General features: G+C 35.5%; 4 protein-coding genes across 4 annotated transcripts; 2 read left to right on the plus strand and 2 right to left on the minus strand.

Annotated features, from left to right (window-relative positions):
• The first annotated feature begins 6,294 nt into the window (after positions 1 to 6,294).
• LOC117906796 (sm-like protein LSM3B) lies at positions 6,295 to 13,485 on the plus strand. Its single transcript, XM_034819999.1, has 3 exons — positions 6,295 to 6,451; positions 11,784 to 11,879; positions 13,025 to 13,485. Exons 1-3 carry the CDS (start codon positions 6,335 to 6,337, stop codon positions 13,103 to 13,105), a joined length of 294 nt encoding a protein of 97 aa, XP_034675890.1. The 5' UTR covers positions 6,295 to 6,334; the 3' UTR covers positions 13,106 to 13,485.
• A 464-nt stretch (positions 13,486 to 13,949) lies between these two features.
• On the minus strand, positions 13,950 to 75,071 carry LOC117906795 (exocyst complex component SEC5A-like). The gene is given in 22 exon segments (XM_034819998.1): positions 13,950 to 14,495; positions 14,930 to 15,145; positions 15,627 to 15,776; positions 26,680 to 26,736; positions 26,850 to 26,927; positions 31,250 to 31,343; positions 31,961 to 32,192; positions 32,293 to 32,408; positions 35,639 to 35,849; positions 35,925 to 36,051; positions 42,903 to 43,046; positions 43,237 to 43,428; positions 43,534 to 43,671; positions 44,029 to 44,103; positions 44,648 to 44,752; positions 48,355 to 48,513; positions 48,643 to 48,770; positions 48,981 to 49,175; positions 58,276 to 58,370; positions 58,746 to 58,897; positions 74,565 to 74,635; positions 74,638 to 75,071. Coding segments are annotated over 22 exon segments (3,288 nt in total). The 5' UTR covers positions 74,969 to 75,071; the 3' UTR covers positions 13,950 to 14,273.
• A 17,296-nt stretch (positions 75,072 to 92,367) lies between these two features.
• On the minus strand, positions 92,368 to 97,590 carry LOC117907603 (fructose-1,6-bisphosphatase, cytosolic-like). The gene is made up of 12 exons (XM_034821198.1): positions 97,104 to 97,590; positions 96,161 to 96,208; positions 95,704 to 95,778; positions 95,563 to 95,624; positions 95,375 to 95,441; positions 95,120 to 95,233; positions 94,778 to 94,864; positions 94,400 to 94,470; positions 94,259 to 94,324; positions 93,356 to 93,442; positions 93,159 to 93,234; positions 92,368 to 92,697 (listed from the first exon to the last, which is right to left on the minus strand). Exons 1-12 carry the CDS (start codon positions 97,260 to 97,262, stop codon positions 92,590 to 92,592), a joined length of 1,020 nt encoding a protein of 339 aa, XP_034677089.1. The 5' UTR covers positions 97,263 to 97,590; the 3' UTR covers positions 92,368 to 92,589.
• Positions 97,591 to 138,429: 40,839 nt separating this feature from the next.
• Positions 138,430 to 139,590, plus strand: LOC117905573. Its single transcript, XM_034818471.1, has 2 exons — positions 138,430 to 138,569; positions 138,666 to 139,590. Exons 1-2 carry the CDS (start codon positions 138,430 to 138,432, stop codon positions 139,588 to 139,590), a joined length of 1,065 nt encoding a protein of 354 aa, XP_034674362.1.
• The last annotated feature ends 4,589 nt before the right edge of the window (positions 139,591 to 144,179 follow it).

The raw sequence follows: 144,179 nt of genomic DNA on the forward strand, positions 1-144,179 counted from the left end.
GTTAAAAATAGAAATAACACCAAATTTATTTACTTATTTTATTTTATTTATTTAAATTAGAAAGTAATTTTTTTTAATAGATTAAAATGTGCACAATTGATTTATTACTTTGTTAATTATGGATATATTAACATTTTCTATTAGACAAAAAATAAATAAAGAAAATAAAATTAAAAAGAGTAATAAATATATATATATATATATATATATATATATATATATATATATATATAATTTAGCTATTTAATTATTTTTCATGTAAAAGATGGTCCCACAAAAAACACATAATTGATCAATTTCTTTGTTTAATTGTAAACATACTATATATATATATATTTTAATTTTATTATTAAAATAACTAATGAAAAAAAATAAAAATGGATAATCAATGAATGAAATTTAATTTTTTTTTATTTTCATATAAAAAATAGTACTAAACAAGGTTTTCAATTTTTATTTTTAAAAATAGTTTTCATTTTTTAATTAAATGTTTTTTCAAAAGGAAAATATAAAAAATATAAATCATATTACCATTTTTTAGAAAGTATTTTTTAAAATAGTTTTTTAATATAATTTTTCTTTATTTATAATTTAAAATAGAAAATAATGCTGATTTTCAATTATTTATAAAAAAATAATAAAAACAATGAAAAATCCAAATTGTTAAAATAGAATTATTATGGTTGCATGAATAGTGGTGCAATAAAGACAAAAAAAGCTCATGTGAAAGGTCATTTGGTATTTTAGTCCATCACTATTTTATATAGAAATTTAAAGGATATATTAGTCTTTTAATATTTTATATCCTTTCCATCAATTATGGAAGTTATATGGACCAAATGTTAATTTTTGGGCCCAGCTGGGCTCAAAACACAATTCTCTCTAATTTTAAATATTTATTATTGTTTTGATATTTTGAAATATTTGAAAATATGTTAAATTAGTTTTTTTTTTTTTTTTGGTGAAATCATTGGATTTTAAATATTGTATCTTAATTATATGAAGTAAGAATAAACATCATAGTTATTTTTTATGAGAGAAAAGATATTTTATTACTAATTTTTAAAAATTAACATGTAAAATTATTAATAATGTTGTAAAAAATCAGGACAAAGAATAAGAAGATGAAAACAAAAAACATATAAAACATACAATAATTTTCGTGTTTGGCCTAAAACCTATATGCATGGGTGAGAATGAAAAAGAATTTTTATTGTTGTTAAAGGAGATTACAACATTAGAGCTCTCAATTTCAAAGTTCCAAATACACTCAATAAGAGACTCTCTCTAAGTTAAAATCTCTTCCTATATATTTTCCTAATTACGTAGGAAGATTTTAAATAGAAAATTAATTGTATAATTATTAAAGATGCTTATTTATGAAGATCTTACAATGTGATATTTCCAATAATTTCCACCTTGGTTCAAATTCTCAAAATTCAAACAAACTAAAAATCTTCTTTGCTACTTCACTCACACACCGCTGAAGGGCCTTCAAATATTACCAAAGCAATGTTAGGATTGTCCATTGTAAGGATTTTTTTTGCTGCAATAGCACCTTGTGGACTCATATCCCTAATAAAATGCATTTTGATATTAATATGTTTGGTCTTCTCATAAAATACCTAATTTTTAATCAATTGCAGGACTCTTTGGTTATCACAATATACAATAGTCAACTCTCATTATAAGCTTAAATATCAACCCAAACCTTTTAAGCAAAATAGTTTCTTTCATTGCTTTTGTTTGCTTCTATGGTTGTCAGGTATTTTGCTTCAATTGTTGACAAAGGAACAATAAATTGCAAGATTGCTTTTTGAAATACTACTACCACATAAAGTGAATACATACTTTATTAGAGACCTTCTTCTATTCAAATCTCCAACATAGTCCTAATCAGTAATTGCATTAAAGACGTCGACATGATTACTTTTATTAGATACTAAGCTAACATGTAATGTTCCTTTCAAGTATTGAAATATCCATTTCAAGCATGTAAAATGTCTAGCCTAATGCAAATTATACCATGTGAATGCTTGTAACCGCACTAGCATAAGGAACATGTGACATGTGCTCTTTCTCTTCCTTGGTTTATGGTGACCAGGGATGAAAATGTCACTTAATATTACTGAAATATCATCGATATACCGCGTATTGACTAGGCGAGACACAAATATGGGATGGATACATCGACCAATTGATTTTTCGTTTTTTTTTCTCCATTTATCGTCGATATTTTGACAATTTACCGATTTATCAATATTTTGGCGATATTACCATTAAATCAGTGCCACATCATCTGCCACATAAGCTTCCGTTCCATTTAAAATGTTGAAATTGAAACAAGCCTCAAAAGCATTTGGCCCAACTTGCTACAACCCAATCCGTCCAAGCCTTTAAAAGGCATGCATTCTTTCTACAATCCTTGCCTCAAGGGTGAGGCTTGAACCTTGGTATTTTGTATGGAACTAAAGTCGCTAATAAAGCTATGTTGATCTTGGTTTCATAAAATGCATCATATATATTAGTTTATAAAATAAAATTTATAATTAAAATAAAATTATTGTAAATAAGTTAAATTTAATTATAGCAATTAAATACAAGAAAAATATAAATTTATAAATAAAATTGTTAACATTTTTAAATAAAAAATACTTATATATATATACATCAATTTTTTTTATTAAAATAACTTCAATATATGTATTATTATTATTTTTATTTTGAGTTTTTCCTAATATTTTTATGATTTTTTTTTATCAATTTTCATTCATTAATATATTCGTAAAATCTAAGTATCGATATATCCATGATTATCGATATTTTCATCCTTAGTGGTGATAAAACACTTGTAAGTTTAAAGTGAATTGTTAATATAGTACTCACTCGTTTTGACCTTTGTATTTCAAAGTGTTCCAACACATTCTAAATGTACTTTTTCTGTGGTAAGTACAATTTTTCTACTTCTCGTTCTCTATGAAACTCCATTCCTAATATTTTCTTCACAACTTTAAGGTTTTTCATTTCAAACTCTACCTTGAGTCAAGTTTTCAACTTGTTGATCTTAAACATTTTTTTTGTAGACAATTAACATGTCATCAACATATAACAATAAATAAATTAATGAACCATCAAGCAATTTCTTGTGAAAAACATAATTATCATATTCACTCTTATAGTAGTCATTACCAATCATAAAAGTACTAAACATTTTATACCATTATCTAGGAGATTACTTCAAACCATAAAAAGATTTTTTTCAATAAACAAACATGGTCTTCATTTCCTGAAATAATGAATCCCTCAAGTTGATGCATATAAATATGTTTTTCCAACTCACCGGGTAGAAAAGTAATCTTGACATCAAGTTGCTCTAACTCTAAATCAAATAAAGCAATCATAACAAGTAACAACTTGATTGAGCTATGCTTCACAACTTAAGAAAATACTTCGTCGAAGTTCACACTCTTCTTTTGTGTGTAGTCCTTTGCCACCAAACGTACTTTAGATCCAACATCCTTCACTCTTGGAATTCCTTCTTTTCTTTTGAAGACTCATTTGCAACCAACAATCTTTTAATCTTTAAGCTTCTCAATTAGTTGGTAGTGTAGTTCTTTTGAAGAGATTCAATCTCCTCATTCACAACAATCCATTATGTAGACTCTCTACTAGTAATAGCTTCATGATAAGTATAAGGTTTCTTATTTTCAATGCTCTTATCACACTAATTATATAAGCAACCAAATTTGCATAAACATACTTTTGAGGTGGTTTAATTTGCCTCCTCGTTCTATTTATGGTCAAACTATATTATTGCTTTTACAGTGCATTTTCTTTATTATCAAGATATTACACCTCTTTCTCTTTTGACTATATTAAAATCATTCTTTCTATGGTTCTTGAAGCATTAGGCACAAACTCCACTTTTTCTCTCACATTGGGTTTGTTTTCTATGTTAAATTACTTCTTCCTAGGACTCAACATTGTAAACTAATTAAAAGTCACATCCTTATCAATAAGAAATTTAGAGAATTTTGAATCCGGGTGCCATGAATTGTAACCTTTCAATCCATCTGCATATCTTAAAAACATGTACTTCCTTGTCGTTGATTCCTACTTACCTTCATTCACATGAGCATAAGTAGCACAACAAAAAATTCTTAAATTAGTATGATTAGAAGAAGAACTAGACCATACCCTTTCAAGAGTTCTATAATTAATAAGAATTGAAGGAAATCAATTCACTAGATACCAAGTTGAATTAACCACTTTAGCCAAGAATTCACCACTTCAACTCAGGATGCTTTTTACAACTCTGGATTTGAAAGCATGTGCCATACTCTCTCTAAAAGAGTTTTATTCATCCCTTTTACAACACCATTTTGTTGTGGAGATATGGTGTCTCATAATACCTTCATTCTTGCAACTCATTGAACTCCTATAGAATTCCATACCATTATTAGTTTTCAAGCACTTGATTTATTTCCCTATCTACTTGATCATAACTTTTCATTACTTGAACTTCCCAAAGATATTTTTCTTATGTTTCAAGATATATACCTCAAATTTTGTAGAATAATCATTAATGAAGGTCAACATGTATCCTTCATCACCATGTGATAAAACATGAGAAGGTCTCTAAAGATCTAAATGGATATAATTTAAAGTACCTTTATTTTTGTGAACAATTACATTGATTTAACCTTGTATTGTTTCTTGAACACACAATGCTCACAAAAATCTAGTTCTCCTATTTTTTGTCCACAAAGTAAACCTCGTTTGCTCAAGCTTGTCAAACCTCTCTCATTCATATGACTAAGTTGCATATGCCACAATTTGGTAGTCTCTACAATTTATTATGAGGTTAAATTGCAGCTGCACCTATAATAGTGCTACCCTGTGATGTATAAAGATCATTAACTTTCTTTCATTTTATCACAACAAGAGCATCATTTAAAATCCCTAAAACCTTTTATGTGCATCCAATAGAGCCTAACTATCCCCAAATAAATCAAAATTTTCTTCAAATCTAGAATATTACTTACATAAGGTAACGTCCTTATAATGTCATCATATATCTTAATTCGAATCGTGTCTATCCCAACAACCTTATAGACTATATTGTTTTCCATGAGAACCTCTCACCATTTATAAATCGGTAGGTATTAAACCAATCCTTATTGAGAGACATATGATAAGAGCACCTTGAATCAAGAATCCTCTTATCACCTGAGTTATTAACAACAATTGGAAGGACAATTGCAATATTTGAATTTTCTTCTATAGTTGCTACATCAACATAATTAAAAGTTTTTTTTTTTTTTCATTTCCTTTATGGTTTAAATAATTTCTCTTAGAGTGTCTTTCTTTGTTGTAATTGAAACACTTGTTGTTCCTATGAACTTTGATTTAGATCTAGATCGACCTTTTTTGTCATTATTTTTCTTTCAATATCTCCTTCTAGTCACCAAACCTTTACTTGAGCTTTCCTCTATATTTTTCAAACACCCTCTTTTTCAACTCCTTTGAGTTTAAGGTTGCTCTAATGTCCTCTATGGAGAGAGCATCTCTACCATACATCATAGTATTCATGAAGCACTCATAAATAAGGAATACATCTAAATTATGACTCGATCTTCATCATCAATTCTAATATCAATATTCCTCAAATCCATGATAATTTTATTGAAGTCATATTAAGGTGGTTTTTAATGGACGTGCTAGAGAGTGAACTACCGCTTCTTCACAAGTGATTTATAAGAGACTTTTTCATATACAAACTTTCCAATTTCAATTATAACTTGATAGTTGTATCATCTTTTACAACTTTACAAGGTACCTTATTACACAAACACAACACAATAGCATTGTGCACTTTCTTCATAAGTTCATTCTTGTCTTTATTAGATATCGTTGTTTGTAGAGTCTCTCTATCTTTCAGTATTTTGAACAAGCTTTGTAAAGTCTTTCGATGACTTCTGTTTATTTATAATAAAAACACTCAATTAAGATCTTAATTGACGGTTGTTGGATATTAATTTATGAATGTCACCATACAAATATGGAATTAGATGATAAAAATTTTAAATTCATTGAGATAAAGAATTATTAAAAAAAACTTATAACTTTAGAATGGATGTATTTGGTATTGGGTTAATTGGTTGATTGGTCTCAACCAGGTTATTTTTTCTTCTTTTTGACCTTGATTATTTTTACAAGGGAAACAAGACCCTTTTTACAAATATGGGGTTATTTTGAGATCGAAAAGTTACGACTTAGAAGAAATAAGGGGGTTTTAAGGAAGAGAGGCGGTCGACTGCAGAGAAAAAGAAAAATGGCGAGCGAAGAAGAGAGCGCAGTGAAGGAGCCGTTGGATCTCATAAGACTTAGCCTCGACGAGCGTATCTACGTCAAGCTCCGCTCCGACCGTGAACTCCGAGGCAAACTTCATGTATTTTTCTCCTTTCTCTCTCTCTTTTTTTTTTTCCCTTCTACATATGCGGTTAACCTTTTCAACTTTTTTTTTTCCTTTAAATTCTTTTCCTGTTATTTTCCGGTAGCCAAAGCAGACCCTCAATGCTCTTGTTTGTAGTGATGGTTTCCTTGATCTCCGCTTTTAGGACGTGGGTTTTGTTGAGTTTGTCCTTATGGGTTTTGTGTGTGGTTGCCATCATGTTTTCAACGTCTAGGGTTTTGCCTGGGGTTTTTCTTTGGTTTTGTGAGATTTTTTTTTTTTTTGGTATTTGGGGAAACCCATGTGGGAATTATAATGTTTTAGTGTATTGCAATGTGATTAGGGTGTGGCAACTCATCGATTATTGAAATTAGGGTTCTTAACATTGTGAGAATTTGCTCTGTGGTTCATTTAGTTTGATTTTTTATTTATTTTTTTATTGAATTTTATACATAGAAAAATCATAGCTGATGGTTTTGTTTATCCTTTATTATGCTCCTGTTGGTCTTTTGGTTCTGGAATTTTATACATAGGCAAATCATGATTTGCATTTTGTTTTAGCTTTGGGAATGTCATATATTTTCATTAAATCCCTTTGGGAATGGTCTAGAGTCCCGGAGGAGATAGAAAACTGTACATTGGTAGATTTCATTGATGCTTTGTTAGAGAAACTTTTGGCAGATACCCCATATGGTTTTTCCTGATTAGCTATATGTATTGATGAGGCACCGATATGATTCCTGATGCTTATATAAGAGTTATGTCTACAAAAAATCTGATTGATTTTTGTTTTGGAAAAAAGGCAGGATGCTAGAACCATTTAGAGAAATACCATTCTTAAATACTCTAATCCCTTTTATATGTCTTCAAATTTTATTCTTCTTCCACTTGTAAAAGCTATTTTTATTTTTATTATAGTTCATTTTTTTCTCTTCTTTAAATCCAACGGATGAAAATTGTGGAAGACAATAAGAACACTATAGTATGGTTTATTGCACATTTATCTTTGGAATTTGTACATGCATGTAAATTTAACGAATAGGAGTTTATGGAAGATCATCCATTGGTGGTTTTGTCCATTATGATGGATGTGACATTACTCTTATTACCAAGTCTCTGGTCATAAATTACCAACCCGTTTGACCACTTGGCATACTTTTTTCAGGTGTATTTTTCCAATGTCCACCATATATGGACCATAATTGATAGGTATGCAGAAGAATAAGATGACTGGATGATGTCAACTGTTAAGTTTTAACTTGAATTATTTGAATGGTTAAAAAGCTTTGAAACTTTATAGGACAAAAAAGTATAGAAATCATATGGTTAAGACTAATTGAAAATAAAGTGGAAGCAATGAAATTATCAAATTTGATTTGATTTATTGGACATTTAATCCTGTTGTTATTCCATGTTTGGATAACTACTCATGATTTTCAAGGTTTTTTGGATGCAAAAGACTTAATTGCATATTTCAACTCTTGTAGGCAATAAATGGTAGTCTTCTAGGCCTCCTCTTGGTGGGGATAATATGGTAGTTTATAACCTGCTAGGAATTCTTTGCATTGCTATGTTTGTACTGTATTTTCCATATAATATTACACTAATATGTATTCTTTGTATGCTTAGCGGTGTGCATTCTTTATATTGAAGTTTTACTCCTTTTATGAGTGAGGTGAGATCATTGATAAAATGAAATATTTGCATAAAATTGGCATAGGTCAATTGGGTATCAGCTTAGGCCAAATCATATTGTTTTTTGCTAACATTGACTGCTAGCGGGTTTTAGTTAAAATTTTAATCAATTATGTCCACTTAACCTTTATTATAAAGCCCTTAAGTTATTTGTCAAAACTTGGCCATTGGCCCTTTGTAAAGAAAAATATTGTTTCCTTAGTTCTAAAAGGCTTAAGGCTTATTTAAGGTGCAAAGATCTTATGTGCCTAAATGAAAGGCACAACCTAAGAGGCTTTCTTGAGCAAAATGATGTGCATCCTACGAAGTCCCTGCTTGTCCTTGGAAGAAGCCTTCCTGATGTTATTTTCTATGGCATCTAACAAAGAAGGTTGGGTAGCAGAGGCATTGGAGCAACCTGGGAAGGCATTTAGGATGGAGCCCCTGCTTTTTAGGACGGTTTGGTGATTGAGAACTCGAGAATGTGGAGAGATTCTTAAGGAAATTGCACATTTTTCCAATTATAGTGGAAGATGAGGACAAGTTGACTTGGAAGGAAACCAAGTGCAGCAATTCCTTGGTTAGATCCCTCTATGCCTCCTTAACCAGGGGAGGTAGGGAGTGTTTCCTTACAAGCATAGTGTGGAGTACTTGGGTTCCAATGAAGGGAGGCTTCTTTGCATGGGAAGTGATATTGGGCAGAATTCTGATGGTAGGTCAACTCAAAAGGAGAGGGATGGATTTTACCGAATAGATGTTTCTTATGCAAAGGCAAGGAAGAATTGGTGGATCATTTTCTTCTTCATTGCTCCAAAGCAAGAAATGTTGTGGTAACTAATTTTTTTTTTTTAATTTTAGAGTGGTTTGGGTGATGCACTCTTCAGTTGTACGAAACCTATTGAGTTTACAAGGCTAATTCATGGGGAAGAAGCAGAAAAAAGTCAGGTTGCTCCCTTGTGTTTGTTTTGGACTCTTGAGGCAGTAAAGAAATAGGAAGTTGTTTAATGACGTTGACCAGTTGGATCAAACAGTCAAATCGTACTTTAAGTCTAATTTTTTGGACTGGGTTAGAGTGTATATAGAAGACCATTCAATATCTATGATAGAATTTGTAGATTGGTTGAGCTTCAAGTAAGGGGAGGGAGTTTGTTTTTTGTTTTTACCCTTTCCTTATTTAGCCTAGGCAACTTTTGTATACATTGTGTATACTTTGGTGAGTGTCCTCTTAGGTGCTTTAATATATTTTCTTATTTACATATAAAAAAAAACCTAGGGTGCATGTCAATTTTATAAAATACTAGAAATTAGACATGTTCATATATTACCAAATGTGATCCAAAATTTAAGCTAATTATTGCCCTAGTGCCTAATCGGAGACAAATCAATAGTATATCTGACTTTAAACTGTTTAACTTGGTGACTAGTCTCTACAAAATTATTGCTAAGGTTGCCTCAATGACTACAGTGGGTTTTTTGTAAGACTGTTCATATTTTTCAGGGAGCCTTCATTGAGAGACAAATTTTGGATGCAATTTTGGTGACGAATGAAGTGGTGGATGATAAAAGACATTATAAACCAGAAGTTGTCTTTAAGATTGATTTTGAAAAAGCTTATGATAATATGAAATAGGTTTTTATGGATCATGCATTAGAAAAGAAAGGTTTTGAGTGAAAATGGAGATTGTGGATTCACGTGTGTATTTCATTTGTTAGGTTTGTAGTACTAATAAATGGTTGCGCTAAAGGATGGGTTGAGGCATCTCAGGACTTAAGGCAAGGTGATCCCCTCTTCCCTTTTCCTTTTACCATTGTTGTAGATGTATTGAGTAGATTGATGTTAAGGATAGAGGAAAGTAGAATTTAGAGGGCTTTTGGGTAGGTAGAAAGAGGACAAAGGTGACACATTTACAATTCCTTAGGGACACAATATTCTTCTCAACAACCAAAGAGGAGGAATGTACAACCTTAAGTTAATCTTATGGTGTTTAGACACATTTCTAGGCTTAAAGTAAATTTGAATGTATCTTATTGGCATCAATATTAGTTAGACTCAAGTCCTTGAGTTAGATACTATTTTAGATTGTTGGATGTCAGATTATCCCCCTTTTACTTGGGTCTTGCTTTAGGAAAGAATCCTAGAGCAGTATCTTTTCCAGACCCAATTGTAGAAAGGATTTGATGTGGTTTATATGTGTCCTTAGGTGGTAGAATCACTCTTGTATGGTCATATTTATCCCGTATCCCCTTATATTTTCTATATTTGTTCAAAGCTTCGATTATAGTAGCCTCCATGATTGAGAGATTACAGAGATTCTATTTAGTCATGAGGAAGGGAACAGAGATTACCTTGTAGGTTTGAATGAGGTGTGTAAGCCTAAGAGGGAATGGGCTTTAGGCATTGGAAGGATATCTTGAGGAATAGAATCCTTCTAGGTGAGTGGTTGTGGAGGTTCCTTATGGAGAATGATGCTTTATGGCATAAGGCCATCTTCAGTATTTAGGGGTCAAACCCTAGTGGATGGAATGCCAACTATGTTGTTAGGTGGTGACATAAATGCCCTTGGTAGACATTTACACAAGCCTCCTTAGACTTTTTCATTTCACTTATTACTTTGTGGGTGATGATACAAAAATTCGCTTTTGAAAAAATCTTTGATTGGGTGATAAATTTCTTAGTGAGTAGTTCCCAAACATTTACAGAGTTAGGAGGGTTAAGAAACCTTGTTTTTCCTCGATGTTAGTTTTTCTCCTACCTGTCTATATCTTAGCGCTTTCATCATAACTTCTTAGAGCAAGAAATTGAGGAACTAGCTCATCTAGTGATTGCTTTAGCCCATATTTATTTGTCACATGAGAGTTTGATCCTTGACATTCGTGGGATTGTTGTCATTTAATGGTTTCTCTATTTCGACCATTTTAGTTCCCTTTATTCCTACAAATTTCATTTGGAAATCCAGAGCTCTACTAAAAGTGAAGGCCTTTGTAGGGCTTGTGGTAAATAAGGTCAATACTAATTGACTAGCTTCAATGGAGAAGACCTTACAAAGCAGTTCAGGATGGTGTGTCATTTGCATGCTTTTTTACATTGCTTTGTAGCATTAACATTAGGTGTAGATTATTTCGGCTTGTAAGGATTGATTGGGTTCCATCCAAAAGGGTGGAGGAGATGTTGATTATGCCATTTAAAGGTTTTGGGGAACTTCCTTGAGGCAGGACTCTTTGTCGCATTGTCTGCCTTTGATTTGGACTATTTGGTGGGAAAGCAAAGATTTTTTAGGATAGGTGGACTTTAGAAGCAGTTCAGGACTTGCTTTACTTCTCTTCAATTTGAGCTTTCATTGATGAAGCTTTTGCAAGTGTCCCCTTGAGCCTCATTTTGCTAGATTGCAACCTAGTTTGTAGAGCCACCAGGTTGACTAAAGAGACACTTTGTGAATGGCTACCTGTCACCTCCTGTGGGTATTGTTACGTTTGAAGCTTTGTGCAGTAAGAATGAAAAAAAAAAAAATAATATCAACATTTAGACTTGTTCATTAATCGGTTATTAAAAAAAAAACCAAAAAGATTTGGACTTATTTATTACATAACAAAGAAGTTTGCAATCCTCATTAACATATGTTTCTTCTTTGTGTGGTTTGGCACTCTGGTTTTTCAGGCCTATGATCAGCATTTGAACATGATTCTTGGTGATGTTGAAGAAATTGTTACTACAGTAGAAATCGACGATGAAACTTATGAAGAAATTGTTCGAGTATGCTCTCAACTGGCTTCCTTTTACATCTTTCTTAAATTATCTGGTTTGGTAGAACTGAAACAATCCAGAAGATCCACTGGCATAAACATAACTGCACCACCACAAGCCCCAAATTATTCTTGTTTTGTTCATCCATTAAAGTTTTGCCCTTAAAGCCCCTGTGTGTTGATTTTGGCTTAGGAGACTCTTGTATTAGGACTGCTGATTGAAACATCACCCATGACATTGGATTCTTGAGATACCTTTGATTCCAGATGTCTTTCCGCATAAATCTCTAGGTCTTTTCAAAATCCTATTTTCTATTTAACTTTTGAGTGGCCAATTACCTGTTCCTGAAAAATGCAATGCTTAGCAAACTCGAGTCTTCTGAAAAAGAATAGCAACTGACTAGAAAATTCTTCTAGACACTGAGGTTTTTTATTTATTTTATTTTTATTCTTTATTTTTAGGTTTAAAAAAACTTATGGAGCACCCAATGAATGTCAACAAAGTTGTGACTTATAAAATGTGATTAAAAAATTAACCTTAGGCCATTGAATAAGTGGTGAGTGAATGCCAACAGAGTTGTGAATCTTGTGGGTTGTGAAATTCAATTAAAAAAAATAACAAATGCCATTAAGAATTGTGTCCTACATTTCAATGCATGACATATAATTAGGGGATTGCATCTTATCATGAACTAGTGGCCACCCTTAATGATTTGCTATCATGACTAAAAAACAAAACAGCTACCCTTGAATTTTCCTGGATTTATCCAGCACCTTTGAAATTTATAGCAAGCAGATGAATAGTTTGCTTTAAATTTTGTGGCAAGACGAAGTGCTAATTCATAATTGATGCCTAAAGAAGATGCTTTAATGTAAAAGGGGGGCTGCCCCTAAAAGAACAGAGAAAGAAGAAATAAAGGGTCTGTTTGGCAGTGTTTTCCAATATAGTTTTCAAAAGATAGCTTTTGAGAGTGAATCTTGGAAACAATTTTTCTGGAAGAGTTTCCAAAGAGACCCAAAATCTTTTTGAGGGAAGTTCATTTAAGTTCTTAAAACACGTTAGGGCATTAAAAGTTATATCCTGGTTTATCCTTCCTACTATTAAATTTTGGGATGACGAACTTATTTGTCTTTATTTTTCATCTCCTGTTTCAGACGACAAGGCGGACAGTTCCATTTCTTTTTGTTCGAGGAGATGGTGTTATTTTGGTTTCTCCTCCACTGAGGACAGCTTGATTTGGATGATGGAATTTAGGTTGCATTTTATGGTTGAAATATCCTGTTGTCGTATGTAATAGCCTAAGTGTATGTCAAACTGATTTGATTTTGGGAGGGAATGAAGGGAGAGCATATCACATTGTTGGATCATTATGTGATAGATTTCAATGATGAATTTGTATGAGCTATCAGCTGTTCTAAGTTTATGCACTTGTTCGGTAAAAAACAGGATAGGCAAAAACTGCTGGCAGTGTCTACGAAGTTTACTCTCATCATGTTTAGACAAAAATATCTTATGCACCATTTAGTGGATTAGCATGGTTGGCTGGATGGGCCATCAATGAACTTGGGAATGGATGGATGCATGAAATTTCACGGATTTGATGAGTAGTTTACTAGTTTAACATGCTTCTTGATTTCTTGTTTCTGCTTTGAATGGGGTGACTTTAATTAAGAGGCTACCGTATCTGGGCTTTATGCCGGCAAGTGGTAAACGAATGGGGTTATACCCAGCAGGGCCTTTTGTACCATTGGTCATATATGCTAGAATAAACATGTTTGTGGAGGTCTGGAAATCCCGAATTCTTTGTCTGATAAACTATGGCTTAGGAGATCTGATTATTAGAAATTTGATGGTTTCCAAACATTTACAATCTGCTGAATGGTTTTTCTTTTAGTGTTGTCCTTTGGATACCTTTCCGTCTGAAGAAGATTCGACAATCAGTTGCCTTTCATTCCTTAGGAGGAGAAATAATGCTGGAGCGTTTTGAATAGTTTGTATGCCGTAACAATATAATAACCGCCCATAGTATCAATCCCAACCTATATTTGAGTTGCAACCAGAATGCGATGGACACTATTACCAGAAAATAAGAATTAATATAAAGGTAACACCCAATAGTACTTGATTTGGAAAAGGGCATCTCAGTTTAAAAGATTAAAGCATGAGAGGATAAAAGGAACAAAGATGAACTAGAATTCAGAACTCATCAAGTGACGCCGGTCCAAAGCAAAAATCAAGGTCCCAGGTCCCAAACTCTTGGTGTATGCCACATGGTAAGCACAAACTGCAGAAAAATTATAATGAAAATGCAAATGTCTTTCAATCAAATGCACGAGTACTAGATTACAACAATTACACAGAAAGTGGGGAAAATTGAATAAACAATATGAGATACCAACTAGCTCATCTACGCCTTTGCCTGGAGAAACTTGGGGATCCAACAGCTTGTGCACCTCTGAAACTCCTGCTGGGAGAATCTATTGATCCCCTGAAGGAAGCATAAGCAGCTTTTGCTGGTTCTGGAACCATGTCTAATGGAATTGACTCCACAAAGCATGCTGTGTTGATCCGAGTCCTTTCAAGCTCTGCCTGAAGTAGCTCAGAACTGAATTGCTGTGCAAGAGCCTTGGAAACATGTACAGCGAAACAGCAAATTAGAAAACCACAACTTAAAGCATAAACAACAAATATATGTCCTATAAGAGCTATTTGTAACTGCTTTTGCCACTGAGGTAGATTAGATTAGGAAATGATAAGCTGGAGAGGGTAGGTGGCAACACTTTTAATTAAAAGGATCCTAAGAGGCAGGTATTACATTGTTCCTTCCATATTCAACCTTCTCTATAAGGAGATGGTAGTCACACAAGTACAACATTCTATATCCAATGAAATCATTTTTCCGCAAACAAACCTCAACTTATTGAAAATATTTCTTAGCCCTTGTTTATGCCAAATCTAACAAACAATGTTCTAAAAAAAACAAAACGCAGCTTAACTTGTAGATATTCATTAACATTCAGGAATACAACAAAGGGAACACAAAAGGGGGAGGTTCTTACAATCAGGTCATCTGGCGACACAGACATTACTTGCTGTCTATCATCAGCAAGTGCATCTTCACTCCCACGAGTTGACCGGCGGTGATGCCCCAGATTCTCAACAGATTCAGTCACACTCTCAGTAGCTTTCTCCAATAGGACACCTTGTAAAGACTTCAGAGACTCGCTTGCATCTTGTGTTAAATATGGATGCAATATGGTCTCAAAATATTCAAGCTGCCAAAGATTCATACCAAGCAAATTAACAGTCTTAGCAAGCAACCATGTCAGGCATGTCACAGCATATATTAAACTACTACAGGTGAAGAAAATGAAAGGTAGATCTTCATGCAGTACAATGCTAATTCTCAATAACTTCAATCACAGACGTTGCCATGAAATCTCAAACCAGTTTATTTCTATGCACCATTGCTTCTTAATTTTTCAGGTTTTTTTCCCCAGTGCATAGAATATCAAAATCCTGTCAACATCATGAGGTTTGAAATAAGATGGAAATCATCAGTTCTTAAAACAATGTTCTTTAGCCAAACCCAAAGAAATTTTTCTCTCTTTTAGGAACCGAACTGCTCGAGGGAGAATTCAAGCAACAATCATTCTTATGGCATACTTGTCTGAAAGAACAGCTAAAAAGGGAAAGAAATGGAATTTCAGTAGTTGGATTTAAGGCTTTGCAATTAAGTGGCACACCAGAATTCACCTCAAGCATGAGCTGACAAAAACCATTTGCATCCAATGACCTAAGATCTTTAGTTTTGTTTTCATGGAAAAGGCTGAGAAAAGTATCGATGAGTCCTTCCACAAGAATACCAAGTGTCTTGTCCAGCAGGGGCTTAGCACCAGCAAAGACCTGCAACAAATAACATCATTTTGAGAGCAAGTTTGATTGAGAGAATAAAGTGAAAAAAGTTATTTGACCAGAACTTGAGAAATGTTATTGTGCACCTGACAGTTGGAGTTGGATGAAAAGAATAAAGAAAAAAAAGCATATGCTATATTAGGCAGGCAGTTACACAGTCTGCTTGTGAATTATGGAAGTATGGCCTTGTAAACTAATGTCAATATAACTTCTTGTGAGGACGAGAGGAGAACAATGATTTGTACAGTTAACAAAAAAAAAAAAAAAAAATTCCAAATATACAACTAACCAATCCCTAAAATTATACCATGATTTACTCCTAATCAATCCCCGGAATTTCTCCATGATTAACTCAGTCAATTCCCCGAATTACTCCATGAACTATTCCCAACAAAAATATAAATAAAACATCGATTAAGCCACATTTAAAATCTGGATAGATTCTTTGTTGCTCCTGCTAACAATCCCCTTCAAGTTGGCGCATATAAGTCGTGCATTCCCAACTTGCCAACCATAGATTCCAATGTGATTCCTTTCGTGAAGATATCTGCAAGCTATTGCTTAGTTGTTACAAAAAATGTGGAAATCTGTCCACTCTATATGAAATGTCTGTCCACCTCAACATGTTTGGTACAATCATGATGAATTGGATTATGTGCAATATTGATTGCAACTTTATTACCATATTAAATTTTCATTGGTTCTTTAAGCTCTAATTTAAACTCTTGAGGAGTCCTTCAATCCCTAAGACTTCACATATTTGTTGAGCCATAACCCAAAATTCAACTTCAGCATTCGATCTTGCCATAACGGCTTGTATCTTGCTTCTCCATATGATAAGATTGCCTCCCACAAAGGAGCAATATCCCGTCATTGATCTTCTATCTACAAGAAAGCCAACCCAATCTGCATTTATATAGGCTTTGATTTGGGAGGTGACCATTTTCAGAGAACAAGAGTCCCTTTCCATGAGTAGCCTTTAAATACTTTAAGATTCTTTGAACTGCTTCATGTGACATTCCAATAGTGTGTGCATAAAGTGGCTTACCACACTACAGCATAGGTTATGTCCAGCCTTATACGGGATAAGTAAATAAGTTTTTCCACCAGTCTTTGGTATCTTCCTTTTTCAACAAAATTTCATTCTGTAGTGAATCTCAATTTGTGGTTGGGATCAATGGGTGTCTTTGCTGGTTTATACCCAATCATTCCACTTTCTTCTAGTAAGTCCAACACAACTATACCATTGTTGGATCTTCCCACTTCAATTCCAAGAAAGTTTCTTAGGTTTCCAAAGTCTTTTGTCTTGAACCTAGTCGACTTTTCAAACCTTTGGTTTCGTCTTCTATAACAATGATATCATCCATATACAATGAGCACAATATTTTCGTAAGTAGCGAGTGTTTAAAGAATAGAGTATGATCCCCATGACTTTGACAGTAAGCATCAACACGTAGAAACTAAGTGAGCCTTTTAAACCATGTTCTTAGGGACTGCTTAAGCTCATACAAAGATTTCTTCTATTTGCATACTTTTCTATTATGCAAACAGTCCTCAAAAACTAGATGGAAGATCCATATACACCTCCTCTAGCTTTCCATCTAGAAAAACAGTTTTCATATATGTAATAACCAATCAAAATTAATTGCCAAAGATAATAGGACCCTAGTAGAATTCATTTTTGCAACTAGAGCAAATATTTCTTGATAGTCAATGTCATAGGTTTGAGTGTAACCCTTAGCAATAGGAACATCAAGATCAGTATCAAACATGGCTTTAGGTGGTGAAAGAGTATCTGAAGTACCTGCCTTTGGTTTTGAAGATTGGTCATGAGAGAGATAGGATCCATAACCTTGTCCCGCTTTCTTTTTGAATAAACAAATGGACTTAAAGGATTTGACACGTTTTCAACCTGCTCCATATCTGGATCGTCCTCTGTAGCTTCAACATTTCCTGGTCCATTTTCCAGTTCAATTCCCCTAATGTTCCCTTGCTGTCTGGTATTAATTTGGTTGCTCAGCTGGTCATAGACAAGTATAGGATTCATCAAAGAGGTGTATAGAACCGGGTAGGATCCACTACCATAGGTTGATTTGAAGGGTATGATGGATAGAATAGACGATATAATGGATCTTTTAAACCAATTTTCTCCCACAAAATGTCAATCTCGGAAAAATATGACAAGTCTTCAAAGAATCTTACATCCTAGCGACGAAATTTTTCATGGTAGGAGGGTGAAAACACTTATATCCCTTTTATGTAGGTGAACAACCCAAATACATATACTTAATGGCTCTAGGATCTAAATTTAGATCATACCCTACTTGGAAGATGAACAAATGTTGCACACTTGAAAACCTTAATGGGAAGGGACCCAAAGAGACTAACACTAGTAGGACAGAGTGTTTTAAAAAACTAAACCGAAATTTTAGAGTTTAGAGTCTTGAGGGGCATGTGATTTATTAAATAGGCAATGGTTAAGACAACATAACTCCAATAAATTTTAGGGTTCATTGTGGGTAAACCATAAGGCTCTAGAACCTTCTAGCAAGTGCTTGTTTTTAATCTCCACCACTCCATTTTGTTGGGGTGTATCAAAACATGATGAGCAATCCCATTTTCAAGAAGATAAAATCCTAAAATATTGTTGATGTTAGTTTGCCGTGGAGGCAAAGTCTTTCAAAATTTTGGTGGAAGTAGTCGGAGAGAAACTTAGAGGGGGATTATTGTGGAGAGAAGTAGAGGGTTCTCATCTTGGATTAGGTTTGGGGGCTTGAGTTTGTGTTACTTACTGTAAGGAGTGGAAGCTTTTGCAGGGAGGATGGGGGAAGGAAGTTTCAGCCGGAACGATGATCAAATGAAGCAGGTAGGTTCATTCTTTATTTTATTCTTGATCTAGAAGCAAAGAGGTTTTGTTTGACCTTCCCCAAGGACAAAGGGATTGTAGGGGTGGGTCACCTTGGCTGAGAAGCTGCGTTCTCTAAGGGTTGTTACCTCTGTTGAAAGCAAGCGCTCCTCTGGCACTATTGTGGCTAGGGTGGAGAAGAGGTTTGGAGTTCCTTTGGAGAAAGCAATATTCTTTGTTGATGTTGCTAAAGCGTAGGTTGGAAGGTTAGGAGAGGCAATCTGGGTCCAGCTTGGGGGTAGGAAACTCCTGAGTAAGAAGCAGTAGTTGGGGTCAGTGTTTGGTTGGTCGATGGGAAGAGGCTTCAAACTCAGTCCCATAGCTGTCTACATAGAGGAATTGGTGAATATACTATTGGCATCCGAAAAGGGGGACTGAAGATTGCTAAGTTGGGAGGAGCGCTTCTTCTGTTTGAGTTTGAGGACAAAGCAGGGGTTAATAATGTGTCAAACAGAGGTTTTCGATGTTTTAAGAAGACTCTGCTTTTCGAGAGGTGGGGTGTTTCCAAAAAAGCAAACATGCTAAGGAGGTTTGGATGAGGGTGGTGGGTCTTCACCTACATGTTTGGAGTCGGAGGTGTTCAGGCAAATTGGGGATTGTTGTGGAGTGTTCATTGCTGTGGATGAGGACACCACTTGTTTTTTCACAGTTGGAATGGGCTTAGGGTTTTGGTGAAGTCAAAAGGAAAAGACTCGTCTGGTTCTTCTTGTTTTGCAGTCCATTTGCGGAGGGAAGTTCTGCCATGGGTGTCAGTGGTGGTTCCAAAGAACAGGAATAGCGGGGGCGAGGCTGTGGAGGTTAGAGATGATGGAGGGAGTGGATCACGAACAAGGTGTAGCGTGAGCCAGTCAACACCAACCTTGCAGACTGTAGTGGCACATTTGTCATGTTTAGGTGGCAAAGATCAGGGCAGAGAGGTTGTTGTTATTGACAACATTGGTAACAGATCTGTTGGTGGTTCAGAAAAAGGAGGCGAGGAGGGGGGGGGGGGGCGGGGGGGGTGGGTTTGTGTGTTTATTGACAACATTGGTAACAGATCTGTTGGTGGTACAGAAAAAGGAGGGGAGGGTGGGTGGTTTAGTTGGAGGTGGAAGTGGGGCTATGAGTGGGATTAGGAACGAGCCTAATGGCATGGGCCACCTTGTAGTGGAGGTGGCTTTGGGGGTGGGAGTTTTTTTAGGCTTTGGAGCCCAAGTGTCTAAAAGTCTTGGGAGGACGGGTTTAAGGCCCAAAGCCTAGTTGGGGGCTTGGTTTGGACTAAGCTTTGATGGTGGAAAAGGGTTAGTGGGTTAGGGTTATAAGACAGAGTGGGCCAACTTAGCGGGGTCGTTAAGGACCTAGTGTCAGTGAACCGGCCTAGTTTTTATGTCTCACCGACGAAGTGAGGTGATTGGTCGTCGGCGACTTGACGTTTATGTCTCATCGACGAAGCCCTTTTAGAGGAGGCTTCCAGGTACCCGTTAATTCTACTAATTCTTTCTTCGACTTGGGTGGATGGGCTTCTTCTTCTCTCTTTGGGATGGAAAGGGCTTCGATTGCTATAGTTGGTGAGCTCAATGATGGATTTGGTATGGGCATCTTGGAAGGGGAGATGGCCCTAGACTCGTTAAGGATAATTTTGGTTGAGGAAAGGAGGCAGGTGGCTCTTGCTCGACTGGTTTGGAGTAGGGGATTGGTGATGAAGTACTTGGGATCCTAGTGGTAAGGGAGATGCGTGGCTGGTTTTTAGAGGAAATGATAGGGGTGTCAAATTGCTGGTCCTCCACTTGTTTGGCAAAGTTTAGTCATTGCTTAGGAATGTCGATTGAGGGGTTTGAGGGGGAAATTTTGATGCTATTGAAAAAGATGAAAGAGAAAAAGGATGAGAAGGGGAAAGGGAATGGTAGAAGGAGGAAACAACTGGAGTCTTCAAGGGGTGAAAGGGAGTTGAAAAAATTGGAGTGGCCTGTGAACTATCTTGGAACAATGGAGGAAAGTGGGGGTAGTGTTTCCAATGTTAGATGAGGATAAGAATTTTATCTTGGAATATAAGAGGGGCTAACGATAGAGACAAAAGGAAGGTTATTAAGGCTTTGATTAGGTCTCAAAAAGTGGACCTGGCATGGGTACAAGAAACCAAGATCCAAGAAATGTCTTTTAGGTTAGTGTACAACCTCAGAGTGGGGATATTTTTAGAGTAGGGAGCTATTAACTCGAGGGGTGTTGTTGGAGGTATTATGGTGTTTTGGGATAATAGGTTATTACAATTGGTTGGTTTGGAAGTGGGTAAGTTTTCAATTTTGTGTCAGTTTAAAAATTGCTAGGATGATTTCAATTGGATTTTTATAGGGGGTTTATGGGCCTTTGTTGAGGAAAGAAAGGGAATATTTTTAGTGTGAACTAGGGGCTATAAAAGGGTTTTGAAGTGACCTTTCGTGTGTTGCAGGCAATTTTAATATGATCAAATTTCTTAGAGAGCACAGTAGTGGAGGTAAATTGACTACAATGATGAGGAGGTTTTTTGAGGTGATTGAGGACTTACAATTGCGAGATTTCCCTGGGGAGCCTTTCACCTAGAGTGGTGGTCGGAATAATCAAAACAAGTTCAAGCTTGATCCTTTTTTCATGTCTAAGGAGTGGGATGGTCACTTTAGCAGGACGGTGTGGTGTGTGCTTCCTAGACTGGTGTCTGATCACTTTCCCATTTTGCTAGATGGGGGTGAGCTAAGAGGCACTTTGCCTTTTAGATTTGAAAATATGTGGTTAAAGGAGGAGGGATTCAAGGAATTGTTGAAATCATGATGGGAGGGGTACAATTTTAGCGGATCATCCAGTTTCATTTTGGCTGCAAAGTTGAAAGCTTTGAATTTAACTTGAAAAGTTGGCATAGAGAAGTTTTGGGGAAGACTTAAGTCAGGAAGGCTATGGTGTTGGATCAAGTGGCCTATTGGGATACAAAGGAGAGGTCCTGTAATTTGTCCCTTGAGGAAGTGGAAGCAAGAAAGGAAGCAAGGAAGGAGTTTGAAAAATGGGTCCTAATAGAAGTTTCTTGGAGGCAAAAACCAAGGGAAGTGTGGTTGAAGGATGGGGACGGAAACACTAGGTTTTTCCATAAGATGGCTAATGCCCATAATAGGAGGAATTTCTTGGCCAGAATTTAGATAAATGGAACGTGCCTTCAAAGGAGAATGATATCAAGAAAGGGGTGGTTTGAGCTTTTCAAATCCTGTTAATTGATTTAGGGGGTTGGAGATAAAGTTTAAATGGGTTATTGTTTGAGCGTCTAGAAGCTCAAGAGGCTATTTGGTTAGAGGAGCCTTTTCAAAGGAGGAGGTCTTTAGTGACTTTTTGGCTTTCTATGGGGATAAGGTGTCAAGACCGGATGGTTTTTCTTTGACGTTCTAATAGTTTCCTTGAGATTTTGTAAAGAATTTGGTGATGGGATTTTTTAAGGATTTTCAAGAATGACAGTTTTGTCAAGAGGTTGAATGCAATGTTTTTTGTTTTAATATCCAAGGGGGGTGTTGAAGATTTGAGGAATTTTAGGCTGATCAGCCTAGTGGGTGGGTTGTGTAAGTGGTTGGCCAATAGATTAAAAAAGGTGGTCTAAACAGTGGTTTCCGCAGCCTAATGTACTTTTGTGGAGGGAAGACAAATTTTCGATAATGCGGCCATTGATTTGATTTTGAAAAGAAATGAGAGTGGTGTTTTGTGTAAACTAGACATAGAGAAAGGCTTATGATCATGTGGACTAGTCCTTTCTACTTTCGGTTTTACAAAAAAATGAGTTTGAGGGTGAAGTGGATTGGGTGAATTAAGTGGTGCATCTCCACACAAGATTTTTTGTTTTGGTGAATGGAACCTCCACAGGCCTTTTTCAAAACTCTAAGGGCTTGTGACAGGAGGATCCTCTTTTGCCCTATTTATTGGTGATCACAATGGAGGCGCTCAATTGCCCCTTAAAGAGGCAAGTGGTTGGAGGCTTCTTATCTAGTTGTCAGGTGAAGAGAAGGAATGGTAAAGGTGTTCAGATTTCCATTTCTTGTTTGTTGATGATACTCTTGTTTTTTGCCAAGCCTCTCAGGATTAGATAACTTATTTAAGTTGGTTGCTTATGTGGTTTGAGACGATTTCGAGGTAGAGAATAAATTTGGATGAAAGTGAGCTAATTATTATGGGAAGGGTGGAAAATATAGATGACCTAACTACTGAATTTGGTTGCAAGGTGGGTAGTCTCCCCTCCTTTTATTTGGGTCTCCCTTTGGGTGCATTGTTTAAGTCAACAACAACTTGGGATGGAGTAGAAGAAAGGTTTTGCAAGAAGTTGTCCACGTGGAAGAGACAATACATGTCCAAAGGAAGGAGAATTACTTTCATTTGAAGTACTTTATCTAGCTTGCCCATTTATTTGTCTTTGTTTTGCATCCAAGGTCTATTAAATTGAGGCTAGAACAGATTCGGAGGGACTTTCTGTGGGAAGGTGGGGTACTAGAGTGTAAACCACATGTTGTAAAATGGGCAAATGTTTGCTTAGACAAAAGGAAGGCGAGTTTGGGCCTTAAGAGTCTCTCAATTCTTAATAAGGCTCTCCTTTGCAAGTGGAGTTGACATTTTGCGAATGAGAGGGGCCCTTTGGAATCAGGTTATTTGTGGGAAGTATGGAGAAAAAAGAGGGGGACGGTCTTACTTAGGAGGTGAAGGAGGGGTATGAGGTTGGGTTGTAGAAAGCGATAAGGAACAATTGGGATCTTGTGTGCACTAGGAGTTTCTTCTTAGTAGGTAACTGGCGGAGGTAGGGACGATAAGTTGAATGTGTCTTTCCTTTCTTTATTTGCTTTAGCCAATTCCAAGGATGCGTGGGTGGAGGATGTTTGAAATTCCACAGCTGAGGGGGGAGGGGGGTGGAATCCTTGTTTCACTAGACCTTTTAATGATTGGGAGGTGGATTGCGTGGAGAGATTTTTGGTGTGTTTGCATGGGAAGAGGGTGTGTAGGGATAGCGAATACAATGCTTTGAATAGTGACGAAGAGTGACAAGTTTACCGTTAAGTCTCTTTACAACGCTTTGAAGCCACACAATTTCAAGTCTTTTCCAATGAGAAGAATTTAGATTTCATGAGTACAACTTAGAGTTAGATTTTTTTGTGTGAGAGGCAGTGTGGGGTATAGTTCTAACCTTGGATCAAGTTCAAAGGCAAGGATGCTCTTTAGCAAATAGGTGTTACTTTTGCCATTTGCATGAAGAATCTATAGATCACTTACTTCTCCACTATGAAAAGACAAAGGTTTTATGGGAGTTGCTTTTTGCCCTTTTTAGGGTGTCTTTGGTGCTTCCCTTGTCGGTTTTTAAAGACGCTTTTGGGGTGGTGTGGTTCTTTTGTGGGCAAAAAGCACAAGAAGGTTTGGAGTGCAAGCCCTTTGTGCTTATTTTAGGTGGTTTGGAAGGCAAGGAACAAAATTACATTCGATGACAAGGTGTTTTCAATCCAAAGGTTAAAAAGCACTTTTGTTTACTTTCTTTGGTCAGAGACTAAGTTGTTTATAGATGATTGTCCTCTGACTTTAGTAATTTTCTTTGATTGGTTGGGCACTTATTGAGGCTCTAATTCTTTTGGAACATTTTTCTCTTGTTTAAGCCTTGGTGGCAGTGGGAGGTTTGTTTCTTGTATACCTTGGGTTGCTCTTTTAACAGCTCTTTTTTATACAATTTGCTTCTTTATCTATCAAAAAAAAAAAAAAAAATTGTTAAAATATTTCTTCCCATTGTCTGTCCGAAAAACTTTAATCTTTGTATGAAGCTGGTTTTGAATCATTGTGTAGAATGATTTGAAAACTATGGTAGCTTTCGATTTCTCTTTGAGAAGGTAAATCCAAATTATGCGAATACAATCATCAATGAAGCTTAATTTTACACCGAAAATGAAAACTATAACAATGACTCTTAGACAACTCACAAATTTCACACTAAAATTTAGAAGGGTTTAGAGCAGAAAAAATTTTGAGATATAAAAGTTTTTAAGGGAAACAGAGTTTGAATGTCCTAGTGGATAGTGCAACAACCAAATCTCCTTCTCTTTATTCTTGAGTGCCCTAGTGACATGAACTTGAGCCCTTTTGTGCATTTCAAGACATATCCCCATAACAAGGTCCTAAAAAATACTTTAGTAGGAAAGAAAGTTACAGAACAAATTAGTAATGGAGAACAAATTACAAGCAACATTTGGGACATGAAAAGCACATGGTAGTGTCAAAGAAGATAAGAAATTGAACCCTTTCCATGAATGGGAATAAAACAACCATTGGCAACCTTGACTTTTATCTTTTCCTGAACATGGGATATAGCTTAAAAATGCAAGTGAATCACTAGTCATATAATCGATTCCTCTAGAATCAATGACCAAAGGGTTAGATGAGACATTATCAAAGACACTCAAAGCTGTATGGGTATTACCCAATTGGCAAAATTACTAGAGTTTAAGTTTGTAGTCTGTCCAAAATTTTGTATTAAGCCTAAAATTGATTTTTGGTCGAAGGGGCATTATCCAAGTGTTGAGCTGCACTGCCTGACATGCCATCTATAGGTTCAAATCCTCGATGGTCACACGTTCTTTACAGGGCTGCCTGCCTCCTTTGTTACCATGAGAAGAAAGTTTTTCATGTGGTTTCCAGCACATTTCTCTTGTATATCTCGGTTTGTTGCAATAGGCACACCACCTAGTATGTTTTCTCCAGTTTATTTTTTCGTCCCTGGTTTGTTCTGACCAATAGCAGCAGAGTTAACACTCTCTTGAACTGTTTTAAGTACTGAGCTTTCTTGTGAAATGGGTTTCATCACTACAGCCCTGTGATCATCCTCACTACTCACATAAGAGAGAGTTTCCTCAAAAGATGGAAAAGGTTCCTTACCAAGCATTTGACTTCTAACCTCATCAAACTCAAGATGGAGCCTGGCTAAAAATTCAAAGACTCAATCTCATTCTAACATCCCTGCTAGCATCACTACATCCTATGGTGCTTTCATTTGTAAATGATGATTCAATCCAATTCATGTCATAAAACTACCATAGTGTTGTAGTAGGCAGTCATAGAGCGATCCCTCTGCTTTGTATTGTGAGTTGTTGTCTTCAACCCAAATACACAAGTAGCATTTCCTTTCTTGGAATATGTTCAAGATACTGCAGCCCAAACTTCTTTAGCAATAGAAAGGAATAGAAAAAGTTTATTGATCTTACCTTGCATAGAGTTGATCAACCATGAGATGATCTGAGAATTTTCAGCGTCCCATACTTCACAAAAAGGATCAGAGATTTTTGGTTCCCTAATGGTTGAAACCCCATCTTTCATCGACTCTAAAGGAAAAGTTGCACAGCTTGTGCCACCTAAGAAAATTCTTACTGTTTAGCTTTTCAGGAGTAATTTGGAAGGTTGAAATATCATTGACGGATCTAGGCTGCTAGGTTGTTTCAGTAGGAGTTTTTTTTTTAAATTCCCATCATTGGAAAAACAAATAGATAGAAAGGGGAGATCAAAATAAAGGTAATGAAAGGAATGGTAGCAATGAAGGCTAGCCAGGAAAGGATTAGAACATTAGATGAGAGCAGAAGAAAGGAAGAGAAGAAAATGATTTCTCACTTAATTAGATGAGAAAAGTTTTACAGGGTATAAATCCATGATTTGTATAGCTAGTGAATAAAAAAAATCAAATATAAACCTAATCAATCCCCAGAATTACTCCATAATCTACTCTTAATCAATCCCAGAATTATTCCATGATCTACTCTCTACCAAATTACACAAAACAGTGATTAAATCAGATTCTATGAATCTGGACAGATTCTTTGTTTCTCCCATTAACACTTCTGAATCAGATATGTTAGGCTATAATTTCAATATACTAGGATCCAAAAACAAAGAATAAAAAATGAAGAAAAAGACAAGAACAGCACAGAACTACATGCAAGGAGAGCAAGAGAACTTTAAGATGAACCCCAGAACAGATGCAACAAATACCTCTGCATGCACAGCTACTAGAGTGTGCAATAACTCCACAGCTGCATCTCGTACACCTTTGACTGCAATGTAACAATAATTTATTGATCTGTTCCAGAGGAAAACAATTTTAAATTGAGAAGTTTTTGAGAGAAGATGAAAAAAAAAAACTAAATTCAGTAATTCCTCACTTTGACGGCAGGTGCGGCCCCCCACTGAATTCCAGCATCCAACAAATAGTTCACAGCAGCTGATCTGATCAAATTGGCCTGAAGGCAAGAAAGCAGGAAGCTGAGGTAAAGGCACAAAACATGAGGGATGTTGTACTAGCATGTATTTAGTTGCTACAACTTTTATTTCTGTTCAACCAGAAACAACCATTAGTTATATAGGTTGAGGCCTTGCTATCAGTTGGCATCTCTACCATTAGGGGGAAGAAACAGAAGGAAAGAGGAGAGAGAGAAAAAAAAAAAAAAAACATATAATCACAGCCAACCATCAAAGCCACAGTCATAAAGCCAGCAGCCCAAACCACAATCATTTCTCACTGGAAACTAAAGCCACCCATTTCTACACTACCATCCTTTCTCTACTCTCCAGTGAGAACATTACCACTGCCATTGCCATCCTCAGCTCCAGTCAACCACCTTCAATGCATATACTGTACCATCGAAACTCAACTGTGGCTGAAAATCTGTTTCATAGATATGGGATCACAGGGGCACTGAATTAAAGAAAAAAAAAATAGTGAAATTACTATTAGGGTAGCCTCCATTTGGGGATGTACCTATCGATAAAGTAATAAATAATTTGGGAGGTGCAAATCTACTCTAGAAGCAGGTATACACACGCTGGCATCTAAGAAAAACCAAAACCACCCATCTCCATATTTTCACCCTTTCTATACTCTCCAATGAAAAGCACCATCACTCTCTCAGATTTATACAACGCATAACACACAGAGAGTTCAGTGAGAGAACAGAGCATTGAAAATCTAGTTCATAAAGATGGGATCACAGGGGCACCATATTGCAAAAAAAGAAAATTGCTGAAATTATTATCAGGGGTTGTCTTTGGTGATGAGCCTATCAGAAAAGTAATAAATAATTTAGGGAGGTGAAAATCTACCTTGAAGCAGGTGTTTTTTTTTTTTTTTTTTGATAGGTAAAGAAAGTGCATATAAAAAAAGGAGGCACCAAACGAGCATCCCCAAGTATACAAGAAGTATACACTAACCGCCAAAAGGCATAACCAAGAAATGGAAGGATTACAAAACATGAGAAGGGCTATAAAAAACATTACCTGCCCTCAACGAGAACCCAACGAATCAATGAGGCTAATTAAAGACAAAGAATCATTATCTATACACAACTTAGTCCACGACCACAAATTACAAACAAAAGAGTTTTTTAGCCTTTAGTTTGAAAGCCCCTCATTTTCAAAGCAATTTTGCTCATTTCCTTCTAAACTGTCCAAAACATGCATGAGGGAGCTATCCTCCAAGTCCTCTTACACTTTTTCCCACGAAAGAAACATGTCAGCATTCAAGGGTCTCTCTAACCAAAGAGGAGAGCACCCGAGAAATGCTAAAAAGAGCAAAGTGCAACTGAAATAAAACCCTTATCTTTACACAATGAAAAAGGATGTGGTTAATAGATTCTTCTTCGTTATGGAATAATAAACATCTATTTGCTAAAGACTAACCCCTTCTCTGAACTTAATGCAAGGATAAGGCCTTACCTTACGTCACCTCCTAAGCAAAGAAGCCCATCTTAGGTGGCACTAGGAGTTCCAAATGATGGTCATTAGAAAAGAGACTGAACTTCTCAGCTCCAAAGCGGAATAGAGGGTTTTGATTGAAAACTTTCCACTCTTTGTTTTTGTCCAAAGCACACTATCTTTCTCATCCCTATACACCCTCTTCTCTTGAAGTCTCAAAAGAAACCACTACACACTTTCCACCTCCCAATCATTGAAGGCCCTAGAGAAACAAGGGGTTAACCACCCCCTACAATTGGAGAATTTCACACATCCGCCACCCACTCCTCTCTTGAGATGGCTAAGAGAAATAAAGAAGGAAAGATAATACACAATGGTTTTTCTCCACACCACTTGTCCTTTCAAACCTCACCCCTTGTCCTTACCCACAAAGAAAATTTTTTTACTCAAACATCTCAATTCTTCCTTATGGCTTTCCATAACCCAACACCATACCCCTCCCTCACTTTACGAGAGTGTCACCCTCTTTTTCTTCTCCATACTTCTCACTGGTAACTTGCTTCAAAAGGGCCCTCTTTCATCAATGAAACGCCAATTCCATTTGCAAATAAGTGCCTTGTTGAGCATTGAGAAACACCTAATGCCCAAGCCCCCCCTTCCTTGTTCTAAACAAACAATTGCCCACTTTACTAAATGTGACTTTCAATGGAGGGCCCTACTGCCTTAAAGAAAACCTCTCTGAATTTGCTTTAACCTTAATCTGACTGACATTGGCATGCAAAACAAAGACAAAGTATATAGGCATAATAGAAAGGGTGTTTCGAATCAAAGTAATTTTCCCTCCTTTTCAGATATAGTCTTTTTCCATCTGGCCAGCCTTTTACACAACCTCTCTTCCACCCCATCCCAAGCCCCAATAGATTTAAATAGGGCACCCATGGGAAAACCACACACACTGGCATATCCATCATTATCATATAAGGAAAACCAAAACCATTGACACTGGCATATTGAAGCAAGTATACACATACACACACACACACATGCACACACGAAAAGTAATAAATAACTTTAGGTGAAAATCCACCCTCAAAGCAGGTACACACGTAAAACACACACACACACATATGTATATATATATAGAGAGAGAAGAGGCATCAGAATTCCAGTTCATAGAGATGGAATTACATGGGCATAGAATTGAAGAAAATGAAACTTCGGACTTTATATTAGGGGGTTCTCCGTTTGGGGATATACCTATCATAAAAATAATAAATAATTGGGATGGCTGAAAATCAATTCTTGAAGCAGGTAGGCCAGAAACAAACACACACATACAGTCTAATAATTTGGGGACATCACTGAAGCAAGCTGGTTAATTTACCTAGACACTATTACAAATCACAACAAATACACAAATAAAATATTGTACCAGCACTCAGATCTCTATTAGTACTTTAATGCTGAAGAGGTGTATGCAAATGAAAGATCAGGATTCCAACAAAAGAGATCCATGCATGGATTGGATGATTTGAGACCATCTTAAAGTGGAGGGCAATTTTGCTATTGTCAAGTCATTGGCATTGCTAGAGTTTTGGAGCATTTTTTTGTGGATACCTTGCCCTCAGAAAATCAAGTAACATATCATTTGGCAACGCAGGAGCATCTTTTTTAGAGAACTTTTACCCAGATGAGCACATGAATTCATGTTTGTTTTAGAGTTATTTTCTATTAGACAAGGAAATTGTTTCTACAGGTCTTTCTTTTAGGTCAAATTCTGTTTCTAGGATTCTTTCAGGAGTGGTTAGATTTTTGGAAATGATAATTCATCTTTGTTGCAATTCAATTCAATGAATTGTTTGTGAAGAAGTACGGGTCTTCCTGCTGTGGGGGCTTGGCTGAAGTTGCAAGGGGTTGAGGTAGGGACATGGAAGGTTCCAAGTTTAATTTCAGGGAGGGGGAGTTATCTATCAAAAAGAAAAAATAATAAAAATAAAAATAACAAACAGGGTTTTCTCCCCACCATCCATTTCAATGAATTGATTGTGAAGAAGAAGAAGAAACTTACATTTAGCCAGGGGAAGAGAACGCACCCTTCACTGCAACTCAACTCAATAAATTGTTTGTGAAGGTGAAGAAAGAAGAAGAAGAAGAAGAGTTTTCTGGGAAAGAGAACTCGCCCTTCACTGCAACTCAACTCAATAACTTGTTTGTGAAAGTGAAACTTACATTTAGCCATGCATTCAGCTAATAGTACTTACACTTAGCCATGCATTTAGATAATAATTTGACTATCCAGAAAAAGAAGAAGAAGAAGGTACTTACATTTAGACATGCAGTTGGCTAATAGTTTGACTATCCAGAAAAAGGAAAAAAAGCTAATAGTCAAACCAAAGTATTGTCAGATTGTTGGGAACGACCCAATTCAATGAATTGTTTGTGAAGAAGAACAGATCTTTCTTTTTGGTCAGATTTTGTTATTTGAGAAGGATAACTCATCCTTCATTGCAATTCAATTCAACGAACTGTGTGTTGATGATGACAAAAAATGGTCAGATTTTTGGGAAGGATAACTAATTTGATTGCATGATGATGATGACAAAGAACTGTCAGATCTTTGGGAAGGACAACTAATCCTTCATTGCAAATGAATTCCCTTGCAAAAGGACCTTATTAGTAGGCTCAGATCAACAAATGAGCAGAATTTTCTAAGACCTGCCTAAGTTTCCCTCTGCAAGTGTGAATCTCTCCAGATAAAGAACTAGATAACCTAAAACATAATCCTCCGACCAGAATACCCAAGGTGTTTCCAATTGCATGTGTGTTGAGTAGCAACATTTTAACTAAATTGAGGAAGCACATTCAGTTGTACCTTTGCAAAAGTATACTGTGCCAGGACCTTCTCTTCAAGCCCAGAGAAACACACTACTAAATCTCGTATGTCACTGTCTCCTTCATCTCTTTCCCTGCACCAAGATAGGGTAGCATTAATCATAGAGTTTTCAAGCATAAATAATACAGTAAAATCCACTCTGCAAGCTTGAGGTTGCCAAAATGAGAAATATGACACCGCTAAATCATCTTCAGATCATCCTAGCAAGAGAAAGCATTTGCAGATTAATGCAATGCTCACCAAGTCTAACCTCTCTACCAAAATAAAAAGATCAGAAAAACAAAAAATTTGGGGGGTGGGGGGGAGAGAATCATTTATATCATCTTAGTATGATGAGGATAATTTTACGAAACTCAAAATCAATTCTTCTCAAATTACTTGTACCAACAGTCCTAGGGGCAAATAATGTTGACAGCCAATCCAAGAATATTGAACAGGAGGAATTGATAAAAAAAATTGGGATGGGCCAGTTAGGCCTGGGTTCAGTTAGGTCAGGCTTGAGCCTAGCCTAAATTGACTCTTTTGGTTAGGAAGGCCTGCACTTAATGATTTCATGCACGACATGGCTATGATGTTGTTTCACATTTGGACCAGTTCACTCATATAATTAGTAGTGGTCAAGATCCTCACATGAAAATTAAAAAATTCTATCCTATCAAAATGAAGAACATCTGAAGAGCTAAAGCATACCTAGATTGCAGCCAGACATGTCTGTACTTGTTGTACAACTCAGTACAAAGTTCATCTTTGCAATATCCAATATTGCTCAAAACTATCAATAGCTGTTGATGTGGATCAACAACACTTCCTGGAAGAAGCTCAGATGTTTTCTCTGTTGGTTCATGAGAATACCCATTCTGCAGCAAATTTTCTTTGTTTGATCTGGTTTGAGCAAGCTCACCTCCAATATTCTCCAGGTGACCTTATTAGTGCACAAAGGATAACAACATAATTTAGTGTAGCAAGAAATATTTTTATTAGTCAGCCAGACGTAAAACTGATATAGTGACTCATCATAATACCAGAAAAATGTAGGAAACAATTCAGAAATGCCAGCCTAATAGATTCTTGAATCTCTTGAAGATGCATGAACATATCCTCTGACTTCAGAGCCTCACTCCTTAAAGACTGAATCATCCTGGGAAAGAACAAAGAATAAGACAATAATAAAAAGAAAATAATCATTCCTTCAAGGAAAATTTTCACCTAGAAAAGCCAACAAATCTGCTTGCATCCACTAAATAAAAATTGTAAGAAGATCAACTATTAGAGGACTGTTGACAAATAGAGTAATGTAATCCTTACATTCAAATTCTACAAGACATTTGTCTAAAGGAAGACAACAAGAAACAAATGCACCAATCATAATCAGAAACCACATCAACAAGTCAATAATTCAGACATCCACACTAGATAGAGACTTGAGTTAAGTTATAACTATTGAATTTGATTATCATGTATTATTTCCTTCATTCTCATAGGCAGCTTTGTTCAATTTGAATATCTTGTATTATTTCCTTTGTCCTCCGAAGCAACATAGCTCAATTTGATTATCTTGTATCATCCCCTTGTTTTTTCAAACCAACATGCATATGCACCCAATTTCTCCTAGTCGATATTCAGTGAGCAGAGGATAGTATTTATAATAACAGTTAGTAAAGTTCATGTTTCAAATCAAGCCAAATTTTACAGCAACATACCACTATCATGACACAATGAGCTAGGCATACTATTTTATGCATAGAGCAGCTACTATCATAATCCTCTGCCCGGGAATGAGTGAGAACATGGTATAGGCAGGGAACTGAAAAAAAAAAGGGTTGCATTTCTTTGAGGGTTTGGAGAGATATATAGCAGAATATTGTACTATTCTCTGCCCAAAAAATGAACAGGGCTAGGATAGGCAGATAACTCAATGAACTTTGGGTTCCACTGGATGAGGGACTCAAGGGCAATGGAATACATGAGATTGGGAAATTCTTTTCCTTAAGTCACCTAGTTTAGGGAATGTTTTGTCTGATTTTAAAATTCTGATAGGATCCTGAAATAATCATATCTTAGGTTTTCAAAAATAGTGTGGGGAATTTTGTTCTCAATTCTAAAATCTGAGTATGTGAAAGTGGGAGACACACCATCCCCATCGCCCAATCAAACCTCACACACCACACAATTACCACCTGCCCCAATCCCCACCACTCCGCTTTTTTTCCACCTTCCTCATCCAAAAAAGAAAAAAAAGAAAGAAAGAAAAAAAAAAAACAAACAAACAAACAAAAAAATCAAGAGAACTCTATCCCACTGTCGCAACCACATATGAAGTTCGATTTCCCATTTTTCAGCTTTAAACGTTATTTTAACCTAGAACCAAAGATGTGATGACAAATAATTTCACTAGTTCAATCACAATACTGAAAATTTTTCAATAAAAATAATGGGTTTTCTTAGGTTTAGCCCATCTTCGATCAGTTTTCTTCAAATCTGGAAGTTACTGACAAGTGTTAAGGGATAAATTCCATGTAGAATCTGATAAAGGTTCATATATTCTCTAAGATTTGGCTTTATTCCCCCAAATTTGTACCATAATATTACACAAATAGGCTTCTCAGACTTGCCAAAGGTTCTTTTCTTGAAATTCTTGGGTTGAGATAGTTTCACCTCAGGTATAAATAGAAAAATGACAGTTTATTGCTTTGTTGTGCAAAGTGTGAACAAATTATTCAACCAGAACACAATAAGGTTTCTCGCATTTCTAGTTTCTGGGTTTCTGTTAATCTATTGTTTTCGGTAACCACATCAGTCAATTCAAGAGCTTGAATTGGGGAAGCTCATATCTGAAAGAAACCCAAATTGGACCAATTCAACTCTTTCACCTGTTTCTCCATATAGGAAAGAATCAAAGGAAAATTAAATATCAACAGGAACAAGCTGAGCTTTACTGGAATAACAAAGTGAGTACCGCTAGAATCTCTAGGGTTCCCTTCACTTGGTTTCAGTTGGAAGTTCATCAGGCACTGGTTTACCTCTTTTTAAATTCCCTATTCACATTTTCTCCCTATTTTTCTTTTGCATCAGGAGCATAATGGAAGGAGAAACTCAATTTTTTGATAGATAATAAAATTAGATTAAAGAAGCACCAAAAAAAAAATAAGTAACATACGTGTACAAGAAGCATACTCAGACTGTACTTAATGCAACGACACAAGGAATGAAATAGAGAGAGTGATTTCCTTATTCGCTGGTGCTACCAGGCTACTAATGAAATCCACAAGTGACCATCTCCTTAACACCAAAATCACCCTCATCCTAAGATTGTGACGATGGCAGTTATTCTTCAATTTGTGGATTGTGGATGTCATTCTGTAAGAAGTCCTCTCATTCCATTTCTTCTAGATGAAGTACAAACAAAGGACAGTCATCTACACCTTTCCAATATCTAGGAGGACCTAATCAATCTGAAATAGCACAAAACATCAAGGTCCAAAGCTCCCAAGAAACTGGCAAATGAGTCAGAAGGCAGTGCCTTCATTCCTCCTTCCATTTGCACAGGCACACTGGTTAACCATGTCCCAACCTCTCACCTTAAGATGATCCAAGGGCAGAATTCTGCCTCAATCTGCTGTTTGCACCCACACAACCGAATCTCTCTAGCTGGAAAACAGTTCACCATTTCAACCCCAACTCACCCCTTCCCCCCTCACAAAATCTGATGTTCTGACCACTGACATGATTTATTTTAATTTAAAATTTTTAATATGATAGTTCTTTTATCTTTTATTTTTTCATTTTGTTCCTGCTGGGTCAAGAATACACTAATTCAATCTTTTTGTCTCACACTAATTCCCTTAATTTGTTTGCACATTATCGATTACTTCATCTTTACTTCCCAAATCTGCTTGTGGTTCCTTAATTATTAATATAGAATATAATTCCATGTCCTTTAGTGGTTAGACCCAACCATTTTTCCAGATGGGCTGGATGTTGGGAAACAACATATCTACCCCATTCCTCAGAGATTTTTTGTAGCTCAGATTGCTCTGCTTATTCTTATTCTTTTGGTTTAACAAACTCTAATACCAAAAAGAGAGGTCTGATGTTGCATGTTCTTACCTACTGTTAACAAGACAAAAGTAGGAGAAAATTCTAAGTCAAAACAAGCGGAAAATGACAAAGTTGTCAACCATAAAAGCAATTTCCATACTCAGATAATTTAAGAAAAGTTTTAACTATAAATTGCTTTCCATGGGTTAGAAAAGACATTGCTTTCCTAAGAATAGATATTGGGATCCATGATTGATCTTTCTACAAATGATCATAGGTCTTTTTCTTTTCTTTTCTTTTTTTAAATGGTAGTGAGCTCCAGAGACTTACAAATTGATTTGATCCATTGCTGATGTCATAATCGAACGGAATGCTAGAGGCAAGTATGATATCGAGTATGGAGATTTATTCCTTTCAAGAATAGATACTGAAACCCACGTTTCATCTTTTGATATCTCTTCTGTTGTTGTCCGCATCCATGTGCAAAGCCTTAGTATATAAATTTTTGCAACCTCTGAATGAAGTGATCGCAGTGCCATAACTGTAGGACACACAACAAACACTATGAAGCAATGGAAAAGACAACAAACAGCAGTGTGAAAAACAGTTTAAATACCAGCAATTGGGGGAGCTGATTCTTTCACTTCAAAAGCTTGACATGCTTTAGCAATTTCTTTTATAGCGTCCATCATGTAAGGTTGAAGAATATTTGATTCTTCAAGATCACGAAATGTGTTATGGACCTGCACCAGGAACAGTAAACTGATTCCAACCAGATTCCATCTACAAAATAAATTGGCTCTAAACAGAGTATACAAGAACACTGCCCACAGTTTAATGCAGTTGCAATAAATAATGGCACATATAAAACTGAGGACTCAAAATTGTGAAAAAAAACCCAAGCAGATAGAAGGAATAAAAATTAGCTGAGTAAAAGGGAAAGGACAGTGAACTATCCATCAAATGAAAGTAAACTGTAAAAGCAACTGATGGAAAAGCTCAGATAGATGCTATTTGTGAAAAGGAGATCAAGAAACAGCTGATCATATCCTCCTTAGTCTGTGAAGCCTCTAAGGAGCAAATGATGTATCTAAGCTGGCTACTAATGTGGTTTGAGGCCATATCAGGACTGAAAATAAATTTGGATAAGAGTGAGTTAATTCCAATAGGAGAGGTGAACGATATTGAGGAGTTGGCTCTTGAGTTGGGTTGTAAGGTGGGTGGGCTTTCTTCCTCTTATCTAGGTCTACCATTGGGTACCCCTTTTTAGTTTGTAGCGGTCTGGGATAGTGTAAAAGAGAGGTTTCAAAGAAAATTGGTCATGTGGAAGAGACAATACATCTCCAAAGGAGGAGGGAGGATTACTCTAATTCGAAGTACCTTATCTAGTTTTCCCATTTATTTTATGTCCTTGTTGTGCATTCCAAGGCCTATTCAATTGAGATTAGAGCAGATTCAGAGGAACTTTCTTCAAGGTGGTGAGGCTCTTGAGCGGAAAACACATCTAGTGCGGTGGGATACAGTTTGCCTTGACAAGAGGAAAGGGGGCTTGGGAGTGAAGAGTATTTCCACTCTTTAATAAGGCTCTTTTGAGCAAGTGGAACTGGCACTATGCTATTGGAAAAGGAGCCCTTTGGAAGTGTGTTATCAGTGGGAAGTATGGGGAAAAAGAAAGGGGGTGGTGTACTAGGGAGGTGAGGGAGGGGTTTGGTGTTGGTATGTGGAAAGCTATAAGGAAGGAGTGGTGGCTTGTGAGTAGTAGAATCTCCTACACGGTGGATAATGGACAAAGGATCAAATTTTGGAAGTACAAGTGGTGTGGGAATGGTCTGTTGCGTGACTCTTTTCTGTCATTATTTTCCTTAGCAAGTTCGAAGACTGTGTGGGTGGAGGATGTGTGGAATTCTTCTATCCTTGGGGAGAGGGGTTGGAGCCCGTCTTTCTCTAGACCCCTCAGTGATTGGGAAGTGGGAAGTGCAGAGAGGTTTCTTTCATGCTTGGAGGGGATGAGGGTGTACAGGAACGAGGAAAATAGGGTACTTTGGATAGAGAATAAGAATGGCAGGTATACTATGAAATCGTTCTATATGGCTTTGGAGTCGAGGACTTCAATTTCTTTTCCTTGGAGCAACATATGGAAGGCATGGGTGCATCCTAGAGTCAATTTCTTTACTTGGGAGGCGACTTGGGGAAAAGTCTTAACTTTGGATCAGGTCCTGAAAAGGGGGTGGTCTTTGGCAGATAGATGTTTTTTGTCATGTTAAGGAAGAATCCATAGATCATCTCCTTGTCCATTATGCAACAACAAGAGTCTTGTGGGAGTTGTTGTTTGGCCTTTTTAAGGTGTCGTTGGTTAAAGAAATTCTTTTAGGGTGAGATGGGTCGTTTGTGGCCAAGGAGTGTTGGAAGGTGTGGAAAGCTAGACCATTATGTTTGTTTTGGACAGTGTGGAAAGCAAGAAATAGAATTGCCTTTGAGGGAGAAGTGTTCTCTATCTAAAGGCTAAAAAGTTATTTTGTTTCTTGTCTTTGGTTGGAAGCAAGGGGGTGTTTAGATGATGTTCCTCTTAACTCTTTTTAGCTTTCTAGATTGGTTAGGCCCTTGGTGAGGGTGGGTTGGTTTTGTTCCTTTTCTTTTGTAACTTTGGTTTATTGTGGTGGTGGTTGGTGGTAGTTATATACTTTTTGTATACCTTGGGCTGCTATTCTGGCAGGCCTTCTTAATATATTTTTCACTTTATCTATCATCATAAAATAAATAAAAATCCTCCTTCACTGCTTGAGAGTAGTCATGCTGTGGCAACTTTTTTTTGCTCTATTTGGAATAGCATAGGTGATGGACTCCACACTAAGAGCAGCCCTTTTAAGCTAGCATGCATCTTTTGTAGGGAAGAAGAGGAAAAAAACTGAAAAGCTGCTCCCTTGTGCTTATTTTGGATCATCCAAAAAGAAAGAAATAGGAAAGCTTTTGAAAACAATGAAAAAGGGGACTAAGTTATCAAACATTCCTTCATGTTTTCGTTTTGTTTTGGGTGTCTATTTGAGTATACATAGGTTATAGCACTTTGTTCATGTTAGACTTTATTGATTAGTTGAGCTCTAAGTGAGGCAATGAACATTTAATAAATTCGATTTTTGCCTATCAAAAAAAAAAAATTAATAGAGGTAGCAATTCTAACACTGATTCTATTCTTATTAATGGAACTCCTTCGGGCTTCTTTCAAAGCTCTAGGGGTTTGAAACAAGATGACCCTTTATCTCGCTATGGAAGCTCTTAGTTAGCTATTGAGCAAAGATAAGCATGGTGGTTCATTTCTAGGGGTGGAGAGGGGATGATTGTGTCTCACCTCTTGTTTGTCGATGACACCTTGATTTGTTGCGAGGCTAACAATGATCAATTAAGATATTTGAGTCAGGTGTTGATGTGGTTCGAGGCAATCTCTAGACTAAAAATTAATTTTGATAAGAGTGAGGTTATTCCTGTGGGGAAGGTTTCTAATGTGGAGAATTTAGCTTCGGTGTTGGGTTGCAAAATAGGGAAGTTGCCCACTTCCTATTTGGATCTTCCTTTCGGAGCCTCGTTTAGATCTTCTAAGGTTTGGTATGCAGTGGAAGAGAGATTAAAAAAAAATTAGCGATGTGGAAGAGACAATACCTTTCCTAGGGGGGAGACTTACTTTGATCAAAAGCACTTTATCAAGTCTTTTGATTTATTTCATGTCTTTATTCGTCATCCCAAGAAAGGTTAGCTCAAGGCTTGAAAAGATCCAAAGAGATTTCCTATATGGAGGTGTGCTTTAGAGGAAAAACCTCATCTAGTGAATTGGAATCTAGTTCGATTAGGCAAGAAGGAGGGGGACCTAGGTATTCGTAACCTTGTAATTCTCAACAAAGCTTTGCTTGGGAAGTGGTGTTGGAGATTTGCCACAAAAAGAGAGTCCTTATGGAAACAAATCATAATAGGGAAGCACAGAGCAAAGGAAGAGGAGTGGTGTTCGAGAGAAGTGAGGGAAAGTTATGGAGTTGGGGCGTGGAAGGCCATCAAAAATTAATGGGAGGGTATAAGGAGTAGATCTCACTTTCAGTTGGGAATGGGAGATGGATCACTTGCCTCTTTTTTTATCCAAAGCAAGAATGTTGTGGAGTTTGATTTTCACCCTTTTTGGTGTGGAGTGGGTTTTGCATTCCTCAATTAAAAGGAATTTGTTGGATTGGCATGGCTCTTTCATGGGTAACAAACGGAAGAAAGCGTAGAAGGCTGCTCCCTTGTACTTGTGGTGGACTATTTGGAAGGAAAGGAATAGAAGGGATTTCAATGATGTGGAGCAATCTAATCAAGCAATTAAATCTGCACTTTTGTATACTTTTGTGAATTGGGCTAGGATGTATATCGAGGACCACACTCTTTCTATGTTAGATTTTGTAGATTGATTGGGTTCCTAGTAAGGAGAAGGTTTCCTTACCTTTTCGTCTTTACTAGGTTTTGTTTGTATGTTTCATGTGTACTTATTTCACCTGTTTTAAGGTGCCTTTAATACATGTCCTCTTTTTGCCTATCAAAAAAAAAAAGTATCCAAATCCCTATCAAATAGAATGCATAGAAGGCACCTCTATTTCAGTGAGTTCTCGTTGGCTAGTAACATTTAATTTTAATATAATTTTGAGCTTGTGATATGTCATACTGTTTTGCGGCTGAAAGTTGCCCATTATTCTTAGAAGATCATAACCTTTTGCCCAAAGAGTCCTACATGATGACTATACCAATACCAATACACTTGAATAGAATGGGAGTAAGAAGATCCTCCATCCAATGAAGAAAATTCCACTAATTAAGAAACCAGAGAAAAAACAATTAAAAATGGTGCTTACTTTGCAGGAATTGGAATAGGAAAGCATGATTGGAACCTTTGATAAAAGGACTACAATAGGGAAAATCTTGCATGATTAAAAGCTTGAGAATTCCCAAATTTGAAAGGACAAAAATGTTTCTTAGTGCTAATATTACTGATCTTCTACATTCTAGTTGGATGAAGATCATGGATAGGGCAGCAAAGCTTATTTAAGGTTGATTTTGAGCAATCATTATGTGCACTGATATTTTGTCTCGAACAGCTGCCATTACACTCCAAGCATTTGCAAAGTACATCTTGCTCAAAAGATTTATGCAACAAAATGAAAGCAACTAGCTGCTTTTTTAATACAAAAGTATGTGTGAATAACTATTAAGAAAGAAACATACTAGCATACTTTTTTTGATAGGCACAACATAAATTGTATTAAGAGCGCCCATGAAAGAAACATACAACTGCCACTCTAATTCAAAGGCTACACTCACTAAACATTCTTAGAGAATGCTTTCACTAATCTTCAATTATGATCCATAAGTGTTGTTCCAATTCCCAATTGTCCTAGATTATCCAAAGAGCATCCATCAAAATTCAACTTCACTCAACTCATTGGAGGAGGCATCAAAAATAATAATGTGGATGGTGTAAAAAACTAGCAACAACAAAGCTCCATAGGGTTAAACAAGAGGATAAACAAGTGGGCTTTTCGTATATCAAAAATAATAAACTTGAGAAGCAATTAGAAAATATTATGAAGCTTCTTTCAAAGATAAGCCATGGTAGGTATTTTTGTTTTTTTTTTTTTAAATCAGAAACAAACATGTTATTATCCTGGATTAGGTACAAAGAAAGATGAGAAATCCCCTTGCCCCAAGCACAATGACTACATAACTCAAGTCAAAAAGTAGGAAAAACCATCTACTCTAGATTTTTTAGTTGCATAAGGTAATTGTGTGTTTTTTTTTTAATCAGAAATAAAAGTTGTATCAATTATGGTTAAAAAGTACATGAAAAGGACAAAGAGTCCTCCCCACAATTACACAAAAAACTTGATCAAAATATGAAAAAATTCCTCCACTATACAAGAAGACATATAGAAAATGGTTTAGACCACATAAAACTAAACATAGATCTCATCTCCTCAAACCTAAACTAAGCTCCTCTCTTTGCTATCCAAACTCTTTTGAACTACACATTGAATGCCAATTGAGCTGAATAACATTAAAAGGAATATCTTTAAAAGCATTGGTATAAGAGGCCCAAAAGGATGAATATAAGTGAAGTAGATCCCACAACATTTCTACAGTCCTCCACTTCTCCTCAAAGATTCTAGCATTTATCTCTCGCCACAATTCAAAGCAAAGTGAGACAAGCAATCTCCCAAAGGGTCTTGCCTCTAATGGAGCTTCCCAAACCCTTAAAAAATTATCATCATGTCGCATGTACTCCTTAGTGGAACCCAATCTATCTTGGCTTGAGTAAATAGCTTGTGTCATAATCCCAAAGTTATTAAATGATATAAAGAAAGATGGTCAATTGTCTCTCCACTGCTTATACATAAAATGCACCAGTCAATACTAAGGGATTTGAAAGGTTTCCTCAACTATAGCATGCCATTGATATTTATCGTGCCACTAGCCAAACAAAAGTCTTGACCTTAGATGGGACTTTAGATTTCGATAAAAGTTAGGTTGGAGAGAAAAGACCAAGCTCTCCCATCTAGGACGAATGGAGATATAAGTGCATTCAAGTGAGTGAGGACATGAATCTTTCAAGGTCCTCAATCTCCACATTAATGAAGTTATGACAGAAGTTAAGGTTCCAAGAAAAAAAAGTGTTATTCCTATCAAAAAAAAGAAAAAAAAGTGTTATTAATGTCCTCAATCTACATAAGGTTACTATTGCACTCCAGCAATCTTCTACCACAAAGAAGGATGAAATAGAGATATTCTTCATTCTAAGCCTTAACTACTAGGGCTTCGCTACACAAATATTCTCTCACCATTCAACTCTATTGTGGGTCATATGATCCTTATCCCCTTCTACTTGCTTTTATGGCACCTTCACCTTGAGTCAAATCACCTATTATGGGTGCATTCCTAAACATTGTCAAACATGAAGGAACCATGCTGGTTTCTTTCATCTTGTCCTCAGTTGGCGCCACATCAAACAAATGCAACCATTTCTTACTCTATCTTTTATCACCTCTCATATATCACTTGTATTATCACTCAACCACCTTAACATCCACATTTCACCTACAAATATATTTTGAAAATATTTCTTTATTTACCAACATTTTAAGTCACACTGCAAAGATGGCCTTATCGGGTAGCCATCCCATAAAATTTTTCCTTCAATTTACAGGGTATTTTAAAATAACACAACAATGTAGAAGCCATCATGCCTAGATTTTATAGAAAATGTGGACTTTCTCCCTTTCATCCAATACGCCTTTGTTCTATAGATAATGTCTTTCCCCTCATGGATAATGAACTAAATAATGAAGAAAACAATAATGATCATTTCCAGGAATCTCCAAGTATCAACTTTCAGTAATCCTTCATTTTTTTTCTTACAAGATAAATCTTTTGTTTTTATTCCCAGTATTATAAAATGCCTAAGGTTATCATAATGGAGGTAAAACAAAAACTCAATCTCAAAAAGACCCCTTTGCAAGTGCTTAGGAACACATTATTTACCATTTCATAACAGTTTAAAACAAGTAATGCTAGAGAGAATTGTTACCTTGACTTCATATGCAGAAATAGTACTGCGTATCATTCCTGCAACTTCATCAAGAGAATGACTAGAATACTTCCCATCTCCAACTTTTTCCTCAGTTTTACTTGCAGAAGAATTAATATTTGATTCCGCAGAAACTTGGGAAGACTAAAATGGAAGAATAAACACATTCAAAATGAAGGCAATACTTGACCTTATACAAAAGAAATAAATGTTTTCTTTTTTTAAATGCAGATCTTCTAATCATAGTTTATCTCATATCTCATACTGGAAAATATAATTTCATTGTCGTTTGTATCTCATAGAATTTATATGGAAAATAAATTGCTCAGCATACCTTAGCAAACTTCCCACTGAAAACAGAAAGTGCTACTTTCCAGAAAGCTGGTATGTGATGGATAAGAACAGCAGTTAGCCTGCGGATATACTTTCCTCTAAGAGCATCAACTTCTTCACTTGTCAAGCCTACTTGTGGTGAATGTACCAGCAGATTGGTGTTTCCAGGAGTCAGAGAATAGTCCACCTCTGACTGATGCAGAAACATGAGAGCAAAGGTAAATTTCATTATTCACTACCAGCCTTTGGTTAGTTCTCATATCATTACAAGATGATCTTTCTTAATGATTGCACTTACAGATTGATTTGAATCTTGTTGAATTTGCCTCCACTTTGCATCAGAAAGAGCTCTTTCACGAATCTCATCATGCAAAGTTTCCATCCTTGATTCATGATCTAAGGTGCATTTTTCAAGCAAACCTCGAATTCTATGATTCTGTCAAAGAGATAAACATAATGAACTCAACAACTTTACCTTCAAATCATTATACCAAGGGGGGATTTTCACCAGAAGAGGTTAAGCCTTGTCTGTTGAGAAAAACTTTTAACTTTCATTTAGAAATGGCAGGCATTTAGTCGTTAGTAGAGTTAGAAGGTGAAGATGGTAATCTCAAAAAGAGAACTGAACCTAGATCAGTGGTATTAGCTCCAACAGATATTACCAGTCAAGCTGCTGAATTCCTCAAAACTTAATGAATATGTTGAGTATAATAAACACAAATCTAATACCACATTAATTATTGGGTTGCCTGGAAGCAAATCAATAGCACAACCTAGATGAGACTTTGCTAACCTGTATATTTAAATAATGCCATACAGGATCTGACTCAGGTTCGAGCTCCAGCAACAACCTCACAGTGTTTTCAAGCTACATAACGCATAAAATTTATTAGTAATAGAACAAAAATAGAGGCCGTAACTAGCTAGATGGTATGTGCAGGCACATGCTTATAATTCATGAACACATGATCAAAATTTTAAGACAAAAAAATAGAAGGGCCTTCAAATTCCTATCAAAGAAAAAAAGAAAAGGACCTTCTAAATGACAATGTAGCAGAGTAACTATGAAGTAACCATGGCCATGAACTTGTATTCTGTTGTTCATGTTCCTTAATTTGTACTGGGTAAAACTAGTTTGTCCTCACATATAGGCATAATATCAGTAACTACTATTCATTGTGTACCATTTTCATCCTTTAACCACTTTCAAAATATAAACCTAAATAAAAACAGGAATTTCCTCAATTTCTAAATTTTAACCATAATCACTCAAGAAGGGATTTTTTTAAATAGGTGAAGAGAGATTAAGAACACTTCTATGACTTCCTGTTCAGCATTTAGCATACTGTTCAAAGATACAAAATAACTTTATGAATCAATATTTAAAATAATAATAATAACAATCATCTTACATCAGTTAGGTCAATTTGTGGATCTTCCATTGACTTGTAAAGCATGCCTTTGAACTCATGCATTACTTTTTCAACCTCCTCGAGAACACGTTTTAATATTTCCACCTGAAAATGAATTATCACCATATAATTAATTAAGTAGGAACATAGGAAACAAGGGTCAATGGTATTTTTTCTACTCAACTACTTCAGATCAACTGTCATTCCATATGAGTCTCAATAAGAAACATTCAAAATGATATCAAAGCATATTACAAATAATCCGATAAACCAGACAAACCTAAATATCTCAAGAAACAATTGCTGTTTCTGACATGGATCTTTGGGATAAGAGAAGAATTTTATTCTTTTTTCTTTTCTTTTTTTCTGATAAGCACAAAGAAAATATATATGCATATATATATAATGTATAAGGTATAAAAAGAGAAGCTACAAAGAGCTACAACAAGGACACACCAAAGTACAAAGGGTACCAAGCAAAAAATAGAAAAATAAAAGCGCAAATCCTTCTCAAGTCTACTTTGAACCTAATCAATCAACAAAATCCAACATAGACATAGATGACTTTCTTGTGCAATGTCCAACACAATCCAAAAAACTGCACATAAAAAAGGATCCGAGTGATCCTTCCAAAATTTCCACACTTCCAAATGCCCTCCAAATTCTCTCCTGCCAGATTGTTCAAAAAAAACACAAAGAGGCAGCTAACCACACTTTTTTCGCCTCTTCCCAACAAAGTGCCTGTTCCAGCTTAACAACATTGGTCTTATTGAAATCACCCAATCAAATCCCAAATAAAGAAAAAATCCACTACCACAAGATTCCGGCTAATATGCAATGTAAAAAAATGTGATCAACGGATTCTTCATCCCTTTTACACATATCACATCTGTTCATTAAGGACACTCTTCTCCTCTTCAACTAGTCCAAAGTCAATATTCCTCTCCACATGGCTTCCCATGAAAAAAATCATTCTTGTCAAAGATCTAAGGGTTCCAAGAACCTCTAGCTAGGAAAGACTCTGAATCCCCTGATGCAAAAAATGAGTAGAATGTTGTAACTAAGAACTTCTCACTCTTCAAATCTAACTAGGCCATCCTATCCTCAATGTCCTAAATCAACACTTGCTTTTGAAGTTTTTGCAAAAGGGCCTCCATCTTCTCTGACTCTCAATCATGGAACTCTCTAAGAAAGCATTGGCTTCAATGACCGGCTGCCCTCCTGCTCCCTCATATATGCTACCTATTCATCTTTGGAGCTTGCTAAGGTGAATAGTGTGGGGAAAGATTCTCTTAGCAATGACTCACCATACCACCTATCGAACCAAACTTTCCTCTCCTCCCATCCCCACAATAAAGTGAATTCTCTTTTTAAAAGCCTCCCAATTTCTCCTAATGGCCTTCCACAGCCCTACTTTGAAACCTTCCCTTATCACCCCAGAACACTAACCTCCTCATTCCCCGAATTTCCCAATACTAATATGATTCGTGGGGACTCTTGTTCTAAGGCAAACCTCCAACCCTACTTGTCCAAAAGAGCAATATTGAGACCAAAAGGATTCTTGATGCCAAGATCCACTTCTTTTCTAGCCCTACACACTATTGACTCCTTGACCAAATGAGGATTTTTCTCTAGAGCTCCACCCCTCTACAGGAAGTCTCTTTCAATCTTTTCTAGCCTTAAGATTACCTTTCTCAAAATCACCAACAAAGGCATCCAATAGATCAGCAAGCTAGAAATAGTACTTCTAATTAGAGCGAGTCTTCCCCTTTCTAACAAACACTATCTCTTCTACATGGTCAACTTTTTTGAAATATCCCATCTATTACATCCCATACCGCTACTTATTTAAATTTGGCACCTATAGAAGTCCCAACTATTTGGAAGGAAGCCTCTCTATCTAACAACCAACTCAGACACCAACACTTCCAAATTATCCACCCTCCCAACCGAGATAAGGTCAACCAAGATAAGGTCACTCTTCTCCAAATCAATATTTAAGCCTAGAAAAATATTTAATGAAACTCAAAGAAATATAATAAACTATCAGGGTGAAGGGGGAAATTAAATTCCTAATTTATTTGCTTTTTCTTTTCCTTTTTTTTTTTTTTCTTTTTGGTCTTTAGGAGTGAATGATTAAAAGGGGACTGGGGGACAAGAAGTCTTAGATTCCAATGGAAATTAAAAACATTGCAACAAGGAAAGAATTTCTCTGAAAAACAACAACAGCTAAAAACAAATTAAATCGCTCTCAAAAATTGCAATATAACCTTTGACTAAACCTGTGAACTAACTTTACTCAGAGACCCACTAAAATAGGTGAGCTTTGTCTTTGGATTCAACAATCAAAACATTAGAGATGCCACTCTCAAAAGTAGCATTTTCCCAATCCATGTGCTCCAGTGAAGAAGGAAAAACCTTTCAGAGCATCTTCCCTTTGGATCCAAAGCCTTAATGCACACCATCCAGGAAGAGCTCATGTACAGATCCTATAATGCCCATGGAAACCCAAACCAAGAGTAAACATGGGACCATAAAAAATAGCAAACTAACAATGAAGTGATGTAGAGGGCTGTGTGTTTATTGTCTGAGTGCATTAGTTATTTGGTCATAAAGAACATGCACATATATGGATAGAAATACACAGATGATAGAGCATCCTACTGCCCACAGACATGCACACACATTTGTTTTCGTGTGGATGGGTGTGCATGCACATGTGCATGAGTGCATTGATGAAGAGCATCATTAGTAAGGCCAGCCTCCATGTTGAGTTGGGGGAAAAGAACCCTCTGATCCAGAAAAGGCACCCAAGAAGAAAATGAAAAAAGGAACTCCTAGGTTACAGTTACTATGCCACAAGAGATGCTATCCAGCTACATGTAATAAGGAAAGTTAGAAAATAAAGATGTCATATGATATAGCAGTGTGAATATACACACCCACATAAATGCAGATAATTAAATTTAAAAAAAAAAAGGAAAACACCTGAAATTGGTCACGTTCAGCCCAATGGCTAATTAACCACATTTTTCTTCATCATTTTATGATAAAAATAAAAATTAAATACAATCATTCATATAACATCTATCAACCACATAACCTCCACTTTTTAGAATTAAAAAACATATCCTTAATTACAAGTAACCATATTAAACTTTTCTTTTTCTCCTTGTAGTTATAAATTTCTGCCTAGGTAAATGTGTCATGATTCTAAGTGAAGATTCAAGAAATTACAACTTATAAGTTATAACCATGCACAAATAGATGCAATCACCCAGTGGTACCATAAAAAACCTGTTACCTTATGTAATTGTTTATAAGATCAGATCCAGATCCCAGGATGGATTCTTTAAGAAGAAAAAGAATTATAACAATTTGATATTTTAATGCATGAATAATGTTAATAGAGACTATAATAAAGGCATGTTCACAGATATTTCATAAACATTTTCAGCACTACATCCTTCTGATTGTGAAATGATAAATAGAGTTCCATGGAGTAAGTGAAGATGAGAAAATGTGACACATAACAAGGATGAAGAACTATGTAAGAGAACATTGGTACAAAGCCACCTTGAGTTGCAAAGATATCTAAGAGTTAATTCAACAAATAGTGCACATGATGCTTCAAAATAAAACAGCATATGATCTTACAAAAACTAGATAGAATGAAATAAGAAGCAGTTCAAAATGAATTCCAGTACATGAGAAGGCAGAGCGATTGACTTCGCTTTCCTGTATTCCCTAACCGCCAGGTCATATTCACCCTTACTAATACTCCCACGAATTGAACTAGGCAAGTTGAATAGCGTTCGGAATCTTTGAAGCATTCCTTGCACAGATCTGATCTTCTCAGTTTGAGCCTACAACAGCATTGTTGAAAAAATAAATGAAACAAATTGATCCACATAGCATATCTATACAATTACAACAAATCCAACAATTAAACAGGCCTGAACTTCCAACAAATCCAAAATGTAAATCACACCAACCTGTCTCTCAAATAGAGGCTCAAAGGCACGATTAGCCAGAGAGCTGACTCCCTGAATACAATTAAACAAGTGAGAAGTTCCTGAACCTTCAGGGTCTTCTTCAATCCTTTTCAATTTTGACTGTATATCTATACAAAATTACAAATGAATAAAATTTTAGTGGGGAAGAGAACCCTCATAATTAAGCAACACATAATTATAGTCCACAACTAGAAGACTGACAAGCTTTACACAGAAAGAGCAATGGTGTAAGAAAATGTCAACCCAAAAGGCTCAAGCTTACAGGCAGCAATCAATGAGAGTGCCAGAAATCTATGCAAGATGAGAAGGTGGCATACCATCTATGGTAGTCTTGCATGAGACAAAGCAATCAAAATTTTCTTTAACCAATTGTTTTTTTTGTTGAGTCCGTCCTTTGAGATCTGTTTTTAAAGCAAGAGCACCAGCCTCTAGGTCCGCAGCACTTGTTTCTTGGTGTATCCGGGATAAAAACATCTTTGCATCAAATTTCTCGGAGAAATACAACAACTTTTCTGCAAAAATTACATACAAGTGTGGTTAACCATGATAATTGTAAAAAAGTAAAAAATAAAAAACAGCAAAAAATACCACCTTAAAATATTAATCCCTACGTTATGCAAAATTTAAATTTACAAACATTCAGGAGTTGACCATAGGGATTCCAAAAAAACCCATGTCTTCATAGATTTGGAAATTGAGAACCTTGAAAGACTTATGTCTTCACTCACCCTAGTTCACTTGTCCCCTTCTCTCCAAGACACAAGAGCTTGGTCTCTTTCTTCTTCGGGTGTATTCTTAATAAAATCTTTCTTTTTGGCCTTGTCCAATTTATCAATTCTAGTTCCATAGTTTCTAGCCAAATTTGTATGGAAATCTGAATTTTCATCTAAGCTCAAGGCCTTTACATGGTTAGTGGCACACAAGAAGGTGAACATCAATGACATGCTACAATTGAGAAAACAATACAAATCTCTTAGTCCTAATTGGAGCATCTAATGTATGGGGAGTAGAGAATCAATTGATCATATTTTTCTACATTGTTTGATAACTCTAGGATTATGGCACAAGTTATTCAATCTAGCCAAAATGGATTGGATTCCACCCAAGAGCATATGTGACATGATGGTCATATCTTTTAAAGGTTTAGGGAGTTCTGTTAGAGGCAAGGTAATATGGCAAATCACTCGTCTCACTTTGCCTTTCATCGTGAGGCGAGAGAGAAATGCTAGGATCTTGGAGGAAAAATGAAGGATAGTAGAGACGTTGTGGGATTTACTTCACTTTTATTCCTCGGCCTCTGGTAATACTGCATTTATTGGCACTTCTCTCACTGTTATTCAATTTAACTGGCGTTTGATTTGTATTTTACTTGTTTTGATAATAAGATTTTACTAAAAATCTAAAGCAACTAGTAAACAAATAGACACCATGTGTTCATAATTTACATCATCCAAGCCACCAGACCCACACTTTGACAACCTCCTACAAGTTTCTTAAAACTTACAATCCATAAAACATCTAAATAAAGCTCTTACAAGTCACATCATCAATCTTATCTACTAACTTCCAAGATGAATCTTCAAAATGCGCCCACTCCTCTCTTCTAACACTTCCATTGAGACAATATAACATAATTCATGACCACAAATAGCAAAGGAGTAAGAAAACATTTTAGGTTAGGGAGTCGCAACCTATACATGAATGAACTATGCACATAAATCACCAACTGAGGATTGGGAAACATGTTTAACATAAGCGTTTTATAACCTTCACTTGAGTCAGAGAAAGAGGACAAGAAAGAGCTCACTAAAGATTCTCAATTTACGCTATATTGCAAACGCATTTAACAAAACATTACAGTTTAGCATGTGAAAAAACATGGTTCAACTTTTATGGAAAGAAGAGTACATCCACTATCTATCCAACCTTTTTAATATGAAACTAAAAATATTATTTATACAGGACCAGGAATATATGCCCTAAGGTATGACTCTAGTGACAAGAGATTGGAAATGAGGATGGAGAAGTTCCAGGTTTGATTCCATGCATCAAGAAAAAAGATTACCAAACAAAATAAATTAAAAAGAAAGTAGAAAGAAGGATAAAGTGACTCTCTTAGGGTGGAATAGATCCTTTGTGAGGAGACTTCAATATGTTAAAGCTAAATTGAAGGAGTGGAATAAGTTTTCTTTTGGAGAGCTTAAAGAAAAGAAAAAAAGTATTCTCAATGATTTAGCTAACTTTGATGCCATTGAGCAGGAAGGGGGTCTCAATCCTGATTTGTTAAGCCAAAGAGCCTCAAGAAAAGGGGAGCTAGAGGAATTAATATTGAGGGAGGAAATTCATTGGAGACAAAAAGCCAAAGTGAAATGGGTCAAGGAAGGGGATTGCAATTCTAAGTTTTATCATAAAGTGGCTAATGGCAGGCGGAATAGGAAATACATCAAGGAGTTGGAGGATGAGAGGGGCTTAGTGCTGAAGAACGCCGAGAGTATCACAGAGGAGATCTTACAGTACTTTGAAAAGCTTTACACAAATCCTACAGGAGAGTCTTGGGGTGTTGAAGGATTAGATTGGTCCCCTATCTCGAATGAGAGTGCGCTAAGGTTAGACTCCCCTTTCACTGAAGAAGAGATTTATAAGGCCATTTTTCAGTTGGATAGGGACAAGGCTCCGGGGCCAGATGGCTTTACTATTGCCGTATTCCAAGAGTGTTGGGATGTGATTAAGGAGGATTTGGTGAGAGTGTTCGCGGAATTTCATAGGAGTGGAATTATCAATCAAAGCACTAATGCCTCTTTCATTGTTCTAATACCCAAAAAGAGTCTGTCAAAGAGAATATCAGACTTTAGACCCATTAGTTTGATTACTAGTCTCTACAAGATAATAGCCAAAGTGCTTTCAGGGCGTCTAAGAGGGGTTTTACATGAGACCATACACTATACTCAAGGCGCTTTTGTTCAAGGGAGACAAATATTGGACGCGGTTCTTATAGCGAATGAGATAGTGGACGAGAGAAGAAGGTCAAGGGAGGAAGGTGTCGTATTCAAAATAGACTTCGAAAAGGCATACGATCACGTGAAGTGGGATTTTTTGGATCACGTGTTAGAAAAGAAGGGGTTCAGTCCTAGATGGAGGAAATGGATGAATGGATGCTTATCTTCGGTATCTTATGCAATCTTGGTGAATGGTAGTGCTAAAGGGTGGGTTAAGGCATCAAGAGGATTGAGACAAGGCGACCCTTTATCCCCTTTTTTGTTTACCTTAGTCGCAGATGTACTGAGTAGGATGCTTATGAGAGCTGAGGAAAGAAATTTGATGGAGGGTTTCAGGGTGGGTAGGAATAGAACTAGGGTGTCCCATTTGCAATTTGCTGATGACACCATATTCTTTTCTAACTCAAGGGAGGAAGAGCTGCAGACTCTGAAGAGTCTTTTGTTAGTGTTTGGGCACATTTCTGGGCTCAAGGTCAATCTTAACAAGAGTAGTATTTATGGCATCAATCTTGATCAGGTTCATCTTTCAAGATTGGCTGAGATGCTCGATTGTAAGGCGTCTGGATGGCCTATTCTTTATCTGGGTCTCCCCTTGGGCGGGAACCTAAGGCGCATGGCTTTTGGGATCCAGTGATTGAGAGAATCTCAAGTAGATTAGATGGGTGGCAAAAGGCCTACTTATCCTTCGGGGGAGGATAACTCTTATCCAATCTTGTCTTACCCAGTTGCCAAGTTACTTCCTTTCCTTATTCAAAATTCCCGCTTCAGTGGCTGCAAAAATCGAGAGGTTGCAAAGGGATTTTTTATGGTCAGGGGTTGGGGAAGGCAAAAGGGATCATTTAGTGAGGTGGGATGTGGTGTGCAAACCGAAGGCAATAGGGGGTTTGGGTTTGGGGAATATTTCTTGGAGGAATCTCGCTCTTCTAGGGAAATGGTTATGGAGGTACCCTAGAGAGGGTTCAGCTCTTTGGCATCAGGTCATTTTAAGCATTTATGGTGCTCACTCTAATGGTTGGGATGCTAACACTCTAGTCAGATGGTCACACCGCTGTCCTTGGAAGGCTATTGCTCAAGTCTTTCAGGGGTTTTCTTTGATTACTCGGTTCGTGGTAGGAAACGGGGAAAGAATTCGGTTCTGGGAAGATTTGTGGCGGGGGGACCAACCTTTGGGAACCCAATATCCAAGACTATTTAGAGTAGTTGTGGATAAAAACATTTCTATTTCTTCAGTTCTCGGTCCATCTCGGCCTTTCTTGTGGAATTTGAATTTCCGCCGTAACCTGTCAGACTCTGAGATTGAGGACTTAGAAGGCCTCATGCGCTCTCTTGATGATTTGTATCTCTCTCCTTCGGTCCCAGATGCTAGATTATGGCCATTATCCTCTTCAGGGCTTTTTTCAGTCAAATCCTTTTTTCTAGCATTATCTCAATCTTCTGGATCTCCTCAGAACTTTCCTTCAAAGTTCGTGTGGAAGTCTCAAGTTCCTTTCAAAGTGAAGTCCTTTGTCTGGTTAGTGGCACACAAGAAGGTGAATACTAATGACATGTTGCAAGTGAGAAGACCCTACAAGGCCCTTAGTCCTGATATTTGTATCCTGTGCATGAAGCACGGGGAATCAGCAGATCACCTTTTTCTGCATTGTTCCTTGACGATTGGGTTGTGGCACAGGTTATTTCAGTTAGCTAAGATGGATTGGGTTTCTCCAAGGAGCATATATGACATGATGTCCATCAAATTTCAAGGCTTCGGTAATTCTAAGAGAGGGGTAGTCTTGTGGCAAGCTGCGAGCATAGCTCTAATTCGGGTTGTGTGGTGGGAAAGAAACGCAAGGATTTTCGAGGATAAAGCAAGGAATTCAGAGTCCCTTTGGGACTCTATAGCTTTCCTTGCTTCCCTTTGGGCTTTCTGTTCCAAGGCATTTAAGGGGACTCCCCTTAATGTGATTCAGTTGGATTGGATAGCGGTGTGTTCTCCTTAGGGATTGGTCCTTAGTGGGAGTTCTTTTGTTTTTGTGTTTTTTCCTGTATTTTAGTTGTCTTTGGTGGGAGGATTTCTCATCCTTCTTCTTGTACTTCTTTTTATATTATTATATCTTTGTGGCGTTTCCAATCAAATAAAAAAAGATGCAAGAAGGATTGCAAAGAAGCTCTGTTGTAAATCTTTTGGGCTATTTAAAAAGAAAGGAATCAAAGATCATTTGTGAATGAGGAGCAATCAGATCAAGTTTTGAAGAGTTCTTTTCTTAGATATTTGTTTTTGTGGATGAAGGTGTACATAGATATAGGTTTTGTCTTTAAATGATGTTGTAGATTGGTTGGGTTCTTGCTATGAGAGGGGGTTGTTTATTGTGTTCTCTCTTTTTGCTTGCATCTTTTGGTGCTTATTGTATACCTCCTGAGTACTATGATGTGCCATCTCTTTGGCGCTTGTTTATTTTTTTTATAGGTAAAAAAGGATATATTAAGGCACTTGCAAAAAGGCGCAAATATGTATACACGGAGCATACAAATTAGGCCAAAAAGCAAGCCATAGAAGGAAAAGAGGAAAAAAAACCCACCACCCTAACAACAAGCAGTCCTAATCAACAAAGGTTAGAAACAGTAACAACGCTAACAGAAAGGCTAAACAACATAAAAACCCTAAATCCAGAAGCAACCTCTTCCCTCAAACCCCAGCACCACTCCCCCTTCCCCTAGCAATGAACAGAGAGCTATTATAGTTAACCGAATACTCTAGCTTTCGGATTTCCCTATTGAAATGGGAAGAAGACCTTTTCTTACCCCCTTGACACCCTCACCTCACGACCTTTTCTTGGTTCCATTTTTCTAACAAGAGCACAAATTTTCTTCTCAAAGCCCGCAACTGGCATCCCCAAACAATTAGAGAACTTAACAAAGCCATTGGGATGGCTATTAAAATCCTCCCCCTCCAACGCACAACCGAAGTCCACATCCCTTGAAAGTTCCAACTCCTTGTCCCTGGTTACCACCTCCATACCAGAGGGATCCTTCACAGCCTTCCCTGAGAGTTCCAGCAAGCCACCATCCTGCAGCATCATTTTTAGCAGCTGACATCTAGGGCTTCGAGGACCCAAGGAGACGAGAGTGCCAACTCCTCTTTGGCGCTTGTTTATAATATCAAATATATATATATATATATATATATATATATATATATATATAAGTTGGACAACTGTCTAGGGGGTTGATAGTTGCCTGCAAACACAACATTAAAAGGAGCTTCCTATAGGATTCAACCTGTCTGTATAGATCCTAGTGTTCCTTGCCATTCAAACACTTGCCAAAGGCATAAAGGCACACTATGAAATCATTTCACTTCCATCCTTATTACTATGACCCCAAAACAAGATGATCAATGTGATTCGAACAGCTTCCAAGTCTACCCTAAGACTCTTAACAATGAAAAAACTCTACCAAAGGCCAAGAGATTAAACAGCATAAGAAAAGGAGCCTAATAGACAACTTACTGACAAGCATAAGACAATTCTTGTAATAAAAATACATTAATTCACTGATATGAATTTATAAGTAAAATAAAGTATGACAATCTTTCCAAAATTTCTAAAAGCTAAGAATCTTTCCAAAATTTATAAAAGCTGATCAACAACAAAGAAAAGCAAATGAACCACTCAAAAGGTAAAAGCTAAAAAGATTCACAACCCTTAAGGCAAAAAACTCCCTCTTGGCTAATTGATCTACAACATATGATTAGCTAAATAAGTAGCAAGGGAAAGAGGAACCAAAGGTACTACCAACATCTAAAACTTGGCAAACCCTCTCATCATACTTCCATAGACATCTTTTCATTTTAGACATTCATGAAATCACCACAGCAGACTCCCCTTCCAACCAAAAGATTAAAGCCATGCAGCAAGTGTTCCAAAAGTGCTAAAATCTTTATCTCAAAGGTCAAACTTTCTCCACCAGTTTAGAAAAGGCTTTCAACACTATACTATGATGATCTTTTATTGCACCTCCAATTCCTAGCTAATTTAGGTTACCTAAAGTACCTCCATCAAATTTAACATAATAAAACCCATTAGAGGAGAATATACACTAGATGCAACTTCCCACCTAAACCTATTCTAATCAAGCTATAAATGCTCAAAAGAATGCCCACAAACTATGCAACAGCTATACTTTATGGACTTGTGTGTATTTGTGGTTGTTCAGGATGGGGCCCCTCTAAAGATCCTAATTAATATAGATGCTGTGAACAATTTCAAATTCTCATCTTGGGGGGCTGGGGGTTGGAAAAAGAATTTAAAGCCAATCCCATCCAATGACTATCAACTCTCCCCTAAAGCTGCAGTAGAGTAATAAAAATTTTCCAAAAAAAAATGAAAGAGAGAGAGAGAGAAAAGAATGCTCACCATTGAGATATCTTGGGAACAGTTCTAGGAGGGGAATTACTTTTTTTTTTTTTTTTCTTGATAGGAAACGACAAAGGAATATATCTAGGAGGGGAATTACTAGATATTGAAGAATTTAGAAAGGAGCTCCTTTTAATCTTGAAAAAAAAGGAACAAAGGATGGGAAATGAGTAGTAAAAAGAATGATTCCTCCCCATTGTCCTGCAAACCATGCTTGCTCTCAATAGCAGAATACCCAAAAGTGGCATTTGTTCCCACTAAATATTCATAAACACTTATCAATAAGCAAGTTATTTCTTAAAGAAATTCCTCCCAAATCTATCCCACACTTAGATCTTGGCCAACACACATCCCCCACAAAACAAGAAGGCTCTAAATTTATGCCAAAACCACAGAAAATCACTCTTGATCCTCTCAATTCCAAATGTTACACTAAATATGGATCAGAAGTATGTGGGCCATACAAGGCTGAAATATATTACCCCTACCTCTTCCCAAAGTAAAGTAGGTTTTCTTCCAACTATTAAGATGGTTAAACTCTTTTTCCACTACAGGGCCGGTAACCATGTAGCACTAGCCTTGTTCTCTTAAATGAAGATCATGGTAATTCAGAGACCACCTCTCCTTTGTTGAAAGGAAATGGAAAAAAGTGAGGGGAGCAGCCCCTTTGTGCCTCTTTTGAACAATTTGGAAGGAGAGAAATCGAAGATTATTTGATAACGAGGAATTGATATATAGTTGAAGGCTCAATGTCCTTATTTGACTTCATTAATTGGTTGGGTTCTTATTCAGGGAGGGATTAGTTTTTTTTTTTTCCCTTATCCTTTTCTGACACCTTTTGGCGATCCTTGTATACATCCTATGTACTTTGGTGTGCTCTTTTTGGTGCTTTATTAATATTATATTCATTTACCTATTAAAAAAAAAGGGTAATTCAAAGACCACCTATTAATCCCACAACTAATAGAACTTTTCAGCCACTAGAGTCTAACCTAGCAAATATTAACCCCTGATAAGGCACTTTTATCAAGGTTATTTTAGAGACCAAGGATCATCCCAAAGGCTTCAAGAATAAGCTGGAAGTTGGAAATTTCTCATCTTTGAAGGTGGAGAAAATGATCAAATGTTCTGCAACCTACAGTTAAATAATCCAGACTTAATCCATACCTACGTCAAAAGACTTCCACTAAACCTAAATCTTCAACCTACTAATCCCAAATCTACGAGAACTTTCCAGTCTCTCAAGTCTATCTCAACTCCCAAGAAGGCGTCCTCATCAATGTTAATTTTGAGAGCAAGGATCATCCCAAAGGGCTCAAGAATAAGCTTAAGTTGGAAATTTTCTCAACCTTGAGGATGGAGAAAATGATTACATTTTCCGGATACCAGAGGTAAGAAATTTAATCTCCACCCACCTCAAAGGCTTCCAGAAAACCAAAATCTTCAACCCTACTTATCATCCTACCAAGAATGGTGGCCTGACTGGTTTTCTGTTCTTGAGATCTGTAAGTGTTGCATCAAGCAATGTTGGATTTGTTACCAGGTAGTGACTTGGGTCAAAAACAAAAATAATGGAGATGTATGGATAGGTGGCAAACATTTTTGTGTATCCCTCTACTTGGTATGGTCTTTTAGTGCCCTTATATACACCATGTATACTTCAGTGCGCTCATTTGTTAGGAGCTATTAATACAAGGGATATTTACCTATCAGGAGAAAAAAAACAAAATGGATAGATGACATGCATGCTTTTTTGGGGGGGCAAAAAGGAAGAAAGCATATAAGATTTTTCTAGGAAGCCTCCCTCATTGAAACTGAAAATTGATACATAAATTTTTTTATTTGCCCTCATGAGGGTTTTGGGACTGGAACTTCAATTGTTTATTTTTAGACTCCTTGAGGTTTTAATTTTGCTTCCCTTTTCAAGTGTATAACACATAATATACAAGGAATAAGGCGCCTATCAAAAAAAATCTACAAGGAATAGGGCTCTTCCCCTTGGTTGTTGATGAAATTTACTCATCAATAAAAAAGAGTTTATACAACCTACAGATCAGTAACTTAACACAAATTTGCACCCAGGAGCTCAAAATTTTATTTTAACAATGATAGCATTATACAAAAAGTGGAAGAACCGTAGACAGAGAAAATGCTGCTCTCAACCTAATAAAATAATACAATGATTTCATAATCTGCATCAGCAGAATGGAGGAAAAAAATACCACGAAGGACAGCATCGGGATAATCCTTAGCAACCTTGGTTGGAGAGCTTTCTGAAGCCTCAGTGATTAACCTTAATGATTTATTGTCTATTATCCTGTCAATACAACAGAAACTCATGTTAGGGGAAAGAATAATAAAGAAGGAAAATTTTAAGAAAAAACAACAGCATATAAGACCATTAATATCAGCCTCTCCAATAGTCCAATCTAGGTTCTTTTACAAAGAGAATCAAAACATAAAAGGTTAAAAAACTATTAAAAAAAAATCCAAATTATGTAAACAAAATGAAATATCAAACTAACTAAAAAATTCGTAGTTGGCAAGTAGAAAGCCCATCAACTGAGGTGCAGAATATAAATTAAAACAGAAAAGAGTATTGCCATTTGCTCATTGACAAGCATTAAATAATATCTATAAACACAAAATCCCAAGAAGGCATTACCCCCAAGAAAACAAAACAGAAGCCTACCCCAATCCCAGTGGATCGATACATTCCATGCCTCGAGGGAAGGACTGTAAATTGTTGAGCACCTTTATACCCATCGCTGACGCCTTTTTCTCAATCTTTTGAGCCACTGGTACTGCTTTTGTCTCCCGCATCTCACGAACCCTACGAGCAAGCTGCCAGAAAAGCATAATTTTCATTCCATTAATTAATAATTGGAAATACTTGCCAAATATAAAGTTTAACAATTATAAGATAATGGATTGCATGTTATATCAAGAAATGTCATGTTTAAAACAACTACTTCATGATTGGTATTCCCAAATCAGAATCTATTTTCAAAATGCAGAGGGGAGAAATAGAAGAATCTAGAAAGAGCAAGGAACAATAGAAAGTAAAAGCATTTGTTAAAGTCAAAAGTATACAAAAGACTATGTTCAACAATGATAAATCAAGAAATACATACATACATACATACATACATACATAATGCTTCCCTTTTTATCATCTTTCTCATAGAACCTGGAATACTTGAACAATCGATTTTTCTGTTTTTGGTCTTAGCTTTCACGTTACCAAAATGAAATCTCATTATGAGCTGAACTGACTTTTCATTTCTTTTTTTTCTTTTTTTTCTTGTTCTTTTTTTTCCCTTTTTTTTAACCCAAAACAAAAATTCATTAAAACCAAGATAGAAACACATGAGAAGGATGAGAAATCCTTCCCAAATATACAAACTCTAATGAAAAGATTTGATGTATAAAATGTTTTCTATACACTATACACAACCACACAAAAGAAAGAGGTTTTGTTCTCCTGAAAAATCAATGCATCTACAAGCCAAAGCTTTGCTCCAAGATTTGTTGTATTAAAACCTCTATTTACAAACCAAGTTCCAATGGAGTTAAATAACACTAAGAGCAGTGCCCTTGAAATCTAAAGTTGTTGAGACCCAAAAAAGAGGAATAGAAGTAAATTATGTCTCATATTGCCTAGCAAAAAAAAAGTAAATTATGACTCATATTAATTCTATACTTCTCCACTTATCCTAAAAAACCCTTACATTACTCTCTCACCATGCTATCTAAATCAAAGTGAGGCAAGCAATTTTCCAAAGGGTTTTGCTTCTACCTGTACTCCCCAAACCTCTTAAGGAAATGGTCATCATGTCGCTTATGCTCCCAGGAGAAACCCAATCTAGCCTAATTATGCTGAATAATCTATGCAAAGCACATAGTACTTAGACAATATGAAAAAAGATGATCAATTGTCTCACCACTCATCATACACATAGTGCAACAATCAAGATTACGGGCTTTATGAGGTCTTCTCACATATAGCAAGTTACTAGTATTGACCTTCTTGTTGGCTACTAGCTGAGCAAAGGCCTTGACCTTAGATGAGGCTTTAGATTGCCAAATAAATTTTGCTAGAGGGAAATAAACAAGATCTAGTCAAGTGAACAAGGCTAAAAGGAAAGATTTTGCTGAAAATATACTTGAACAAGATAAAGACCAAGCTCTCTTGTAAGGGATGGACTGAATCAAGTGCACAAAAGAGAGAGAGGACATTAGTCTTTCCAAATCCTCTATCTCCACATCAGTGAGATTACGATGAAAGATAAGATTCCAAGAAAAAAAAATAGAAAGTTCCAAGAACATATGAGATAGAGGAGTTTCTAATCATCACAACTCTGGAAAGATTTAGATATTTAGAGCATATAGTAGTTTACTATATAAAATACTAATACTATAATTAAAATTAATTTATTTATAAAAAAATTATTTTAATTAACTTTTTAATTTATAATATATATCTATATAAAAGATATTATTTATATACATAAATTACATGTGCGATTTTTATAACAAAGCACATTTGGTTCGGTTGGTAAGGGCCCATTTGTTTTGCACCAAGGACCCAAGTTCAAACCTTGATCTTGGAGTTTTTTGTGTTTTCTTATCTCTTTAAGAAGCAATCCCACATTGGATTCTCAAAGGAAACAAATGTTATATTTCCTATGTACTTTGGGGTGCTTTTTTGGAGTGTCTTGCTTTAATATATTGCTATCTACCCATCAAAAAAAAAGGAAACAAATGTTATATTTAATGAGGTAGAGCTTAAGTTGATATCACAAGCCATAATTAGGGTTGGGATTGCATAGCCTAGATGTTTCTCAGAGGGGTTAAGCCATGATCCACATCTTGTTGCCCAATTGATTTATCATTAAATGGGAAAAGGGGGTTGACGTGGCAGTGATAATGCTGAAATGTCATTAAAAGATCAATATATCATTGATAAATGGCAAAAAAATCAAAAACATCACTCCATCAACATATCTGCCCCATATTTCTATCGAAACCATCTAATACACAATTTATCGGCAAAAAATTGCAACATTTTTGTCCATGATGCCAAAGAGCGTAATTTTCCTAAGCAAACCTCCAAATCCATTTCTCTAAGAGTGCTCTATTCCTTAAAGAAATCTTCCCAAACCCCAAACCCTCTTCCATCTTAGGTTTGCACACTAAGTCACAACTTATGAGTTGCATCACTATAACTTGTAGTGGGTACAGGTCCTAGTAGAAACAATTGGAAGGAAAAGTCTTAGTATCGATTCAAATAGAAGTGTGCAATTCATGCTTTGTGATCCAATTGTCATGGGAGACCCCACCATAGGTAATCCATGTTACTCCAAGAGATGTTAAAGGGGGTTGGATGGTAGGGAGAGTGAGGAAGGGTCCACACACACCAATGGGAAGGTGGGGCAGATGGGAAGGAAGAAGAAAAAGGAGGAAGTTAATGTGTTTAATTATGGTGAGAAGGTAGTTGGTGAGGAAAAGGGGAAAAGGTTGAAAATGGTCTTGTGAGATGGAAATATGGTGGTTGAGATTCTAAAAAAATACCCTAAGAGGCTAGAGGTATGGAGACAAAGGAACCTAGAGATGAGGAAGCTATAGAAGGGGGGTTGTCAAAAGGTTTTCCAATGCAAGGGGCGTAGGGTTGAGAGGATGGAACTCTCTATACAATTAACCAATTAGTAAATTAACACAATTCAACAAATCTTTAGTGCTACCAATTGAGGGGTTCGAGATGGAGACCCTACGTCTTCTTAGAAGGATGGAGCTAGAAAAGGAAATAGGATGTCAATGAAAAAGAGGAGACTAATAGCAACAACAAAGACTGAGAGGGAGCTACAACAGTTGGAACGTTCAATCAATTATAATGGGAGAGCAGGATAAGAGAAGGGAAATGGTGGTGGAGCTTGGGAGTTAGTATCAATAGGGCAATGAAACCAAGAATTTTATCATGGAATGCAAGAGAGGCAAATGACCAGGAAAAGTGCAAGGTAATCAAGTCTTTGGCTAGATCTTTAGATGGTTGTCATTATGTTCTTACAAGAAACTGCGATCCATCAAATGTCAACCCAGTTGGTGAGGAGCCTAGAGGTGGGAAGATTCTTAGAGTGGAGAACAATGGAAGCAAAAAAGGGTGGTAAGGGGCACAATTATGCTTTGGGATAACAAGGTGTTGGATTTAATTCAGATGGATGCGAATAGTTTCTCTATTTCATGTTGATCAAATGCTATGAGAACAATTTTGACTCGATGTTCACAAGAATATATAGTCTTATTCATGGGAGGGAAAGGAAGGATATGTGGGCAAACTTTGGGGACATAAGAGGACTTTAGGATGATCTTTGTTGTGTGGGTAGTGACTTTAATTTGGTAAGGTTCTCAAGGGAAAGAGGAACTCCAATAGGCTTTTGGCATCAATGAGGCATTTTCCAAAGATCACCGAGGAGCTAAGATTGAGAGAACACACTTTGGTGGTCCAATTACATGGTATAGGGATTGAATAATCAATATGCATCAAGGTAGTATAGGAAGGTTAGGAAGATCATTTCGACGGTTTGTTACAAAGTGTATTGCCAAAGCCTATATCAAATTATACGTCCATTTCGTTGAATAGAGGTAAAATGAGGAGAGGCAAAACCTTTTTTAGATTTGAAAATATGCGGTTGAAAGGGGAGAGTTTTATGGAGCCTACAAAGAGATGGTGGATGGTTATAACATCAGAGTCTCTTTTAGTCACATTTTGATTTGAAAGCCTTGAAAAAGGATCTCAAGATTTGAAAGCCCCAGATGAGGAGGTATCTCATCTTTTGTTTGCAAACGACACTCTCATCTTTTATGATGCTAGCCAAGAGCAACTAACATATCTAGGCTAGACTCTAATGTGGTTTAAGGTAGTACCTAACCTAAAAATTAATTTAGAAAAAAACAAGCTAATCAATAGGAGGGATATTGATTGTGGAAGATCTAGTGTTTGTGTTGGGCTGTAGAGTGGGGAAGCTCCCCACCACATATTTGGGACTCCCTTTAGGTGCCTCTTTTAAATCAACTTCAATGTGGGATCCGATGAAAGAGAAATTCCAAAAAAGACTTGTGACGTAGAGAAAACAATATCTTTTCAAAGGAGGGAGACTCACTCCAATCAAAAGTACTATATACCAATTTACCGCCTAACCTTATTCATTATTCCAAGAAGAGTGAGCTCGAGGCTCAAGAAGATATAAAGAGATTTCTTGTGGGGGGATCATCAAAGAACAAAGGCCATCCCGTAAACTGTTTAATTGTCTACACAGGAGAGAAAAGTAGGGGGTCTTGGTATCAAGAATTCTGATTGTGCCCAACAGGTCCATGCTTGGCAAATGGAATTGTAGGTTCATAAAAGAAAGAGAAGCTCTACAGAAAAGGATTATACTAGGGAAATTTAAGGGAGAAGGAGGATGGAGTTCATGTAATGTACGGGATAGTTATGAAGTGGGCTTATGGAAGGCAATAAAACAGGATGGGATGTTGTTAAAAGCAAATATAGTTTCACAGTGAAATATGGAAGGAGGGTAAAGTCCTGGAAGTACAGGTGGTGTGCTGAATCAATTTTAAGTGATTCTTTTCCTTCAATTTTTGGTTGAGCTACTGCAAAGGAATCTTCAATAGCAGATGTGTGAGAACAGTCACAAGAAAGGGGATGTTAAAGCCCCTCTTTTGTAAGACAATTACATGGCTAGGAGCACACAAAATGGAGGAATTTCCTTCAAGGGTGCAAAGGAAAGCAGTAAGCAGATCTGATAAAAATAAATAAAAATAAAAAAAAAGGCTGTAAGCAGGAATGATAAGGATAAGGTGTTCTGGTTAGAAACGAAGAGCAAAATGTTTTCAGTAAAATCTTTGTACTTCTTTTTTTTTTTTTTATGAGAATCTTTATACTTCTTTTTAATGTCGAGGAAATATAATCCCTTTCTGAAAGATGTTATTTGGAACCCTTGGGTGCCAACAAAAGTGGGGTTCTTTGCATAGAAGGCAAGTTGGAGTAGGATCCTTATTATAGATCAGATTTACATTGGAAGACACCTTGGTTTCCCCTTGTTCTGCCGAAAGAAGAGACTCAAATGGGCCTGTTGGTACTGCAGATTCCGAGGCCTGTAGCACAACAGATGAGTTTTCTTCTGTGATGGATGCATTGGAATCATCTGAATCTGCATCTTTAAATAGTTCTGAAGAGCAAAATGATTTTGAGCTTCCTAAGAGTTTGGTTGGGCTTGAACAAAAGTATTTGTCTGCTCTATGCTTCGTCTCCCCAAGTATCTCCATTAATAATTCGTTGCAAAAGCAAAAGACTATCATTCTCTACTCGTTTCATGTACCTCGCACTATCCTTAGGGTTCCAACATTCTCTACTTGTTGGAACACTCATTTGAAAAAGTAAAGACCTAGCAACTTCCAAGAGACGTCTGTTTTTTCTCTCTTCTACCCCATTTTGTTGTGGGGTATCTATGCATGAAGATTGATATCATCACAACCATAGCTAGGTTTAGCTTCTTCACTGTAAGCACACATTTGTGAGAGTGGAACTGAGGCAATCTTAAAGATGAAGTGCAAAGTTGATAGGTTTATTGTGGAGAAAAAGTCGTTTCAGGTAGAGTTTGAAGGATTGAATGGTGGAACTTGGGTATCAGTAACAGAGAGGAGACGAGGTTTCGTAGCTTCAATAGGATTTGACATGGAGGAGCTGGATTGGTTGGTGGAGCATTTGAAGAAAGCTGTGGAGATGGAGGCTTCCAGAGGTTTTGTGCGAAAGATCAGGGGCAAGGCTAAGACTCTCTTGATGGAGATATGCTCCAATAACAGAGGGCGGTTCATGAAAATTACAGAATTTGTTACAAAAAGAAAACCTTTATTTCTTGTCGTCCCCGAGGGCGTCAAAGGGAGAGGGTGGGAAGATCTTAGGAAGGCGATCCTATCAGTGCAAGAGTATTCTGAACGAGACGGAGGAGTTTCGAAGGAGAAGAATGGTGATATCCGGATGTATGGGGACACTTTCAGAGGTGGACGGACATATGCAGAAGTGGTGGCAGAGGCTGGGTTGAGGTCTGGAGGTATGCTGTCAGCTGGAAAATGGGCCAGAGCTGTAATATGTGAAAGCCAAGAAAAAGTTCAAGACTGGACTCACGAAGGACGAGCCATTGCGAGGATGATGGGGATGAAAGGAATGGTGTCCATAAATCCCATTTCTGCTTTCAAAGGATGTTTCTTTGCGAGTTCAACAAGGAGAGCGGATAGGGTTCATGATCAGGGAAGACTTTCAGTGAAAGGAAGGACGATTCTGTTAAGGAAATGGTCGCCTAAGGAAAATATGGTGGTTCAAGGAAAGTTCAGAAGGGGATGGCTAGTATTGAAAGGTCTCCCGTTCCACTTGTGGGATGAAGTTCAGTTGAATTTCATTTTGAAGAAGTGGGGGAGGGTAACGAAGGTGGCAAAGGAAACTTTGAAGCTGGTGGACTTGACGAGGGCGAAGCTATGGGTGGAGATGCTTCCAAACGTCGTGTTACCAGCGTTGCTTGAGGTGGAAGATGGGGACTGGTCCTATACAGTAGCAGTTTCAGTCACCGGAGAAGATGACGAAGCTGACGATGTCACGTCCGAGATAACCCGTAGCAGGAACGAGTGGGTGAAAGCTGGAGGTTGCGTCTCGCAGTCGTCAAAAGCTGTAGAAGGGCTACGAGGTAGTAATAGGGACATTGAGTGCTACAGAAAGAGGAGTCTTCCCCGGGCACGTCATCGGCAGCCGAGAACGAGGTTGGCGGATAAAGGGGAGAAAGGAGGGGGAAGGAGCAACTTGGGCCCAGCTGAAGAAAAGTTTATTGGGCCCGAGATTGAGACCTCTTCTAAAGCCCACTCGGCAAGGGCCCATAGTGGGATGAGGCATCGCGGGCTTCAAGATGGCCCAGAAGCTCCTCAAGGCCACCAGTCTGCATCGGCTTCGTCCCCTACTCTACAGCGAGATGTTTCCTCTGCAAAGGCGACCACGACGCTATGTCCAGAAGGTGCAAGGGCCGGCGCCGCGGCTTTCTTTGGAGAAGAAGGTCGGGCCGTTGAGTTAAAGGCCCAGTCCCGTTCCAACCCTAGTCCATCGTCAGACACCACCGTGGGCTGCAAGATTAAAGGCCCGTCAGGGTTGGGCCAAAACTTAGGTGGATTGAAGCCCTCTGGTATGGATGCCTGGTCGCGAAAGGAAGAAATCGAAGCGAGGAAGGGGAAAGCCCCAGCGGTTCACGCGAGAGATGCTACGCACGAGGAAGAGACGACAATTTCAAGGAAGACGTGGTCTACCCTCTTCCCTCCAAGCGCCGGTCGACGACAGGGTCATCGGTGTAGCAGTGAACCTATCTTCACACGGGGTTCGTCGTCGTCTAGTGAAGACCGCAATATGAAAGCGGAGTTCGGGATGGGATTTATGATGGAGCAAGGAACCAGAGGGAATCCCTTCTCCAGATGTCCTCTGTCTGGTAATCTCTCGAAGGAGAACACCTTGGCGAGCCGTGATGAAGGCAACGGAGGGCTAACGGGACGAGTGGGGTGTGATCCGCGTAGCTCGTCAGACATGGATTCACTTTCTAATTCATTAATCAGAGGTAAAGGACTCATCTTTGAGGGGATTTGCGAAATTCCGGGAGCCAAAAACTTGGAGGTATGTCAGCCCTCTTCTTCTCAGCCACCAGAGTCTCCTTCTTTTCCTTCCTATAGTCCGGATTCTCCTTTGATGAGTCCCTCTGGTCCACTTCTCCCCAATTCAGTCCCTCTTCCTCAGTCTCCTACGGAAAATCAAGTTTTTTCAAAATTTTTTTATGAAAAAGGTGGTGTCGACTATTTAAAATATGGTGACATCCCTGATCGAGTTGAGGAGGAGAACCGGGGTGCTTTATATAACCAGTTGACCGAGAGCGGCACCCCTAAGGAACCTATTGGCAGATCGCATGAGGAGGATTCAGGTGATTTCCTTATTGATGGTCTGTCCCCCGGGAAAATGGCCAAAGTGCGAGAGGTTTTAAGCTCTCTTGACATTAAGGTGTATTCCAGGAGGAAGAACAGAGGCCCTACAAGTTATTGAGACTTGTTGGTTTTGGATCGAAAGGTTAGGGTCTTTGTGTTTTCCCATGAAAATTATCAGCTGGAACGTTAGGGGTTTGGGTTCAAGGAATAAGCGTAGGATGGTTAAAGATTTTCTTAGGTCAGAGAATCCGGATGTTGTGATGATTCAGGAAACAAAAAAGGAGAATTGTGATAGAAGGTTTGTGGGTAGTGTCTGGACAGTCAGAAATAAAGACTGGGTTGTTCTTCCGGCATCTGGGGCATCAGGTGGGATTTTAATCATCTGGGATTCAAAAAATCTGCGTAGAGAGGAGGTGGTAATAGGATCTTTCTCGGTATCAGTCAAGTTCTCTTTGGACGGATGTGGTCCTCTTTGGATTTCCGCCGTTTATGGTCCAAACAGTCCCAGACTTAGGAAGGATTTTTGGGTGGAACTTTTTGACATATATGGATTAACTTACCCGCTATGGTGTGTGGGCGGCGATTTTAATGTCATAAGGAGAAGATCAGAAAAAATGGAGGGTTCTAGTCTAACACCAAGCATGAGGGACTTTGATAGTTTTATTAGAGAATGTGAATTGCTTGACCCACCTCTTCGGAATGCTTCATTTACTTGGTCAAACATGCAAGAATCTCCTGTGTGTAAGAGACTGGACCGTTTTCTCTACTCAAATGAGTGGGGGATGCTCTTTCCCCAAGGCCTTCAAGAAGCCTTAATCAGAAGGACCTCGGATCACTGGCCGATTGTTATGGATACCAACCCGTTTATGTGGGGGCCAACACCTTTTAGGTTTGAGAATATGTGGCTAAAACACCCTAATTTCAAGGAGATCTTTAGAGATTGGTGGAGTGGGTTTCAAGAAAACGGATGGGAAGGTCATAAATTCATGAGAAGACTTCAATATGTTAAAGCCAAATTGAAGGAGTGGAATAAGTTTTCTTTTGGAGAGCTTAAAGAAAAGAAAAAAAGTATTCTTAATGAGTTAGCTAACTTTGACATCATTGAGCAGGAAGGGGGTCTCAATTCTGATTTGTTAAACCAAAGAGCCTCAAGAAAAGGGGAGCTAGAGGAACTAATATTGAGGGAGGAAATTCATTGGAGACAAAAAGCTAAGGTGAAATGGGTCAAGGAAGGGGATTGCAACTCTAAGTTTTATCATAAAGTGGCTAATGGCAGACGAAATAGGAAATATATCAAGGAGTTGGAGAATGAGAGGGGATTAGTGTTGACGAATGCCGAGAGTATCACAGAGGAGATCTTACATTACTTTGAAAAGCTTTACACAAGTCCTACAGGAGAGTCTTGGGGCGTTGAAGGATTAGATTGGTCCCCTATTTCGGAAGAGAGTGCGTTAAGATTAGACTCCCCTTTCACCGAAGAAGAGATTTATAAGGCCATTTTTCAGTTGGATAGGGACAAGGCTCCGGGGCCTGATGGCTTTACTATCGCCGTATTCCAAGAATGTTGGGATGTGATGAAGGAGGAGTTGGTGAGAGTGTTTGCGGAATTTCATAGGAGTGGCATTATCAATCAAAGCACTAATGCCTCTTTCATTGTTCTATTACCCAAAAAGAGTTTGTCAAAGAGAATATCAGACTTTAGACCCATTAGTTTGATCACTAGTCTCTACAAGATAATTGCCAAAGTGCTCTCAGGGCGCCTTAGAGGGGTTCTACAGGAGACCATCCACTATTCTCAAGGCGCTTTTGTTCAAGGGAGACAAATACTGGACGCGGTTCTTATAGCGAATGAGATAGTGGATGAGAGAAGACGGTCAGGGGAGGAAGGCATCGTATTTAAAATTGACTTTGAAAAGGCCTACGATCACGTGAAGTGGGATTTTTTGGATCATGTGTTGGAAAAGAAGGGGTTCAGTCCTAGATGGAGGAAATGGATGAGTGGATGTTTATCTTCGGTTTCTTATGCAATCTTGGTGAATGGTAGTGCTAAAGGGTGGGTTAAGGCATCAAGAGGATTAAGACAAGGCGACCCTTTATCTCCCTTTCTGTTTACTTTAGTCGCAGATGTACTGAGTAGGATGCTTAAGAGAGCAGAGGAAAGAAATATGATGGAGGGTTTCAGGGTGGGTAGAAATAGAATTAGGGTGTCCCATTTGCAATTTGCTGATGATACCATATTCTTTTCTAACTCAAGGGAGGAAGAGCTGCAGACTCTGAAGAGTCTTTTGTTAGTGTTTGGGCACATTTCTGGGCTCAAGGTCAATCTTGACAAGAGTAGTATTTATGGCATCAATCTTGATCAGGCTCATCTTTCAAGATTGGCTGTGATGCTTGATTGTAAGGCGTCAGGATGGCCTATTCTCTATCTGGGTCTCCCTTTAGGCGGGAACCCTAAGGCGTGTAGCTTTTGGGATCCAGTGATTGAGAGAATCTCAAGAAGGTTAGACGGGTGGCAAAAGGCCTACTTATCCTTCGGGGGGAGGATAACTCTTATCCAATCTTGCCTTACCCATTTGCCATGTTACTTCCTCTCCTTATTTAAGATGCCTGCTTCAGTGGCTGCAAAAATTGAGAGGTTGCAAAGGGATTTTTTATGGTCAGGGGTTGGGGAAGGCAAAAGGGATCACTTAGTGAGGTGGGATGTTGTGTGCAAACCAAAGACAATAGGGGGTTTGGGTTTTGGGAATATTTCTTGGAGGAATTTAGCTCTTCTAAGGAAATGGTTATGGAGGTATCCTAGAGAGGGTTCAGCTCTTTGGCATCAGGTCATTTTAAGCATTTATGGTTCTCACTCTAATGGTTGGGATGCTAACACTTTAGTCAGATGGTCGCATCGCTGTCCATGGAAGGCTATAGCACAAGTCTTTCAGGGGTTTTCCTTGTTTACTCGGTATGTGGTAGGAAACGGGGAAAGAATTCGGTTCTGGGAAGATTTGTGGTGGGGGGACCAATCTTTGGGAATCCAATATCCAAGACTATTTAGAGTAGTTGTGGATAAAAACGTTTCTATTTCTTCAGTTCTCGGTCCATCTCGTCCTTTCTCTTGGAATTTGAATTTCCGCCGTAACTTGTCAGATTCAGAGATTGAGGACTTAGGAGGCCTCATGCAGTCCATTGATGATTTGTATCTTTCTCCTTTGGTCCCAGATGCCAGATCATGGCCATTATCCTCTTCAGGGATTTTTTCAGTCAAATCCTTTTTTCTAGCATTATCTCAATCTTCTGGATCTCCTCAGGTCTTTCCTTCAAAGTTCGTTTGGAATTCTCAAGTTCCTTTCAAAGTGAAGTCCTTTGTTTGGTTAGTGGCACACAAGAAGGTGAATACTAATGACATGTTACAAGTGAGAAGACCCTACAAAGCCCTTAGTCCTGATATTTGCTTTCTGTGCATGAAGCATGGGGAATCAGCAGATCATCTTTTTCTTCATTGTCCCTTGACGATTGGGTTGTGGCACAGGTTATTTCAGCTAGCTAAGATGGATTGGGTTCCTCCAAGGAGTATATATGACATGATGTTCATCAAATTTAAAGGCTTCGGTAATTCTAAGAGAGGGATTGTATTGTGGCAAGCTGCGAGCATCGCTTTAATGCGGGTTGTGTGGTGGGAAAGAAACGCAAGGATTTTCGAGGATAAAGTTAGGAATTCAGAGTTCCTTTGGGACACTATTGTTTTCCTTGCTTCCCTTTGGGCTTTCTGTTCCAAGGCATTTAAGGGGACTCCCCTTAATGTGATTCAACTAGATTGGATAGCGGCGTGTTCTCCTTAAGGATTGGTCCTTAGTGGGAGTTCGTTTGTTTATGTGTATTTTCCTGTAATTTAGTTGCTTTTGGTGGGAGGATTTCTCATCCTTCTTATTGTACTTCTTTTCGCTATCAATATATCTTTGCGTCGTTTCCAATCAAAAAAAAAATCCTTATTATAGATCAGCCAAAAAGGAGAGGTTGGACTATGATGAATAACTGCTTTTTGTGTAAAGATGAGAAAGACAAACCACTTTTTGCAACATTGCACCAAAACAAGAATTTTGTTACAGCTAGTTTTCTCTTTGTTAAGGTCACGGACGAAAATATTGCTGATATTGGCAATATTTCATGGAAATATTGTGTTTCAATGGAGCCCAACACAATTATCAAGGTAGGATATATCCATTCACGGATTTTATTTTTTTTTTTTTTTTTGTGAATTACCAGCAATGTTTCAAGATTTATCAATTTTGTCCTAATTTATCTGGATTTTTTGGTGATTTTATTGCTACTTTGACCGATCAACGTGGGTCAACACCTACAAAATGCAAATCAAATGCCCAAAATGCAATCAAATGCCCAAAAATGCCTACCAAATGCACAAAAGTGAAATGAGAGGATACAAACCTAGTTTGCTTACCAGGTTCTTAAGTAGTTAACCAACTAGGCACTTTGGTCCAATGACAGGAATGTAAATATAAATATATATTATTCTTTTTAGAATTTCACTTTAATTAAATTAATTTTAATATGTATATATATATATGGGAAAACAAGATAATAAAATAAATTAATTATAATTATTTTATTTTAAAGTTTCATTTAATTAGTTGTTAACAATAAAAAAATACAAATCATGATATCATACATATATCATCATTTATTTGATATCATTAAATACATTTGAAGTAAATGGATCATAATTTTAATATTAAATATGTTTTCAAGTTAGACATATTATTATTAAATGTTTTGATATTATTATCGAATAATATTTAATATAACTTAATAATGAATGTACAATTACAAAATTCATTTTTCTTATTGACGCAAACGATATTATTGTTGAATATGACAAATTTTATCATATATATCAATTTCTTCAACAAAACAATTTCAAAATGTCTATTATCGCTTCTTATATCATTTCTAAGAGTTTTTTTCAATATTTCCATGACATTTGATCAATTTTCATCCCTGTATCAAAATATCCACCACCATTTCCCAATATATCCATAAAATCAAATTATCGATATATCCATCAAAACCAATATTTTTCTCCTTAACTCTTAGTTAAGGTTAGAGTGGATGATGTCAACTTCAATTAAAGGGGTTCTACTAAGTTGGTAAGGACCCTTTGTGGGGAAGAAAAAGAGAAAGCATCGAAAGTTATCACCTTATGTTTTCTGGATTGTTTGGAAGGAGCAAAATAATAGATCTTTTAAGGACATGGAACAAACGAATCAAATGCTAGAACTCTCCTTTATTATGTTTCTTTTTAGAGTTAGTGAGGGTGGGTTTAAAATGAACCAACAATGTCTATGGTAGATTTAGTCGATTGGTTTGGTTCTTTGGAGGGGAAGGATGATTATTGCTTTTTGTATTGTTTTTGCCTTTTGGTGCCCTAGAATTGATTTATGTCTCTGGTACACTCTTTTTTATAAGCGCTGTTTTTTTTTTTTTCTTGCTTGTCAAATTAAGGAAAAAGAAAACAAAAAAAGGGTGGGGGGGGATGAAGAAAGAAAGAGAGAAAAGCACTATGAAGTCTTTAGATTTTGCAAAGGCATTGAAGTAAGACTTCTTCTAAGAACAGAGGTTAATACAAGTTGTGGCTAGGAAGAAATTTCAGATCAAGTTGTCAGACTAATGCATCAGAGGTATTTTGGTAGAACAAACCTCTAAAATAATTCAATGATGTATTTTTTGTAGCCACCTTTTCCTGCAGCAATGCTACTTGCTTCTCACTTTCCCTCACTTTAATGTTAAATCTTCTCTGTTATCCTGGTTTTAGTCAGGTATTATCTAGCCTCATTCTATAAGTTGTAGAACAGCCTTCAGACTTGCATAGTTCCGTTTTTATAAGGTTGACACTCATGATTCCTTAAAAACTCATCCAGTGAACAGCCACGACTTTTTAGTTACAGTATCTGCTAATAGAGGCCGCTAATGATGGATGACATACAAAAAGAAAACTGTTTTCACAATACCCAGTCACACCTGTCAGAGACAGTGAAGTATGGATTTATCTTCACTGGGAGATAGGAGGAAATCAAATTGCCAAAAGTTCAAATAAATATTGTTTAGCATGAAATAAAAAATTAATTAATTAATTAAAACAAAATCCCACTTGAACTACATGATTCAGTGCACATAAACAATGACACTATTATATCAGATTTAATAATTTTATTATCTTCTGATAATCAGAAAAACAATGTTCTTACAGTCTTACTCAATCCCAAATCCATTCAATTTAAAATATATATATATGAGAAAGGAAAACAGTAATACAATAGGTCCCCCATTTGCTCACTGAAGAAAACTAAAAAGACATCAAATAAAAATTTTATTGTATACATTATGCAGTTTCAGTTCGGAAAACATAAATTTATCACAAATAATCCAAATAGTCACATTATGTGTATTCAAAAACACTATTCTGCAGTTGGTTTCTCTGACCTGGATTTTGTTTAGAATTCTTATAGCTTGGGGAATATGAAAATCTTGTTTTTACTGTAAACATGTATTGACAGATTTGCAGTGTACAGAATTTTAATATAATACCAATGGATTCGAGCCAAATATTCTACCTAACACAACCAAAACAATGGAATTGAAAATCAGATTCCATGCAACCTTATTTGCTTTCTTTCACCACAATTTCTTGCCACCTAAACAATCCACAAAAGTCTAAGTCAATACCCCATAGATAACCATACATTTCACCCTCAAAGACCATAATTTAACCATCCCTCAGTTCAGGTTAGTTTTTAAGTTCTCAACACAAAGATAACTCAAATTATATAATTCAAACCATTAGAAATCAAAGTCACTCTCAATATTGAAGATCGTAACTTCTCAAGTGTTATGCTGTTTTGGCCACCCAAGAACGAAAACCTTAACAAAGCCAAATATCACATTAAGCCTAGATAAGAACACCTTTTCTTTTCTCAGGTCCCAAGCATTCAAATCCTTTACTACTTCTCCATTTCATGTATGTTCTTGTCCCCCAAAAGAAACCACAAAAAATCCGAAAATAAAGCCAAGTCTTATCATCCAAATAGCTCAGGCTCACTGACCACAAGAAACTATAATCTACACTCAACCAACCCTAATTCAATCATTTGTCTCAGTTCAGTGGATCTCTTCACCTTCTAAAGGTACAGATTCTAAAATTTCCCTTCTCTCTCCTCAGTTTCCTACATTTAAAAAAAAAAAAAAAAACACCCCAAAACCAAAATTGCACTAATCTCCCCACCCAATATCTATTAAGTCTCCCCATCCAATTCAGCCATTTCCCTCAGTGCAGCCAATATTTTCACCCTATGGAAACATGAACTCCAAATTTCAGTTTCTTTCTCCTCAGCTTTCAACATACAACAAAACACTTTCTCGCTTTTCCCCACATTTTTTCCCATCCAAACAAACCCACAAAAAAAAAAAAAAAAAAAGGAAAACACACATAAAATTCAACAAAACGTACCTCGGCTTCATCAACTGTCTTCCAACAATTGGGCTCCCCACCATCCCACCCCTTGTCCCCATCCTCCTTCTCCCTCGCCCGCCGGCGCCCCGACTCCGGGCCGCCACCCCCCGATCCTTCACCGAGTCCTCGTCCCCGGACGATATGCTCAGCATCTCCACCTCCGAATCGTCCTCATCCTCCACTCCACCCCTCCGACCCTTCTGCGTCGCCGGAGGCCTCTGATTAGGATTAGGGTTAGGGTTCCTCTGCTTGGCCGCCGTTGACGGGTGCGGAGGTGCCTGAACATAATTGACCACAGGCTTCGATGCCCGCCCCGCCTTGTTGTAGTTGACATCCCTCTGCGCCTGCTCCTTCAGCGCCATCTGTAGAAGCTCCTCTTCGTCATCACTGTCGCTGGACATCCTTTTTCCCTCTTTCTTTCCTTTTTCTTTTTCCTTTTTTTTTTCCTTTTTTTTTTCCAGATCTGACGAGTAGTGATGATGGCTATTATGTTGTGTGTGTTTTGAGACAATGCTCGGATGTTGAAGAGGAGGTTCAGGGGAGATATGATGTAATCGCTCGCACCTTTATGTTCTGAATTGTCTACTTCCTTGACTGCCACGTGGAGCTTCGATGGAGCGACAAAGGAGACCGATTCCGTTGTAGGATTTTTTTTATTTTTTGAAATATAGTTATATTCCAATTTCTAATTAACCATTGTACCTAATAATTTTGGGTTGAAAATTCCTCCTCCTAATTCAAAGTAAGGATTAAAATATCAAATTATGAAAATATTGATGGTTATATTTTATGAAAATATCAATCAATTATTAGAAATATCAATTGAAAATTTAAATAAAAAAATAGAAAGAAAATTCATTAAAACTCAAAAAATGGGGTTGTTCTCTCAACAAAATTAGGACAAAGTTGAGTCAAAAGACCCCGATTCAAGATAAATTTGTGAAGAAGTGGGAGATCTAGTTGGGATCTACTCCGGCATTTAGAAATTGGTTAATTGGTACAAATACATGTACTTGATGCCCCACTTAAGAAAGTGACTCAAGTCCTAATAGCCCCACTAAATGGTTATTCAATATAGATTTTATGTCATGGATCAACCAATAAAAAGCATTAATGCCAATGCACTAATTGCGGTACAATAAATGAAGATTTGAAAAAAAAAAACTTAAGGTTATTTGCAAATACCAATGCACCAATTGGGGTACAATGGTGCATTTCACTAATTATTTCAAATACTCATCACATCTAAAGAACAAAAAAAACTTAAAGTTATTGGTATTCATCACAAACCACACAAATATTTAAAAAATTATGAAACAAGTAAAAATTATATTAAAATTAATTTGTTGAAAAACATATATATCATAAATTTATTTACTTAAAATAATAATATACATGAAAATATCAATCAATAAAAAAAAAATAACGAGATGACAATTATAAAATAAAAGATAGAATATTCATCAAAACTCATAGAAATATTGAAAAAAAATCAAAAAAATTATAAAATAATTAATAATAAAATGTATTAAAATTATTTTATCGAAGAAAAGATATATATATATATATAACTAAATCTTTTATTTTAAGTAATAATATCCTAAATTTCTTAAAATAATATTTGTTATTAGTTTTAAAATTTTTAAAATATGTCATTTCACTTTTTGATGCATGGATATGAAAAAATAAAAAAATAAAATAAAATAAAAAATCAGGATTCAATCGAAAATTCAAAGAAATAAGAAGAATATTGGCAATTGAGAAAAATATGTGTGATGTTGGCTAATTTTTGACCGTTTGTTTTTTTTCAGGATGCCTTATAGTGTAAATAATGCATGATAAATTTTATTCATTAAATCCCAAGGACTTAAAAGACATTTCATGTTTGTTTCTCTTATCATGAATCATGATTACCCTTCTAAACACAATCATGATAAGGCTATGGTTGTGGGTTGGTCCAAGAATAAATAGATGAAAGCAAAGTGATGTAAATGAAGGCTGCCAGCTTGGATTAATTGCCATGATTGACTTGCCATTGAAATAAAATTAAAAAATTAAAAAAAAGAAAAGAAAAAAGTGGGCCAATTAATAATATTACAAATAGAATTGCAACTTAGGGCAATCCAACCTATACCTAAGTTTGGTGTTTAGGATTGCAAATGAATAGAAGTGTTCACCATGTTAGGATGATCTTAGATTAAAAAAATATCTATTCGAAAATATTGAGGTTGACATGTGTTAAAGATGAGGACAACTCATCCAAACCCGAACCCTCACATTATTATTTGATCATATATTTATATGATATCTCTTTGATCCTTGGTTTTGATTAAGGTGAAATTTTAACAAAAGGTTCAACACTCATGGTACTTAAATTTGAACGGTTGGACCGTCGATTAGAGTTTTCCTAATAGATTAGTATACCCAAATAGAACACCAAATCTGTGATCTTTCTTTCACTTTCTTTATTATTTGGTGTTTATGTTTGCGAAGATAAGAATTTTTTTCTTGATGATTGTTGTTATTGATGGTCCCTAATTAACATTGAGGTTGATTGTGTACTCTCATTTTGGTTGATAGTGAAACCTCTTTTAGTGGACTATGATCCTTTGGATTTTACTCCTCACATTGAAGAGGTTTTCCATATTAAAAAATTATGGTGCATACGCGATTGATTTTAATTGAGATATTGTGTTGAACTTTCTCCCAACAAAAATGTCATGATGATTCTGTTGGTGTGAGCTGTTAGAAACCAACTTAGGAATGATACAACTGTAGATGTAAATATAGAATCATGCCATACAAGTATGACGTGATCTTTGTCGAGATATTTGTATAGACAAAAATAGGACTGTAATTTTCTTATTTATTTTGTATTCTCTCCATGTAAATAATATACTGAAAAAACCCAGAAAATCTGATATGGTATCAAAGCGAGGAATTCAATCATTGGCTCTCTTTACCGAAAAAACTCTAGTTTTTTCTGTTTGATCTGTGCCCTTCAGCTATGATTGATGCCAACATTATCACCAACTCAGGTGATCCTCCATCACATACCTACTCCATCATCACCACCCAAATGATTGAAGCCTTATCCAAAGTCCAAGTCTTGACTTCAACCACTGAAAACTCAACTGCTCCAATTAGTATCAAGTTGGATGGTTCCAACTACGCCCTTTAGTCCCAGGTTGTCGAGATGTACATTTTCAACAAAGATAAACTGGGTTATATCAACGACGATTGTCCACCACCGCCATAGGCAAATCCATCATTTCAAAAATGACGTACTGATAATTGTCAAAGGATGGTTGATAAACTCTATGGATCCGACACTCATTGGCAATTTCATCCGATTTCCCATAGCAAAATTGGTCTAGGATGCCATTGCTACGACTTATTTTGATGGCAGCGATACTTCTCAAGTCTATGAACTCCGATGACGTGTGACTCGTCTACAACAAGGCAGTGGATCCCTTGAGAAGTTCTACACCAAACTATAAGGACTATGACGGGAAATTGATTTCCATCGTCCGAATCCGATGGAATGCGCCACTAACATCTACCACTACAACAACCTACTCCAGAAGATCGCATTTACACATTCCTTGATGGTCTTGATGATCATCTTGACAACATCTGCAACAATGTGCTTCAGATGCGCCCATTTCCCTCAATCAAGCAAGCTTATGCTCATGTTCGCGGAAAGGCTCTCTGACAAGCAATCATGAGCACTAGCGATCCCGACAATACCTCAGGCATGGTTCTAACTACCAAAGGGCTTAAACTGAGTTCAACCAACATAAACTCTGTTGCAGTCTCTAGCCATGGGAAATCCACTGCAGCCTCTAAGTCACGAACTGTTCTTGATGGAATGAAATGCTCCCATTGTGGTAACCAGCGCCACACATGTGAGAATTGTTTAAAAAAAATGGTTATCCTAATTGATGGTATGAGTTGCAAGCAAAGAAAAAAGACTCAGCTGGTGCAGATGCGAACAAGGGCAAAGTGGCTATAATGTCAGCCGAACCTCACATTTCCTTGATTCCTCAGGTTGAGTCTTCTCAGGATGCAGGACCCGTCTCTAATATAGGTAATTGTGGTTCTAATTTAGTTACCTCATCCTATGATGTTGATCGTGGTGCATGGCTTCTTGACTTCGAAGCCACAAATCACATGACTTTTGCAGCAACTGACTTTACTAAGACATCTTCATCATGTCGCACTAGTGTTGCCAATGCTAATGGGGTTGTCTCCTGTCACAAGGGCCGAATCTGTGTATTTGTCTCCTTCACTCCAATTATCGAATACGTTACTTGTTCCATCGCTCTCACATAAATTACTATTTGTTAGTCAAGTTACAATAAAACTAAAATGTGTTGTCTTAATGTATCCTACATTTTGTATTCTTCAAGATATTCTCACCAAGGAGATAATTGGGCGTGATACTAAAAGGGGGGGGGGGGGGGTCTATACTACATGGAAGGTGTTAGCACAGGTCATGTTCACCAAATATAAAGTGATGTGAAAGAACGGCAAATTTGGCTTTGGCATCGACGTTTGGGGCATCCAAATTTTGGTTATCTGAAACATCTATGACCTAATCTTTTTTCTAATATGGGGTTATCTGACCTTAACTGTAATACATGCATTATAGCTAAAAGTCATTGGACTTCCTATCCACTAAGTATGAATAAAAACACTATTCACTTTGCTTTAGTTCACTCTGATGTGTGGAGTCCTTCCCCTATCTCAATTGGTTCTGGCATTCATTGGTTTGTCATCTTTGTTGACGACTGTACCCGTATGACCTAGCTTTACTTGATAAAACATAAAAATGAAGTATTACATGTGTTTCAATCATTCCATGCGATGATCCAAATCAGTTTTCTTTCAAGCTTCGAGTTCTTCGCTCTAATAATGGTGGAAAAATGTTAATCAACGCTTTCGTACTTATTTCGAACACCATGTACTTGTTCATGAGACATCATGTCCTCAAACTCCTCAGCAAAATGGCATAGCTAAGTGGAAGCACTGCCATATTCTTGAAACTGCACGAGCTTTACTACATGAAATGCATGTGCCACCCCCAATATTGGTCTGATGCGGTGTCCACTACCGCCCATCTACTCAATAGACTACCCTCCAAAGTCCTAAATTTTAAGACTCCGCTCCAAGTTCTAGCATCACACGTCTCTTTACCTACAACCCTAATGCTTCCTCCTAGAGTATTTGGGTGTGTAGCTTATGTACATCTTCACAAAAATCAAAGAACCTAACTGGATCTGTGTGCTCGCTGTTGTCTCTTCCTAGGCTACGTTGTGCACCGAAAGGGCTATCGATGCTATGATCCCTCTACCCGATGCACCTATGTAACTATGGATGTCACCTTCTTGGAGTCTGAATCTTTTTTCCCAGCCCCCATTTCTTCTCTTCAGGGGGAGACACGAGATGAAGAGCAGAAATGGTTGCACTTTGACTGGCCAAATAGTGAAACTATGGTGGATGAAGCACCAAGGTTGATGTCGATTGATCCCACAAGACTAAATGGACCCATAGAGCATAATACAACTTCAGAAAATTATACACCTTCAGCAACTGAACCAAGTTCCCCCTTTCCTTAGTACATGCAAACCCACCTCTTGAGAATATCCCTAAGGTAAGAATTCTTGACACGTCTTCCAATATAAGTGACTTGAATACTTCTATTGGATATACATTGCCTTTCAGGGAAAATCGTGGCAAGCCACCAACTAGATATTCTCTTGATATTGAAAAGCAAAAATCAAAGTATCCAATTTCCAACCATGTGTCTACCAGGAGATTATCCGAAACCCTCAGAGCATTTGTCCATGTACTTTCCTTAAGTCAAATTCTAGCTGGAGTTTAAGAAGCCTTGTTTGACCCGAAATGGACTCAAGCAATAAAAGAGGAAATTGAGGCACCACTAAAGAACAACACATGGACCATACTTCTGTTACTTGAAGAGAAGAAAGTAGTAGGATGCAAATGGGTATTTTCTATCAAACACAGGGAAGATGGTATAGTTGAAATATACAAAGCAAGACTGACGGTAAAAATGCTATACACAAACATGCGGGGTGGACTACTAAGAAACTTTTTCACCAATTGCAAAACTGAGCACTGTAAGGGTATTGTTATCTCTCGCAGCCAATCTTAAGTGGCCATTACATCAATTTGATGTAAAAAATGTTTTTCTACACGGAGATCTTGAAGAAGAAGTGTACATGGAATTTCCTTCGAGATACACGACATCTACTAAAACCAAGGTTGTGTGCAAACTACAAGGAGCACTAAATGGATTGAAACAATCACCTCGAGCATGGTTTGGGCGGTTCAATCTAGCAATGAGGAAATAAGGATTCAAGCAAAGCAACTCAAACCATACACTATTCATAAAGCACAAAGTGGGAAAAGTAACTGTGTTGATAGTCTATGTGGATGACTAATTATCATAGGGAATGATGAAGAAGAAATAACCAGATTACAGAAGGAGTTAGCCACTGAATTTGAGATGAAGAACTTGGGAGGACTCAAGTATTTTATGGGAATTGAAGTTGCTAGGTCCAAACAAGGAATATTTCTTTCCCAAAGGAAGTATGTGTTGCATATATTAACTAAGGTAGGAATGTTGGAGTGTGAACCGGTGGATACTCCAATTGTCCAAAACCATAGACTCGGCGAATACTTAGATCAAGCACCAACGGATAAAGGGAGGTACCAAAGGTTAGTTGGCAAACTCATATACCTCTCACATACTCGTCCAGACATTGCATATGTTGTAAGTGTAGTTAGCCAATTCATGCATAACCCTAGTGAAGACCACATGGATGCGGTAATTAGGATACTAAGATACTTGAAGTCCTCACCTGGGAAAAGACTTTTGTTTTCAAAGAGTGGTCATTTAAGAATTAATGGCTATACAGATGCAGACTGGACTGGAAATATCTCAAACAGAAGATCAACTTCAGGCTATTTTATGTTTGTCGGTGGGAATCTTGTTACATGGAGAAGCAAGAAGCAAAAGGTGGTAACACTTTCTAACGTTGAAGTAGAATTTCGTGGAATGGCAAAAGGGGTGTGTGAACTACTCTGGATCAAGAGACTAATTACTGAACTAGGTTTCATCTCTGCCTCAGAAATGGATCTTTTTTGTGACAACAAAGTTGCTATTGCAATATCTCAAGACCCAGTCCAACATGACAGTACAAAACATGTGGAAGTGGATCGACATTTTATCAAGGAAAACCTAGAAACAAAAATAATTCGATTTCCATTTGTGAAGTCCGAAGACAATTAGCAGACATACTCACAAAGGTGGTATCAAGCAAAGAGTTCCACAACTCACTCAACAAGTTGTGTATCAGAGATTTGTATGCATCAACTTGAGGGAGAGTGTTGGCATGAGCTATTAGAAACCAACTTAAGAAGGATACAACTGAAGACGTAAATATAGAATCATGCCATACAAGTATGGCATGATCTTTGCCGAGATATTTGTTTAGACAAAAATAGGACTGTAATTTTCTTATTTATTTTGTATTCTCTCAATGTAAATAATATATTGAAAAAACCCAGAAAAGTTGATAGATTCAAATATGCGTTGCAATAGGTGATTTTGCATGAAAAAAATTGAGAGACCGTGATGAATAAATCAAATTGATATCATGGAGCAAGATGTTTTAATGCATTTGATTCATGTTTCTATTAGTATAAATTGGTTTAGAGTTGCATTTGGGATTGGAAAGTGGTTATTAACTTGATTATGAAAGGAAAGAGTATGAAAGAGTATTGAAAAGAGCTTAAAAATCAACATTTAGCGATTTCGCACCATCATGCAAAATTTGGCAATGATTATACATATTGAAACAAAGGTATAGGATGGTAGGATTATGAAGATTGCATTTAGCACCAGATGTTGATTTTCACAAATATATGTGAAATGAACAAATGAGTGAAAGTTATGAGGGAGCTGAGGTTAAATTGGAATATTCGAAAGTCCAATGAAATGATGTCAAATGTTTGATCTATAAATAGGGATTGAAATCTTAGGAAAAAGACTTTTGGGAATGTTATTTTTTTTTCTATTTTTGAAGAATTTCTCACATACTTCGTAATTTTCTTTCTTTCTTAATAGAGATTTCCATTTTCTTCATTTTCTCACCAATCATACATATCTTATGAGATCAAATCTCCAAACGCAAGTGACTAAATCTCATTTTTCTTCAAGAAATGAGGATTTAAAGGTGAGATCTACAATGATTTAGGGAAATCAAGCTTGATTTGGCAAGATATTTGGATCTAATTGATTTATTGATATATTAAATTTTGAGAATTTTTCTCTTTAAATAGTCTTGAATGACTATTATAATGTAAACTAGGTAGATTCATTAATTTTTTTAAAAGTTAGATTTAATGACATTGAATAGTTGCATTAAATGATTAATTGGAAGATGATTTAATATAAATTGAATATATGGCTCAAATTTATCATTTAGAATAAATTACCTAATTTGGAGAAAAATTAGATCTAGACTTAAAAATATATCTAATATTAACTTAGATAATAATTTATATTTTTAATCTAACTTGATGAAAAGTGGATATTAACAACTATTCACCATAGAGATTGTTCTTTAAAAAATCCTAACTTTGAAATCCTTTTAATACTAATCTTCTTTTAAAATTTGAAACCTCATATACAAAGTTTGTTAATTTTATGACAGAAATTACTCCAAAGAATGTACATCAAATACAAACTATATTTGAGGAACATGACCCTCAAATAAATAGGATTGCTCATAATTTCAAACAACAAACCAAAACTAGGAATTATTATCCTAGACCAACTTCTCTTGATCTTCAATATGAAGAAAGAAGCCAAATAGTCCAATCAAAGTATGATGAAAATGACATCTATGAATGGAACATAGATGGAGTAAGTGATCATCAAGTCTTGAATATTCTTTAAGAAATGATCATGACCTCTATAGCCTATAAATCTAGAGGAAACTCTAACCACTGGATCTATGTACACCTAATAGCAGGATTCACAGGCCAGCTCAAAGAATGGTGGGACAATGCTCTCATTGAAAAAGAAAAAATCTTTATTCAAACCAGCTTAGATGAAAGTGGACACCAAAATTCGGTTCACACCTTAATTTTCGCTATAACCAAACATTTCCTTGGAGATCCAATTGTTTTCCAAGCCCATACCTCAGAAATTCTTCAAAATATCAGGTGTAGAAAATTGAGTGACTATAGATGATATAAAGAGGTATACTTTGCTAAAGTCCACTCAAGAACTAATGTCAATCAACCCTATTGGAAAGAAAGATTCCTCAATGGGTTACCAAAATCTTTTAGTCAAAGAGTTCAAATGAGGATCAAAGAGATGTACAATGGTATTATCCCTTGTGATTCCTTGACTTATGGTCAACTAGCAAATTTTTTTCAATCAAGAAGCATTAAATCTTTGTTCCTTGATCAAAGTTAATGCTACCCTTAAAAAGGATCTTATAACATCAAAGAAAGAGTTAGGATTATTCTGTGCCCAGTATCCTCTCCCTCCTTCAGCCAAACAAGAAAAATTCTATAGATCTAAGAAGAAAAGATTAAATAAAAAAATATTCAAATTTCAAAGAAGAATCATTTTATAAGAAACCTAAACATAAGAAACATTCAAATAAAAAATATCAAAATTTTCTCTAAAAAATGAAGGTAGATAAAGAAGATATAAAATGTTTCAAATGTGGCAAAAAAGGGCATATAGCTCCAAATTGAAAAATCAAAGAGATAATTGTAGATTTAGACATAGGAAAACGACTCAAAAAACAAATGATTAACTTAATCAAAACAAAATCACAGTCAAACTCGTCTAGTCAAACCTCAGGAGAATCCTCAAGTGACAACCAACTTCTTCTAATCGAAGAAAGCTCTTCCAACGAGTCAAATGAGTCTTCATAATCATCTTGTGATTGTATAGAAAATTGTCTGTGTCATGTCAAACAAGTTAATGTAATAACTAGTGATCAAAATTTTCTACTAGAACTAATTGAGAAAATTCTTGACCAAAATCGTTAAAAAGTATTTAGAAATCTGATAACAAAGTAATGAAAGAAGCCTAGAAAATACAAACCAATATAGCTTAAAAACAGTGTTAGATAAGTTTTCTAAGCAACCCAAGCCTATTGGAATTCAAGATCTTCAAAATGAGATAAGCCAAATAAAATTTCAAATCAACAATATGTTAATTCAAAATCAAGACTTAGAAACAAGACTAAAAGCCTTAGAACAAGGGAAAATTCAAACTTTGGAAAATTCAGAAGATAAACAATTAGAAGAAGGAAAATCTTCTCAATTGTTTTTAAATACTATAACAAGAATGATAACTCAAAAATGGCACATCAAAGTAAAACTTTTTATTAACTCGTGGCATTAGTTTATTCTGGTGCTGATATAAATAGTCTATAGGAAGGATTAATCCCTACTGTATACTTTGAAAAAACTTTTCAAGGTGCGGTTAGTGCAAACACTTAACCTTTACAAATAGATTACAAAATTTCAAATGTAAATATGTGTTTCAAGACTTCTCTTTTACTTGTCAAAGACATTAATAAAGAGATAATCTTAGGAACACTCTTCCTTACTCTGCTCTATCCTTTTAGAGTAGATGAAAATGACTTAAAAAAGATTATATAAGCCAAGATATTTGTTTCAAATTTATTACTTTCTTAAAAACGAAAGAATTAAATATTCTTGAAAATAATGAAGTAAATTTAATTCAAAAGAAAAAACAACATATTAAATTTATAAGTAAAGAAATACATTACAAAAGAATAGAAGAAAATCTTTTACAAAAAGATATTCAAACAAGAATTGAGAAAATTAAAAATCAAATTGAAACAGATTTATGTTTTTCTATTCCCAATGCTTGTTGGAATAGAAAGCAACATAAAGTCTCCTTGCCCTATGTTGATGGATTTGATGAAAGTCAAATTCCCACTAAGGCAAGACCAATTCAAATGAATGCTCAATTGCTTGAGTATTGTAAAGAAGAAATAAAAGATTTATTAGATAAAAATCTTATTAGAAAGAGTCAATCTCCTTGGAGTTGTGCAACTTTCTATGTTCAAAAACCCTTGAAAATTGAAAGAGGTGCTTCGAGAATTGTCTGCTGACTCATAACACTAAAAAAGTCAATTAGTCTTGATTAAAGCCTTAAGCAATCCTAATATCAACTACAACCAACATAATAAACAAATAAAGAGTTCATATTAGGAGTAATAAATTATTTGACTAAAGGATTCACTAGAAAAATAACATGAAACGAAGAAATATCTAAGACCTAACTTGAGGAGATAACCTCATCCATCCATTTTCCTTACAAGATTTTCACTGTGTCATTTCCTTTACCACTTATATCATATACACTAAAACCTTGGTAGCAAACATATCAATAGTCATGCAACATAGTCACTTATGATTTTGAATGAAAACTCCTATCTAAGTGAATCATCATTAAGGTTTACTTAGGGATGTTCATGTTGAAATACCAAATCACAAGGGTTTATGCTCTCTAAATCTTGTGACTACTAGATCTAAATATATTAAAAACAAAATAACTTAGATTTCAGTGCTAAAAATTGTTTATTTGGATCTAGATGTTTCTAGATCCTAATCTAGTTTATATAGGGATCTTAATAACGTTGTGATCTTCCACTAGATGTCTCCTTCTTAGTTCCGTGACATTCAAGTATAATGGATACACACCTTGAGAGGAGAAGGAAAGAGTGACTAGAATTTTGGAAGACTACTAGTCTAAAAGGTTCAAAGTCTTAACCCTAAAAACCAAAGGGGTTCATATAGACTCTTTTATGCACTTAAGTGACTTTGACCTAACTTGGGTTTGAGTCATTTAACCTAGCTCATTAGGTTCTAATTAATTAATTAGCTTTAATAAGTTCCACTTAATTAATTAATCCAATCCAGAAAAGCACAATAATTAATCATAAATTCTAGTACAACCCTACGTTTTTACCAAAATTCATTTATGCACATAAATGATTAATTCTCAATAAATCATCAAAACTTTGTGCCAATAGAGAATACGGGTTCAAGTAGATACCATGAGGACCTATGGGAAAATATTAGCTCCCTTATGATTTAATACTCCACTAAAGAAAGTCAATTGCACTATAGTATCATATGATATTACATTGAGATGGACATCAATTAAATTCAATCTAATCAATTCTTCGAGTCTATTACTTACTAATCATTATACTTAAACTCCTTATGAATTGATGTTCATAATCTAATAAGGTAGAAATTATCAACCTCTTAAAATTACCTTTACCTCATTGAGTCTTAAATCCTCTAATTTTGTGATCGACTGACATATTCTAGTCTACTAAGGACATATCAAATCTCACTTAAGGAATTACTACAACACCGCATATTTCATAATCACAAATCCTTAGGATAACCCAAGAGAACATCTCAATCTCATAAGATATCATGGAGTCTATATTGAGAATACTTATTACCACCTACCTAAGTCAATAATGACCTAATTCACAAGGAATATATAACCTCCTTAGGATCTCACTTATAGATCAAAACCACTAAAGACCTCAACAACGATTCAATATTTTTTCAAGGTTGAGTGTTCATATAACATAGTGGCTTGGTGAAAGCATGACCACCCGATAGTCAATGTCATAATTTACCCTAGATCTTATTTGATGTGTAACCATACAAACTAATGCACTTATCATGAGAAATTCATCTTGATGACCAAGACCAACCATCTTGTTAATTAGGAAGTAGTACATTACAACTTTAGATAGATTGTCTAAGTCAATGAATCAATTGTGAACAACTCATTAACTTACAATAAACCCATAACTTGGATCTTTTGTACAACTTCTAATACACCTAAATCATGTACAATGCAAGTAATGTAGGTATTAATGCTTATATAAATATTAATACAAACATAAATAAAACAATGGAAATTGAGATCTTATTTGTTATATTATGTCGTGTTTTAAGGGTTTTATCCTAATAATTGGTACTTAACAACCTTGTTATGCAAATAAAAAACATAACACAAATAAAGAAAAAATCTCTTTAATTAGAAATTGCAAGATTAAGGCTAAAACTTTTTGCTTTACAACTTTTGTGTTTAGCTTATGAATTTCATCAAAGAATTCACTTTCTTTTTCCCGTAAGGAACTAAACACACAAAACACACACACACTTTGATCATATTGGCATCAATTTTTTCATAAGCCACAAAGTTACAAAATCATACCTCCACTGATCTTGTAGATTGTCTTTCTATGCCATGCCATTGGAACCATCACAAAACTAAGATATGAGTGATTATAAAAATTATATTTTCTTTTTATAACTACTAATATAAATGTCTTTATTTTTCATCTCAACATTGAGCTGCTGAAGTTTCTCCTAAATTTTTTCTCCTCAAACAGACAAAAATAGGATAATCATTGTCTAAAAGTAAAATCAATAAAGTAATATGACATGTTTAGAAGGAAAAAAAAAAGAAAAAAAAAACCTAACTACTAATAGACAAAAGATATAAGAAATTTGTGCACATGGAAACTCGATTAAGAATAAAAATTGAGAAGCAAGTACAGAGAAATAAATTGGAGAATTCCAATCACTAAACATCTTCATGTGAACAAGAACTAGACATAAATGCAAATTCTAAAGGAGTAAGGATGGGCTTAAGGAAGAGAATGCTAGTTGACCTCAACAACATTTGACAACATGAAATAGCTAGAATGCAACAAAGTGTTTAGGGAAATTGTGTTGTTTCAAGCCCCACACCAACTTGCAAAATGACACCAACTTTTTAACCACTTTGGTTCAATCAATAACTCTACTTATTAAAGACATTAATGTAGGTGATTGGAAATGACATGTTCACCAAGAAATATTAAATAAATCTATACAATAGAAATGTATACACATGTCTAACTATAAATAGTTAGGATTAAGACTCCACTAGATGAGCTATTGAGCATTTATCTAAATTACCCCTTTTTTTAAAAATAATATCTTTTTATTACCACATGAAGTTTTTATCCCACTTCACTTGTATGGATTATGTTTAATTGTAATTATTTTAAATTATAAATTGATGAGAAAAATGATAAATTTATCGGTTATATTTGATTATTGGAAAGTACTAAGAAAAGAAAAAAAAAATGTTAAGGAAAATAGTTTTCTCATGTTTGGTTTCACCATAAATTTTTTAAAGAAAATTAAATATGATTACAATTAGTTAGAGATTTATACATTTTAAAATTATTTAATCTTTATATAATAGGGAAAATTAAGTTAAATGAGTTTAAAGAAATATATAAAAATAATTTATTAATTTTGAATCTATTTTTTATTTTTTTCATATTTTTTTTTCCACTTTTTCTCTTTTTTTTCTTTCTTGGACATTTTCTCTCAAATTTTATGAGAACCAAACATAGCCATCATGTAAAAGGTGCAATTTGATTTGAAAGTACTTCCCCAATTGATGAGATTACATTTGAACATAAGAAGAATAAATAGAAGTGAGAAATGTAAGTGAGCTTAAGCATCAACCACACAAATGGCTCTCATTTCAACTCTCATTTAAATATAAAATCTCTACATTCTTAAAGGAGAGTGTAATTGGGATGGAGGACTTAAATGTCTTAGATCCTTAACACCCCCTTAAAAAAAAAAGCGTATTGCATCTAGGCATTAATCACTTGGACAGCACAAGATTACATTTAAATAACATTATGATTTTTTTTTTATATGGAAAATCAACAAGAACCATTGCCTAAGATGAAAATATCGGTTTTGATGGATATATCAATAATTTGATTTTATGGATATATTAGGATATATCGGAAAATATTAATGGATGTTTTGACATAATATCAGTGAGGCGAAAATTAATCAAAATTTATAAAAATATTGAAAAAAAACTCTAAAAAATGATAAAATGAGAAATGATATACATATTCAAGTTTTTTTTTTTTTTTTAAAAAAAGAACAACATTTATAACACTACCCAAACAAGTCTCACTCATAGGTATCTGAGCAAATTCTTCATGTTGTTTTTATAGAGCTTCCTCCTTATATCATCAAACCATCACCGGTTCATACAAGACCAACATTATATACCCCTCCCTCGGAGATATCATTGTAGATATTCTGTCGCACACCCCCATCCCCCAACCGATATTTCAGGGAAATATCTCGATTTTTGCATCCTTGCCATTACCTTGAGCATTTATAAAATTGAGAAAATCAAAGTGTTGCATTTGTGTAATATACACCAGAACAATCATTACAGATGAAATTGAGATTCTAGATTCTTAGAACATATCATTGGGAATAGTTACTTGAAACATATTTGGAGAATGAACTCGTCCAAGATCATTTATTTCCTTTTGAAGTCATTTATCATATGCCACTTTGCTAGAAAATTGAGTAGCTTGACCTTGTTTTTGATAAAGAATATCAAGTTGCTTTTCCTGTTCTATTATTTTATTTGTCACACAAAAAATTGAGTGGTCCTTAATGTTCCTTCTTATGACTACAAATATAGATTATTGTCTCTTTCTTCTGAACATTGAATTGTTAAGTGGGATCCTATAGTTTTTTTCTCCTAAAACATACAAATAGGACAATTATTATCCAAATTAAAATCCATAGACTGATATGATATATATTGGAATAAGACTTGCCTACTCTTGGATAAAAGATATAGGAAAAATTTATGTATAAAAGTTTGGTTGAAGAACAAAACTTCTGAAAGATTTAGAGTATGTTTGGTAACTTTTTTTTAGAACAGTTTTCTGTTTTCTAGAATGAAAAAAATTGGAAAGCATATTTGGCAACCAGAATTTGTTTTTTGTTTTTTATTCTCAAAAATAACAAATAAGGTGTTTTCGGAGAACATATTTTAGTTGTTTTCAGTTGTTTTTTGAGAGATGTTTTAAAAAATAATTATATAAACATATATAATGATTAAAAATAAAGTTATAAACATAAAAATTATTTTTAAAATAGTTTTAAAAAAAAATAGGTTAAAAACATTTTAGGTTTCTAAACAAACTTTTATTTTATAAAATATTAGAAAATAATTTTTAAAAACTGTTCTTAAAAATTAATTTTCCGAACTATTTTTAAAAACAGTTAGCAAATAGGAATTTAATTGCTCCTAAACTAAATATAAAACAAACATATTCACAAGGAAGCTCAATTAGAGAATAAAAATTAAGGGGTAAGTAGATGGAAAAATAAATCAAAGACACATGATGTAGACTTGTGATTGTCTCCAACAATACCAAGCAATCTACTAAAGACATAAAGGAGACCTAAAAGGCAGAAAATACCCTACAGGCCAACCATGCAATAGTTTGGGCACAAAATAACTGCACGCACAAGGACGTCATGTCTAAATCCTATCTTAGTGAGCCATGACATTATGCCCTTGGCCTATCATCTGCACGCACAAGACATTGCGCCCTTGTGCTACCATCAAGGAGGGATGATTTCACCAATCCTTCGTGTCAATGTAGCCAAGAGTTGCATGTCACCATATGTTGTTAAGCCCATGTGTAGGCAAGGCTTACTCGAGTGCCTTGCCTATGTTTGAGACTTCGCATCATGTCCCCTAATCCTCCCCTCCGCAAGAGCATTTTAAGTCATTTCTAAAGTGCTTAGAGGACACATCTTAAGAAGGAATAATGATTTTTCATTAATTTACCAACATGTTAAAATTTAACTTTTCGACCTAAATTATCCACCTTTTCCAAAGAAAGAAAAAAGTTTCCTTTTCATCATCACAGAAAATAGGATCAAAATAAAAGTAGTATTCAGCTTACCCTCCCTATTGATGCAGGAATGACCCTTCAAGTGGCTCTGTCTAGGTGGAATGCTTCAACTTTTCGACTCAACCTCCATAAACCAATTTATGAGATTCTTGAAATGAGATTAATAACAATAGCTTCATGCTCACCTCCTAAGCCTTCCACTATATTCATCATATGAAATGTCGTAATTGATGGCAATAAGAGTGTCTTTTATACCTTTCATTTTTAACATGGATCCTTTCTACAATGTATTGTGGTGGTCGATTTTTGATCCAAGAAGATATCCTTCTGATCATGACTGCAAGCAAAACCAGAGTTATCTGAAAGCTATAATTGTTTCTATCAAACTTCATTGTAAGAAGATTGATTGATTGATATGAGAAATGAATCTCTCAAAGGGATTTGTAATAGCGAAGCTAGATGTCATTGATGTAAGTCTTGATGGCTTTAGTTCCAAGTTTGAATATTAGAATGAGAGAACAAAACTAAAGAAAGATGAGAGTGATTGTTATGCCTCTTTTAGTAGTCGGAGAGCTACTGCTTTTCTTGATTAGGGGAGTTCATACATTCAGAACAGAGTTTTGCTGACTCAACTAAGTCCTTTTTTTTTTTTTTGATAAGTCTGACTCAGCTAACTCCCTAACAATTATGACAAATACCAGCTCGCAGCATCTCTCTTCCGCATGCCGCATCTGCCCCCACTGTTTCAATCATCTCATCAAGGAGGCATCTTACATCAATTTGAACTGAAGCACCCTATTCTCTGTGGGGACTCATCTACATTTTGGAGATGCCTGCATTCGTTCTTTCCTTGGACATTCTCTATTGCAACAGGGCCTAAATAAAGTAGGAATTATGCCCTGTTCAGTTTCAAGTGCTCATGCATGTGGATAGATGCTTCCATTTTTAAGAAAGAAGCTGATTTCACTGTTATTCAAGGTGAACACAATGGATGTTTTTTCATCAAGAAATTGTATCTTATTACAAAGGAGCTTTAGGAGAAGTATACTATCTTATGAATAGATGAAATCAGAAATCGGGTATAGCACCTGAACAGCAGTTAAGGAGATAAGGATAGTACAAGAGAAATGAGATTTATGAACCTATCCTTACTTCGCTTCAGCAGCATAGAGTGCTTTAATTTCTTCAACATCATCGTAGCTGCCAAGGAATATTGGAGACCGTTCGTGTATATTCTTTGGAACTAAGTCAAGTGCCTACAAATATGTATAATTATTACCAATCAGTTCATGATTTACAAGGGATGAAAACATTTTAGACCAAAGCCTCAGAGCAGTGCTTCTGAGTTCAGAGATGTGAATTTTTCATTATTGTTTTAATTGTCATGACACTGGCTGAGAGATCACTCCCTTAATGCAGTAAGTCAGCAACAGTTCTTAGGCATCTAACTCCTCTTCCCAGGCTAAGTTGGTTTGGGTATATTGCTTGTCATATATAAATTTGCTTGGAGATTTGCCTTAAGAAGGAAATTTTTCATAAAGAGAGTCTATAGAATGGGTTCTCATAGATACAAAATCACTGTGAAAGTGTAAAAATAGTTTTATGACTTTGTGAATGAAAAAAGAAGGTTTTTGAATTCTGAAGTTGGAATTAACAGATGACTAGAACTAGTGATTTATATTTTGGTTGATAAGCAGAAAGTTAATCGAGTCGATACCCGTTGCTTTCCAGTAAAAGCTTGACCTCCTGCTTGTTCCATCAAGAATGACATTGGAAAGACTTCATAGAGAACACTGTTCCATACAAGTTAAACCAAATTCAGTCACAAAAATTAATTGTTGTTGTAAATCTGCATTTGTAAATTTGTTTTGAGAAGTTGAGGGAGAGAGAGGAAGGTGAAACATCAGTACTTACCGCAATTTTCCGTTGGGGCTCTTCTTATCAGCAGGGTACAAAAAGATACCACCATAAAGTAATGTGCGGTGGACATCAGCTACCATGCTGTAAATCATTCTTGTATTATTAGAAATTAAAAAAATCCTTCTTGGAAGAAAGGAACCACATCACATTCAACAGATATAAATCATGCTCAACAAAGAGCAAAATGAAACCAAATTAAAAGTAAAAATGCAGTCAATAATTAATGAGAAACCAGTATGTTATTAAAATTCAGACAGTAAGTAACGACAAGCAAATAACTTTCACTACTGCTCCAGGTGAATATTCACAGAAATATTTGCTGAATCAAGGGATTACTATTTGGAATACCAAAAATTAATGGGTTTAGGTTGAGTACTTAACCAAGCAAGTGGACTAAGATAACTAAAATTTAATTCAATTATAAGCAGGTTAGGTTCAGATTAAGCTACCACACCCCCAAGCCATAGAACATAGTTTTAATTATTCCAAACTTGTTTAATTTTTAAATATGTTAGGCAATATAATTTAGTATTTGCAATTGCTCTTGTAGAAAGGGTTGGCAGCATAGTTTATCGTTACATCTAACAGGAAGAATTAAAGATTTGCCCCTAGGCTCAGTTTTTTGTTCAGATATCAAAACATGCATGTCGCACAAATAATTTTGAATATAGAGCATGTGAATAAACCATAAAAACCTATCGGCCACCAATGAAAGCTGCAGAGGACATTTCTGCATCACATCTTACATAATGGCCCCAATGTACTGAAATTATAGAAACCTTCATTTCATCCCACCATGGTAGATATTTTTTGTTGTCATAACTGTGGTAGCTAGTGAGGAAATAAATCATTCAAATACCCATACATATTGTAGGGTAGATTGAGAATTCATGATACCTTCCAATATATCGTAGAGATTTTGGTGATGAACCATCTTTGGGGAACTTGCATTGTTCCACATACCTTAAGTTAAAAAAAAAAGTCAGGGAATTGCACAACGGAACTAATAGCATGATAAAGATTACTAGTTAAACATACTTGGCTGTTGGAGCATCCCAATTCTTTGTGTTTCCTTCATTTACTGAGTAAATTTTTCCTTTCTTTGGAATCTGTGCAGGAAGGCAGCACAAGCTCCAAAGTAAACTAGAGATATCATGTACAAAGGTGAAATTTAAACCAACAAAGGTGCTTGTTAGGCCAATACTCAACTACAGAAGATTTGTTGAAAAACCCATCTTTGCAGCCCTTCATTAGGACTATATTTAAAGGAAACAGTATTTAAATTGGAAAAAAAAATAAAAAATTCAAAGCAGGGCTTCCCACATATCCTCCTTAAGGTGTCAGCAAGTAGGGAAAATATTAGAGGAAAACAGCATGTTAATGTGATTGTTCTGGCAGTCAAATGATAAATCTTACCTTAATGTTTGGGTGAGTAAGTATGAACTCCCCAAGTGATGGATCAAGGGTAAATCCATTAACACCAGTTCCAGTGCTTAACACAAGCTGCAAATAAGTGTAATGCAAAATTAAGGCAACACCTAGAATAAGTGCAGTACCAAATTAATACAACACCAGAGAAAAAGATGGAAGTCTAGACTGCAGAATGAAGAAGCTCATCAACCAGTGTCTCATCAAAATAAAAAGACTCAAATTACAAACAGCTGTTTACTCATCCTATCCCGACATTCTGAAATAAGCTGCCGCATTAATTTATGGAAAAAATTTGTATGAACACACAAGAAAGGAGATCCTTTGTACCGTGCAAGAGCTTCCATACATGCAATAACCAGCTGCCAACATATTCTTTCCAGGTTGCAACACATTATCAAGAGTTGGCTCACCACCATCTTTCACCATATAAATCCCAAAGATCTATATAAAAGAGAAGACATCCAATTGACCACTGCAATGTCAGGATAGTTTTGAAAGAAAATTATTTTCAACATCTGCTAGTGCAAGAGTATGTTGAAGCACTCATATAGCCATAGCATGTGTTGGGATAAGAAACCATACAGTTCCAATGGAAACACCACAGTCAATGTTAGAGGATCCATCCAAGGGATCGAAAACAACACAATACCTGCAATATTACAAAAAAAAAAAAAAAATCAGAATAAAGCATATTAACACAAGTTTACATTAATATTTTAAAACAGAGATGCTACAATAACTATTAGACAACACAAGGCACCATTGGCCACCTTCCACGCTTAGATGGCTCCACAATTGTTGCTTCTTCATCCTCTTCAGATACAAGGATGCACTGGTAGAAGATTCAAACTCTTAGGAATGGAATAGTGTGTTTCCAGTTAAAACATTCAAGAAATTATCTAATGACTTACTGTTCGGCCACTGCTTACTAAAGCCTTGATAAAAACTTCATTCGAAAGCACATCCAGTTTCTTTTGCTCTTCACCCTTAAATAAAAAACAGATAGATGATATCATTATAAAATCATAAAGGAACAGCTCATGTGATGTGAATATACATAGGATTAATTGAACTAAAGGGATGACAAGATCCCAAATTTGTAAAACTAAGCTATCCCATTTTTTAACTTGGAGAGTAACCCATTTTTGACATAAATGCCCCACAACATTGTGATTAGAAAGGATTAATTGATTAAAAGGGACAAAAAGATCTCAAATTTGTAAAACAACCTCTCCCATTTTTGAACTTGAAGAGTAATCCATTTTTTATAAAAATATCTTTCGACATTTTGATTATTTACATATGTGTTTTAAAAGAAAGGGAAATTTACAAATTAAAACAATGAATTGAAATTTCAGGAGAACTTGCCTGAACATTGGTCTCTCCAGCAAGTCCAATCAGTTTGGCAAGACCCGCCTGCAATGTGAAATTTCTCAGACAACAATAACCCAAAGGACAGAAAAAGTTTAAAACAGTAATATTCTTCCCTCCAAATATTACAAGGACTCAAAAAGCACAGCAACAGGTCTTTTCTCCTTTGAGAATTCATTTCCATAAAAAGAATTTCCGCAAATTTAATTTACTATTTGACATGAACAAGCCATTATGCATATAGAAAAGATTAGCTGACAATCTCACTTCTACCCACTAATAAAATCAAAATATTCTTGAACTAACAGCTTGCTTGGTTGCCGAGGAACCAGCAGAAAAGGAAGGAATAAAACATAAAAAAGAACATTAGCCTTGATCTCCCTTTGAATGTCTGAAAAGATGAGAAAAGCTTCATAATAATAATAATAATAATAATAATAATAATAATATATAAATAACAGTAGAGAGAATATTATCTTGTTGTTGAGTTAGAAAACAGATAGAAAGAGGAAAGAAAGCCAGGACAAGAATTGTGGAAAATCTTATTTATATTCAGCTGTCTTGCTTCCTTTTCCTTTTTCTTTCTTTCCCTTTGTCCTTTTCCCCGCGGTTTCCAATATCCAAACGGGGCCCTATGCCTCATTTCCTTTTCCTTTTTCTTCCCTAACCTCCATCTTGTTCTTCCTTGGAATTCTCTATTCCTTTTCCATGAATCCCCAAACAAAATAGTGATCCAACCAGTCAAGTCTAGCACAATAATTTGGTAGCCTCAATCCCGGTAAATCAAACAGCAGAAAACCTCAATTTCAAATTGATCTCACGGATCGCATTGACCCACCACCTCCTTGACTTCAAAAATCAAACTTACAGACATGAAAACAAAATCATTTCCTCATAAAAAAAGAAGAAGAAGAAGAAAACGAAAGCAATCGAGAGAGACCTTATTAACGGCAGTGCAGACGAACTTGCAGCCGAGCACAATGTGACTGAGCAAGATGGTGAAGTCACCGCGTGACTCGGGATGCCTGGACTGCTCGTTCAGCACATAACGCGTTATGGTCATCAAATCGGTGCGGTGAGAATCAGCCTCGTGATCCATCGTCCCGAATTCCCCAGGCAAAGACAGCGGTTAGGGTTTTGAAAAAGGAAGCAAGCAGCGCTCCAGAGTATCAGTTTGCCCTCCCCTCGAGGACGGAAAACGTATTATAACGAGAAAGGAAAGGGATTGTATAAATGTGGCAGGGGATGAGAGATGAGGTTATCAGATAGAAATAGAAGTTTCGGACGACACGTGGTGGCTCGGCCGCTGAAGGCGCTTCGAGTGGTGCTGAGCAGGGATAACGCGTTGCGTCGTCTTCCTCCTCCTTATTCGGCTGTTACGAGATTTTGTCCACGATTGCAGTTATGAGCTTTGGCTGCTGCTCGAATACGACGGTCCCTGGTGGACTCCGAGGAAATTTTCTTGGGGCCCGTGCCTCAACTGACTATCACATTTGCCTTTTTGACCTGATTTCCCTTTTTTACCCTTTTTTTTTTGCCTTTTAAAAAAAAATTAAAATGAAAGCATCGTAGTAGAACGCGTTGTTCCAAAGCGATTCCAAGACAACTTGTTAGCTTTTTTTTTTAAAAAAAATATATATATATAAACATTTTGAAAAAATTAATGTGGGTGAATTATTTTCATATCGATTACTGTCGGCGCTGCCCCACTTTCTCTTTTCTTAATCTTAATCTTCTTCGAGATAAGGGTTCCACCTAGACGCGCACCTCCAACGCGATCAACTAAGTGGCGGAGTCGTCGACGACACGTATTTTATTATCTTTTCCTTGATTTTAATTTTATTAAATAGTATAAATATAACTTTTAATAGTTATTATGAATTATCATTGGAATATATTTATATTTTAATAATTATATATTTTCTTAAAAATGAGTATGGATAGATTTAGATATTCAATTTTTTCCCAAACGTTCCACGCGCCATTTTGGGAGAGTTGACTTTATTTAGTTCATACAAAATATTAAATAATAAAAATTAAAAAATGATTTTTTATATTTAATTCATTAAAAAATATATTAAAAAACTTACCTATATTTAAAATCCATTTGATAATGAACCTAAAAACACTTTTAATATTTTCAAATTTTTATCATTTAAGTGTTAAAAATACTAAAAATATTTTTTAAAGTCACTATCAAACACGCTCTTGTACTTCTTGTAAAAATTAAGGTTGGTTCATGTGTAAGGCACATGGAGGGGATTGGTAATAAAGTTGATATTATATAAAAAATTTAATTATTTAATAAAAATGATAAAAAATTAATTTATTAAAAAATAAAAAATTTAAACATTTAAGTATTTTTAGGCATTTGTGCTTAAAAGGGTATTATAGGATCATGATAATTCTATATATATATATATATTCTATAATAAAAAAGATCTAGATATCAAACTAAAAGTAATTAATTATTTTTTATTATTTAACAAATAAATATACATTATTATTTTTCGAGTTAGTGAGTATGACTTTAAATTTCCTAAAATTTTAAGATTAATAATAAACAAACTGTGGACCCCGTATTTCGGCTCATGCGCTTCCACTTGATGGCGAGCTCGATTTTTAATTTGAAAAGTTTATTTGTTGATTAAAAATGACTTGGAGTCGCCACTTATTTTTGTTTTATTTTTAAAAGGGTAAACAAAATAAGAAAGAAAAACCCTAAGTGCGACTCCTGGTTTTGGAAGAGGCGGTCTACGAAAAACCGGATCGGGCTTGGGGGTCAGGTTACTTATCGGGAAGGTACGGTGAAAACCATAGCACCCCTCTAAGTCCCTAAAGTCGGGTCTCTACTGATAAAATGAAGTTGATGTGGCAATTGATGAGTAAATCAATGAATATCTTGAATGATCACGCATATATGAGAATCAGAACATGTATAGTAAATTATCAGAATGAGAATGTATGCATACCTGGGCCACGAGCCACAATGCGCTATCAAGAAACGGAGTTAGCACACAATTAATGAATACGGAATATAGCTCATACATATCAAAGTGTAAAATGAAGATCAGACAAAATACATTAAGTACAACATTTGATAATCAAAAGGGATTCAAACATCGGGCCCTCACCAAAACCCAATTTATTGTTCATGAATTAGTCTTATAAATTTCGTGTTTTATAATTATGAAGGAATCATTATTGCTTATGTAAAATCAAGAAGACCAGAAGATTATTTAGGAACTGAAATGAGATTAAAACTATTCGAGTGAAAACTGGATTATTGGAGTTTATTTGAAAATTGAAGTATTTGGGATTAAATTCAAAAGATTAGAGCTTCGGATATTAAAATGAAATTTGTCAAGGAGGATGAGAAATGAACTTTAGGAAATTGATCTACTAGAATATGGGTTTTGAAAGTTGAATTTGTAATAATAATAATAATAAGGAATGAACTTTAGGAAATTAAATTGCGATGATATAGATTTTTAATAATAACAATAATAATAATGATAATAATAATATTAGGAAATTGAACTGAGAGAGAGTATAGATTTTTAATAATAATACTAATAATAATGATAATAATAATAATAATAATAATATGATCATAATAATATGGATAAACAAAAGGGATTAAAAGAGCTTTGGAATTAGAAGGGCTTAAGGTGAGAAGGACTTTGGAAATGTGCTTGGGACATTAGAAACTAATTGGGCTTTGGAATTAGAAGGGCATAGGGTAAGAAGGCCTTTGGAAATGGGCTTGAGACATTAGAAACGAATTGGGCTTTGGGATTAGAAGGGCCTAGGGTAATAATAATAATAATAATAATAATAATAATAATAATAATACTAATAATAACAAGATTTTGAGAGTTGAATTAATAATAATAATAAGAATGATATTTTAAAAGTTGAATTAATAATAATAATAATAATAACAATAAGATTTTTGAAATAATAATAATAATAATAAGGTTTTAAAAGTTGAATTAATAATAATATAATAATAATAATAATAATAATACTTTAAAAGTTGAATTAATAATAATAATAATAATCATAATATTTTAAAAGTTGAATTAATAATAATAATGATAATAATAATATTTTAAATAGGGTAAGAAGGCCTTTGGAAATGGGCTTGAGACATTAGAAACGAATTGGGCTTTGGGATTAGAAGGCCTAGGGTAATAATAATAATAATAATAATAATAATAATAATAATAATAATAATAATAACAAGATTTTGAGAGTTGAATTAATAACAATAATAAGAATGATATTTTAAAAGTTGAATTAATAATAATAATAATAATAATAATAATAATCATAATATTCTAAAAGTTGAATTAATAATAATAATAATAATAATAATAATAATAATATTTTAAAAGTTGAATTAATAATAATAATAATAATAATCATAATAATAATAATAACAATAAGATTTTTGAAATAATAATAATAGTAATAAGGTTTTGAAAGTTGAATTAATAATAATAATAAGAATGATATTTTAAAAGTTGAATTAATAATAATAAGAATATTTTAAAAGTTGAATTAATAATAATAATAATAATAATAATAATAATATTTTAAAAGTTGAATTAATAATAATAATAATAATAATAATATTTTAAAAGTTGAATTAATAATAATAATAATAATAATAATCATAATAATAATAATAACAATAAGATTTTTGAAATAATAATAATAGTAATAAGGTTTTGAAAGTTGAATTAATAATAATAATAATAATAATAATAATAATAATAATATTTTAAAAGTTGAATTAATAATAATAATAAAAATAATAATATTTTAAAAGTTGAATTAATAATAATAATAATAATAATAATAATAACAATAAGATTTTTGAAATAATAATAATAGTAATAAGGTTTTGAAAGTTGAATTAATAATAATAATAAGAATGATATTTTAAAAGTTGAATTAATAATAATAATAATAATAATAATTTTATTAATAATAAGTGTTGCATACAATATACTTATGCCCTTTTTTTTATTGACTTTTCTAACACTTTGAGAGTATCAATGTGTAATGGATAGATTGTGAAAAAAATTAGTATATATTTTTTTATAAAATGATTGATATTAATGATAGGTTTAACGTCCACAATACTATCAGCTACTATAATGTCAGACATATTAAAGACAATATATATGAAGTAGAAACAAACGAAAACTATTGTGCCGCTTTTTATGTACAAAATGCTGCTGAGATAGAAAGAGGAGCACCAAGATTAGTCATTAATTATAAACCTTTAAATAAAGTATTACAATGGATAAGATACCCTATTCCTAATAAGCAAGATTTACTCAAAAGACTACATAGTTCTGTAATATATTCAAAATTTGATATGAAATCTGGATTTTGACAAGTTCAAATTAAAGATGAAGATAGTACAAAACTGCTTTTACTGTCCCTTTTGGTCATTATGAATGGAATGTCATGCCTTTTGGTCTCAAAAATGCCCCTTTTGAATTTCAAAATATTATGAATGATATTTTCAATCCTCATTTTCAATTCATAATTGTATACATTGATGATGTTTTAGTATTTTCTGATTCATTAGAAAAACATTTTGTTCATCTAAAAAAGTTTTTCAATGTCATTAAAGCCAATGGAATGGCTTGTTCTGCTCCAAAAATGAAATTATTTCAAACAAGAATTAGATTTTTAGGACATGAAATTTTTCAAGGAAAAACAAAACCGATTCAAAGGTCAATAGAATTTGCTGACAAATTTCCTGATGAAATAAAAGATAAAAAACAATTGCAAAGATTTCTAAGTTGTTTAAATTATGTTTCTGATTACTTCAAAGATTTGAGAATCATTTGTGAACCCTTATACAAAAGACTTAGAAAAAATGCACCTGCATGGACTGAGCAGCATACTAGTTTGGTTAAAGAAATTAAACAAAGAGTCAAACGTTTACCATGCATCAGCATCCCTCATCCAAATGCATTGCTCATTGTAGAATCAGATGCATCTAATTTAGGTTATGGAGGCATACTAAAGCAAGAATATAACAATCAAGTGCATATAATTTAGATATCATTCAAGGATCTGGTTGGGCGCTCAAATAAATTATTCAACTATCAAAAAAGAAGTTTTATCAATAGTTTTATGTATTTCAAAATTTCAAAGTGATTTGATAAATAAAAAATTTCTTTTGAAAATTGATTGCAAAGCTGCAAAAGATATTTGACAAAAAGATGTTAAAATTTTGGTTTCAAAACAAATTTTTGCAAGATGACAAGCTTTACTTTCAAATTTTGATTTTGAAATCGAATTTATCAAAGGAGGGTTGAATTCCCTTCCTGACTTCCTTACTCGGGAGTTTTTGCAGGGTAAGGATCCTTCTCCATCCTAATGGGTACTCCCGTTAGGCCTCAAATTCCTTCCTCATCCAAGAAAACAAAAGCTTCATATGCCATGATTTCAAACTTTTCAAATGTTCGTCCTACTTTTCCTTTACAAACTTCAAATTCCTTTCAAGTTTTGAGTCCAGAGTTTCCTCCTCTTCAACCCCTAAAAACACTGTTGTTCAGAGACAATCCAGCCCCAACACTATTTCAACATTACCTTCTCCTTCTCAGTCTCCTTCTCCTTCATTTTCTTTTAGTCAATATATCAAAAAACCCAAAACCTTAGAAATTGCTTTCATTGAGCCAGAGTTCAATTTTGAAGAGATTCCTAAAATCCTTCCTTACATCTTTCCTCAAGGAGTCAACTTCAATTCTAATGATCCTTTGAAAACCCGTCAATTCTATGAGTTCATCTTGGTCGACACCGATTTAGTTGAAATTACTCATAACACTGACAAAAACAATCCTCAGATGATTGCTTTTTCCAAATGTCAAATTCTCAGAGTCATGACCATTGCAGACTGGAATAAAAAACCCTTCACTTGCAAGGCCTTTAGTCAACCTTTTCATCCCATGAGCTACAACTACATAGATTATATGGATGCTTGGTATAATATGTTTTATTTACAAAGCTACTAGCATTCTTGGTTCCTCCAATTTTCAAGAAATTGCAATACCCAATTTCCTGCTTGGTTTAAAAAATGGTGGACTTTCTTTGGTCTACTAGATTCCTTATTTCCTCCTGAAATTCAAGAAAAATTCAACTTCTACAAGAGCAAGACTTCATATCAGGCTATCACTCAGCCCAGACTCCTAACTTTTTGTTCGAGATTAAGGATTCCATGGATTCTCTCATGGAATATTATCAAGAAGTAAGAACAACCTCTTCCATTTCCATTATCTCTTTCGAGAGAGTTCAGCATCAAATGGTGGGACAAATTCAATCATGATTTTGTATGTCAACAGAAGGTTTTGCAATTAATTTCAACAAGGCCAGGATCATCAAATTCAAAAGATTCAACCAGTTCTTCTCAAGGACCGACTCAAGAAGAATTCTTAACTTTGAAAAGCAAATGTCAAGCCTCATTAGCAGCCGCTACTGATTTAGAGCAATATCGTCAAGGACTCATTCAAACCCTCAAACAGTTTGGAGATCAAGAAAATGAAGAAACTGAAGATGCAGTCTTATCAGATGATTCATACGTAGACCCTGAGTTTATCCTTTATGGAGGACCTATGGGTCAGTCCAGATAAAAGATTTCAAGAATCTTTTGTACATCTGTATCTTTGTAAATTCTGCTCCCTTGTTTTTATCCAGTAAAAAAAAAAAAAAAAGTGAATAGTGTTTTTAAATAGTAAATTTCGTCTATGACTCAAAAGTAAAAATCAAGAAAGTGACTCAATGAGAACGTGATGAAATGAAAAAGGAAGACTTACCTTCTACCATCCTCCTACACGTGGAAGAAATCAAAGACACCAAGCCTTCTTGAAGCCCAAAGCCTCTGCTATAAATAGAGCACCAAGGCTTCTTCCTGAGGCAGAGTTTAGAAGAGTTAAGCGAGAGTTGGAGAGAGTTTGAAAGAGTTAGAACAGAAAAAATTATTAGAGAGTTCAAAATTTCTGAGAGTTCAAAAATTTTCTTTTGTAATTTTCTTCTTTGAGTTCGAGTAGTCATCCCTTTGCTGTCAACAACCTGTTGTCATCAACTCTCTGTAAATCAAGGTATATTTCAATAAACAAAATTTTCAGATTCAAATATTTCTGTTATTATGCTTAAATTTCTGCTATAAATTAGACAATATTAGACATTAAATATTTCTGTTTTTATGCTTGGAGATAATTAGACAGAATTAATTATTGCGTGCATGAACTGTTGTATGTTCTGGGTGCAAATGGTATCAAAGCCATTTTCTGCTTGAGAACTGAGTGGTGTTACGAGTTGGAACAGTAATTAATCGCAGATTTCGTCCTGACTTAGTTCGGGTTGAATTTCTTGTGAACGGTTGGTCAGCCTGTGATAAGCGGTGTTTAAGGGCAAAAGGAGCGTAAGTCCCGTGTTGATCCGCTTGTGGTGGTCCCTGTTCAGGAAATTATCTGAATTGATTAAGGATAAAATTGTGATTATTTTCTATGACAATGAGTAATATTATTATGGAATTAAGTAGAAATAGTTCTTCCAGATCTCTTAGGTCCCATAATAGTTCTGCATCTGCATTAAATAATTCTGCATATAATTTAGAAAGATCTTCATATAAGATAATCAGCTTTACCACATCATCAGCTGAATCATTAGCTGCATCATCACCTACTGCATCATCATCTGCATCATTCTATAGTCATCACATAAAACTTAATATTTCAAAATTAGATGAAGAAATGAGTCAAATAGAAAATCAACTAAAAAATATGTCAAACTTTGTTCCGGAAATTCCTCTTTTTAAAGAAGAGTCTGAGTCAATAATTTTTTCTTATGAAAAAACTCCTTTAAACATAAATATCATTAGAAAAAGAAACATTAAGAGAAATCCTTTTGTTCCTGAAGTAGAATTGATCAAAGCAAATTATTTTTCTCCTGAAAATACTGCAAAAAGAAATTATTTTCAACAACTACCTCCTCAAGTTAGAAATGCTTTAAGAAAACAATATGAAAAATATATGCAACAAGTTAGGATTACTATTCCTTTTTTCCTTTGGTTTTTCAAATATAGGAAACCCCTTAAAAGAATTGCAACATTAACCTCAAGAAAAACAATAAAAAATTCTCCACATAATAAAAAAATGTTAGAAAAACAAAACTTAAATCAAGAAGAGTCAAGTAAAGAATCAAAAGAAGAGTCAAGTGAAACAAAATTTAATAAAATTTTGTTTTCTTCTGCCCCGGGAGAGGTGGAGGAAGCAAATATAGAAGAAAGAACAATAAAAGAAATTAATGACATACAAAAAATAGAAAACAAAGAAAAAACAAAAACAATAAATGTAATATCTTCAAAAGTAGATAAGCAAATATTTTTTGATGTAGTAGATAAAATTCAAGATGAAGAAACACAAAGAAATTATTTAAAAAAATTTAAAAATTTAATTCTCAATGAAGATTCAAATAAAATTCAAATTAAACCTACACAATATTCAATGGATGAAATTTATAATAGATTCAAAAAGACTCAAAGACCAATAACCATTAAAGACTTAGAAGAAGAAATAAAAGAAATAAAACTTCAAATAAATCAATTAAAATTAGAAAATGAACAAATAAAAATAGAAAATGAAATAATAAAACAAGAAAATGAACAAATTAGAAATGTAATACAATATAAACAAGATTTTGCTGAAACCTCTGATAATCAAGAACCAGGAATAATTATACCTAATAAACAAACTCCTATAGAATCATTTATAAATACAATAGCAAAAATAGATTTTCAAAGATGGTATACAAATATAAAACTCATAGTAGAAGATTTTGAAATGGAAATAGTAGCATTAATAGACTCAGGAGCTGATATGAATTATATTCAAGAAGGATTAATTCCTGTTAAATATTATGAACAAACCGGACAAGAACTTTTTGCTGCAAATAAAGAAAAATTAGAAATAGAATTTAAACTTCAAAATGTTCATATATGTCAAGATAATTATTGCTTTAGAACTCAATTTATATTAGTACAAAATATGAACGAACCTTTAATCTTAGGAACTCCTTTTATTACATTACTTTACCCTTTTCAAGTAAATGATGAAGGTCTCAAAACTACAATATTAGGAAATACCATATTCTTCCCTTTTATATATCCCTTAACTAAAAAAGAAATACATCAAGTTCAAAGTGATTCAATAAATAAAAGAATAAATTTAATTCAAAGAAAACAAACTCATATAAATTATCTATCTAAAGAAATTCAATATAAAAAGATAGAAGAACAACTTGTAGAAGAAAAGGTTCAAAAGAGAATAAAAGAGATTCAAGATCTTTTTCAAAAAGAAATTTGTTCTGATCTTCCAAATGCTTTTTGGTCTAGAAAGAAACATGAGATAAGTCTGCCTTACGTTCAAAACTTTGATGAATCTAAAATTCCTACTAAGGCTAGACCTATTCAAATGAATGAAAAACTTTTAGAATATTGTAAACAAGAAATTGATTCATTATTAAAGAAGAAATTAATCAGACCCTCAAAATCTCCTTGGAGTTGTGCCGCTTTTTATGTACAAAATGCTGCTGAGATAGAAAGAGGAGCACAAGATTAGTCATTAATTACAAACCTTTAAATAAGGTATTATAATGGATAAGATACCCTATTCCTAATAAGCAAGATTTACTCAAAAGACTACATAGTTCTGTAATATATTCAAAATTTGATATGAAATCTGGATTTTGGCAAGTTCAAATTAAAGATGAAGATAGGTACAAAACTGCTTTTACTGTCCCTTTTGGTCATTATGAATGGAATGTCATGCCTTTTGGTCTCAAAAATGCCCCTTCTGAATTTCAAAATATTATGAATGATATTTTCAATCCTCATTTTCAATTCATAATTGTATACATTGATGATGTTTTAGTATTTTCTGATTCATTAGAAAAACATTTTGTTCATCTAAAAAAGTTTTTCAATGTAATTAAAGCCAATGGAATGGCTTGTTCTGCTCCAAAAATGAAATTATTTCAAACAAGAATTAGATTTTTAGGACATGAAATTTTTCAAGGAAAAACAAAACCGATTCAAAGGTCAATAGAATTTGCTGACAAATTTCCTGATGAATTAAAAGATAAAAAACAATTGCAAAGATTTCTAAGATGTTTAAATTATGTTTCTGATTACTTCAAAGATTTGAGAATCATTTGTGAACCTTTATACAAAAGACTTAGAAAAAATGCATTTGCATGGACCGAGCAGCATACTAGTTTGGTCAAAGAAATTAAACAAAGAGTCAAACGTTTACCATGCATTAACATCCCTCATCCAAATGCATTGCTCATTGTAGAATCAGATGCATCTAATTTAGGTTATGGAGGCATATTAAAGCAAGAATATAACAATCAAGTGCATATAGTTAGATATCATTCAGGGATCTGGTTGTGCGCTCAAATAAATTATTCTACTGTCAAAAAAGAAGTTTTATCAATAGTTTTATGTGTTTCAAAATTTCAAAGTGATTTGATAAATAAAAAATTTCTTTTGAAAATTGATTGCAAAGCTGCAAAAGATATTTTACAAAAAGATGTTAAAATTTTGGTTTCAAAATAAATTTTTGCAAGATGGCAAGCTTTACTTTCAAATTTTGATTTTGAAATCGAATTTATCAAAGGAGAGTTGAATTCCCTTCCTGACTTCCTTACTCGGGAGTTTTTGCAGGGTAAGGATCCTTCTCCATCTTAATGGGTACTCCCGTTAGGCCTCAAATTCCTTCCTCATCCAAGAAAACAAAAGCTTCATATGCCATGATTTCAAACTTTTCAAATGTTCGTCCTATTTTTCCTTTACAAACTTCAAATTCCTTTCAAGTTTTGAGTCCGGAGTTTCCTCATCTTCAACCTTCAAAAAGTTTTATTCAAGCTTCTAAATCAACCCCTAAAAACACTGTTGTTCAGAGACAATCCAGCCCCAACACTATTTCAACATTACCTTCTCCTTCTCAGTCTCCTTCTCCTTCATTTTTTTTTAGTCAATATGTCAAAAAACCCAAAACCTTAGAAATTGCTTTCATTGAGCCAGAGTTCAATTTTGAAGAGATTCCTAAAATTCTTCCTTACATCTTTCCTCAATGAGTCAACTTCAATTCTAATGATCCTTTAAAAACCCGTCAATTCTATGAGGTCATCTTGGTCGACATCGATTCAGTTGAAATTACTCATAACACTGACAAAAACAATCCTCAGAGGATTGCTTTTTCCAAATGTCAAATTCTCAGAGTCATGACCATTGTTGACTGGAATAAAAAACCCTTCACTTGCAAGGCCTTTAGTCAACCTTTTCATCCCATGAGCTACAACTACATAGATTATATGGATGCTTGGTATAATATGTTTTATTTACAAAGCTACCAGTATTCTTAGTTCATCCAATTTTCAAGAAATTGCAATACCCAATTTCCTGCTTGGTTCCAAAAATGGTGGACTTTCTTTGGTCTACTAGATTCCTTATTTCCTCCTGAAATTCAAGAAAAATTCAACTTCTACAAGAGCAAGACTTCATATCAAGCTATCACTCAGCCCAGACTCCTGACTTTCTGTTCGAGATTAAGGATTCCATGGATTCTCTCATGGAATATTATCAAGAAGCAAGAGCAACCTCTTCCATTTCCATTATCTATTTCGAGAGAGTTCAGCAACAAATGGTGGGACAAATTCAATCATGATTTTGTATGTCAACAGAAGGTTTTGCAATTAATTTCAACAAGGCCAGGATCATCAAATTCAAAAGATTCAACCAGTTCTTCTCAAGGACCGACTCAAGAAGAATTCTTAACTTTGAAAAGCAAATGTCAAGCTTCATTAGCAGCTGCTACTGATTTAAAGCAATATCGTCAAGGACTCATTCAAACCCTCAAACAGTTTGGAGATCAAGAAAATGAAGAAACTGAAGATGCAGTCTTATCAGATGATTCATACGTAGACCCTGAGTTTATCCTTTATGGAGGACCTATGGGTTAATCCAGATAAAAGATTTCAAGAATCTTTTGTACATCTGTATCTTTGTAAATTCTGCTCCCTTGTGTTTATCCAATAAAAAAAAAAGTGAATAGTGTTTTTAAATAGTAAATTTCGTCTTTTACTATGACTCAAAAGAAAAAAGCAAGAAAGTGACTCAATGAGAACGTGATGAAATGAAAAAGGAAGACTTACCTTGTGCCATCCTCCTACACGTGGAAGAAATCAAAGACACCAACCCTTCTTGAAGCCCAAAGCCTCTACTATAAATAGAGCACCAAGGCTTCCTCCTGAGGCAGAGTTAGAAGAGTTAAGCGAGAGTTGGAATGAGTTGGAGAGAGTTTGGTAAGGGTCTACAAGAGTTCAAAAGAAGAAAAAATTAGAGTGCAAAAATTCTAAGAGTTCAAAATTTTCTTGTAATTTTCCTCTTTGAGTTTGAGTCATTCCTCTGCTGTCAACAACCTGTACTCATCAAATCTCTGTATTAAGGTATATTTTCAATAAACAAAATTTTCAGATTCAAATATTTCTGTTATTATGCTTAAATTTCTGCGATAAATTAGACAATATTAGACATTAAATATTTCTGTTTTATGCTTGGAGATAATTAGACATAATTAATTTTGAAATGCATGAACTGTTGTATGTCCTGGGCACCCAGGACATACAACAGTTCATGCACGCAATAATTAATTCTGTTTAATTATCTCCAAGCATAAAAATAGAAATATTTAATGTCTAATACTGTCTAATTTATAGCAGAAATTTAAGCATAATAACAGAAATATTTGAATCTGAAAATTTTGTTTATTGAAATATACCTTGATTTACAGAGAGTTGATGACTATAGGTTGTTGACAGTAGAGGGATGACTACTCGAACTCAAAGAAGAAAATTACAAAAGAAAATTTTTGAACTCTCAGAAATTTTGAACTCTCTAATAATTTTTTCTGCTCTAACTCTTTCAAACTCTCTCCAACTCTCGCTTAACTCTTCTAAACTCTGCCTCAGGAATGAGCCTTGGATCTCTATTTATAGCAGAGGCTTTGAGCTTCAGGAAGGCATTGTGCCTTTGATTTCTTCCACGTGTATGGAGATTGCAGGAGGTAAGGTTCTTTTCTTCTTCTTCATTTCATCACATGGGCAATGAGTCCCTTTCTTGTTTTTTACTTTTGAGTCATAGTAAAAGATGAAATTTACTATTCACAAAACACTATTCACTTTTTTTTTTTTTTTTTTTTTTTACACTGAATAATTACAAATGTACAAAAGATTCTTGATATCTCTTAACTGAGCATTTCTAAGAGATATTTTTCAAAAGTTCTTCTGGCTTCTTCTTCAAGGACATATTCTTTTCTGTACTTATCCACAAGATAAGTAAATTGAGTTTGAAAAAGAAGATGGACTTCTGGAAGGTAGATTGAAGAAATGATTTTTTGATTGTTGTCTTCAGAAATGAGATTATAGTTAGAAGAACTATAAATCTCAGCATCAAGGTTTATTGAAATCATTCTTGACCTCCAATGTCTGATTTGTTTTTTAAGGACAAATTTAGTACAAGGCCAAGGGCTCTCTGTACCGAACAATTGATATTTTCTTTGATTGGCTTTTAGAAGAATAAGGTGTTGAGCAGGGTAAACTCCTCCATCATTTGACCATTCAAGAGGTTTACTTTCTATGATGAGTTCAACTGCTTTGAAATCTCTGATGAAAGCATTTAAAACACAGACTGCTAATTTTCTTCCAAATCCATCGGTTTGATCAGGATGAGAGAAAATGAGTTGATAAAGAACTCCATAATCCATGAGAAGAGAAAGAGTTAGCTTTATTGACTCATTGTTGAATTTAATGATTATTGGTTTATAACTGTCTAAGTCAATGTTGGCTTTGCAAATACTGTAAGTAATAGCACACTTACAGTCATGCCTTTCTAATGGAATTTCTCTACACAAGGGATCGATCTTTGGACAATTATTATAAGTGCTGTCATAATAAGAAATCCAAGTGAAGCTCATCCCTTGAATAGTAATTCCAAAAGTGCTACAGTCAGCAAGAAATTGCATAATATGCTCTTGTTTTGATTCTCCTGTAGCTTTAGCCTTTTCACAGATCATCTGTCTAATGCTTTCAAGAAGGTCCAAAATTTTCAACTTGAAAAATGAAAATCTTGAAATTTGACATTCTTGGCTTTCCTGAGAAAGTTTTGAATCTTCATTTGGTTTTGAAAGTTCTTTTTGAAATTCATTTTGATATTCTTTTGAAAATGCATTTTTGGATTCTTCTGAATTTTCCCTGCAAATGAAATTTTCAAGATCTGTATCCATTGGGGTGCAATGTATATCAGAACTTGAAGGGTTAGAAAAACTTTCTAATTTATCATTTAACTGTTTAAAATGGAAAGATAAGGCATTTAAAGCTTCCAACTTTTGAATATCACTTTTTGCATTCCAGAGATTGTCTAAAATGCATTTTTGTGATCTGTCTAATCTTTCTATGTCTTTATGAATTCAGAATGACAGATTACATTTAAGAATTACTGGAAGAGTAAATTTCCCAAATGTAATTCTTTCTTGCTCCATCTGTAGACAAAATTCAAATATTAGTATCTCTATTGAAGAATAAAACAAATATCTAATGGTTTTGTCTTTATCATACCAAATTTGAAAATATATTGAGTTTATGAGAGACACATATTTTCTAATAATGATGTTAAAATGAGTTGTTGAATATTTTGAAATCACATTTATTGATTTATATGAGCATGCACAAATACCATCACAATCTTTTTTATTATTTGATTCTTCTTCTGTGTTTGATTCATCACTTGATTTTTCTTGTGTTATTAGTATTTGATTGTCTTCTTCTTCTGAGTCATAATTTTCACTTGATTCTTCATTTTCTTTATCAATCATTAATCCTATCATTAGATTTTTAAGTTTATCACTTATTTCTAATGAATTAATCTTGTTTTCTGATTGACAGTCTCTTGAGTAATGTCCTACTTTTCCACATTTATAACATGTTAATGTTTTCTTTTTTAAAGTTGTTTTATTTGAAGCTTTTGATTTATTAGGAGTAGATTTTACAAACTTCTTTTGAAATTTTGACTCTATGTAGGGTTTTTTACCTTTCATTTTATTTTGTTTATTTTTTCTTTTTGAAGGGGCAACTATTGAATCATATCCATAATAAGAACAAAATTTTCCTAATTCTTTTTTACTATCTTGTTTTTCTTTTTTCATTTGACTCTTTAATTTAAGATCGATACAAAGGGCTAATCCTTCATTATTGACGAAAGTAATTAATTCTCCATATGTTAATGACTCATAAGGAATTCTACCATTATGAGAAATGAACTTTAGGAAATTGATCTACGAGAATATGGGTTTTGAAAGTTGAATTTGTAATAATAATAATAATAAGGAATGAACTTTAGGAAATTAAACTGTGAGAGTATAGATTTTTAATAATAATAATAATAATAATAATAATAATAATAATAATAATAATAATAATAATAATAAGAAATGAACTACAGGAAATTGAATGGCTAGCGTATAGATTTTTAATAATAATAATAATAATAATAAGAAATGAACTTTAGGAAATTAAATTGCGATGATATAGATTTTTAATAATAACAATAATAATAATATTAGGAAATTGAACTGAGAGAGAGTATAGATTTTTAATAATAATACTAATAATAATGATAATAATAATAATAATAATAATAATAATATGATCATAATAATATGGATAAAAAAAAGGGATTAAAAGGGCTTTGGAATTAGAAGGGCTTAAGGTGAGAAGGACTTTGGAAATGTGCTTGGGACATTAGAAACGAATTGGGGTTTGGAATTAGAAGGGCATAGGGTAAGAAGGCCTTTGGAAATGGGCTTGAGACATTAGAAACGAATTGGGCTTTGGGATTAGAAGGGCCTAGGGTAATAATAATAATAATAATAATAATAATAATAATAATAATAATAACAAGATTTTGAGAGTTGAATTAATAATAATAATAAGAATGATATTTTAAAAGTTGAATTAATAATAATAATAATAATACTTTAAAAGTTGAATTAATAATAATAATAATAATCATAATATTTTAAAAGTTGAATTAATAATAATAATGATAATAATAATATTTTAAATAGGGTAAGAAGGCCTTTGGAAATGGGTTTGAGACATTAGAAACGAATTGGGCTTTGGGATTAGAAGGGCCTAGGGTAATAATAATAATAATAATAATAATAATAACAAGATTTTGAGAGTTGAATTAATAACAATAATAAGAATGATATTTTAAAAGTTGAATTAATAATAATAATAATAATATTAACAATAAGATTTTTGAAATAATAATAATAGTAATAAGGTTTTGAAAGTTGAATTAATAATAATAATAAGAATGATATTTTAAAAGTTGAATTAATAATAATAATAATAATAAGAATATTTTAAAAGTTGAATTAATAATAATAATAATAATAATAATATTTTAAAAGTTGAATTAATAATAATAATAATAATAATCATAATATTCTAAAAGTTGAATTAATAATAATAATAATAATAATAATATTTTAAAAGTTGAATTAATAATAATAATAATAATAATCATAATAATAATAATAACAATAAGATTTTTGAAATAATAATAATAGTAATAAGGTTTTGAAAGTTGAATTAATAATAATAATAAGAATGATATTTTAAAAGTTGAATTAATAATAATAATAATAATAAGAATATTTTAAAATTTGAATTAATAATAATAATAATAATCATAATATTCTAAAAGTTGAATTAATAATAATAATAATAATAATAATATTTTAAAAGTTGAATTAATAATAATAATAATAATAATATTTTAAAAGTTGAATTAATAATAATAATAATAATAATCATAATAATAATAATAACAATAAGATTTTTGAAATAATAATAATAGTAATAAGGTTTTGAAAGTTGAATTAATAATAATAATAATAAGAATGATATTTTAAAAGTTGAATTAATAATAATAATAATAAGAAGAATATTTTAAAAGTTGAATTAATAATAATAATAATAATAATAATTTTATTAATAATAAGTGTTGCATACAACATACTTATGCCATTTTTTTTATTGACTTTTCTAACACTTTGAGAGTATCAATGTGTAATGGATAGATTGTGAAACAAATTAGTATATATTTTTTTTACGAATGATTGATATTAATGATAGGTTTAACGTCCACAATACTATCAGCTACTATAATGTCAGACATATTAAAGACAATAGATATGAAGTAGAAACAAACAAAAACTATTTTAGGTTGGTGACTTTGAAAACAGTGCATCCAAATGATAGAGAATTTTGTTCTTATGATATTGCGGAAACTTTGGATAAGCAGTATGGATTGGCTGGCTATCAAAGTTATGGTTAATATGGACAACATATAATAGTTTTTGAACACCACATTAGCCTACAAAATTGGATCCAAGAACACCAACTTGTAATTGGATATAGACTTATCCAAGAATTGATATCAATTCTACGGTATTTTTCTAATAAACATTTTGTCTACTTTTTAATGTTTTTTTATTTTATATATTTTTATTTAGTTAATATTTCCTATTCGATGACATGTTTAAAGTTATTCAATACTTTGCATCATCAAAGAAGTTGGACGATGGATTTGGTACAGATAATGTAGCAATGGTGAATGGTAGAAGGAAAATCATAAGATTATGTGATGACAATATGAGACTAGATCTTCATTTTATCTACAATAATATTGCACGTGTGTTACGCGACATTTTGAACAACTGTTATGGACTCGAAATGAATGAAACCAATTATTTCAGATTTCTTATTGTTGTTTTAAGGGATCTACGAGCATTTCATGAGTAAGATTATTCATATATTAATTTTTATTTATTGTTTTAATTTATATTAATTATTAATTGTTGGTTTCATTTGTTGTATAGTGATGTTTTCACGACCATACATAAACATCCTTTATTTATGATCTCTAATTGTCGTTCTGCTTTTCGTTTGCTCGCCCACATGTCTCTGCTTCAATATAGCAGATCATTAAAAGTGTTGGCCTTTAGGAGGACTTTGACACAAATTTTTTAAAGATATTAAGGTATTAGCTCTTCGTGTACCCAATGAGTGAAAAATAACAAGAAACCAAATTATAGTCAATAATTGAAAATGGTTTTGGCATGACCAAGTTTTCATTATTCAAATTACCTTTGGTCATTTTTTGTCTTTATGAGAAATCTTGTGGCTCATGATGTCGTGGCAAGTTTAAATTATTTCTATTTTATTTATACATTTTTTTTTATAAATCTAATAGATATACGTATTTATGCAATGTAGGGAAATGCTCAAGTTTTAGACAAAGAGTTAAACCTTTTTTGACTTGGTTTTCTTGGGATGGTAATCCATATGCTACTAGTATTTCACATAAATTTTATTAATAGTAAGTGTTGCATACAACATACTTATGCTATTTTTTTTTATTAACTTTTCTAATACTTTGAGAGTCTCAATATGCAATGGATAAATTGTGACAAAAATTACTATATATTTTTTTTATGAATGATTGATATTAATGACAGGTTTAACGTCCATAGCACTATAAACTACTATAATGTTAGACATATTAAAGACAATATATATGAAGTAGAAGCAAAAGAAAACTATTTTAGGTTGATGATTTTTAAAATAGTACATCCAAATGATAAAGAATTTTGTTCTTATGATATTGCGGAAACTTTGGATAAGTAGTATGTGTTAGTTGGCTATCATAGTTATAGTTAATATGGAGAACATATAATTGTTTTTTAACACCATATTAGTGATTACTACTCAAAAAGTGCTATTTGATAGCTTTTAATTAATCCTTTTAAACACTCTTGAGTAGTAATTATTGCCTTTTAACCCAATTAGCATGTTAAGGCCTCTTGCAATCAATTCTAATCAAATTGTGTAAGTTTTGGTGTTTTTGTTAGTAATTTGATCACCAAAGCAATCCAAGATTGAGGAGAGTTATTTGGAATCCTTGGAAAAGAATGGGAAGCTTAGAGGCATGAAGAATCAAAGCTTTGAAGCATTTTTGCCATAAGCAAAATCCGGAATGCAAGGAGAGAAGCAAAGAGGATCCAGCCATGGAGCACTCTTGATGACAGTCACTGCAGCCATTTTTGGAGCACTTCCTGAAGTCCAAATTATGCATACAATATGTCATTTGAAAGCTTGGGAAGTCAACAATCCAATGCCTCAAACCGTGTGCAATTTGGAGCTGAAATGAGGAAGTTACAGCCTTTGGAAGATAACTGCTCCAAGCTGAAGGAAGGAAGGCTTCAGAAAAGTGCTGCGAAATCACCATTTTGTTGCGAAGTGATTTCGCAACACTTTTGCACAGTGCTATGGATTTCCCCTGAAGCTTCACGCCGCGATGGAAGCCAAACTCCACAAGATGGAAGTCAATTTCGTGAAGGTGTTGAAGCAGCTGGTTGCTATGAAGAAATTTCGCAGCCCTTCTTGTGCACCTGCGAAATTTCGCAGACCTCACCTTTCACCTGCGATGTGGTCCTTAGTGCTTCCCGATATTTGTAACCGACACTTGGAGATATTTTTTCATTAGATTTTTGTTGCCCAAATGCCCAAATTCTCCTTGTAAGTCACCAATGATAGGTTTCCTTAGTTTTTAAGCTAGGAATTTGGCAAAATATCAAGGGAATTGCTATCATTGTAATTTTGGTTTAAAGGGAGCCCGAGGAGCCTGTTCTGGGGGTGTTGGGGTTTTTTTCCAAGGGGATCCTTTGTACAGTTTTGGGAAGGAAGTAAAATACAGAGCACTTGCTCTGTTTTTCCTATATATATTCTTGTCTTCTCTTTCATTTTCATTTTCTTGCTAGCCAAACATTCTCTGAGATGTTTTCTCAGAGGATGAGAGGCTAGACTCTGTCTCTTAGAACTAAGGTAACCGGGTAAGTTTCCACATGCATAAATTGGAAGTTTTGTTGTTTTAGTTGTTAATGAAGAGAAAGTGTGACCCGTTAATGGTTTTTATCTTTTTAGTTAACTTAAAACTCCTTTAAATCACCTGGGCCAACACTTGGTAAGGCAAGTGATCTCCATCCATGGAGATTCACTAGTTTACCCCTTGTGAGCCTTTGGGAGGTGGTTTGAAGGTAGGATTTTCTAGAATAGCCAACACTTGGTAAGCTTTTGGACTCCAAGGAGACATCCATTAGTTATCTCTTGCGAGCTTGTGACGGGTAATCCAAGGTTAAAGATCACCTTGAATGGCAAGTGCTAGGTGAGAGGTATGAGCCATTGCAAGTTGCATCAGTGAGAGGGATTTAGTGCTTGAACCCATTAATGGGAAGCATCTGTACAACACTGGTTGGAGAAGGAACTATATGTTAATTCTCTAATGCGAGGAAAAGAAACAAGTGACCGAAACTCCCTTTTTGCATGAGGAATCTGAGCCTAGTGATCTGAAACTCCAAGAAACACTTTTCTAAGTAAAATCAGTTACTATTTTTGGTTAGCTTAAAACCAATCTTTGTTCAAACGTCTTTATGTTTTCTTTTAAAGCTAACCTTGAAATGAAAAGGCACCAATTCAGCTTTGAATTAATATCATTTGTGAAGTGAAAACCCATCCCAGTGAACGATCCTAGAGCCACTATGCTATAGTAGCTTTGTCTTTGCTACCCTAGTATATGGTGTAATAGGTTATAAATTTTGTTGATTAATCCCTCAATCAAGGAGCACCAGCTGGACACGAATCAGCTGAGACACCAATTAGGCATGAATCAAATGGCGCCGTTGCCGGGGATGGTGCCACTTTGCAGTGATATGATCTTTTGAGAACACTTGTGATCTTCATCACAAGTTTGGTGACTTTTCTTTTCTTTTTACCAACTCTCTTTTTAATTGTTCTTTTTCTTTATTTATGTTTTAGTTAACCTTTCAGCTAGTTTTAGTTAGTCTTAATCTTTAGAATTTTATTTTCTTTTATTTTCTTTTGTTTTCTCTGTTTTTCAATTCACAAATTGCTAGTTGTGCATGCCATATTGAATACGAGATAGCAGAGGAAGCCATGAACTTCATCAGTTATGTGGCTGAATTTTCAAGAGAATGGGGTGAACCAAATGCTAGAGATATGGGAAGAATGATGTCTCAACCTAATGCTAGGGGTGAGATGTATATTTTAAATGATGGCATAGACATGAAGGCAGAGATTGCAGCTATGGAAAGGAGATTGGATGAGCTAGAAATGAAGAACATGCAAGAAGTGCAAGCCATCTCTCAGACACCATTGCAAGCTATGCCTTGTTCCATTTGTTTATCTTATGAGCACTTAGTGGAGGAGTGTCCTACCATTCAAGTGGAGAGGGAAATGTTTGGTGATTGCAACACCTACAATTCCAATTGGAGGGACTATCCAAATTTCTCTTGGAAACCACAGCCACCTCAGTATCAGCAACTTGCTCAAGCACCACAGCAAGCCTCAAACCTTGATCAAGCTATGATGAATCTTAACAAGGTCATGGAAGACTTTGTTGAAGCTAACAAATCCATCAATGCTTAGCTCAGTCAAAGAATTGACAGTGTAGAGAAAATGATGGATGGAAAGCAACATGATCTATCTCAGAAGATAGATAATCTCCAAGATTCAATCTCAAGGTTTGCTAACCTCAACACAATGCAAGAAAAATGAAACTCTCCTTCTCAACCTTATAAAAATTCCATGAGTATCCATGAAATGGAGGCTAAGGAGGGAGAATCTTCACAAAAGAGAGAAGTTAAAGAAGTGATCACTCTGAGGAGTGGTAAAGAGCTTGATATGGCCACATTCAAACAAGAGCATGAAACAGAGAATGAAACAGAGAAAAAGAAGAGGGAGGAAATTAAAGGAAAGAGAAAGGAAATTGTTTCCATTGCCATCATACAATGCAAATCTCTAGTGAGAGATGCAAACTTCATATGGGATCCGGGCAAGCTGAATCAGGATCAAATTTTTTGATGGACTTAGTCTTTTTAAAGACTAGCTAGTCCATACCTTTTTGTTTTATTTTTTACTTGTTTTAATTTTGGTTTCAATGTTTTAATTTTGATTTAAATGCTTTAATTTTGATTTTAATGCTTTAATTCTACTTTGTTTTGATGTAATATAGGTTTTTGGATGATCAAAATCAAGAGAAAATGCAAAGGAAGAAATTGGGAAAAAATCGGAGCGAAAACAGAGCAAAAACAGAGCAAAAACAGGGGTCTGCGAGATTTCGCAGCCTCTGCGAAATCGGCCTTTTGCTGAAAAATCAGTTCGCAACACTTTTAAGCCCTCTGCGAACGATTTCGCAGCTGCAAAACCAGTGTTTGGCACACGAGTGCCACTCGCAGCACAGGAGCCCCCATTTCGCAGCTGCGAAAGCGGCTGCGAAGCTCCAAAGCATGAAATCCTCCATTTCGCAGGGAAAGCTTCATTTGGAAGGGTGTTTCGCAGCTGTGAAACCGATGTTTGGCACACGAGTGCCACTCGCAGCACAGGAGCCACAATTTCGCAGCTGCGAAGTGGTCTACGAACCACTAAGGCATCAAAAGCCCCAATTCCGCAGCGATTTCTCCATTTCGAAGGATGTTTCGCAGTTGCGGACCCGATTTTTGGCACACGAGTGCCATTTGGAAGCCCCGTACACCCATTTCGCAGCTGCAAAATGGATACGAAACCTCCACACCTTAAAATCCTTCAGCGCGCACACCATGAACAGACATGTCATAGCCGTACCCCCATTTAGGCAACTATTGGACACATTTGGATCACTTTCTGAAGTTCATTTCATGCATACCATATATCGTTTGAAATCTTGGGAAGTTAGAAGTCCATAGCTTCAAACGGTGCTCAATTTGGATTTGAAACGGAAAAGTTAGGGCTGTTTGAAGATGACTGTGCAAACCATGAGCGGAAATGTCGCACCTCCATTTCGCTACTGTTGGACACATTTTTGAAGCACTTCCTGGAGCTTAAATTATGCATACCATATCTCGTTTCAAAGCTTGGGAAGTCAAGAGTCCAACACTTTAAACGGTATGCAATTTGGAGGTAAAATGAAGAAGTTATGGCCGTTTGAAGACAAGCGCGCAAAGTTGAGCGGGAATTTCACAGTCGAGATGCCATTTGGAAGGGTGTTTCGCAGCTGCGAAACCACTTCTTGGCACACGAGTGCCATTTCGCAGCACAGTGACCCTCATTTCGCAGCTGCGAAATGGGCTGCGAAAATTTTTTTCCTTCTTTTCATCACTTTTGGGCTACGAAATCACCTCCAAGCTTCGAAATGGCCTTCAAATTGTGAAATTGACTTGCAAAATGGAGGGAGGTTTGCAAAAACACCTTGCAAAGCTAAGGGAAATTGCTAAAATGCCAACAGAGCCCCACGCACCAGTTGAGTACCCTCTGGAACTCATAAACAGCCACCTCTCCATTTCAGCCATGGCCAAGACTAGAGGAAAGCCCCGCGCACCCTGAGATCACACACATAAAGCCTTTCTGTGGACCCGCATTTTTCACGCGCGCCCCCACTCGATCGGCGAGACTCGCTTTTTATTTGTGAAAAATAATTTTTGGAAAAGTTGGAGTCGCCACTTATTTTATTTTTATTTTAAAGGGAAAATAAAACAAGAAAGAAAAACCCTAAAATGTGACTCCATAATTTTTGGAAAAGCGTGTCTTTGGAAAACCCGAGTCTTGGTCCGGGGATCAGGTTACTTATTGGGAAGGTACCTCTAGGAGGTAGCACCCCTCTAAGCCCTAAAAAGGTCTCTACTGACTAAGTTGAGGGAAACGTGGCAATTAATCGGTTAGTTATGGATACCTAAGTAGGCTAGGTGATTTTGAAAAATAGCATGCTTAGCAGGAAAACCAATCACAATCATGAAGAAGATTTAGGGTACGTACCTGGACTGCTTCTTAAGTGCTATCACAAGACATCAAAGTTAGTATAGAAGTACAACACACAACATGTATTTAATCATAGCGAATCTAGCATACATTTAAGCACCTAAGGATTATCAAACATATGCATATTTCACAGTGACATGATTGTTTACAAAAATTTAGAAAGTAGGTGATAAGGGACGTACCTGGATAACATAGATAACTTACAATGCGCTTCCATAAGACATGAAGGGTTAGATAATAAATAATAAAATATACAAATCCTAGCATGCTCGTTATCTAATTGGCATAGCAAAAATTATCAAAGTATATGAAAACACTAATTATCACACTCATCTTATATACAATTCCTAAAAAAAAGATAGACATAATTTCAACAAGTGACAAAAGTGGCAACAAAAATAATTTTTGAAAAGATTTTCTTGTGTAGGGGTTTCACCAATTCCCCAATTGATATACACGAATTTAGCCTAGAATTATCCCATTTATTTGGGACCACAAGCTTTGATTCGTGTTTTGTTTAAAACTGTAATTTTATTTGAAAGATGTGAACCGATCAAAACATGGTTGCACATTATTTTAAAAAATGAGATTTTGATTCTAAGAACTCTAAATGAATTTTTGAAATGGATTTTTAAGGAAAAGAGATTTTGAGAATATTGTTATGTTTTAAAGATAAAAGAAGTTAATTTGAAAACAATAAAATGTATGAATCAAAATACCAAGCAAAAGAAAAAAAAAAAGAACAAATCACAAAGTAGAATTTTTGACAACCGATAAAATTGAAGTGGTGGGAATGGAGGCCAATCTTCACTATTTTCCGATAGCCTCTAAAAATTGATTTTGACAAAGGATGACCAAAGTGATAAACCAAAACCTTAGATCTTACAAGCATTGAAACTTAAAAAAACATTTAATCTTAAGATATACTTAATCAAGCACTAAATATTATGTGATCTTTAAAATAGTACAAACGATACGTATCAACTAATATTGACGGTTTTGAGTCATAAATTTAATCGACTAACTAAACAATTGAATAAAAGAAAACAAACACATAGAATAAATAAAATTAGTCAAAAACTAAAATGAACTATTTTTAAACACAAAATGACAACATGGGAATAGATTAAACTAATAGCCTACAATTCGAAAGCATAGAATTAATGGAAAAATGGAATAAAAAAATCTTAACATAAACCAAACAATATGAAACCAACCAAATTATTTAAAACTCTAAAAAAAATATCAACTAAAACAGGATCAATCAAAACTAAAATAATTATTTATTTTTATTTATTTATTTTATTTTTATTTTTATTTTTTTTTATATTTTAAAACATGAATATATCAATGCGGAATGAAATAAATTAACCAACTTAAATTCTAAAACTAATAAACTAAAAGGATGAATCATGAATTAAATTTAACAACCTTTAGATATGAAAAGAGTGACATGGAAACAATTGAACTAATAAACTAAATTTTAATAACATTTAAACTAAAAGATAAATTAAAACTAAACTAAAAGAAATTATGAATTTCCTAATTGAGAACAAAAATAATGCCAATCAAAATTCTAAATTTTTAACCATTATCACAAATTATCCAAACTCTAAAAATTCCTAACTTTTCCATTATCAGCAAAATTGCCCCAAACCAATACTTAAAAATAATAATAATAAGTAAATAAATAAAAAATCTAATTTGTCGAACTAAGAAAATAAATTGTAACTACATTAAACATAAATCATAATTTTCAAGCAAAAATGATAAATCAGTAATAATTAATTTATAATTGGATAAATATATATATGATCGATTATTTTAATGAACTAAAATTTTATAAGAGTGCTTAAATCTAAGGTAAAATTTAAAACTAACAAAAATGATTTTTAAAACTAAATCTCTAACCTATAGAATCAATTCATAAAAAATGATTTTTTAACTATCATAACAAATTATCTAAACTCTAACAAATCTTAACTTTTCCATTATTAACAAAATTGCCCAAACCAATACTAAAAAACTAATTTGTCAAACTAAGAAAATAAATTGTAACTACATTAAACAAAATCATAATTTTCAAGTTAGAATAATAAGTCAAAATTAATTTGTTTATTTAGTTAAGAAAAATTAAAAATTGACATTTAAACTAAATATGAATTTACAATAAAAAATAAAATAAAATTTAAAATGCATAGGCCAAATAGGAATAATTTTAAAACTAAATCATGAATATAATGTTATTGGAAATAATTAAAACTAAACAATAGATAAAATCCTAAGCAAGTATGAATTGAATTGAATTGAATATCTCATGAAACAAAATTATAATGGGATGAATTAGTTTACCTTAAAACGTGGAGGCCACTTTCCACCAGTAAGAGTTTTTTATTAAAAAAACAATTCCAAAGGTGACTTGTGTGGTGGACATCCATGCACGGCAAATTCTCAAGGGCTTTTTCAAAACTTGAAGACCACTTTCCACCGAGCAAGATTTTTTTTTTATTTATTTAAAATAAACAATTCGAATGATGCATGGCGTGGTGGCTGCAGATACTTGCACAGTCCCCAAAGTGCTGCGTGGAGACGAATTTCCTTTAAAAATCTGGTGCGGCTGTGGTGTTTAGGTGGCGGGATTAACAAGCTGGTGCGAATCTCCAATGGCCATAAGATGTTGCCGGAGATGCTCGGGTATCGCGCAAAGTGTTGTGGCAACACAAGAAATGGAGGATCACGCTTCGGAATCAATCTGTAGCTCTCCGGACGGAAGAATCTCTCCTTAAAATTCTGGTGCGGCTAATTCAGAAATTGTCCTCTCAATGGTGCGGCTGTTCCGGAATTCCTCCTCTCAATGGTGCGGCTGCACCCTCTCACATTCCAGAAAGTAACTTTGCTCCTCTCACCCGGATTCCCCTTAGTGCGGCTGTTGATCTCCTTCCCGTTTGGTGTCACCCTCTCTTCTGATGTATGCTGAAAGCGCCCCAAGAATGGTGCAGCTGGTTGTTCTTGCTTCTTCTAAGGCATTAGACTCTCTTATGCGTGCTGAAAGCGTCCCCTCTCTTATCTAACCTTCCTTTTTAGTACTCTGCTAACATGGGAAGACAAATCACCAGCCCGGAGAGCCTCAATCATCCACGTCAGTCCAGCATCATCAGGACTCTCCTTCCTGAACATGGTCTTTATTCCGTCCAAATACCCATTGAACCTTTCCTTTTTCCATGCCAAAACAGCTTTGGTAATTTTCTTTCTTCATTCATTTCCTTCAGAAGCACAATCAGCACATGCATGGGTGCGTACTTGCTTTCCTTCTTAGTTCATTTCCTTCCATACGTCCTCTCCTCTTCCAACCACCTTGAATCCATCCTTCAACGCATGAATATCCTTGCCAATACATGTTTTCAACCTTCCTTTTTCTCTCTAGTGATGATTCCTTTGGTGAGTTTCTCTACAAAAACATAAAGAAAATTAGACTTAATGAATGAATCCCAAGGTGTTTTAGAAAATTATAAAATAAAGAAACAAATTAAATTAACAAAATAATTAAGTAAATAAAGATAATAATAATAATAATAATAGTAAAGTGTCATGCAATCTATGTAACCATGCAATCATGTGAGCAACTCAAGTCATGCAAAAAATGTTTAATGGGCCTCGAGTGCATCTAATGGACCTAAAGGGCCTAAGTGGACCAAAGACGGTGCCTAATGGGCCTAAGTGTGCCTAAGTGGGCCTAGGGTGGTGCCTAATGGACCTAAAGGGTCTAGGATGGCTAAGTGAGCCTAGAGGGCCTTAATGGGCCTAGGGTGCCTAAGTGGGCCTAGGGTGCCTAAGTGAACCTAAGTCTAAATTAGGGCTGCCAAGGGTCACAATAAAGGGGTTAGGCGATCCTTCAATCAGAGTCTCCAAGGTGGCTCAAGAAAGGTAAGTAGCATGAGCAGCTATGGGCCACCAAGGAACTACTGTAAAGTATCGAACAAGTATTTAATAGGACATGTGCTATGAGGACAAAATTAAGGGTCTACACTTTCATTCCATATCTGACCTCCTTAAAACCATCAAAGCCCATAGCTACCAACTGAGAGCTCCAGTTGAGGAGACTATGCCACCCAAGGAGACTACCAGAGCAGAGGCCAAAGTCCTGATCCAATCCACTCAAGAGGCCACCACAGATGCATCAGCTCCACAGGACCCTTCCATTACTTGATCATCTCTTTATTTATGTCTTTACATATTATATTAGTATACATAGCTCCATGTTATGATGCTTTATATTCTGGGATTGGAGGTATCCATTGATCATATCTTATGTTTTACTTTCTCAGAATCATACATAGACATCATTTTTTGTTTAAGCTTGGCATTTTTTTATTTCCTCTACTCAATAACTCTTATGTTTTCTTTGAAACATGTGGTTTCTCCTATACGACTCAGACTCCATGTCACTCAGGAGGTACCACTTCCTCCCTATTTTTTAATCGCTTTTGTCACATTGAGGACAATGTTCAGCTTGGTTGGGGGGAGAGTTGAGGAAGTAAGTATTGCTATTAATGCTAAGTTATTTTGGTAATTTAGTTGCTTTTTGCTTAATTTTTAAAATTTTTAAGTTTTTATTCTACTCTCCATGGTTATTAAGGAAAAATTTTCAAAAATGAAAAGGGAGAAATTGAATTTTTGTCTTTTTACTTGACTTAGAGTTTATATTATGCTTATTAAAGTTGATGAATTGTTGAACATCTATTGAATTCAACCTTAGTTCTTCCACTTTAAGCTATTCACACACTGTACACACTAGGTTCCGATTATAAGATGAAAAACTATTTTCCCTCTTGACTTAGGAAAATTTTAGACTTGGTACCTTTGACCTCATTTAATAGTGTTGGGACACCTTGTGAAAGGCCAATGAGTCTTTGAAAAAAAAAAAAAAAAATGTTTGCTTACCTTGAAACCCGAGCAAGGTCTGAGGGGTATATGGTGAAAATCTTTAAAACCTGGTGCCCTAAGCCTTCATTGGTTGGGAGTCACCGACCTCAATGCTCGTTATATGGGTGGATAGGTGGAGTTTAACATATTGTAGGTACTTGGGTATTAAAATTCATTCTCAAAAGTCCGAGGTGAAATCCGAGGAGTTAGTGGTTGAAAGATCCTTAAAGCTTGATGCCCTAAACCTTGATTGGTTGGGAGTCATCGATGGACCCCCGTTACATGGACAATTTAGAAAAAAAAAATGCCTTTAAGCCTTGTACTCCTACAATAAAAAAAAAAAAGTGTGAAAGAAAAGAGGTGCGTTCTTAGCCTATTGGAGGTTGATTAGTTTGCTAAGCTTTGAAAAAAAAAAAAACTAGGTTGAGGGGTGAGATTAGTTCAACATACTATATTCGGAAGCTAATAAGTAACACTTAGATTTTTGTGGAAGAGTAAGGTTTGACCCTTTGGGAGTAGAAACTCTTTTAAAGCTTAAAGTTGCATAATGCCTACTCTTTATGAATTGTGACTAGGCAAATTATTTGATAACTCCTATTGAAGTTTGAGTTTTATTTCTTTAATGTTCCATGTGAGAGTTAGATCAGTCATGCCACTTAAATATTTTTTGGAAGTGATTAGCATGATGTTGTAAATTATGGTACTTTTATTTTCTTTTTCTCTCATTCATTGCTAAGGGACTAGCAATATGTCGGTTGGGGGGAGTGATTACTACTCAAAAAGTGCTATTTGATAGCTTTTAATTAATCCTTTTAAACACTCTTGAGTAGTAATTATTGCCTTTTAACCCAATTAGCATGTTAAGGCCCCTTGCAATCAATTCTAATCAAATTGTGTAAGTTTTGGTGTTTTTGTTAGTAATTTGATCACCAAAGCAATCCAAGATTGAGGAGAGTTATTTGGAATCCTTGGAAAAGAATGGGAAGCTTAGAGGCATGAAGAATCAAAGCTTTGAAGCATTTTTTCCATAAGCAAAATCCGGAATGCAAGGAAAGAAGCAAAGAGGATCCAGCCATGGAGCACTCTTGATGACAGTCACTGCAGCCATTTTTGGAGCACTTCCTGAAGTCCAAATTATGCATACAATATGTCATTTGAAAGCTTGGGAAGTCAACAATCCAATGCCTCAAACCGTGTGCAATTTGGAGCTGAAATGAGGAAGTTACAGCCTTTGGAAGATAACTGCTCCAAGCTGAAGGAAGGAAGGCTTCAGAAAAGTGCTGCGAAATCACCATTTTGTTGCGAAGTGATTTCGCAACACTTTTGCACAGTGCTATGGATTTCCCCTGAAGCTTCACGCCGCGATGGAAGCCAAACTCCACAAGATGGAAGTCAATTTCGTGAAGGTGTTGAAGCAGCTGGTTGCTATGAAGAAATTTCGCAGCCCTTCTTGTGCACCTGCGAAATTTCGCAGACCTCACCTTTCACCTGCGATGTGGTCCTTAGTGCTTCCCGATATTTGTAACCGACACTTGGAGATATTTTTTCATTAGATTTTTGTTGCCCAAATGCCCAAATTCTCCTTGTAAGTCACCAATGATAGGTTTCCTTAGTTTTTAAGCTAGGAATTTGGCAAAATATCAAGGGAATTGCTATCATTGTAATTTTGGTTTAAAGGGAGCCCGAGGAGCCTGTTCTGGGGGTGTTGGGGTTTTTTTCCAAGGGGATCCTTTGTACAGTTTTGGGAAGGAAGTAAAATACAGAGCACTTGCTCTGTTTTTCCTATATATATTCTTGTCTTCTCTTTCATTTTCATTTTCTTGCTAGCCAAACATTCTCTGAGATGTTTTCTCAGAGGATGAGAGGCTAGACTCTTTGTCTCTTGGAACTAAGGTAACCGGGTAAGTTTCCACATGCATAAATTGGAAGTTTTGTTGTTTTAGTTGTTAATGAAGAGAAAGTGTGACCCGTTAATGGTTTTTATCTTTTTAGTTAACTTAAAACTCCTTTAAATCACCTGGGCCAACACTTGGTAAGGCAAGTGATCTCCATCCATGGAGATTCACTAGTTTACCCCTTGCGAGCCTTTGGGAGGTGGTTTGAAGGTAGGATTTTCTAGAATAGCCAACACTTGGTAAGCTTTTGGACTCCAAGAAGACATCCATTAGTTATCTCTTGCGAGCTTGTGACGGGTAATCCAAGGTTAAAGATCACCTTGAATGGCAAGTGCTAGGTGAGAGGTATGAGCCATTGCAAGTTGCATCAGTGAGAGGGATTTAGTGCTTGAACCCATTAATGGGAAGCATCTGTACAACACCGGTTGGAGAAGGAACTATATGTTAATTCTCTAATGCGAGGAAAAGAAACAAGTGACCGAAACTCCCTTTTTGCATGAGGAATCTGAGCCTAGTGATCTGAAACTCCAAGAAACACTTTTCTAAGTAAAATCAGTTACTATTTTTGGTTAGCTTAAAACCAATCTTTGTTCAAACGTCTTTATGTTTTCTTTTAAAGCTAACCTTGAAATGAAAAGGCACCAATTCAGCTTTGAATTAATATCATTTGTGAAGTGAAAACCCATCCCAGTGAACGATCCTAGAGCCACTATGCTATAGTAGCTTTGTCTTTGCTACCTTAGTATATGGTGTAATAGGTTATAAATTTTGTTGATTAATCCCTCAATCAAGGAGCACCAGCTGGACACGAATCAGCTGAGACACCAATTAGGCATGAATCAATTAGCCTACAACATTAGATCCAAGAACACCAACTTGTAATTAGACATAGACTTATCCAAGAATTGATATCAATTCTACGGTATTTTTCTAATAAACATTTTGTTTACTTTTTAATGTTTTTTTATTTTTTATATTTTTATTTAATTAATATTTCCTATTCGGTGACATGTTTAAAGTTATTCAATACTTGGTATCATAAAAAAAACTCGACAATGGATTTGGTACGGATAATGTAGCAGTGGTAAATGGTAGAAGGAAAATCACAAAATTATGTGATGATAATATGGGACTAGATCTTCATTTTATCCATAATAATATTGCACGTGTGTTACACGACATTTGAACAATTGCTATGGACTAAAAATTAATAAAACTAATGGTTTCAGATTGCTTATTGATGTTTTAAGGGATCTACGAGTATTTCATGAGTAAGATTATTCATATATTAATTTTTATTTATTATTTTAATTTATATTAATTATTAATTGTTGATTTCATTTGTTGTACAATGATATTTTCATGACCATACATAAGCATTCTTTATTTATGATCCCTTTTTGTCGTTCTACTTTTCATTTGCTCGCCCACATATTTCTGCTTCAATATAGCAAATCACTAAAAGTATTGGCCTTTAGGAGGACTTTGACACATATTTCTGAAAGATATCCATGCATTAGCTCTTCATGGACTCAATTAGTGAAAAATAATAATAGACCAAATTATAACCAAGAATTGAAGAAGGTTTTGGCATGGGCAAGTTCTTATTATTCAAATTACCTTTGGTCATTTTTTGTCTTCATAGAAAATCTTATAGCTCATGAAGTCGTGGCAAGTTTAAATTATTTCTATTTTATTTATACATTATTTTTTTATAAATCTAATAGATATACTTGTTTATGTAATGTAGGGAAATGCTCAAGTTTTAAACGAAGAGTTAAACCTTATTTGGCCTAATTTTCTTGGGAATGTATTCCATATGCTACTAGTATTTCACATAAATTTTATTAATAGTAAGTATTGCATACAACATACTTATGCATTTTTTTTATTAACTTTTCTAACACTTTGAGAGTCTCAATGTGTAATGGATAGATTGTGAAAAAAATTACTATATATTTTTTTTACGAATGATTGATATTAATGACAGGTTTAATGTCCATAGCACTATTAACTACTATAATGTCAGACATATTAAAGATAATATATATGAAGCAGAAGCAAAAGACAACTATTTTAAGTTGGTGACTTTGAAAACAATGCATCCAAATGATAGAGAATTTTGTTCATATGATATTGCGGAAACTTTGGATAAGCAGTATGTGTTGGTTGACTATCATAGTTATGATTAATATGGACAACGTATAATTGTTTTTGAACACCACATTAGCCTACAAGATTGGATCCAAGAACACCAACTTGTAATAGGACATAGACTTATCCAAGAATTAATATCAATTCTACGGTATTTTTCTAATAAACATTTTGTTTACTTTTTAATGTTTTTTATATTTTTATTTAGTTAATATTTCCTATTCGGTGACATGTTTGAAGTTATTCAATACTTGGTATCATCAAAGAAGCTGGACATTGGATTTGGTACAGATAATGTAGCAGTGATGAATGGTAGAAGAAAAATCACAAGATTATGTGATGACAATATGAGATTAGATCTTCAGTTTATCCATAATAATATTGCACGTGTGTTACCCGACATTTTGAACAACTACTATGGGCTTGAAATGAATGAAACTAATTATTTCAGATTGCTTATGATTTTTTTACGGGATTTACGAGCATTTCGTGAGTAAGATTATTCATATATTAATTTTTATTTATTGTTTTAATTTATATTAATTATTAATTGTTGGTTTCATTTGTTGTATAATGATGTTTTCATAATCATACATAAGCATCCTTTATTTATGACCCCTTCTTGTCATACTGCTTTTCGTTTGCTTGCCCACATATCTTTACTTCAATATAGCAGATAATTAAAAGTGTTGGCCTTTAGGAGGACTTTGGCACATATTTCTGAAAGATATCCATGTATTAGCTTTTCGTGGACCCAATTGGTGAAAAATAATAATAGACCAAATTATAGCCAAGAATTGAAAAGGGTTTTAGCATGACCAAGTTCTCATTATTCAAATTACCCTTGGTCATTTTTTGTCTTCATGGGAAATTTTGTAACTCATGATGTCATGGCAAGTTTAAATTATTTCTATTTTATTATACATTTATATATATATATATATATATATATATATATATATATAAATCTAATAGATATATGTGTTTATGTAATGTAGGGAAATGCTCAAGTTTTAGACGAAGAGTTAAACCTCTTTGGCCTGGTTTTCTTGGGATGGTATTCCATATGCTACTAATATTTCACATAAATTTTATTAATAGTAAGTGTTGCATACAACATACTTATGTCATTTTTTTTATTAACTTTTCTAATACTTTGAGAGTATCAATGTGCAATGGATAGATTGTGAAAAAAATTACTATATCATTTTTTACAAATGATTGATATTAGTGACAGGTTTAACGTCCATAGAACTATCAGCTACTATAATGTCAAACATATTAAAGACAATATATATGAAATAGAAGGAGAGGGAAACCATTTTAGGTTGGTGATTTTGAAAACATTGCATCCAAATGATAGAGAATTTTGTTCCTATGATATCAAAAACTTTGGATAAGTAGTATGTGTTGGTTGGCTATCATAGTTATGTAAAATCTGGACAACGTATAATTGTTTTTGAACACCACATCAACCTACAAGATTGGATCCAACAACACCAACTTGTAATCAGACTTAGACTTAACCAAGAATTGATATCAATTCTGCAGTGTTTTTGTAATAAATATTTTATTTACATTTTAATGTTTTTTATTTTATATATTTTTATTTAGTTAATATTTTATATCCGATGATATGTTTGAAGCTATTCAATACTTGGTATCATCAATAAAGCTGAAAGATTGATTTAATATAGATAATGTAGCAATAATGAACGGTAGAGCGAAAATCTCAAGATTATGTGATCATAATATGAGGATAGATCTTTAGTTTATCCATAATAATATTGCACGTGTGTTATATGACATTTTAAACAACTACTATGAGCTCGAAATGAATCAAACTAATGATTTCAAATTGCTTATTGATGTTTTGAGAGATCCACGAGCATTTCATGAGTAAGATTATTCATATATTAATTTTTATTTATTGTTTTAATTTATATTATTTATTAATTGTTGGTTTCATTTGTTGTACAGTGATGTTTTTATGACTATACATAAACATATCTTATTTATGATCTCTTCTTATCGTACTGCTTTTTGTTTGCTTACCCACTTATCTCTACTTCAGTATAGTAAATCATTAAAAGTGTTGGCCTTTAAGACTTTGGCACATATTTCTGTAAGATATCTATGTATTAGTTCTTCATGGACTCAATTGGTCAAAAATAATAACAGACCAAATTATAGTCAAGAAATAGCATGGTCAAATTCTCATTATTCAAATTACCCTTGGTCATTTTTGTCTTCATGGGGAATCTTGTAGCTCATGATGTTGTAACAAGTTTAATTTATTTCTCTTTTATTTATACCTTATTTTTTTTATATAAATTTAAAAGATATATGTGTTTATGTAATGTAGGGAAATGTTTAAGTTTTAGACGAAGAGTTAAACCTTCTTTGGCCTGGTTTTCTTGGGATGATATTCTATATACTACTAGCATTTCACATAAATTTGATTAATAGTAAGTGTTGCATGCAACATACTTATACCAATTTTTTTTATTAACTTTTCTAACACTTTGAGAGTCTCAATGTGCAATGAATAGATTGTGAAAAAAATTACTATATATTTTTTACGAATGATTGATATTAATGATAAGTTTAACGTCCGTAACACTATTAGCTATTATAATATCAGACATATTAAAGACAATATATATAAAGCAGAAGGAAAAGGAAACTATTTCAATTTGGTGACTTTGAAAATAGTGCATCCAATTGATGGAGAATTCCATTCCTATGATATTGCAAAAACTTTTTATAAGCAGTATGTGTTGGCTGGCTATCATAGTTAAGTAGAATCTGAACAACGTATAATTTTTTTTTGACACCACATAAGCCTACAAGATTGGATCCAACAACACAAACTTGTAATCGAACATAGACTTAACCAAGAATTGATATCAATTCTACGATATTTTTGTAATAAACATTTTATTTACTTTTTAATATTTTTTATTTTATATATTTTTATTTAGTTAATATTTCCTATCTGGTGACATGTTTAAAGCTATTCAATACTTGGTATGATCAAAGAAGTTGGAAGATGAATTTGGTATAGATAATGTTGCAGTGGTGAATGGTAAAGGAAAATCACAGGATCATGTGATTACAATATGAGACTATATCTTCAGTTTATCCAAAATAATATTGCATGTGTATTACACGACATTTTGAACAATTGCTATGGGCTCGAAATGAATGAAACTAATGATTTCAAATAGCATGTTAATGTTTTAAGGGATCCACGAGCATTTCATACGTAATATTATTCATATATTAATTTTTATTTATTGTTTTAATTTATATTAATTATTAATTGTTGGTTTCATTTGTTGTACAATGATGTTTTTACGACCATACATAAACATCCCTTATTTATAACCCTTTTTACTGTATTGTTTTTCCTTTGCTCGCCCATGTATATTTGTTTTAATATAGCAGATCATTAAAAGTGTTGGCTTTTAGGAGGACTTTGGTACATATTTTTGCAAGATATCCATGTATTAGTTCTTCATGGACCAAATGGGTGAAAAATAATAATAGACCAAATTATATCCAAGAATAAAAAAGGGTTTTGGCATGACCAAATTCTCATAAGTAATTAAGGTGGAATCAAAAGAATGAAATGGAATAAATGGCAAAGAGAAACTCAAAAACCAAATGTTGCATATTCGCATGATCATGCGAAAAATTCGCACACTCATGCAAAATAGTCCAACTAGTGTTTCAACATGTTGCAACCACTCACCTTAGAATTTTGCATGATCATGCAAAATGTGAATATCTTATGCAAATATCTAGATTTCATGCAAAATGTTAAACTTCTAGATTTCTTTAAATTTGGAAGGTTCTATAAGACTAATGAGAGGTTTCCAAGTGTCCACTTGACCTTGACCTATAAATAGAAACTTGAATTTCTCATGTAAAGAGCTTTTTGGACATGTCTAATTGTAGAATTTTTCATATTTTCTCTCTCAATAGAATTCTCTATTTTCCTTTATTTTCTCTCATTTTCTCACTAGCCATACACATCTTGTGAGACCAAATCTCTAAACATGAGTGGCTAAATCTTGTTTTTCTTGGATGAAGGAGGATCTAAAGGCAAGATCTATGGTGAATTAGAGAAATGAGTTTTAATTGCAAAGGTAATTTGATCCAAATGATTAATTAATTGAAATTTGAGGAATTTTCTTTTCAAATTGTCTTGGATGACTACTACAATGCAAACTAGGTAGATTCATTAAATTCTTAAAAGCTATATTTGATGAGATTAAATAGTTGCATTGTGTGAATCATTGAAATATAATTTAAGATGAATTAAATATATGATTTGAATTGATCTCTTGGATTAAATAACCTAATTTGAAGAGAAATTAGATCTAGACCTACAGTTAAATCAAAAATCTATTTAGATGAAAATTTAGATTTTCAATCTAACTTGATGAAAATTAGTTCTCAACATCTATTCACCATAGAATGTGTTTTCTAGAAAATTCTAAATCCGAGAATTTCATTTCCTATTAATTTTCTTTTATTTCACATTTCATTGTTTTTCTCAATTAGAAATTATTGATAAATTGATTTTTCACCATGAATTTTCAAATCAATTTCACTTTATTACAATCATTTCTTCTCCTCTCATTCAAGCCTTAATTACCGAGAATAATCTATCCTAGTGGACGACACCTAAAAACGACTATACTATAGTAGTTTGTATTAAAACCATTTTTTGATCGGGTACAAGCTACTCTAAAATAGTGAATTAGGTTATAAATTTTGTTTTGATCCAATAAACGATGGAAAATCAATCGATCAGTAAGTTATATACGGTTTTGAAGCTTAGAAAGTCAATAATGCAACACTTTAAGTAGTTTGTAAATTAAAATTGAGTTGAAGAAGTTATGGCCAAATAAAGTAAGCTAGGTTGGTAATATCCATCCTTATGTAATGAATTGTAAAAACCTTTTTGACTCAATCTGAGGGTCAGTTGGATCACCATGTGTCTCTCCTAACTATCACTTGAAACACATTAAATGTACAACATCTAGTTCGACGATCAACTAAAGCTTCTAAAAGTGTTTTTAGTGGCTAGTTGGCTTCTAATCTCTATTTTCTTGGAATGACCCAAATATAGATTACCCCCAAGAAAGTACTTTTTGAGTGCACCATTGTTTTTAAACTTGTTTTTACATCCAATGCACTATTGGGAGAAGGTTTAACACAATATCACAATTAAAATCAACCATGCATGCACTAGAATTTTTCAACGTGGAACACCTCCTCAATGTGAGGAGTAAAAACCACGGGACCAGAGTCCACTCAAAAAAGGCTTCACTATCAACTAAAATGAGAGTACACGATCTACCTCGACAATAATTAGGGACAATCATCAACAACAATCATCAAGAAAAAAAATTTTCTTGGCTTCACAAACATAAACACCAAATAATAAAAGAGTAACAAAAACACCAAATAATAAAAGAGTAACATAAAGAGATCACAAATTCGATGTTCTATTTGGGTATACTAATCTGTCCAAAAAAAACTCCAATTAACAATCTAATAATTCAGATAGAAGAACCACAAGTTCTGATCCTCCTGTTAAAATTTCACTTCAATCAAACTAAGGATCAAAGAGATATCACTCTTTGATGAAGACTACATAAAACTAAGATGTTCTCCTCTATTTTTTCGTCCTACTCTATTCGGATGATTATAGATTATATCTTACTACTCTGATCAACAATCCAACCAACCAGAATCAAGAGGCATAAGAGACAAAACTGCTTTCCAAATTTTAGCACAATCCAATAGTGCAAAACAAAGATCAAGAAGATTGATCAAAACTGCTATGAAAAGATTCTATTTTCGACCAACTCTGTTTAGGCGGCTATAAAATGAAATAGACAACTCCGATCAATAATCCCACCATCTAGAATGAAAAGCTACAAGTGATGAACTAACTAACCAAGTTTCGACTTAAATAAACCATAAATCATGAAGATCTATTACTTGGATGAAAATGACTCCTTCACACTCTTCAATTTTTTTCTCTCTCGAAATCATTGATTACACTCTTGTTCCTCTATATTATGAGAAGTGAATCCTTTTTGGGGTTCTTAAAAACCCCCTACACCAAAAGACAAAAATGCTCATATCATACGGGCTTTGTTGGGTTTGATATATATGGGTCATCCTCCATATGAGAGAGAAACCCAACCCAACATGCACTTCAATCCTAGTTTCCTTTGTATTCTTTTGAGCAAAAAATTGTAAACTAAGAACTTTATCCTTTCCAAATCAATTTGTAAATCTCATGAAGATTACTAAGTATAAGATTGCTTAGGAAGATCAAGAGTTATATATATATATATATATATATATATAGAGAGAGAGAGAGAAAGAGTCCATAGGAACCATAGTCTAAGACGGTGATTGGAGTCATAAGTTCAAGATGATTGATTGAAACTATAATTTAATTGTAACTTTGGAGGCTTGGGCTAAAAGTCTTGAAATAGTGAAAACTCTTAATTGTAGGGACCCATCCCCCTGATGACACGTGGCACACAATCTTATCCGGATTATCCCCATCCGGATTTCCCTAAGAGTACATGTGGCGCGCTTCTCCTATCTGGACTTCCTAAAAGGAGAAGCACACGACACTCACAAACATTACATCCGGACGACCGCCATAGCACATCTGGACAACCGACATAACTTATCTGAATATGTTTGTCCGGATCATTGACGGAAGTAAGCAAGTCTTGCGCGTCATCACAACAGCCTGCCATGGCCCACGTTCCACCACCTGCAGAGTGAAAGGACAGGAATGAAGTGACGACAAGTCATTTCCCACGATCTCTGACAGTCACGACGCCTCCCACGATCTCTATCAGCCGCCCGTAGTAAAATGCCAACTGATTATTCTCTCTAACCAAGGCCTGACAAAACCATCGGAGGGTGTGTCCGGACACCCTGTCCGAACGCCTTTTGCAAGAGCAGCTGAACCAGGAATCTATATTGGTTGAGATCGTGCGTCCATCCATTTGGCAACTACGTGGATCACCAGGGACGTGAGGCCTCAACATTGGCGCCGTCTGTGGGAATATCACTGATTCAGTCACCAGCAAACATGGTCACGCCTTCCCGAAGCCGTTCATCTGGTAGGGGAGAGGAAGATAATTCTGAGTGGCGCCGAGCCATCGAAAGAAGACAGTTGGCAAGCGAACGACAACTACAAGCTCTCCTCCAAGAGACAGTAAAACTAAGGGAAGAAAACGCGGTGCTACGCATCCAGGCTTCATCGATGGGGTCCCCCCGTCATCAGCGTTCATGAGGCCAGGTAGCAAATTCGAGGCCAGAACCAGAGTCAATATACCCTGGAACAACGGGAGCAATCCCTGAAACATGCAACGCTGGGCCACGTGTGCCACACACACCCATGCCTCGAGCTCCCCGTGACGAAAGCTCAGACTCTACTCGTTTCTCGTCTAAGAAACAACGTGACAGAAGATCCCAGTTGTCAGGCGCGATGCGTGCGAGACTGGGCCCCCAGCAGCCTGGCAAGCCAAGGCCGCCACTAGCCACCACATGGGGAGTGCACCATGATCCTGCGGTCACCCCTATGCCACAGAACGTTCTACCACACCGGGACCCCTTGGTCACCCCTATGGTGCAAAACGTTCCCCCGCACCAAGCGGTACGACAAGTTTGGAGAAACCTCCCGAACGAGCCACCCATTGGCTCCATCAGCAAAAGGTTGGACGACATGCTCTCCACGCCTTTCTGCTCTCATATCATTCATTACGAACCCCTAAGGTTGGACGACATGCGGTACCAAAATTCTCCACATACGACGGGTCTAGCGACCCCTTCGACCATATCATGCATTATCGACATCTCATGACGCTCGATATTGGCAACGACGCACTGCTGTGCAAAGTATTCCCCGCCAGCTTACAAGGGCAGACCCTCTCATGGTTCCATCGCTTACCTCCCAACTCTGTTGACAATTTCAGAGATCTATCGGAAGCCTTCGTGGGACAATACTTATGCTCTGCTCGACATAAGCAGAATATTAGCACTCTGCAAAACATAAAAATGCAAGATAACGAATCCTTAAGGGAGTTCGTGAAGCGGTTCGGTCAGGCCGTACTACAGGTAGAGGCTTACAGCATGGACGCTGTCCTATAGATCTTCAAGCGAAGCATCTGTCCAAGCACTCCATTTTTCGAATCACTCGCTAAAAAGCCTCCTACAACAATGGATGACTTGTTTAGACATGCCAACAAATACTCAATGCTCGAAGATGACGTACGAGCAGCCACCCAGCAAGTCGTGGTTGCTGGACAGGCATCTAGAAGTGGCACGGAAAGAGGTCCCAAGCTTCCGGACCAGCCAAGGTCGTCCGATCAAAGGCAGGAAGGGCCAAGTCGCCCGGAAATGTTGCCCCTCACGCTTCTTTCCATATCATATGAAAAACTTCTTCCTATGATCTAAGGCTTGTCCGACTTCAGGTGGCCTAGACCCCTCGGAACGGACCCATTCAAAAGAGATCATAGCAAGAGATGTGTCTTCCACAAGGAACACGGTCACACAACAGAGACATGCAGATGCCTCCATTATCTGGTTGAAAGGCTCATTAAGGCGGGACATTTAAAGCAATACCTTCGCTCAGATGCCAGAGGTAGAGACGCTTCCCAAAATCACAATTCTGGAGCCCCCAGGGCCCCCGCCGCCCCCAAAGCCGTTATAAACTATATTAACGGAGGCCCAACTGACGAGGAGTATGACTCTAAACGAAAGAGACAAAAGTTGTTGCGGGCCGCATCAGTACATGAGCGTATCAACTCCATCCGGCCTGGACTAACTGGAGGGGGCCCTCACCCCATAGATGGGACAATCATTTTCCCACCAGTAGACCCCACCCGGACGCTGCAGCCACACCTCGACGCCTTCATCCTATCCCTAAAGATAGGAGACTTCGATGTAAGACGCATTCTGGTTGACCCAGGCAGCTCGGCCGATCTTGTGCAAGCATCGATCGTTAGCCACATGGGGCATAGTCTCACGGGCCTTGAAAACCCTGGGCGAATCCTGTCCAGATTCAACGGGTCGTCAACTACTTCCTTGGGAGACATTGTACTGTCGGTCCAAGTTGACCCAATCACTCTCGACATACAATTTTCGGTGGTACAAGATTTATCGCCCTTCAATGTCATCTTGGGGCGCACATGGCTACACTACATGAAAGCCATCCCCTCTACATATCATCAAATGGTGAGTTTCCTTACCAACGATGGGCAAATTGACCTATATGGCAGCCAGTTAGTCGCTCGCCAATGCTACCAGATAGCACGAGAAGTAGGGTCCAGCCAGGAGGATGCATCCCTCCCTGAGCCCACCCATGCACTTGACCAATAGCAATCACTGTGTCCGGCGGACAAAGATCCCCCGGTAGCGGATCCTTTGCAAACAGTCCAAATTTCGGGAGAAGGTACTCACCTTACACACATCAGTTCCCTCTTAACGCCCGAAGAGACCCAGAACATTCAAAACGCCCTCCGACAAAATCATGATGTCTTTGCATGGGCGCATTCTGATATGAAGGGGATTCATCCCTCCATCACCTCTCATAAGCTTAACGTCTTGCCAACATCCAGACCCATCCGGTAGAGAGTTAGACGTTTCCACCCGGACATACAAATTATTATCCGGAATGAGATTGACAAATTGCTAGAAGTCGGGTTCATCAGAGAAGTAGATTACCCGGACTGGTTAGCAAATGTTGTGGTAGTGCCCAAAAAAGAAGGCAAATGGCGGGTGTGTGTCGACTACACCAACCTCAATAATGCATGCCCAAAAGACAGTTTCCCTTTGCCACGGATAGATCAAATTGTGGATTCCACTGTTGGGCAAGGGATGCTCTCCTTTTTGGACGCCTTCTCCGGATACCACCAAATCCCCATGTCCCCAGCTGACGAAGAAAAAACAGCCTTCATAACACCACACGGCCTCTATTGCTACAAAGTCATGTCATTCGGACTCAAAAACGTTGGCGCCACTTATCAGAGACTGATGACAAAGATTTTTAAACCTCTGGTTGGCCACACAGTGGAGGTGTATATCGATGACATCGTGGTCAAAATCAAAACCCGAGAGGAACATACCCTCCACTTACAAGAGGTCTTCCAACTCTTAAGGGAATATGGCATGAAGTTGAATCCTTCTAAATGCGCCTTCGGCGTAAGTACCGGCAAATTCTTAGGATTTATGGTCAGCCAAATGGGGATAGAGGTTAGCCCGGATCAAGTAAAGGTAGTCATGGAAACATCACCCCCCTAAAGTAAAAAGGAATTACAGCACCTCACGGGCAAGCTTGTCGCGCTAGGGCGCTTCATAGCCCGCTTCACTGATGAACTACAACCCTTCTTCTTGGCCATCCGCAAAGCTGGAGCAAGCGAATGGATGGACAGCTGTCAGAACGCTTTCAAAAAAATTAAGCGTTGCCTCATGCAACCACCCATTCTAAGCAGCCCCCTCCCCAGAGGAAAACTGTATATGTACCTGGCTGTGTCAGATTGGGCAATTAGCGCTGCTCTGTTCTGCTGCTCCTCACCCAAAGAGCAGAAACCTATTTACTACGTCAGCAGAGCGTTAGCAGACGTAGAAACAAGGTATTAAAAAAATGGAGCTAACGACCTTAGCTCTTCGAAGTGCCGCCCAGAAACTCTGTTCCTACTTCCAAGCCCACTCGGTGGTCATGCTAACTGACCAACCCATTCGTAACATCCTGCACAAGCCAGACCTAACCGGGAGAATGCTTCAATGGGCCATAGAATTGAGCGAATATGGAATTGAGTTCCAACTCAAGTTGTTCATGAAAGGCCAAGTGATGGCTGACTTCGTGCTGGAATACTCCCGAAAGCCTATCCAGCACAAGGAACCAATCGAAGAAGAATGGTGGACTTTGTGAGTCGATGGAGCCTCCCGATCGTCAGGATCCGGGGTAGGACTCCTACTGCAATCCCCAATAGGGGAGCACCTGGAGCAAGCCATCCGGCTAGGGTTCCTCCCCTCTAACAATGAAGCAGAATACGAGGCCATCCTATCCGGATTGGACCTTGCCCTAGCTCTATCCGTCTCCAAGCTCCGAGTCTATAGTGATTCCCAGCTCGTGGTAAGACACGTCCAGAAGGAATACGAAGCCAAAGATGAGCGCATGGCGCGATACTTAACCAAAGTAAGAGACACCTTGCAGCGATTCACCGAATGGATGATTGAAAAAATCAGGCGGACTGAAAACTCACGTTCCGACGCCCTGGCAGGCATAACTACTTCCCTCCCCATCAAAGAAGACATATTATTGCCTGTATATGTGCAAGTCAAGCCTTCCGTCGCGGAAGCCTCCACTTGCAACGCCATTGAGGCAAACGAAACAAACGACAAAGGCTGGATGGAAGCTATCATAGAATATCTCCGGACAGGCACCCTGCCCGAAGAACACAAGCAAGCACACAAGATCCGGGTGCAAGCCGCCCACTTCACCCTGATTGGGGGGCACCTATACAAGCGATCCTTTATAGGTTCCTACCTCATATGCCTAAATCACTCAGAGGTGTTGTATGTATTGGCTGAGTTGCATGAGGGAGTATGTGGAAATCATTCCGACGGTCGGTCTCTGGCACATAGGGCCCATTCGCAAGGATATTACTGGCCCACAATGAAGAAGGATGCGGCAGCCTATGTCAAAAAATGTGACAAATGTCAAAGGCATGCTCCCATACCACATGTGCCGTCAGAAACATTGAAACCAATTTCAAGCTCCTGGCCCTTCCTGTAGTGGGGCATGGACATAGTAGGACCTTTCCCAGTCGCAGCCGCCTAGAAGAAATTTCTGCTCGTCGCCACGGATTATTTCAGTAAATGGGTGGAAACTGAAGCATATGCTAGCATCAAAGACAAAGATGTCACCAAGTTCGTATGGAAGAACATCATTTGCCGCTTTGGAATTCCCCAAACCATCATAGCTAACAACGGTTCACATTTTGATAGTAAAGTTTTCCGAAATTTCTGTTCGGAACTAAACATCCGGAGCTCATACTCCACGCCACATTATCCTCAAAGCAATGGCCAAGCGGAGGCCACAAACAAGACACTGATAATTGCCTTAAAAAAAAGGCTCGAGCAAGCCAAAGGAAAATGGGTGGAGGAGCTACCCGGCGTCCTATGGGCTTATCGAACCACACCCGGACGTCCGACAGGAAACACTCCCTTCGCCCTCGCATACGGCATGGACGTAATCATTCCTACAGAAATAGGGCTACCCACTATCCGGACCGAGGCAGGAAGGCAGGATGATGAAAATGCAGAATTATGAAGAAACTTGGACTGGGCAGACGAAGTAAGAGAAACTGCATCCATCTGGATGGCAGACTATCAGCAAAGGGCATCAGCTCATTGCAATCGCAAAGTAAGGCCCAGAAGCTTTAAAAATGGTACGCTGGTACTTATAAAAGTTTTCGAAAATACTGCTGATATAGGAGCATGAAAGTTCCAAGCCAACTGGGAAGACCCCTATATAGTGTTTAAGGCAAGTGAAAGTGGAGCCTATCATCTACAAAAGCTAGACGGAAGCCCATTGCAACAACCATGGAATGTATCTAATCTAAAGTAGTATTACCAATGAAAGAAGAGACAAAAGATAGAAACGCAATTTGAATAAGTATATTTTATTGATACTTGTGAAAAATTACATACAAAGAGTTCTCCGGACTATAAGATACAAAGAGAAAAAACAGAAAAATTATTACAAAAAGAAAAGCTCTCATTGAGCAGGCTTGCCGCGCAGCTTCTCCTCTTCACCCGGAGGAATTGAAGGGACGTCCCACTTGATGCCATGTTTCTTCATACAGCAGCGATAGCCGAAGAAGTACATTTCATCAACTTGCTTTTGGTAATCCGTTTCAAGTTCCTCCATTTCCGCAGAAAACTCACCCTCCAACTCTTCTTTTTGCGCTGATAAACGCAACTGCAAATCTTCTCTTTGCTTCTTCCCAATGGACACCTCTGTCCGGAGTTGCCTCACCTCCTCCCTCAATCGAGCCATCTCCTCTTCCGCCTCGTACAGACAGGCGTTCATAGATTCCTCCCGACTCTTTGCCTTAGCAAGCTCTACCCGGAGAGCCTCGTTGTCCTCTCGAGCAGCGAATAAATTGGCTTCGGCCTGCTTCAGTCTCAAGCGCAGCTTCTCTTCATCGTTTTTTAGCTGATAGACGAAGGCCTTCGTATAATCAGCAGTTCGCAGCAGGTCAGAAAAAAGATCACGTTGTTGAGTCATGCCGCGAATGCCACTCACCAGCTGCAGAAAAACACACAAACAAGAAGAACAAAGTTACAAACCATGCGACAAACACATCAGTATGGTGAGAAAAATCAACAAGTAAAATATACCATTTCCACTGCTTCGAACATTTTTGCTGAAGGCGTAGCAACGTATGAGCCGGATGGAATCTGTTTCAGCCTCTCTTCCAACTCCGCATAACTGAAAGGGCTAGTGAAGATGCAAGCTGCATCATCAACAGGACTCCCCCCTGATGAGACATTAGGGTGTGACTCCTCCTCCGGGTTAAGGGCCTCATCATTCTCGGCCGGCTGGGTTTCTTCGGGTGAAACCCTATCCGAGACCAGCACCGGGGTGGCTGGGTTCTCTTCTTCCATCTCCGTCTCACTGCCCTCCGGGTGATCCTCCTAGACAGACGAGCAGTTGACTTCGATGGTTTCCAGAAAACGATCTTGAAGCCGCCCGATGAGGTTAGATTTCAAGTCACGCGCCGGATGCGACCTCCTTGTAGCTAACCCCTTCACCGGTACAAGAGCATGAGGGCTTGGCTCGCAAGGAGGCAAACCCTGACTTTCTGCCCCCACTTCTTCCGTTGGGGTTGCCGAATGAGGCAATGTTGCAACACAAAAGGCCTCGACTGCATCCGCATCCGGATGGGGAGAACCGGGCT

This window comes from Vitis riparia, chromosome 18, assembly GCF_004353265.1.
Source record: "Vitis riparia cultivar Riparia Gloire de Montpellier isolate 1030 chromosome 18, EGFV_Vit.rip_1.0, whole genome shotgun sequence".
Classification (NCBI taxonomy): domain Eukaryota; kingdom Viridiplantae; phylum Streptophyta; class Magnoliopsida; order Vitales; family Vitaceae; genus Vitis; species Vitis riparia.

Bases quoted from the DNA above. Each gene is read 5' to 3' on its own strand.
- LOC117906796 (XM_034819999.1), top strand. From the start codon at position 6,335: ATGGCGAGCGAAGAAGAGAGCGCAGTGAAGGAGCCGTTGGATCTCATA. The intron at 6,452-11,783 runs GTATTTTTCTCC...CTGGTTTTTCAG, and splicing joins AACTCCGAGGCAAACTTCAT to GCCTATGATCAGCATTTGAA. The intron at 11,880-13,024 runs GTATGCTCTCAA...CTCCTGTTTCAG, and splicing joins CTTATGAAGAAATTGTTCGA to ACGACAAGGCGGACAGTTCC.
- LOC117907603 (XM_034821198.1), bottom strand. From the start codon at position 97,262: ATGGATCACGAGGCTGATTCTCACCGCACCGATTTGATGACCATAACG. The intron at 94,325-94,399 runs GTATGTTTAACT...TTTTAACTTAAG, and splicing joins TGGGATGCTCCAACAGCCAA to GTATGTGGAACAATGCAAGT. The intron at 93,235-93,355 runs GTAAGTACTGAT...TGTATGGAACAG, and splicing joins AGCCCCAACGGAAAATTGCG to TGTTCTCTATGAAGTCTTTC.
- LOC117905573 (XM_034818471.1), top strand. From the start codon at position 138,430: ATGGATGACTTGTTTAGACATGCCAACAAATACTCAATGCTCGAAGAT. The intron at 138,570-138,665 runs GTCGTCCGATCA...TCCTATGATCTA, and splicing joins AAGCTTCCGGACCAGCCAAG to AGGCTTGTCCGACTTCAGGT.